At 43.0% G+C, this 105,741-nt stretch overlaps 4 protein-coding genes across 7 annotated transcripts in view; all 4 read right to left on the bottom strand.

Annotated features, from left to right (window-relative positions):
• Nucleotides 1-13,626, bottom strand: part of ZNF502 (zinc finger protein 502) — a 22,471-nt gene extending 8,845 nt beyond the window's left edge. The window contains exons 1-3 of one of the 3 annotated variants that reach the window (XM_049861919.1): nt 13,524-13,626; nt 7,646-7,759; nt 3,689-7,096 (exon numbers count right to left, since the gene is read on the bottom strand). In XM_049861919.1, coding sequence (XP_049717876.1) covers nt 5,523-7,096; nt 7,646-7,700 — 1,629 coding nt within the window. In that variant the 5' untranslated portion in view covers nt 7,701-7,759; nt 13,524-13,626 and the 3' untranslated portion in view covers nt 3,689-5,522. Of the gene's footprint in view, nt 7,097-7,645; nt 7,760-13,523 lie in introns of those variants that run through there. The other 2 variants (XM_049861920.1, XM_049861921.1) reach the window with 2 other exon arrangements.
• Nucleotides 13,627-27,989: 14,363 nt separating this feature from the next.
• Nucleotides 27,990-30,846, bottom strand: LOC126063618 (zinc finger protein 3). The gene is made up of 2 exons (XM_049862056.1): nt 30,784-30,846; nt 27,990-28,652 (listed from the first exon to the last, which is right to left on the bottom strand). The coding sequence occupies exons 1-2, from the start codon at nt 30,844-30,846 to the stop codon at nt 27,990-27,992; spliced, it is 726 nt and encodes a 241-aa protein (XP_049718013.1).
• Nucleotides 30,847-42,110: 11,264 nt separating this feature from the next.
• ZNF35 (zinc finger protein 35) lies at nt 42,111-52,683 on the bottom strand. Of its 2 annotated transcripts, none has more exons than XM_049861922.1 (4): nt 52,358-52,683; nt 49,993-50,310; nt 48,634-48,802; nt 42,111-44,391 (listed from the first exon to the last, which is right to left on the bottom strand). In XM_049861922.1, exons 2-4 carry the CDS (start codon nt 50,182-50,184, stop codon nt 43,145-43,147), a joined length of 1,608 nt encoding a protein of 535 aa, XP_049717879.1. In that variant the 5' UTR covers nt 50,185-50,310; nt 52,358-52,683; the 3' UTR covers nt 42,111-43,144. The 2 variants fall into 2 exon arrangements, with proteins under 2 accessions (XP_049717879.1, XP_049717880.1); XM_049861923.1 differs by lacking the exon at nt 52,358-52,683 and adding an exon at nt 51,927-52,167.
• A 6,674-nt stretch (nt 52,684-59,357) lies between these two features.
• Nucleotides 59,358-99,205, bottom strand: LOC126063572 (zinc finger protein 197-like). Its single transcript, XM_049861925.1, is given in 10 exon segments — nt 59,358-59,519; nt 59,521-59,750; nt 68,646-68,772; nt 69,052-69,143; nt 69,492-69,651; nt 70,878-71,356; nt 91,084-91,608; nt 95,884-95,921; nt 97,434-97,569; nt 99,109-99,205. Coding segments are annotated over 7 exon segments (1,497 nt in total). The 5' UTR covers nt 91,433-91,608; nt 95,884-95,921; nt 97,434-97,569; nt 99,109-99,205; the 3' UTR covers nt 59,358-59,459.
• Between the last annotated feature and the right edge of the window lie 6,536 nt (nt 99,206-105,741).

Here is a 105,741-nt window from a genome sequence, read left to right as displayed (position 1 = left end):
CCTGGGCCCCAGACCGCAGCCGAGTACAGCAGGAGCCGCTCCCCAGGCAGCGCTGACCCGGCAGCACCTCGCAACACTGCGCCGGAAACACGCCGAGGACGCGCTCCGCTGCGTGACGTCAGCAGCCCGCGCCGGGCGGAGAGCCGTTACCGTCTCCTCTCTAGGAAGGTGGGGGCGGCTGCTTCTGCGTGCCCTGGGGCTGGGGGTTGCTGCGCCCGGCTGGGGAGCCTCCAGAAATGCTTGTAAACCTATCTCAGCCTGCTTTCTCCCAGTGTAAAGAAGCCGAAAGTGAAATTGGGAGTGGACCCAAGGGAGCTCTTAGAAGCAACCAAACCCACTGCCACCGAGGCCGTTCCCACTCATAGCGGCCCTATAGGACAGAATAGAACTGCCCCACAGGGTTTCCAAAGCTGTAATCTTTCTCCCGCTGAGCGGCCAGTGGTTTCGAATGCTGACCTTTCGGTTTGCAGCCCAGCGCTGAACCACTGCGCCACCAGAGCTTATAGGGAGCTCTTACTATGCCAATTCATACCGCCCCCGGCCACATTTATCTTCCTAAAATACTCCTTTTTCCTTGTCATCGCCCTTTGGAGGTTCTGAAGACTTCCACAAGCTGGTCTCAACCTTCCTAACAGATATTCTTTCCTGTCACAAATTGACCTCCTCGCAGGAACTCCAAACACCTTACTTCCTCCATTCACTGCTTGGGTTTAAATCCCAGATTTTCAGTGTGTGAACTTGGGTAAGTTTTACTTCTCTGTGCCTGTCTCCTCACTTATAATATAAAAAAGTGGTACCCAATTCCACAGGGTTGTGAGGATTAAATCAGGTAAAAATTACTAAGAACGTCTGACACTTAAATGTTGAGTAAATGTTAGCCTATCACCTGTTCCTCAAATTCCTGCTCCAGGTCCCATTGTTCCGAGTTGGCTTCTCTACCTTTCCAAACTCAGAGGTGCCCCCTACCCCAAATGCAAAACTTCAGATCTTGCTGGTCCTCATTCAGGAGATACTTGCACACACTCGTTTATCCTGACAGGTGTATCCAGGGATGAATGTGTGGGCAGCAGAGCACCCGACCCACTCCATGAGACTATGCTAACCATCACTTCCCTGGTATGCGGTACATAACAGGCACTCAGTAAATACTTGTCGAAGAAATGAGTGAGATGGCAGCAGTGAAGTTACCTGCTTACATTTCCAGATGGGCTGCTTTCCCAAAACGGAGTCCCTTTGGGAGGCTGAAATTAGGAGTGGAGATGCCAGACTGAAGCCGTTGCAGCCGCACTTACCATAACTGACCAGTTAGAAAGGGGCCCTTTGTAGAAATGCCAGCTGACACGTCAGGGAACAATAATGCCTTACTTTTTACCAAATGCCACATTCTCAGCACTTCTCTGAAATCACACGGCAAATTCTCCCCAAAGCTCTAACATCCCCACAGGTCAGAGAGCCTTAGCCTAGTCATTTTCTATTGCTTTTTAGGCCTTAAAAAAATCTTTAAACCACAGCGTCTGCTGCATGGAAAGTAACTCTGGAGTGCGGTACCCTAGGCAAACCAGGTTCTAGAAACAGGAATCTGGGGCTTAAGAGCAGTTTGGAATATGGGTCTTTGAATGAGATGTGAAAAGTGGATAAGAAGCATGAACATCAAAAATTTTCCACAGAACTAAAATGACGTTAGCCCTGACGTAGCCAGCGGCTGACCAGTAGTGAAACTGGAGCCAGCTGGGGTCAAGGTTAGGTTTCTGCATTACGAAGGGAATAAAGGTCAAAGTGCAAAACCAACTTCTTCCTCACCCTGTAACTCCCAGGCAAGTCTGAGATCCTGAGGGCAAAAAGTTTCTCTATCTCTTGAGCTCCTCCATCCTCAGGAGTGGGGCAAGACTGGAGCTGTAAGTGATCCACTCTGTAACTGCCACAAGTAAAGAGGCACCATGGAGAGGTAAAACCAATAGAGAAATCTGAATGAAGGGGACAAGAAGGACTGGAGTTGAAACTTCACCTGACGTTAGTTACGTAACCTTTCTCTTGTTGTTTTGAGGCTGTAACATGGCCTCCTCCCCGTGTCCTTCTGGAGTTACAAATTAAATTGCAGTGCACCAAGAATCAGCAACACATTCCAGTTTTCATCATATCACTATCCAGTGCAGGCCATGAGCTCAGGAAGTGTTTCCTCTTTGGGATTTCTAAGCTCCAATTGCTCTGCTGTCAAGCCAGCATCATTGTCAGTTCCTACCTATCATATGTCACAGATACTTCAGGTGACATAGCTGTGCCTCTGCAGCTATGTGAATCCTTCTCTTCCTGTTGACCTAACATCAACTCATATGTGACAGCACTTTAACTGTGATGGGACTTTTAAATGCCTAATTTGTTTTTTTGCTACAAAACACCACGTTTTCTTACGGGGTCCTCTACTTAATACAACTACATGCTGTGTGTCTTGGGGAACAGGTCAGGATTCTCCTCTTGGCAAATACTTCATGGCCACACACACTCACCATACCTGTTTTCTAACGGTAACTTTGGGTCCACATCACAACCTGCTGGCTGGCATGAAGAAATGTCTGACTCAATATTTTAGCTGAGTTCAACAAAAATTTATTGAGCACCTTTTAAGTGCCACACATTGTGGACACGAAGATGAATAAATATCACATGTCCTGTGGAGCTAACAGTCCAGTGGGAAGAGGAAAATTTGTAAACAAACCATTACAATACAAAAGAATACAGAAATAATACAAAGTGAATGACATTAGAGACAGCTTTCAGGAGGCGTTGCCTGAGCATATTTATACATGACAAATGAGTTTTGCTGCAAGGAGGAGCAGGGAATGGAATCTGAGGCAACAGGAACAGTACGTTCAATGGCACCTTAGAGTCCAGTTGTAGAATCACAAGGAATTTGCACTATGGAACAGAATGTGCAAGGCAGGGAATGGCAGCTGAGGCTGGAGATGTAGCACAGGCCAAATGAGGAGTCTTGGATGACTTTTTAAGGGCATGTGGCTTTATTTTGAGAGAATAAAGCTGCCATAGTTATGTCTGAGAAGGATCATCCAAATGAAACGTAGATGACCTAATGGGCCAAGAGACTGGAAGAGCTGTAGGAAAATAGAAAATAAACTCTGAAGACCTGACCTAAAGCAAGCAGTGGATATGGCTTCCAGATTTAGAAAATAATGCCAACAGGGTACATTGGTTGATTGGATGTGAAGACTGATTAAGAGAGAAGATTGAGGGGAAGGGCAATAGCTAGGTTTGGGGTCCACCTGGAGTGACAAGGTACATGATGGGCCAGCAAGTGAGAGAAAATCAGAATGCCAAATATGTGCATCAGTGAGAGTACGAAGTGAGGGCAGTGCAAAGAAGCGACGATTTCCTTCCTTTCCTGTTTCCCCAGGATGTGAACATGTGCCAGACTCCCTTAGCATCAGGATTAAATTTTAGAAAATTTCTCACAAGAACTTAGAGATAACGTCTAAGCTAAGCTTTTTCCATTTCTTCCTCAAAAAAATTCTTGACCTATTCTACTTTCCACTCAAGTCTCCAAAGATAGCATATATATATAACTAAGTATATATGTTCCTATACATAAGTTCTTATATATAAGTTCCTAAAAATCTTTTGATGAGCAAGGGTTAATTAAAATATATTTATTCAATAAATAAATACTTACTGAACATTTACTATGTACCAGAAATTAATCCTGTATGTCATTTTTCACTTAGGAATACAGATACATTGAGGTTTGCTTTTATTAGCGTATGTACATATATACTTTTTTTCATGAGTATGAAGTTTTCATAGTATTATTTTTTCCCACAGATATTAATTTTCTCAATTATGAATTCCCCTGTGGCAGGTTTTCAGAGCATCATCTTCACAGCTGGACAGGGACAGTGTATACACTATTTCTGTCACATTCCCATTAATGGAAATTAATGCCCCAAACCAATGCTTATGTGACAGTTCTGGAAAAATCAAAACTCAGTTCTGAACAACCAACCGTTTCAGAATCAACTTAGTTCATTTTAAAAGTCATGCTTTAAAAACTGGCTAAGCCTCGGAGTTCAGAAACTTCATTTCAAATACCAAAGGCTATCCTCCATGTTCCAGAGCTCGGTCTCTGGATAGCAGTAAAGAACATGAAAGAGATTAGAAAAACAAAGGGGAACCCATGCCTTTTCCTGCAAAAGAATAAAATGTCATCATAGTCTGTGGCAAACCATGCTATCTTGATTTTTGGGAATTTAAAAGCAGGTAATTCTCTCTAAAAGTCTTTCCAAATTCCTTTTGTAAGTGTTTACCTGAATATTCCCAACCATCAAGTAATATTCTTGAATATGAATATACGAGAATATAAAATCTATGATTTTAGCCACCAACAGCCTAATTACAGGAAATCCAGCCCTCTCAGCTACAGCTGTCAACACTCACTTTAGAACTAGCCCAAAAGCCTCCCTCCCCCAACTCCAGCCAACCTAAAGGGTCTTCTCCATTAATGTTTTCTCTTCCCTAATGGCCAACAAATTGAGTCCCACTTTGCTTGGGCCTTTTACTCCTAGAAGGGTTCTCTGCCCTGGCTGCAAACCAGTGGTCCCGCCAAACATACAAGACACAGGTGTAAACCTTAGTCTGGGGCACAAATATGTTGGTACCTTGCTCTGTCACACCCAGACTTCCTCCTCAAAGGCCTTATCACCAACAGCTTAGCTCAAACCAATTCTCCCCTGGTAAGCCAGTATCCCTCTGGTACAGAAGTTGGGCCTTCTTCTCCCTATCTCCCTTTCCACAAGCTGGTATCACTGAAGTCTCTCTTGACCTCCTACTTTCTTCTGAGTCTCAAATTCCTCCAAAGCTTGAAAAGATCAGTAAAGATATTTCTCACCCTGATAAGACTTCTTCACTAGCATATCTGAAGGGATCAGCCCAGTTCTTGCCACATATTCCTTTACTAAATTATTGAATACAGATTCTTGCTCTTCACTTGTTCCTGTCTCCCATTCATAGGACCACTTCCCACTGTGCTCTACAGGTCAGGCAGCCTCCCCACAGCAGCACAGAGAGGGCTACCTCAAACACTTGGAGGCTGCTCAGCACTACCTCAGAACTGTTAACACTTTCAGAATGACAAGTAGTGTTTGGGAAAGCACCTCAACCAACTGGCCAGAGAACAGGAGTAACAAGGTGGGGTAGGGCTGTAGCAAAGGAAACACAAGTGCTAGCTTAACAAATGCTAACTCAAGATACAAAGTACATGGCCATGAAGGAGTGGCAACCTGCAAGACTTTATAGGAAAAGCAGGAACTTCCTTTCTACCCTGTATTCCCAGATGCCAACCAGAAATAGGCTCTGCATTCTCCAGGTGCCCACTTCCATTTCTGGAAATACTCTTCTCCAAGCACAGTAGCAAAGACTCCTTTCTCCTTGCCTTCAGGAACTCCATCTGCTCCTCTTCCCCACAGCCATATTCCTAGTCGCTCTCTAAAGAAGCTGTCATACCTAAAATGCCAGGATTATTCACAACTGTGGAGTTTCTGATGTCTGAAAAGGACTGAACTGTGTCTGAAGAATTTCCCACATTCAATGCATTCATAAGGCTTCTCACCAGTATGAATTCTGTAATGTTCACTGAGGTGTGCATACTTGCGGAAGGTTTTCTCACATTCACTACACTTATAGAGCTTCTCACCAGTGTGAGTTCTATGATGTTCAGTGAGAGATGAGCTATGTGCAAAGGCTTTCCCACATTCCTTGCATTTATAGGGCTTCTCGCCAGTATGAATTCTCATATGCTGAGTAAGACAGGTATTCTGATTAAACCCTTTACCACATTCACTGCACTTATAGGGTTTTTCTCCAGTGTGACTTCTCTGATGCCGAGTAAGGCAGATGCTCTGAATGAAAGCTTTACCACATTCACTGCATTTGTAGGGTCTCTCTCCAGTATGAATCCTCTGATGCTTAGTGAGTGGGGTGCTCTGAGTAAAAGCTTTGCCACATTCCTTACATTTATAAGGCTTTTCTCCAGTATGAATTCGTTGGTGTTTGATAAGGGATGGGCTTTGGCAGAAGGCTTTTCCACATTCCTTACATTTATAGGGTTTCTCTCCAGTATGAATTCTCTGATGCTGAGAGAGGTTTGCCTTCGTTTGGAAGGTTTTCCCACATTCATCACATTTATGGGGTTTTTCCCCAGTGTGAATTCTCTGATGCTGTGTAAGATTTGAGTGTTTCCGGAAGGAAGAGCCACATTTATTGCATAAATAAGGCTTCTCACCAGTGTGAATTCTCTGATGATGAATGAGGTGTGTGTTCTGATGGAATGCCTTCCCACACCTGTGACACTTATAAGGTTTCTCTCCAGTGTGAATTCTGTGATGTTCAGTGAGATGTGAGTGATTGCGGAAGGAATTCCCACATTCATGACATTTATAAGGTTTCTCTCCAGTGTGGATTCTCTGATGCTGAGTAAGAAATGATTGACATCGAAACACTTTCCCACACTGTTCACATCCATACGGTTTCACTCCAGTGTGAATCCGTTGATGTTGAACAAGGAATGAGCTACGACTAAAGGCTTTCCCACATTCTTCACATGAGTAGGGTCTCTCCCCAGTATGAGTTCTCTGGTGTTGGGTAAGGGATGAGCTCTGAGTAAAAGTCTTTCCACATTCATTACATTTCCAAGATTTTTTCTGGGTGGAGAGGGTTGGGCATTTACTTTGCTCTGAAATCTCACTGGTGTGTATGCTAGTGGTCTCCCACTGATGCAGGCTCTCTTCTGTAGAAACCCTGAGATGTGGAACAAGGCTTGAGGTCGAAAGCAAGCTTTTTTCGAGGTTATAGTCTTGGCTAATTATTTCCGGAGTTGTTTCCTTGTGGATGAAGGTTATTCCCCCAAAGCCTCCTTCTTGGAAAAGGCATGGCCTGGGAAGCTCTCTGGAAGGGCTTTCCTTCATGCCCTCGCATGCATGTTTTTCTACAAACGTAGAATCCTGGTGTTCATTCTCTTGGAATCTCTCTGCTACTATGCCTGGAGAATCAATTTCAGAGACTTCTTGCTCTGGGGCAGGCCTGTTCTCCCAACCTGAAAGAAATCATCAGAGTAAATGTCTCCTGTGCAGAGCACAGCAGAGGCCTCTGAAGTTGTGTGGACCTAACTCTGACCAGTCTCAGTAACGGCCTGTGAGTAATGGTGAGTAAAAGCAAACAGGGCAAGTAATTCAGAATTAAGTTGCATCTGGGTCAAGTGTTTACCATTAGTGAGGAAAGCCTCACAGAAAAGAGCAGCTACACATACCCAGGGAGTCAGAGACCCACAGGCAATGGAGAAAAAGGAGAAATAACACAAAACAGTAGGCTAAGATTAAGAAAAAACAGGAAACGTGGACAGTTTGTATTCAGACAATGGACAGTCGGAAAATGATAAAGGACAAATCCTGAAAATAAGAGAGAGAAAACGAATACTGGCGAAAAGTTGGCCTTAAGTGACACTCACCTCCAACTCTCCCCCACATCCCTAAAACAGAGGGTAATTTTATCTCTTTAGCTTCTGTCAAGAGTTTCTCTTCCAAGACTTCCAGAGGCTTCCTACTGCCCAGCTATTTCTCCCACTGGTTGTCTCTTGCTCACTCACCTGGGCTGGTCACTCTTGCACTCCCTCTCTCTTCAGCTCCTTGCATATTCAACATCCACAAATCTTCTCTTTGCTTTGACTGGAAAACACCTCAGATCTGGAAAACTAGGGGCCCTGCTCAGAGGGAAAAAAAGGGAGGACGGATATAACTGTCCCAGTAAACAAAAAATGGTAAAAGTTGTCTAAGGTTGCTCCCTAATAACTCATATCAAAGGTGAAGCAACATGAGTGCCTCAGCACGAATTGGAGTTGGCTTGCAATTTTCTGGGTTCACAAACTCCATTTGTCAGCTGTCCAAGAATTGACAGATTCAGACAGACTAAGATACTATCAAATACTCAAGAGCTTGATGGATAAATCAGACTGCCATTTATTACCCTACAATGATAAAGATAATTATGAAATGAATAGGAATATTCACGTCAATTAGTACATTCTATCAAACAATAATCTATATGAAAAGTCAATCAATATAATCAAAAGATGTGTGAGGAAATGGCCTTATAGCAAAGCTAATGCATCAAATCTGATCCATCCACCCCCACTATATGTCCAGGGGCCTGGGCAGTGGTTAGGGAGTCCTCTCTACTTGATAAAAACCAGAGATAGACGGACTGTCCTTGGATGTTATACCAATTAAACAGTTTTTCTTCAGACACAGCTCAATTAAGAGTGTAGGCTGTAGTTTTTTAACAACAAAAAAAAAATTTTGAAATAGTTTTTTGACTTACAAAAAAGTTACAAAGATAGTACAGAGAATTTCTGTGAAGCCTGGTGTTTGAAATGTCTCTCCATATAACCCCGGCGTGAAAAGAATTGCTAACATTATTTCAAGGAAGTAAGAAGACAGAGAAATGGATTTTTACCAGAGTCAGAAGCTCTGCAAGTATGGAAGAACAGAATGAGGCAGCTAAAATACATAATGAGGCTGGTCCTATAGTCTTCTCATTAAAATCTGTGCCTCTCCATTTGATTCTGAAGATCTAAGAGGATCCTATCTGGGCTTTCCTGATCCTCTTACACAGAAGGGGCATGTCTTGGTTACCTATTGCTGCTGTAACAGAAATAGCACAAGTGGACGACTTTAACAAACAGAAATTTATTCTCTCACAGTCCAGGAGGCTAGAAGTCCAGATTCAGGGCGCCAGCTCCCAGGGAAGGCTTTCTGTCTCTATCAGTTCTGGGGGGAGGTCCTTGTCATCAATCTGCCCGATCTAGGAGCTTCTCAGTACAGGGACCCCAGGTGCAAAGGATGTACACCACTTCTGTTGCTTCTTTCTTGGCAGTATTAGGTCCCCTTGCTACCTGCTTGATTCTTTCTTTTATATCTCAAAAGAGACTGACTCAAGATACAAACTAATCCTGTAGATTGAGTCCCACCTCATTAACCTAACTGTCTCTAATCCTGCCTCATTAACATCATAGAGGTTAGGATTTACAACACACAGGACAATCACATCAGATCACAAAACGGTGGACAACCATACAATGCTGGAAATCATGGCCTAGCCAAGTTGACACACATTTTGGGGGGACACAATTCAATCCATAACAAGACAGAAAGGGGGCCTGCCAGCTACCACACAACCCTACAGAGACTCATGCAGTAGACTGAGGTTTAGGTGTAACAGTGCTGGACACTGGAGAACAAACAGGACACAACCCTATCTGCTTGAAGCTTACATCATAGCCAGACAAAGACATTAAACCAGTAATTACAAACACGGGAGGTACAAAAGTACAGAATGCTACAGAATGTAGGGAAACGGGGACCTAGCCTAGTCTGGGAAATTAAGGCTCTCTAAAAAAGGAATAGGCATTAGACAGGTGATAAGAGAAAAGAATATACCAGAGAGATAGAACATAATATACAAAAGGAATCAAGCTTAGCACTTTGGAAGAATGAAAGACAGCCAGTAAGGCCAAAGTATTAAGCACCAGAAATGAGACATGAAGCCCCAGGCAATCAGAGACTAAATCATATAGAACCCTGCAAGCCATTTTAAGGACTTTACCTTAGAAGCTGCAGAAAGCCATAGAAGGGGCATAAAAAGGTTTAAAAACGGAAGTTTTAAGAAAAAAAAAACACATTCCTTTGCCTGTAGTGCAGGGAATGGATTGTGTGTAAAGGGTTGGGGGTGGAGAGGGAAAGATGAACACTGGAAGACCTCTAGGGAAGTTGTTTCAATAATCCAGTAAGGGAACTAGACTAACTAAGAGACAAAATCAGCCAGCCTGGCTGCACATTGAGGGGAGGTGTTCGAGAGAGGAGTCAAGGGTAATTCACCAGTTTTTGGCTTAAGCAACTTGAAACCAGTCCCCTTTAGTGAGCGTGGGAACACTGGCTTGGGGAGGAATAAAATGCATTTAGTTTTGAAAAATCCAAGTTTAGAGGAGGACATACATGTCTAGAGTGGAGGCGAGAGGTGTGGGCTGAAAACATGTATCTAATTTTGCCATAAAGTCATTAATTGAAATCATGGCAGCAACAGTTAAGATTATCAAAGAAGTGTGGCTAGAAAAACCTCGGCAGTGAATCCATAAGTTTAAATTGAAGTTTAACTATGATTTTGATTTAAAAGATTCGAAACACCTTAAGCTGACATGTATGGTAATAAAAAAAGATTATTTATAAATTACGCTGGGACTGGTGCTTAACCACTTGGAATAAAAACACTTAGTGAGGGTCCTACCCCACTCCACATACCAAAACAAATCCAAACTGATAGAAGAGTTAGGTATAAAAAATGAAACCACAAATGAAATGTTAACAAATGATTGTTTCATTATGGGGTTAGGGTAGACTTTTCTAAGCATTATGCAAAAAAGCACAAACAACTAAGGAGACAATGGATAAATTTGACCACGGGGGGAAAAAATTTCTGTATATCTAAAATACTCACAAATAAAATTAAAAGACAAGCTAGGAAAAGTATCTTTGATCTATGTCAAGGGGTAGATAGATCTAATATATAAAGACTTTTTATAAATGAGTTAGCAAAAAGGTAAACTGATAGAAAAGAGGAAAAGTACAACAAATATAACAAGAATGACAAAAGACCAATAAACATATCAAGACAAAGTTCTATCTTTGTGGTAATCAAAGAAATGGGCACTGAAACAATGGTAAATTTTAATGTCAAATTAGAAATCTTATTTTTAATGTTAAAATTCAAGACTGGCAAAAGTACAAGGAAAGAGGTTTTCCTACACCACTGGTAGGAATATAAACTGGTAGCATCTTTCTGGAAGTGATTTGATAAAATACATGGGTTGTAGTTGGGAGGTCATGACACAGAAGACATGTTCAGTACACACAACCCTTGCAATGTCTCTCAGAAACTCTTCAAAGCAATTAGTATGTCATAAAAATCCCTATATCTTTTGACCCAGAAATTCTACTGCTAGAACTTTCTCAAAAAGAGAAGTAACTTCCCCAAAAGGAAAAAAAAACTAAATTATTTTATAAAAACATCCTATAAAAACATCCCCTACGGTGTTGTTGGAAATTATCATTGTTTTACTGTTGAACAGTGAGGTTTAGCAAATTACAGTATTTCCACTTGGTGAAAAATTACATAGCTATGAAGATAATTAAAAATGAATATATGTGACTATTTGGGAAAATATTTGTTTTAGTGTATGAAAAAAAAACAGGATATTAAAATTCTGAAGTACAACATAACATATATATGTTAAAATACGCATATGAATGAGATCAAGAAAGAAAAGTAATCATCACTGTGGTGACATGTGAATTCTGAATGTTTTTCTCTGCTATTTCCTAAACTTCCTCTATACCTACATTTAGTTTTGTAATTTTTTAAACCTCTAAGAATATACATCAAATTGTTAACTGTGATTATCTCTAAGAGATAAGGGTATGGTATACTTTTAAGGCCTTTTTGTAATGTTTCAAAGTTTTCCCACAAAAATGAATAACCTCTGTAATCAGAGGAAAAAGTGAAAAAAACACAGTGAGAATCTGGCACAGAGATTTATATACAAAGATCAAATCGTGACTACAATTGTAAAAACCAGGTAAATGAAAACAGGCATACTGATGATGGCATACCAATATGATAGAATATTATGAAGCTACTGAAAATCAAGTTTTCTAAGACTATTCATGAGAAAATACAATGTTACAACAGGATGATATAAAACAGTGTAAACAAAAATTATAAACACATATACTAGCACTAAACACATATACTAGCACTAAGTAAGCATTCGGTAAACAGAAACTATTACTAATACACAGATACAAACAAACACACACATAGAAAAGGGTATGAAGAAAAATCACCAAAATATTAACATTTATCTCCAGGTCAATTAACAGATGATTTTGCCTTGTACTTTACACTCTTCTATATATTTCACTTTTCCTACAAAAAACATGCATTATTTTTGTAATAAGAAAAAAAATTGCTATTTAAAAAGTGAGAGATCCAGTGGATATGTGGTACTGGCCTCCCATTCTGAATGAGATGAAAAAGGGGTCAGGAAACTTCACTCAGCCACAGCCCAGGTGAGTGGGCCCCGAAGACAGGGGAGTGATCTGAAAAAGGTGACAAATTAGATAGTGTCTATGAGTCCTTCCAGCTCTAACATTCTGTGAATCCTTGATTAAACCAGTTAACTCATAGAAGGCATCTTGTACCTATCACATCTGCAGCCTTGGGTCATTAGGAGCAGTGGGCACTTCCACAAGTTATGTATTCTCTCTGTGCCTCAACTTCTTCATTAAAAACTGCAGATGACAGATTGTTGTGAAGATTAAATAAATTAGCACAACTGCTCCGAACATTGCCTGTCGCACGTTGTTGTGTGCCATTCGAACTCAAAAACCAAACACCAATGAGTCCCCTCTGACTCACAGCAGCCCTACAGGAAGGAAAGAGGAGAACTGCCCCATGGGGTTTCCAAGGCTGTAATTAATCTTTACAGAAGCTGCCACATCTGTCTCCAGGGAGCTGATGGTGGGATCCAACTACCGACCTTTTCAGTTAACAGCTGAGCACTTAACCACTGTGCCACCAGGGCTCACAGCGACTCTACATGAAAGGGACGAGCTGCCCCATAGGGTTTCCTAGGCTGAAATCGTTACGGGAGTAGGTTGCCAGGTGTTCTCTCCTGAAAAGACGGTTGGGTTGGTGAGTTCCAACTGCCAACCTTTCAGTTAGCAGCCAAGGCTCCTTGCCTGGCACATGGTAAGTGCCAAATAAATGTACTTTTACATATTATCACAACTATTGGCTCCCAGCACTAGTCTGGGGGCATCTTCCAATTTGGCAAGCTACAACGTCACTCATTTTGTAACACGCCTCTGAATTCTGTATGTTTGGCAAATACAGTCAGTATCATTTTTTTGCAAGACATACATGCTACCACATACATGCTATTGAGTCTCGTGAAGAAAGCAAGGCATGAATAACTAGGCAATCCAACTTGGAGATGTAGGAACAGACTGTATACTCGGGAATTCTAACCCAGGTCTTGAGACTCCCAGCCCAGTGCGCTTTACACGCCGTCTCCTATGGGGCCGGTTCCTAAGCAAGTGTCTGAGCTGCAGGGTGGGATGGGACTCTGGATGGCGAGTGGCAGAGGCTGGTATCCGGACCGAGAAATCTGACTGAGCCCGAGGATTTCGTTTCCGGACACGGCTCCTATCCTTTGTTCATTCACTCATCACTCAATCATCATTTATTCATTTCCCTATTCCATCATTTTATTAGACATCTCCTGTGTGCCGGGCCCTGGAGACTGCACCGCTGAGGCTGCAGGCTGGGAGCGCCCGCGTCTCGAGCTGCACGCGCAGGCAGCTCCCGCTCGGAACCCGTCCTTTTCCTTCCCCCGGGCCCAGCTCGCTCACCAAGAGAATCGGAGGCTCCCCGCCGGGCCGGAACTGGGGAGGGCGCCCCCGACGCGCACGGCAGCCCAGGGGGCAAGCCCGACCCTCCGCAGCCGGAAGAGCAGTGGCCCGACCGGAAGTGCGTCACAAGCGGCCGCGCGCTTCTCGTGCTCTCTCCGCCGCTTCTCTAGGAAGTGGGAGGGGCGTCTCGATGTGGGCCTCTGAGAAGGCGAACCGGGTCCGTTTTCACTCCGAGCCCTGAGAGCCCATCAGGGACCGCCGTGACCCGGAAAACAGTGGCTACCTCATCCCCTATGGAGACCGGAGATGGGGACATTAGATATGGAAAGCGTACTGAATAGGCGCCAGAATGGGTCATCTCAGTAAGGGACTAATATATTCTATCTGCTCATAATTATTTTGTGAGCTCAAGGACCCTAATTAAGAACCTTCAATAATCCCCTAAATAGTCAGAATAAAAGACTAACTCCCAATAGAGGCCCACACACACTGACCGCAACTAGCAACATCTATAATTCGGCTATTATTCATACACATTTTCCTCTAACATAACTGAGTTCTCATTGGCTCCCTGAAATCGCTTTCCTGGTTCTGATCTGACTCTTTTTTTCCAGAATTTGCCCCTTTGGAATATTACCCCTCCCCTTTATTTGTTCTCTCCGCATCTCAGCCGTCCAAGTCATAGTGTTTCTTCAAAGCCCAGAGCCAATCCTCATTTGGCCACTTTGGCTGTTGCCTTCACTACTCTTTGTACTCCATTATTACCCCTTCAGAGAAATTCCAGCTGTAGCTGGCCCCCTACTCACTGACCCCCTTAATATACACACATGCGTCCACTTTCATAGATGGGTTATAGGGGAGATATAAATGACACATTATGCCCCAGGGCAACTGTGTGACCAGACTCATCTCTATACAACTCATCTCTAAACAACTCTAACCAGGCATATGGAGCTCTTATTCACCATTATAGTCCAGTGTTTACACACTGTCTGGCAGAGAAGGCATTCAATAAATACTTTTTGAATTCATTAATCAGATGCAAAATTTAAAGTTCAAATTCTTCGCATTTTTGAGAAACTGAAGAATGCAAATGCTGTAGATTAAATCCAGATAACAAGCTCTCTGTACACTCAAAAGGAAGGACCACCTAGCTGGCATATTCCCATCTCTTCACCTCATTCTGTCCAACTGCTGTCTCCCTCAGTATAATGTAAGCTTCATGAAGGAGGGACCTTGTCTGTCTTGTTCACACTGTATCTCCAGCACCTGGAACACTGGCTCACATTCTCACTCAAAGCAACCCTATAGGACAGAGTAGAATTGCCCCATCAGATTTCCTAGGTTGTGATCTCTACAGGAGCAGATCACCAGGTTTTTTTCTCCTATAGCACCACTGGGTGGGTTTGAACCACTGACCTTTCAGTTAGCACCCAAGCACATAACCATTGCAGCACCAGGGTTCCTTTGAGATATATGTTACTTCGTGGGAAATAAAGACTTCTGGTAAATCATATTTACCCCCCCCATGCAAAGATACTACATGAAGAATATAGCACAGAGATACTTGTTGCTTTTCTGTGCAAGATATAACTACTCGTATCATTCATAGTTGATTACCCAACATTCATTCTCCCTTTCTTTTTGACATTCTGTCCACATTTTAAAAACAAGGAAAACAGGCTTAGGTGATTAAACCAGCATCTCACTGTAAGCTAATCAGAAAGCCAAAACTTCCAAATCCAAACCCAGTGACCTTTGTGAACTACAGCAGACCACTCCCCTCCCTTCCCATCATTTCAGCTTTCCTTGTCTAGATCTTCTCCTTTTTCCTTACACCATCTCTGAGGTGACCAGGACAACACACACAATTTCAGATCCAATGATAACCATTTTACCAAGGATATTATGGTAAACACTGCCAGTTGCCTATAAAATATCTGTTCTCTTCATCTTCCTTACTAATTAAACCCAATTTTTGTTCAGGTTGGCACTGTGTCCAGATCAAACATGATTTCTCAAACTCCTTTGAAGCTAGAGATGGCCATGTGACACAGTTCTGGCCTAAGCAATATAATAAATAGAGCACTTCTGGACTGGGCTTACAGGAAAGCTGCTGTTTTCCTAATTAAAAAGAACAGATTCAGTTGGCAATTGCCCTCCTTCCTGGAACACAGTTATGAGGCTGGTGATTATATAATCCCAGACGGGATTATAAACACAGGCAAGAAGGATAGGATTTACAACACAATTTTTGCAGGGGGTGGACACAATTCAGTCCATAACAACTGAAAACTTAAGTTTTTTGTCAAAGCAGTTCTTTTTTGTGAGGGCAAAGTTGTGTGTGAGAGCCGAACACTGCAGCCATCTCACTCTGTGCCTGGGGATGAAGCCAATACTTAGAGGTAGGGCTGAGCAAGGGACTCAAATGAAACAGAGCCAGAGCTGCTGGCATAAGCCAACCCTGAAGCCCACCCCACCTTTGGTTATCTGGTAACCTGAAGCAAAACATTTCATTATTGATTAAGCCAGTGAGTTGAGCTTTCTGTTTCTTGAAGTTGAAAACATTCTCTAAAAGAAAAGCTTTTCATTTGCAGTAGCGTTTTCCTAGGCTGACCTCAAGGAAAGACATCCTCTGATTAACCTTCCCATGAAGACACTTGCTCATTCCACTCCCTCACATATGATTTTTTCTAGCCTTGTTTACTCCTCCCTATAAAAGAAAATTCCTTTATGCTGGAACTTTGAGATCCTTGCAGATCTTATGGTCTGAGTGTCCTCCCTATTGCAGCAGTCCCCTTGTTGTTGTTGTTAGGTGCCGTTAAGTCAGTTCCGACTCATAGTGACCCTGTGTACAACAGAACAAAACACCACCCGGTCTTGCTCCATCCTCACAATCTTTGCTATGTTTGAGCCCATTGTTGCAGCCACTGTGTCAATCCATCTCCTTGAGGGTCTTCCTCTCTTTCGCTGACCCTCTATAAAGCATGACGTCCTTCTCCAGTGACTGATCCCTCCTGATAACATGTCCAAAGCGCATGAGACAAAGTCTTGCCTTCCTTGCTTCTAAGGAGCATTCTGGCTGTACTTCTTCCAAGGCAGATTTGTTCATTCTTCTGGCAGTCCATGGTGTATTCGGTGTTCTTCGCCAACACCATAATTGAAAGGCATCAATTCTTCTTCAGTCTTCCTTACTCATTGTCCAGTTTTCAAATGCATATGAGGCGAGTGAAAATACCACAGTTTGGGGACAGGCACACCTTATTCCTCAAAGTGACATATTTGCTTTTTAACACTTAGTTCCCTTACCCCTATTAAAACTATCCTTTTAATAAAGTCTCTCCTTACCTAAGTCCAGATTTGTTTATTTGACAAATCAAGAATCCTTGTAGCTTCACAGCCCATCTTACCTCCATGCAATGGGTTGAAGAGCATCGTCTTGGGAGGTAACCTGATCTTTTACCATCATTGGAGACCTCTATAAGCACCCACCAAAAAAGTGAGCTGTAAAGAGGTGCTTTTGGAGCCCTGGTGGCACAGTGGTCAACAGCTTGGTTGCTAACCAAAAGGTTGGCAGTTTAAATTCACCAGCTGCTCCTTGGAAACCCTCTGAGGCAGCTGTACTTTGTCCTATATAGTTGCTATGAGTCGGAATGGAAGGCAACAGTTTTGGTTTTTTAGTTTTAAAGAGGTGCTTTTAGGTTGTAAAAGCAGGTGGGGTTGAATACATCCGTCCCTAAGATTCTTGTGTTTTTCTTTTGCTGTCTGTCGCTCCCCTGTAGATTGTTGCCTGGCCTCCAAAACACTGCAGATTTTTAATTGGCATAGATGGATTGTGGTTTCTCCCGTTCAGAAGTACAAGGCCCAGGTTGGGAGGCGCCGAGATGAGAAGACCTCCGCCATTCCTAGAGCGGTCGGCCCAGGGGCCTGGAAGGCGTCTCGTCCGTGTTGCCGGTGTGGGCACACTCCGTTCAGTTCCAAAGGTCAAGTAAGGACGTTGGTTGTGAGCACTTGGGAGGCAGTGTGTCCCGGTCTGTCGGGCCTGGACCACGCCGGAGCCCTTGGTGAGGAGCGAGACCCGGACCAGAGAAGAACCCAGGCCCGCAGCGGAGCCCACCAGGCTTGCCGGTGGCTGTGACCCGGGGCCACCCCCGTGGGTCGGCTGCCTGCAGTCGGCAGAGGGATGGGCAGGAATCCCCGCACCTTCCACCCGCTTGGGCTTGAAGTGCAGTTGGCTTGAGGGGAGAAGTCTTTTGTAAACTTCATAAAGGGTTTGTCGTTGCGTGTGAACTGGGGACCTGGAAACGGGAGTTGTCGGGAGGAAGGTAGCATAGTGGAGGTGGGAGTCAGGGGACTGTGATATTAATCAGAGTGTGAGAATCTGAATTAGGCCAGTGGCCAAATCAACAGATTTAAGTAGTATTAAAGAGGCACATCTGCAAAAGAACTCTTTAAAGTGTTGAAAAGCAAAGATGTTGTCTTGAAGACTGAGGTGCACCTGACCCAAGCCATGGTGTTTTCAGTCTCCTCATAGGCATCCAAAACCTGGTCGATGAATAGGGGAAGACTGAAGAATTGACACCTTTGAATTGTGGTGTTGGCGAAGAATACTGAATATACCGTGGACTGCCAAAATAACGAAACAAATTTGTCTTGGAAGAGGTACAACCAGAATGTTCCTTAGAAGCAAGGATGGCGAAACTACGTTTCATATACTTTGGACATGTTATCAGGAGGGATCAGTTCCTGCTGAAGGACATCATGGTAGGTAAAGTCGAGGGCCAGTGAAAAAGAGGAAGACCCTCAACAAGATGGACTGACACAGTGGCTGCAACAGGGAGCTCAAGCATAACATCGATTGTGAGGGTGGCACACAAGTGGACAGTGTTTTGTTCTTATGTACATTGGGTTGTTATGAGTTGGAATGGACTCGACAGCAGCTAATAACAACAACAAAGAGATAAAATGTTAACAGATATCAGTGTAATGCTTAGTGTGCGCCAGGCACTGCTCTAAATGCTTGATTCATTAATGCCCACAACCCTATAAAATAGATACTATTATTATTCCCATATGAAGATACTGAAGCTCAGAGAGGTTAATTTGTCTAAGGTCAAACAAACAGCTAGTAAGTGGCAGAGTGTGGATGGAAACCCAGGCAGTGTGGCATCAGAGTCTGCCCTTAACCACTGTGCTGTAAAGAGGTCTTATGATTGAAGGGCAAGGGAGAGGGAGAAGGTGGGGAATCCCTCAGGTTTCCAGCTTGTGACAGGCTGGATGAGGGTACTGTTAGCTGAGATGAGAACAGAGAAGGATCGGGGTTTTGTGGGGAAAGATAATCAGCTTAGCTTTGAACACATTTAGTGATGGCACTTTCCATAATGCATTGGCTAGATGTCTTTGGGGCTAAGGGAGAGGTTGATCAGATGTCAGATTTGGAAGTCATAATTAATAGGTGATGGTTACAACCAGGAGGGTGAATGAGGTCTTTGGGGCAGAGATTACAAGTTAGAGGTTCATGGGCTGGATCAGACTCGTAGATGTGCTTTGGCCTACACAGTTAACTTTTTTTTAAAAATTGAACTAGTTTCCAGCTTTCCATTATTAGATGCTATATACTAGTTAGCGACTCGACGGCACTGGGTACTGGTTATATACTAATCTACTCAGTCCCTGGGTGGCACAAATGGTTAAGGCTCAACTACTAGCCAAAAAGTTGGCAGTTCAAACCCACCCAGAGGTATCTCAGAAGAAAGGCCTGGCAATCTGCTTCTGAAAGGTCAGCCTTGAAAACTCTATGGAGCAGTTCTACTCCACACACATGGCGTTGCCACGAGTCAGAATCAACAGCAGCTAAACAATATATCCAAATCTACGTTTGTGGTGTTTCTTTAGAAGCTAGAAGCTCTGGCAATACTTGGCTCACATTCCCTCAGGGGATTTATGTGCTAGTTGAAGCAACATGCATCCCCTTTTGATGAGCACGCACTCCAGTTACACTCAGTCCTCACCATGCCCTTATGTTCTGTACAGCCCTGCTTGTTTTGTTCCTTTACAGTAGCTGCCTGGCCCCTAAGGTATTCAGTCTTTACCCTCTCACTAGTGAGATCCCATATAGAGTGAGAAAAAAAGCAAGTTAAGATTGCATCCTAGGGCTACTGTCATGCAAGCACGTGGGAGTCAACAAAGCAGCTTGGGGAAGACAGTTTACAGTTGGTTGACGGATGTCCGAAAGAGAAGTACAAACTATTCTTTCCGAAGAGTGGTGTCTTAGTTATCTAGTGCTGCTGTAACAAATACTACGAGTGGATGGCCATAACAAAGAGAAGTTTATTCTCTCACAGTCCAGTAGATTAGAAGTCCAAATTCAGGGCGCCGGCTCCAGGGGAAGACTTTCTCTCAGCTCTGGAGGAAGGTCCTTGTCATCAGTCTTCCCTTGGACTGGGAGCGTCTCAGTGCAGGAACCTCAGGTCCAAAGGACACACTCTGCTCCCAGCACTGCTTTCTTGGTGGTATGAGGTCCGTCTGTCTCTCTGCTTGCTCCTCTCTTTTATATCTCAAAAGAGATTGGTTTAAGACACTATCTAATCTTGTAGATCTCATCAATATAATTGCCACTAATCCATCTCATTACATCATAGCGATAGGATTTACAACACATAGGGAAATCACATCAGATGACAAAATGGTAGACAGTCATACAATACTGGGAATCGTGACCTACCAAGCTGACAGATATTTTTGGGGACACAATTCAATCCATGGCAGGTGGGAAAAAGATGAGGCCCTAGCTTGAGAGGAACAAGTGTCAAGGGAGGGTTGTTGTAGAATAGGTGAGATTTCAGCATGCTTATAGGTAGCTAGGAAAGAGGAAAGAGTGAGCAACTAGCAGTGCAACAGAGAGAGAAAGTAGATGATTACTGGAGTTTTCTGAGGAATCTGGAGAGGTGGGATTCACAGCTCAAGTGAGAGACTTGGCTTCGAACAGAAATGGACACCCACTCCTTGAGAATTTTCCTCAGTCAGGACCTCTTTCCAGAAGCTTCATCTCCCTCCATAGCTTAGTCTCCACAGGCCACAGAACTCTCACCATGTCACCCTGGGGGGAACCCACTGAAAGGATGGAAAGCCATTGCTGGTAGCAGATTGCAAAGCTGAGCGGGCAGAATTGATGGGAAAGGTTCCCATTATTTTCTTTTGTTCTTCCCAACATTTGTCCGAATATTCAGAAATTTTAGAGCCACTGTAAGTTCCTCCCCTGGGTTGTTTTGTCTTGTCCCTGCACCCCCTCCCTGTACATCCCACCCCCTGCCCCAGCCACCACAGCCTTACTCATCTCTTTCCTCTCTGGTAGCAGCAGTAGCGTCAGCTCCCCCAATCTCCTGTCCCTTTGCTCCTGACACCCAGTGGGACAAGCAACCAAAGTAAGCCTTGGCAGTGGAAAAGAGGAAAAGACCCAGATCTGCTGTTCTCTGAGGCCATCTGCCGATTGGGCTGATTCGTGCATCTTGTATACAGAGGGTCCTGTCATCCTAGAGCCAGGGGTTTTGTTTTTAATTTTTTCTACAAGTCATAGAAAATGAGGGCTGGAAGGAACTGGAGGGAGAACCTAGTCCAGCAGTGTTCTGCAAAAGTGCCTCTGGGACATCCTGGAGAGCTCTCAGGCAGCTAAGCAGGTAGATTCTGGGCCCCCTGCTCATACTTTCACCAGAGCAACTGTGGATTTTATATACCAAAATTTATGAAAAAAAGTGCCAGATTTATTAAAAAAAAAAAAAATTGGGGCCGGGGGGAGGCTTCTGCTAAGCAAAGTTGTGGTGGACAACCAGCAGTTTCAGTCCTAGGCTTTTTTAGAAATTGAGATTCAGGGCCTAGCACTGATGAAGGGCCTTGGTTATCTGGGCCTAGAGCCCTGGGGGCCCCTGGTCAGCCATTTCTCCTTGTCAACAACGGTTTCTGATGTCTTCTTCCTTAGGTGACCACTCCTTGCCAGTCCAGGGGCCACTGAATTTCAGGTTTCGCAGGGCAGGTCCTCACCAGAGTGAGGGTTATGGTGACAGTAATGGCGATGAGGGAGCCCGTTTCACAGAGGCAGGACCTGGGGCAGTGAAATAGGAAGAGGATAACAGGGATGCCTGGGACCAGGTGAAGACCCAGGCCAGGGTGGCAGGGGGTAGGAGGAGTGGGTGGGGGTGATCTCCAGACAGGCCTCAATAGGCCAGGATAGCATGAGCTACAGGAGGTGAACTGTGGGCTGGGACCTCCGAAGGTACCAACACAAATCTGTGGGCTCTCTGTTGTTCAGAAGCCAGCGAGAACTTGCCCCATGCAAATTCCAGACCTTTTAAATGAAGTGTAAAGGCCTCAGCCTGGGCTTTCCAGGCCCTACCTGATTGACTCTGCTCTTAGCTTCATCTTCCACTGCTCCCCAAGTAATAACACTGCCAGTCCTCTTCCAACACGCTCTGCCTTTCCACTTTTGTGTCTTTGCTCTTTCTGCTGCCTTTATTGGAAAAAGTCCGACCTCCAGGCTCTCTTAACACTATGAAATCCCAGCTCTTTTCAAGACCCAGCCCAAATGCCAATTCCCTTAAACAATTGCTCTTGTCCTCTTGACCTGCAGGGATCTTTCCCTCCCCAGCCTTCCCTTATTTCACTTTGCCTTGTACTCTCTTTACATAACTGTCAGCCCACTTGATTTTGAGTTCCTGGGGGACAGGCCAAGTCTTAGCTAGCTAATACTCTTAGTTAACCTGGGACTACACTTGAGAGCAGTGCCTTTTCCTCCCTCCCATCCTTGCCACTCCCTGGGGAAAAGAGGACAAGGGTTTCTGACCTTCTCATGAGACCTGGGTCTCCATGTTCTTTCCTTGATTGCACCACGCTCCGTAGTCTCAGTGGCAGAACTGCTCTTGGAATTTTCTTCTTCAAGCCCCATCCTCTCAGAGGATTTTCTGAGGCTGGTTGGCTGATGCTGCTCCTACCTAATACTGAGGCAGGGGCAGACATGGGCAGAAGGGGGTGCCAGGAAGCCTGACGGCCTTGGGAAGGGGGAGCAGCCATGTGATAGGTCCTGAGGGGGACTGTGATTCTAAAGGTTCACAGGAGAGAGGAGACCTGGGTGCTGGGCCAGCTCCACCATCTGCCTGCTGTGGTACATGGGCAGGTCGCTTCATTACAAGTCACATCCATTACTACTATGAAATGAAGAGGGACCGCCAACCTCCTCTCAGTCCCAGACTCTCTTAGCCATGGGAATTAAAGTCAATCCAGTACCCCCTCTCTTGTCCTCTGACCCTGTACAGTGGTTCCCGTCATCTCTCTTCTGAGGTTTGGCTTCTAGCTCCTACCTCGGAAGACCTGCCTGGGCAGGAGCCAGTGACAACAGCCCAAGGATAGAGCCTCCAGTTTCCATCTCTACCTGGTGGCAGCAGCTGCTCACCTGAGCCCCATTTGGCACCTGCTCTGAAAGCCTCAGAATGTGAGGCTGGCACTGCATGGGAATGACCTGGGTCTGGCCCCTGCCACCCCTGCCGTTCAGGGTTGCCTGCCTCTGCAGAAGCAATGGGGTCTGTGCTCACCCTCCGTGCTGGGAAGGGTCTGCAGCCTTAGGGATTTCTGAGGCTCCTTCAGCCTCTGTATCAAATGTTTCCTAGTCAGACACAGCTGCAAACAAAGTACATCTTCACAGTAACTCTGAGAACTCGTTTTCTGTGCTGTCTTTGGGCTCCGGAGGATGCCCTACATTCGGGAGTGTCTTTACGTTCTGAGGCTCATCAAGTGTGAACAGAATGAGCGGGTGAGGGACTTTCTTAAAAGAATGTGTGTGGCTGACTTCAATAATGATTGTAAAGAGAATGAGAGGTGGTTCCAATGCATGAATGAGAGAGGAAAGTTTTAAAGTGCAAATAGAGATTAGAGGGTAATGGAAAGAATGACAAGAGCTGAGGGAGAATGAGGAAGAAAGCAGAAGGGAAGAGGAGAATTGAGGGGTGGGAAAGAATGCATAAGAGAAGGAATGAGAAGAGCAAAAAGAGGAGGAAAAAACCAGAAGGGAAGCTGATCTGTTCCATTGCCACCACCTCCAGACCCAGCGTCCCTTTCCAAGCAAGCGCATCTTCAGCAGAAGTATGAAAATTCTCCCCCAAGTCTGTACATCTCAAGTTCCCCACAGCACAGGACTGCCTCCTGATTTCTAGGTGGCTATTTCAGAATCCAGCAACACTCGTGAGGGCTGCCCGGCTCTTTATGGTACAGCGGCTCAGAAACAACACGGACAAGGAGAGGTGTGAGCAGTCCCCACAGAACATGGACAAGGAGAGGTGTGAGCAGTCCCCTGAATGTGGCCTGTTCCCTGGCCATAATCAGGAGGTCTTTATAACCCACCAGAGCTTCACGCTGACGAAAAGGAATGTTCCCATCCTTTTAGTGAATGCTAAGCCTTGCTGCCGCTGCCCCCGCTCCCACCCCTGCTCACCCTTCCTTCCCCGCTGCCTGCTGGCATTTTTCTTCCATAGCTACATCAAGCAAACAAAAAACCAAACCAGTTGCCAGCGAACTGGCTCCAACTCACGGTGACCCCATACGTATCAGAGTAGAATTATGTTCCACAGGCCTTTCTTCTGAGGTGCCCCTGGGTGGACTCAAGCCACCTTCCAGTTAGCAGCCAAGCACTTAGCCATTTGTGCTACCCCGAGACTCTCGGCAGCCACATTAGGAATGCCCTAGACATGTAAATGTCATGAATGTCTAGACTATGTTAGTATCACTTGAGGATGTTTTCCCTCTCCATCATAGGAAACAGGTGATGTTTCCATTTTCTGTATCTTTTGTTAGGTTATGAGGTCAAGTCTGAGATTGAGCAATTGGTTCCAAAGCAGGAAGTATCAGAGGAAACAGACATACATGGAACCACCTCCAGAGAACTTCAGCATAACAATCCCCAAGAGTGCAGGACTGGAGGATTCAGAAATTGGGATGACATGCCAGGGAGATGTTGAGGACGAGGAGCAGAAATTTAAAGCCAGCAGAAATCAAGGATGCAAAAATCATCCCAGAGAAGAAAAGTCAGATGTATAAGGAATTTGAGAACTGCTTTAACCTAGGTTCAGAGAGCATTTCACATCTGAGAATCGAGAGGGAGCAGAGCAAGGAGCCAGTTTCAGAAGATGAAACACAAGTGGCAGCAAGTGAGAGGCCTCCCAGTCCTGCCCTGGAGCAGCCAGGTTTAGAGACATCCCAGAAGGGCAGGGGAGTGCTGGGAGGCAGCAGGGAGGCTGGCGGGACCCAGAGCAAGGAGAAGGGAGAAGGTTTCCAGGCATGCCGCCCTCACGGATGGAAATGCCCTTGACAGGGAAAAAAGACCAAAAATCTACCTAGGAGAGAAACCCTTCATCTGTCAGGGGTGTGGAAAACCTCACAGTGCACCAGAGAACTCACACCAGGGAGAGCCCTTTCCTATGCATTAAGCACAGAAAAGACTTCAGTCAGAGGTCCCGCCTCATCCCACGTCAGAGGATCCACACTGGCAAGAAACCCTAAGAGTGCCAGAAATGCAGGCAGACCTGCAGCCAGAGCTGAACTCAGTGCTCTTTGGGGCATCCACACTGGGGAGACAATTTTTGAATGTGGTGAGTGCAGCCAAGCCTTCAGCCAGAGCTCCAGCCTTACCATCCATCAGAGGGGCCACACAGGGGAGAAGCCATTTGAGTGCAATGAGCGTAGCAAAACCTTCAGTTATAGCTCATACCTTATTGTGCATCACAGAATCCACACTGGGGAGAACCCCTGTCAGTGTAATGAGTGTGGAAGAGCCTTTGGGCAGAGCTCCCATCTTATTCTCCATCAGGCAACTCATGCCCAGAAGAAACCCCAGCTAGCTCCCTGGGTTAGTGCTGCATGCTAGCGAGTGCTCATTCTGTTCTGTGTTCCATGTTCCTGTGCTAGCACAGGAACAGGCTAACATAAATACTAGGAAGTGAGTGAGAGTGTATGGACTGTTCCCCACTGCTGGAAATCCAGACACACATACTTCTTGCTTAATTTTCTCATCTTCATTTTGTATGTGTGTCTCCAATCAGATTTTTAGTTGCAAGAGGTAGATGCAAGGTCCTCTCTCCATTTTGACAGGTGTCTAGAACATTGCCAGCATAGACCCAGAGGGAGAAGGGACACACACGGGAGGGAAGGGTGGGTCAGAATGGGGCAGGTGTTGGGGATTTTAACTGTATGGTGTCCTGGTAATTCTTTCCTGTGGAGCACCTTGGCAGTTCACAGAGATGTCAGATTGAAAGGGCTGGAGATGTGGAATTGGGCAGAGTCCCCTAAGACTTGGGAGTGTGGGGGCTCAGTAAGAGTGTGAGAGTCCCAAGGGAAAGTGTGTGTTGCAGGTACTGCTTATTTATTCAGGCACGGGGCACAGCTGCACAGGGGCATTTGGCCCTCCATTCGGGGATCCCCCAGGAATCCCACCTCTGTTCAGCAGTTTGGTTACGGCTTCAGGGGTCTTCTCCAAAATACGAATACCCAGAAGTTTTGATTGCTGTCCAGCCTGGCACTCACCTCCCCCTTGCCAGAGCCAGACTCTGCAGCTACTCTGCCTGGGTTTGAAACCCTTTTCCACCACTTACTGCATGCCCATGGGCAAGTTTCTTCACCTACCTCTCTGCCTCAGTAGACATTCCCCTCTGTAAAATGGTGGTAGTAACTATCTACCTCAGGCCTCACACAGAGGAACATCGGAGGGAGGGAAGACAAGATGGGGTATCTCTTCTGTCTGCTGCCTCCTGGCTTTGGCACCTCGGTCCGGCAGTGCCTCATCTCTCTGTTTCTAGAGCTCCTGCCAGGCGCCCAACTGATACTGCTGTGAGCCAGGGGACTGGGTGCCTTGGACTGTGTGTTTGTTTACTAGATCAGGCCATATTGGCATTTTAAGCTAAACTCTGCTTCACACACTGGCATTCTCTTTATTTTTAAAACTTTCACATTACAAAAGGAGACCGTGCTAGAAGGGGTTTTGGACTCACTGGAACCCTACAACTCATGCAGCGTGAACATGACCAAGCAACAAGAGCATGAACGGACCTGCCATCTTGTCTTTTCGAGCCAAGACAGCCCTGTGCTCCCAACCTGCTCCAAGCTTCCTAGGCAGACTCTTCTCTGCCCCCATCAGTTGGAAATCCTAACCACCCTTGGAGGCTTAGCTCAAATGCCGCCTTCTTCATGACTCACCTTCCTCTTCCCCACAATGAGCTGCAGCTCTGATCCCATTCAGCACGTTCTGCCTTCTGTTGGTCTTTCCCTGCTGGACTCTGAGTTCTGAAGGACCAGGAACAGGCCTGGTTCACTGTGGATTCCTTAACTACCTAACATGATGCCTTTTATGCAAAAAGTGCTCAATCAGTGTCTGCTGAATGATGGGCAGAGACTAAAGTGAGGTGCGGTACGCTCCGCTGGCTAGGCAGGGGCACCTGCTGGAGCTGCAGACGTCTGACAGACCAACTACCTGGCCTTCTCTGTCTGCTTCCCATGCATTCTTCCTGCCTCCTTTTCCTCCCTTTTTGCTCATTTACCCTGAGTCACCACCAGCTTAATCCTCCCAATACCTTCCTCTCCCCCCTCAGTCCCCATTCTGAAACCAACGATGGCCTTGTGCCTTCTGAAATCGCAGGTGTCACGGAAGACAGCTCACAGCCCTGCATGTCCAACTCCTTCATGTGGACACCGTGCTCGGAGCACACAGCGTACCAGGGTCACACTAATACAGGCGCCCAGTACTGTGGGCAGGACTTCAGCTTTGGTTTGCAGCACCCACACACCAGGGCTTTTGACCTGAACCCTCCTGCCTCCCCATGGGCATCTCAGGCCAGCCACTCCTACCCATTGAGTCGATTCTAACTCATAGCGACTCTACAGGACAGAGCAGAACTGCCCCACAGGGTTTCCAAGGCTGTAATCTTTAAGGAAGCAGACTGCCACATCTTTCTCCCTCGGAGAGGCTAGTGGGTTCAAATGACCGGCCTTTTGGTTAGCATTCAAGCACTTAACCACTGCGACACCAGGGTTCCTTCTGCCACTCCTAGTGACCCCATATCCAGTCTCTCCCCTCACTGGGACCCAGCTGGACTCATTCCTGGACACTTTCTTATTCTAGTTCCCTCCCTAGGCTGCCCAGTGCCAACCCATTCTCCCAGAGTCGACCCAATGAGGCCTCACCCAGTGTCCCCCTCCACCCTGATCCCACTTTCTCTGCACATACCTTGGCACTTCTTCAAGCTATGTCGCCTAATGTTCTCTGGTCATTTGTGTGTCTCTATGCATGTGTCTTGTCTCTCCAAAGACACTGGGAGAACCTCACGGGCACCTGCCTTAGCCCTGATGGTGGCTCCTGGCACAGAACCAGGTTGATGACCAGAGCTCAGCCTCCTCTGACTTGGACCCAGCATTGAAGCTGACGCTTTGACCCCATCAACACTGGGTTCTCGCCAGGGATGGCAACTGGTACTTCTTGCCGGCATGAGTGGTCTGGTGGAAGATGAGATGGGAGCTCTGGCCGAAGGCCTTCTCACACTGTGTGCAGTGATAGGGCTTCTCACCTGTGCGGGTCCGCTGGTGCATGAGGAGGTAGGAGCTGCAGGTGAAGGCCTTGCTGCACTGGAGGCACTCATAGGGCTCCTCGCCGTGCGGCTCCGGCGGTGCACCAGGAGGCAACAGCTGCCGCTGAAGGTACGCCAGGAGGCTGGCGTCCTGACTGAAGGCCTTGCCGCAGGTGCCGCAGACATAGGACTTCTCCCTCATGTAGACCCTCTGGTGTGGAATCAGGCGCGAGCTGCGCGTGAAGGCCTTCCCACAGTCCCCGCACCCAAAACGCTTCTGCCCCGTGTGGATTCTCTGATGTATGATGAGCGTGGAGCTATGGCCGAAGGCCTTGCCGTGCTCAGGGCATGTGTAGAGATTCCTCCTGGGGGTGCAAGAGCAAACATCTCCCCCAGGCTCTCTATAGCTCAGGCCTCTCTCTCCTGGGAGGCGCTGCTTTTCTCCTGCTGTGGCCTGTCTGATGCCTGGCTTGTCCTTCCTTGCTCGCTTGTCTGTAGGCTGTTCTGAAACCTCAGTTCCCAGCACCTTCCTTCCCTGGCCTCCCCAAATGCACAGTCCAAAAGATACAAATAGAATCAGCTTTATATTTCTGGACAGGAAACGTGAGATTATATAGGGATTTGAGGAAACCCAATAAAAGGCACCCCTCTTTCAAGAAGCAATAAAGCATTGGGGCCAAGAGTGTGGTTTCTGGAGCCAGACTGCCTGGGGCCAAATCCTGCCTCTGCCACTGACAAGCAGTTACTTGGTCTCTCTGTGCCTCAGCTTTCCAAACTATAAAATGGAGTAATACTAGTACCTATTTTTCATGGTGATGTGAATAAAATTAATGTGTATAAAAAGTGTTTAGGTAAGTGTTGTTGTTAGCTGCTGTCCAGTCGGTCTCAGACTCATGGTGACCCCACGCACAATGGAATGAAATGATGCCTGGTTCTTTGCCGTCCCCATGATCGGTTGCTGACCGGACTGCTGTAATCCATAAGGTTTTCATTGGTTGATCTTCAGAAGCAGGTCGCCAGGCCTCTCTTCCTAAACCAGTTGCCATTGAGTTATTTCTGATTCATGGAGACCTGTATGTGTCAGAGTAGAACTGTGCTCCATAGGGTTTGTTTGTTTTTTTAATTGTGGAAAAAACATACATAACAAAACATGCCAGCTCAACAATTTCTACATATACAGTTCAGTGATATAGATTTATTACATTCTCTGTGGAGTTGTTAATGGCTGAGTTTTTGGAAACAGATCACCAGACTTTCTTCTGAGCAGCCTTTGGATGGACTCAAACCTTCAACCTTTCAATTGGCAGCCGAGCACGTTAACCAAGAGTGTTAACTATTTGCACCACCCAGGGGCTCCAGGCAAGTGTTAGCTATTGTATAATTCTCTGCTTGAGTCCTGTACCAATTGAGAAGTAAGACATGGGGAGACCAGAATGTTACGTAGAAAAGCTGATATTGGTGAATGTGGCTTAGATCTGCAGGCAAGCAGGGCTACCAACACTGAACTCCAGGATTAGACGGCAATAACCACCCAGTGACAGGCAGCGCCGGGCTGCCATGGTTTAGCTCCTGTAAAACTTACAGCAAGGAAGAAAAGGGCAGAAGTCATGGTCTCTTTAGACGTCTGGATGCTAAGGGGGAGGAGAAAGGAGAGGACTTGCTCTTCAAAGCCCTTTTTTGCCCTGCACAAGAGTGACTGAGGGGTCAGAGAGAGGCCACAAGTGTCACACCAGAAAGCTCCCTGAAATATCAGGAGTAGGGAAGCAGAGTACTTAAACTCGTATTTTTTCTACACTTTCACCATGGTATCAGGTAAAGAAAAACAAAAAAAGGGAAGGCAAGGCCTGCAGAGGAAAAGACTGCCAAGCCAGCAGGCAGACAGGGATATCTTGAGACTGGCCCAGCAGCAAGTAGGGTGGTCAGAGGACCACAGAAAGCTAGCACTGGAAGGGCCTGGAATGTGACAGTGGGGTCCTGGGAGTCAAGTAGCTTGACCAAGTCCTCTCAGGTAGCTAGGGTGAGGTGGGACAAGAACTCACAACTCCTGAGAAAGAACTCAGGGATCCATCAGATAAAGGGGAAGAAGGGATAACAAGGGAACCACCTGAAGAGAAGGGAAGTCAACTAGCCAACAGGTATTGAGGGCTTGCTTGGTGGGTAAGGCAGACAGGTGTGGCCCACCAACCTCACGATCCACAAGCTTAGTTTAGCCAAGTAGACAAAGGACGAGCACATGCAAATGGACAAGCAGATACTCTGCAGGGGTAGGGAGAGACACATATGGGTCCCTTTCCACCCTCAAACTACAGGGAATGGAGCAGGAAAGGAGGAACGTGCCCTAGGAGGTTCTGGGGAAGCAGCTCAGGCTTTTGCTTCTGGGAGGGCTGCAGAAGCTTGAGAAGAAACTATCTGGGTTCAGAGGGGAACTCGAAAGAGTGTGAAAGTGCTAAGGGCGCTCTTTAGTACAGCTGTCCAGCTTCTTCCCTTTGGATACGGGAGACCCAAGAAAGGGAAGACTCAGGTCCAGCCCTGGGAAAGGGTGTTACCTGGTCAAACTCTTCTTGGCCAGAGACCGCCCCAACACAGCCCAGCTCCAGTTTTCCTGCTGGTCTTATTCCTATTCCTCCTCACCCTTCTCAGGTGCCCGGAACTCTAATCTTACTCACACTCCCCAGCACACACATTTCCTGCTTCATGTCTTTCCCTTCATCCTTCTTATGCCCTACCATGCCCGCTCCTCATCCTTCTTTCACCAAAACTGCTCACCCACTCACCCATCCAATCCATCCATCCATCCCCTCTGTCCATCCACCCACCTGCTCATCGCCCATCTATCCATCCATCCATTCCTCCATCCACCAACCCCCTCTGTCCATCCACCCACCTGTCCATCACCCATCCATCCATCCATCCGTCTGTCCGTCCATCTGTCCATCCATCCACCCATCCACCCACCAACCCCCTCTGTCCATCCACCCACCTGCCCATTGCCCATCCATCCATCCAGGCCTCATTCAAATCACTTCCTCCAGGGAGTCGCCCTCCTCCTCTGCCCCCTCTTCTCTCCTTGGCCACAGTCTGCCACTCAACACCACTACTTTGGCAATGACCTCATACATCATGGCAATTAGGTTTCTTCTTGTCATATGGCCATCTTATCTCCCCAGCTAGGTTGTGAGTTTCTCCAGGGCAGCCACTGGGTCCTATTATGCCATGTGAATTCTTCACCTGAGGTTCAGTGCGGGTCACTTTGTGGACACAAGGATGGGCTGATATAGCCCCCGCCCTCAGATCTGTTCAGGGCGCCAGGGACAGAAGCAAGGAAACACGCTTCTGTTTCTGCTGTCCTCGGGACCCAGACGGCACAGTATTAGTGTACATCTGGCGTTTCTCGGGAAGGCTCTGAACGGCAACCACTGGGTCCTATTATGCTGTGTAGAATTCTTCACCTGGGGCCTATTTCTGAGAGGTGGAGGACAAAGCCTGATGGAGAGCAGTCTGTCTGGCTGAGGCCAGTCACCCCTCCAGCAGCATTTCTCTAACAGTGGCCCTCGGGGCAGGGTCCAGATGAGTCCCAGGCAGCAGGTGGCCTTGGAGGGCTGAAGTCAGAGACACCTCCCCTGCTCTCAGATAGGTTTTCTTATTCCTGAGCTCATGCTGTTGTCACCAGAACCAGTCTGAGACCTGGAAAGATATGTCAGAGAGAAGCCCACTGCTGGACTTGGGAGGGAAGCTAAAGAGAATGAAAGTTCTAGCCCTACCTTCTCCCCCTCACTTGGCTGGGGGGGCAGCAGGGAGAGCCCATCGTAAGTGCAAGGCAAACTTTCTGGAAGGTCTTGGACTTGAAGGCAAAAAGGCATCTACAGAACAGTCATTTCCAGGAGGGGAGGCTGGCCTCATCTAGCCCACACAAGCTTCCCTGCCAGAGAGTACGCCATCTCTTCCTGCAGGGTGGAGCCACCCTGGTTAATAATCCCACTGATGCCATGTGACTGGATGGTCTACAGCCTGGTCCTATCTCCAGTCTCCTTCAATGCACACCACCCTGTGAAGGTGGCAGGGTAGGAAATGATGCCCCATTTGACAGGTGAGGAAATTGACTCAAAGTTTTGTGACTTCTTTCAGATGACCCAACTAGTCAGAGGCAGAGCAGGTCCTAAAGGCCCCTCATGGTGGGCTGGTGCTCAGCACCTGGACACTGAGTCAGTAAGGGAGGAATGAGCCCAGTGTATCTCTCAAAGTTCAGGGCCCATGCCCCACCAGGGAACAAAGAATGGCTTGTCCGAGGACCAGAAGACGAGTTCCCACCCCTACCCTGGCCACCTCTGGTCCTTCTACCACTCTCTTTTAGGGCCAGCCCATCTCCCACCTCTCAGCTTCAGCTGTGGCCCATCAAGCTTCAAGGGGAAATGCCTGCCCTCAGCCTTGGCACTGGTGTTCCCAAGGCCAGCACCATGGGCCCGAGGTTCTGCCTCCTTTAGGCTCACAGGGCTTGGCCTCATTTATGTGCATCTCATTCTCGCTCCACCCCAAGAATCAGCAGAAAGTCTTATGTGTTCCCAATGCCGGCTTCCTTAGGCTCAGAGGGTGTCATCTGCTGTAGGACAGTAAATACTGTTAACTGGAGACATGACCCATCTCATGACACCAGCTCTTAAAGGAGGCAAGGCCAGCCAGCCTTGGGACCAGACTCCCTGTGAACACAGCTCATGACAGTGAGTACCCATCTCTCCAATGGCCCAGTGGTACCCAGTAGGGTGAAAGGCAAGAGAGGTGCTCCAGCCCACCCCAGCCTCTGGAAACCACCTGGCCTTGTGCTCCTGCCTCAGAAAGACTTGGGTTGGGGTATAAGGAATTGACCCAGGCCCTGCGAGAGACTCGAAGTTCCTGTGACAGCTCTTCAAAGTGTCGTCTGGCTCACTCTTCAGCACAGCTGCCCCTGAGACTCAATTCTAAACAGACTCCACCTTTACAATCTCCCTCCCTGACCTGTTGCCTGTCCCCTCATCTACCGGGGCCTCTGCTTATTTATCAGCTTCCAGTAGGTTTAGTGTAACTCTCCAAGGATGGGTGATGGGGAATCCAGCCTAGCTCAGCAGACTGTGCCCTGCTGAGGCCTTTGCTGGCTTCTGTCTCAGCCCAGCTCAAGGGCAACCAGCAGGGGAAAGGGCTCTAGAGGAGGGTCACCTAGCAGCTCCTCACACTGATATCTAGGCTCCTGTGTAAGGCAGTCAGCTGGAACTGCACCCCAGGTTAAACTGTGGAAGCAAACCTGTTTTCCCAGTCAGGAAAGCTTGGTTGTCTCATCCATGCCTCCCCTGTCCTCCAGCAAGAACGTGGCAGGGTTGTGGCAGGCCTGTGCAGCCCGGCAGCCCTTTCAGAGTTACAAAGCCGTTTCATACCCTTCATTTCGTCCCGTCTTCATGCTGGGCAAGGGGGTCAGGAAGGGCCCATCTGACTTAGGGCCTTGTCCTGGGTTAAGTAAGGGGCAGGGCCAGTCTAGAATGCCCTCTTCCCCACCGCAAGGTTTGGGAAAATAATCTTGCCGCCAGAAGCATCGCCTGGTTCATGCCCACCCACCCAAAGCCCGAGAAAGCAGCTGGGCAAGACAAGGGACAAAGGGTCTTGTTAGGAGCCAGAGACCTGCGGAGAGACTTAAAGACCCTCCCCTCACCGTGCAGCGCATACTTGTTCCTCCCTCCCCCCAGTGCCAAAGCTCAGTCTCGGAAACCGCCTTCCTTCCCCTGCCCTTCCCCAGAGCTGAGCCCCTCCTTTTCCAGGCCACACAGCTGACCCTTTTACTCGTCCTCCCGCACCCCACCCCAACTCGCCTCTCTTCCCCATCCCCAGTCCCTATTCTTCCCCTGCCTTACCTGGCCCCACCCCCAACACTATCCCCACACCCATGACCCCCCCCTTTTCCCCTCCGGGGCCTCTCTCATCCTCCTCTCGGGCCTCCCCCTCCGGGACCTCCCTCCCCGTCCCACGCCGCGACGCGACTCGGTCCCAGGCTACAGGCCCGCCTCCCGCATCTCCCCCGACATCCTTCCATCGCCGCCCCCGCTCTCCCCGCCCCGCATCCCGCTCACCTCAGGCGCGAGGAGGCGGCGCCGCCCGCCCGCTGAGCTGGGACCCCGACCCTGGGCCTGTCCGTTGCCAAGGGCGCCCGGCTGGGGCGGAAGAGCCTCGCTACCCGCTTCTGGCTCAACTGCTCTAGGAAGGCCGGAGGGTCTTTATCTTTGTGATTCTTCTGCTGGACCCCGGGGAGGAAAGGGTGGGACGCAGGGCCAGGACCGAACTCGTTCCTTACTCCTAAATAATTTCAAATGGACTAATCTCAAAGTAATAGAAGAAATCATGGGAGAACGTATAATCTTGAAGATGGCAAGTCTTTCATTCGATATTAAGTGGAAAATATCCAAAAATTCAAAAATTAACAATAAACTGGGGAAAATATTCGCAACACATCTGGCAGATAAGGACCATTTCTTTACTACAGACAGAGCTTGTAGAAATCAATTTTTAAAAGGATCAACAATCCAACAGAAAAAATTGCTAAAGAATATGAGCAAGCAACTCACTAAAAAAGAAAATACACATGGCTTTTAAATACGGAATAAAGATACTCAGTCTCACTCATAATTAAATGCAAATTAAAGCATGGAAGGGCATTTTATCAGATTAAAAAAAACTGAGAAAACATAAAATATATATATTTATATAGTATTATAAAGGATTTGGGGGAACAGGCATTTTCATACACATACTGGGAACCACACTGGCAGCTTTTACCAAAATATCAACTGCACCCACCCTTTGATTCAAAAGCTTATCCTGCAGATAAACTCACACACGTGCCAAGGATGGCGTGCAGGGATGCTGACCACAGTGCTGGTAACAGCAAAGTGTAAGAGAGAACCTTCCTGACCACCAACGGGACCGACTCACTATCTGAATTATGGCAGGTCCATACTACAGAATATCATGCAATTGTGAAAAAAGAAAAAGAATGAGGTAGAGCTTATATACTAATATATACTAATACTAGTAATATATACTTCTATACTAACATAGAACCATCTCTAAGACACACTAAGTGAAAAAAGCAAGATGTATACAGTGTGTACTGTAAGCTCCCCTTTGTGTTTAAAAAAGTCTACTGGGGGGAGTATATAAGATTATAAATGCACAGACTATCTGGAAGGAACCTCAAGAACTTTAACACTGGTTACTTCTGGGGCAGGGGACAGGTTGTCTGAGGTGAGAGGGAGACAACTTTTCATTGTATACTTTTGTATACACTGAACTTCTACACACTGGGGTTGCATATATTCCTTGGCTGAATTCCTTCACCTGGAATTAGGTCTTCGCTAACTGAGCCCCTTATTTCTCCAAATCCTTACTCTGCTGCTCCACACTCCCATTGCTCGTATCTCATCACTCTCTGAACAAGCCTGATCGTTTTAACTTTTTCCCACCTGATCATACAAGTAACTCAGGTTCACTGTAGAAAATGTAGACAAGCAGGAAAATTTAGCCACTGTTAACACCTGATCTATTTCCTTCCAATCTTTTCGATGCTGTACATTTTAGAAAACTGGGCTCTCTGTATGCACAGTTTTATTCTGTACACTTTTCATTTAATATTGTGAGAATTTTATATCACTATTCTTTGAAATGTTATTTTTAGTCGTTGCATAATATTCCATCATCAGTTCCCTATTGTTAGTTACTTTGTTTCCATTTTTTTGTAAAATAAGTAACATTGACATGTATGTAAATCTTTCCCCAACTATTCATTTTCTAAAAGTGGTTACCAGCATTTTTTGTAAAAATGGTTTAGCTCTCCCTAAAATAGTAACAATGGATTAAAATATATAAATAACAATAATAGAATAAGGGATTTCAGCACATTCCTGGAAGATGGAAATGGATGGAGAAGTGGCAACTGAGACAGGTGAAGGAAGCGGCGGCTGGAGAACTTACTGAGGGTAACACAACGGGAGGAGGTAGATGACCTATCCTCCACAACCACAGAGACTTGGGACCTGAAAACCCAGGTGCAATGAAGGGTGGGAGGGAGAAATGAAGCTAAAGATAAGGGCACTAACTGCAAGTCTGTATAAGAACACTTGATTCGTATCTGAGGTATGTGCCCAAAAGGATCAAAAGGAGCAATGCAACAGAAAACTCGTACACCAATGTTCATTGCAGCACTATTCACACTAGCCAAAAGGTGGAGACAACCTAAATGTCCGTCAGCAGATGAATGGATAAACCAAATGTGCTACATACAAACAACGGGCTGTTACTCAGCCATAGAGAAATGAAGTGCCTATACATGCTAAAACATGGATAAACCTTGAAAAGAGGTTGAGAGAAAGATGTCTGTCACAAAAGGGCAGCTATTGCATGATCCACATATACAAAACATCTACAACAGGCTAATGTGTAGAAACCAAAGCTCGTTAGTGGTTACCAGGGATGGGAGGAAAAGGAAAGGTGGAGTCTTTGCTTAAGGGATAATGAGTTTCTGTTAATGGTGGTAGAATAATTTGGAAACGGATAGTGATGTTTGCATAACATGATGAATGTAATCAATGTCACTGTACATGTAAAATCAACGTACGTGTATAAAACATCAAATATTTTGTCACATGTATTTTTATTTTGTTGTTATTGTTGAGAATATATCAGCAAAACGTACACCAACAGTTTCTACATGTACTATTCAGTGACATTTATGACATTTAAGTTGTGTAACCATTCTCACCCTCCTTTTGAGTTGTTCCTCCCTGATTAACATAAATTCACTGCCCCTAAGGTTCCTATCTAATTGACAAATGTATTTTTACCACGATAAAACAATTTAAAAAATAATAAAACACTTGACTCTTCTCTCTCACTCCTCTAAGCCCTTACAATAGGCAAATCTCAGACAAAAACATCAGCGGATTTTTCCCCAAAGAAATTTATAAGCCCCAGGCAAAAGATATCAGCATTCTGGTATTTTGAGGTCTCCAGAGAACCATCCTGCTACCCACCAATAACCCTAGAAAGGAGCCTTTTGGTGGGTAAATCCCACTCCCATGCAGTTGGGTTTTTAATTGCCACGTGAAGGAAGGGGAAGATAATTCAGGGGACAGAAGAGACTTTTAACTCAGAGAGATTTGAGAGGTATCCTTAAACAAGAACTGTATGCTATAAAAAGGAACACAGAGAAAACAAGAAAAAGCTCTTAGAATTAAATTACTGCCATAATAAAAAATTCATTGCAAAACTTGAAATATAATAAAGGGACTCTCTCAGAAAGAACAAGGACACAGAAATGGGAGAAAAAGTAATAAGGGATCAATCCAGGAGGTCCAACATTTATTTGATTGACAAGGACTCCAGAAAGAGTAGAAACAGAAAAAAATATGGAAATGGAGAACTGTCATACAGATACACAAAATTTTCAAGAGCAGAAATAACTCAGTCGCTAGATTAAAAAAATTCCATTGAGTACATTAGAGAATTCAGTACACCAAGAGGAGGCTTAGAAAGTTTCCAGACATTGAGGTGGTGGAACAGATACAATAATAAAAATACTGTTGACCGATTGTCAAAGAACTAAGAACCACACTGGAATCAGACATCTCATTAGCAATGGTGGATGCCATAAGTCATTAGCAAGGCCTTCCAACTTTTAGGAGAGTGATTTTCAACCCAGAATTCTACAGTCAAACTATTAATCAAGTGTGAGGATGGAGACAGAAGTTTAGATATAAAAGCACTCAACAATTTTGCCTTGCATGTACTCTTTCTTTCAAGTGACTTGAAGATGCGCTGCAGTGAAATGAGTAAACAAAGAAAGGAAGATGCAGAACACAGGGTGAAATGGAGCCCAGGATAACAGCAGAATGAGCATGGAAGACATACTGGAGCAGGAGGCTGGAGGCCCCTGGAAGGGGCATGTCCAGAAAAAGGGGGATGCAGTAGAGTATCTAACTGGATGGAGAATCTGAAAGTAATTGAGGATGTGCTAAAAGCAACTAATTCAAGGGGGCAGGGGGAACGCAACTAGAAATATCAGCAAGAGCAGAAAGTTGTTCCCAAAAGGAAATATAATCTTAGTACGCTACTTAAATCTGCAGTGAACAATATTTACATCTACAACATTCACACTATTTTCAACTTTTTGAACAAATCAATAAACACCAAAGATTAACTATGGTTACAGAATAGAATGCAAGATCAGGCTTGACCATGTCAGAAGCGGGGAAATGGAATATGCAGAAGGAAGGGTTTATTCCACATCTAACAAAATGGGGAGCTGAGATACTGTCTGTAGTTAGTACAGTGAAATTAAAGATATAAATGCAGTGATTTATTTTCTCCTGATTATAAAATTCCTGCTTCTTATAGAAAAATGAAAATTATTTTTTTAAAAAACTTTTTATCACCCATAACCTCATCATCCAGAGGACTTGGGTTTGAGTCTAAGCTCTGTACAGCTGTGAACAAGTCACTTAACCACTTGTAACACTTTATTGTATTTTCTTGGGGTAATTTATCCACATGCTTTTAAAGTGCGTATACTAAATGTAACAGTAACAGCATACGAGAACTGTACTATATATACAATTTTGGATCCCAATTTTTTTATACATAAAGCAAAACTCTGGCTACATATCATGTCATGGTCTTCAATAATTCTAAAAGTTCAGAAGGGCCCTGATCCAGCTTGGTCAGAGGGCAGTCAGAGGTTTCCCAGAGATGGGACTTGAGCCAAATCTTAAACAGAAGATTAGGCAAAGTAGGTGGTGAAGTGCTACGGGTGCCCAGGACTGTATGCACAAGGGCACAGTGGTCAAGCATGCGCCTCTAGGCTGCAGTGAAGGGTGAATGGGAAGTGATGAGGCTGGGAAGAGATTATAAAGAGCTCAGTAAATTATGTTAAGAAATCTGGACATTTTTCCAACAGTGATATGAGAACAGGGTTTGGTATATGTTATTTTGGCACCTCAGAATCTAGCACAATTTCTGCCACAAGGCAAGTGCACATTATATATTTTTGGAATGAATGATTGATATGCAGGAAACTGAAGATGCCTTCTGGGTTTCCAATCTGGGTGCCCCAGGTGGTGGGGATAATGTCATTTGCTGAGGAAGGGAACCCAGGAGAAGCAAGATTTAAAAGGTCATGTGTCTAGGTGACATCCTTAGAGATTCCATAGTCTGATCCTGTTTTTTTTTTTTTTTTTTAATGTCACAGGCAATTATGTATTATATTCCCACGTGAGGCTTTTCACCCTAGAGAAACCACGGATTGGCTGCAGAGAGCCTGTACATCCCCACAATCATGCACAAAACTATACATGCAATGTGCATGCCTCAGAGGATCCACAACCTCCATCAGGTTCTCCAAGGGTCTTATGACCCCAGAACGGTTAGGCATGGATAGAGGAGTAAGTGAAGAAGCAAGAGATGTGAGAGGCAAGAAAGGGAGGGGATCCAGAGGACAGAAGAGGGATTAGTTTTGACACCTCTTCCTGAACCCAGAAAAATGGATTCAGGGCTATGTTTGAGTGTGTGTGTATGAGGAAGTCTTTCTCCTTATGATCCCAAAGCACCTGTACATGACTTCACTATCACCTTCATGTCACTGTGCTCCACTTGTACACACCTGTTGGTCTCACTGGAGGGGGAGGACAGGCTTTATGGCTCTATCCCTAATGCCCATCACCAGGCCTGGCACACAATTCTTTGTGGGATAAACTAAAAGTCTGATAAAAAAGATAGCTCTTGACCATTTAAGAAAATGAGGCTTTAAAGTTCCCTCCACTTCTAGCAAGACCAGCCAAGGGGAAAGGTAGGTGACCCACAAGAACAAGAAAACCTAAGCCAAATCTGATCATGAAGGGTAGTCATGCCTCCCCTATTAAAAACCCATTGCTGTCGAGTCGATTCCGACTCCTAGCGACCCGATAGGACAGAGTAGAACTGCCCCATAAGTTTCCAAATAATAATAATCCCCTATTAGAAACCCTAATGAAAATGGTGTGTTACAATTTATTTTGAGGGCTACAACTGAATTCAAGTTGGGAGGGAGAGTTGTAATTGGTGGGGGAAGAATCTGTTAAGTCTATTAATGCAATAAAAGCCACTGCCGTCGAGTCAATTTGTACAGGATGCAGGGGGTGGGGGGAGGTGTTGAACCTGTGTGGAGGTTTGTGGAAACTCAGATCCAAAGATGATATGCAAGTCAAAATGTAAAAAGGCATTTTGTTGAATGAGGAACATAAAAGTATGTTATATAAAATCTGGTTTGCTCATATAAATATTTAGTATATTCAATTAAAATAAAACAGTAAGTTTGGTCTTAGAACCTTAACATCTAATGGTTGCAGGTCTTCAACACCCAGTCAATGAAGAGTTAGTGTCCTGTTTTGCTGAGACCATATATCACACATTCCCATTTATATCCTTATAGTAGTATCAGCCCCCCCGCCACCCCATTTGATTACACATGTAGTGGGCTAATGACCTTGGCTGCATATTGCAACCATCCACAGAGTTTTAGAAAAATACCAAAGCTTGGGAATGGAAATTTTAAAAAATGCCCTACGTGGGTCTAACCTGTGATCAAGGTTAAAAACTACTACTTTAAGGTAAGGCAAGGTTGGGTCAGTAATTTTCGAAACCTAGCTTTGGATAGAAGCACCCGGACAGCTTGTCTGAGCTACCTATTAATGGAAAACTTTAGCCAGGAAACCAAAATCATCAATGACTGAGTGTTCAATTATAAGGATGAATATGATCATGAACTAGAATAGTTCAGCAGTCTTAATGGTCATAAATTCCAGTTCCTACCTCCCAGTACACTTTTGGCCTCTTGGTGGGTTACCGTCACAAAACTATTCCAAAGCTTCAGATCTCTCTCCCTCTGTACGAAGCTTCCTTATCAGGCAGGGAGAAAACCTAACTTGTTCCTAGTCTCAGCACAGACATGGTGTTACGTTTGGGCTCCTTCATTCTCAAGACACGGGAGACAGAAACATAGTCACCAACTGCCATGGTCAGCAAGGGCATGGGTACTTTTGATTCCCAATTTTAAATCCTTTTGTTTTCTTGTATTTGTGCCTAGGATTTAGAATGAAACTAGGAAAAGAAGTTGCAAATGCTTTGATAAGACTGTGGCTGGAAGGGGAAAAAAGGTAAGAAACAAGCATTGTTACGTATGCTTTCTGTACGTGAATGTGCCCTGTAAACTACCATGTTGATATTTTGTATTACAAACATGGGATAATTGTATGGGACTTCTGTATGAAAACTGCACCAGGCAACGTATCACCAGGTACAGCACTTATAATAAATACCTAGCCATTAGAATGGAGGGGAGAGAGACCTAGAAATCAGGAGACCCAGAGTTCAATCCCAGATTTTCTGCTTTCAGGTCACACTGCCTAAAGTACACCCCAAGATTAGTCACCTCTGTTTCCTCACCTGAAAATGAGGACTATACCCCCTTTTGGTGCTCCCCCACAGGTATGGGTGGGGATGACAAGTACTTACAGCTAAGACCAGCAGCGTGGCAGAACAGAGAACCTGTCCTCAACTTGAATAAAGGCTCTACCACCTGCTAGTGATCTACCTCCAGTTAAATGACCACTCTCAGGTAAATGGGCCACACACCTCCTTCAGTGTTATGAGGACTACTGGCAATGATCTACATGAAAGCATGAAGTAAATGCTAGGTACCATTTTTCTATACATGAAGGTACACAACAAAGAATAAAGTTCTGTATAAATACAAGGCAATATTATTACATAACACTACCTATTGCATAGTTTTATAAATTATTTTTTCAGGAGTAAAGGTTTAATGTCAAAGCTTTACTCAAATGAGTAAAGGCTTAGCTTACCTTAGCCAATTTCTTCATACTTCTAAGTTCCCATATTCCAACATCTCTGAACTTCTCAAAACCCAAATATAGACCTTAGGAGCCCCACCCTGCCTCCTCCCTCTGCTTTCACATCCCTCTTTGGCCCTTAGAATTAGAAGAGCTCCACCACTTCCTTTAAAGACCACCCAGAAGATGAGACTGACAACCAAACTGTGCCCTGGCTGGGCCTGAGCAGAAGGAGAGCAGAGACAACTCGGCCATGCCGCTAGGCAAGCTTTATTCTTTGACTCTTATCTGGGAAGGGGGCTGTCAGTAGCATCTCATCCAAATGGAATGTGATGGCACTTGGGGGTTGTTTGGAGAGAAGCTGCTGATTTTAGCAAAAGAATACAGCTCAGTAGCCTTGGTGGCCACTGTGTGGAGTCTCCATCCATCCTTGAGTGATTGGCCATGCAGACTGGGGAGTGGACAGAAGAGACTGGTCAGAGGTCCCCAGAGCTTTACCACACCAGGGTTTAGGAGGCATTGACATGAGAGAAAAGGCTATTTCCTACTTTTGTCCATTTTAGGAGCAGTAGACAGTTAATATTTTTGTTTTGGCTGGTATGTTTTTTAAAAATTATCTAGGGAATGGAAAGTTTATAAATGTTCCTAAGTGGGTTGTTGTTGAATTCTACCCCAAGTGGTCTCCTTAACCACTCACTGCTTAACTCGAAATATCAGAATACAAGGCTCAGAGCTCTAGAATTCAACTGGGAAGTTGAACTTTAGCTCCAGATCTAAACCAGTAACCTGCCTGTTTAAGAAGTTATCAAAGTTTTAAAAAACAAAATGTAGCAAAAAACGCCTTCCCCTAAATGAGCTTTATCCTAAGAAAGCCACATTTCATTTCAGGGTGCATTCCATTTTAGGGTACAGTTAAAAAAATAAATCCTTGCCTTTAAGTTCTTAGTTTTCCTTTTCTTTAAATTAGCCTCTGAAATCCTTGTCTATTGTGGTACATTCCTGAAAACATAACCTTTAAGGACATACAAGGCCTCGTTTTTCTCAAAGGAGGAAGAAAATGGCAAAGAGGTGTCTAATTTGGGGGGTAGTAGGTAATGGTCAATGCCTGGAGGTCTTTCTCTTCATTTGCGTGTTACTCAACAAGATGGGTTCTGTGGTGTCGCATGAGGTGTGAGTTAGAAATGAAGGCCGCGCCACACTTCGCGCATTCGTAGGGCTTCTCCCCAGTGTGGGTTCTCTGGTGCACAGTGAGGCTCGACCTCTGCCGGAAGGCCTTGCCACACTCACTACACGTGTAAGGTTTTTCCCCATTATGGATTCTCTGATGAATAAGTAGGTACGAGCTACACGTGAAGGCCTTTCCACACTCATTACACACATAAGGAAGGTCTCCACTGTGAATCCTCTGGTGGACAATAAGGCAAGAGAGCTGGCTGAAGGCTTTCCCACATTCACTGCAGTCATAAGGTTTCTCTGCAGTGTGGATTCTCTGGTGCACAATTAGGTGTGAAAAGCAACTAAAGGCTTTCCCACACTCTTTACACTCATATGGCTTCTCACCAGTATGGCTTCGCTGATGCACAATAAGATTTGCACTCTGGGTGAAGGCTTTGCCACAGTCATTACAGGCAAAGGGCTTCTCCCCAGTGTGGATCCTCTGGTGGACAATGAGGTTTGAGCTCCGAGTGAATGTTTTCCCACACTCGTTACATTCATAGCATTTTTCAGTAATGTGGACTTTCTGGTGCCGAGCAAGTTGTGAGCTGTAACTGAAGGCTTTCTCACACTCACTGCACTTAAAAGTTTTTTCTAAGGAGTGAATTTTTTGATGCACAGTTAGATTTGAACTCTGAGTGAAGGCTTTCCCACATTTTGAACAAACGTAAGGTTTCTGTCCAGTGTGGATTCTTTGATGCACAACGAGGTTTGCGCTCTGAATGAAGGCCTTCCCACACTCATGACATTCAAAGGGTTTCTCTCCAGTGTGGATTCGCTGATGCACCACCAGGTTTGCGCTCTGACTAAAGCCCTTCCCACACACATTGCACGTAAAAGGTTTCTGCCCAGGTTGGATTTTCTGATTTTTAACAGGGCCAGAACTAAGGCTGTATCTTTCCCCAGAATTCTGACACTTCTGGTCTCCCTCTTCTTTGAGGCTGTGAGGTAAGTGGCAGTCCTTCACTGTCACTTGTCTGAAATCTTTCTTTTCCCTCTTAATTCTTTGCCTCTTTAACATGATTCCCTTTTCACAGGCTTCTCCTAACTTGGGTCCTTTAGGGTCAGCTTTCTGGATTCTTCCTGGTATCAGGAAGGGTTTTTCTGCTTCATCACACATCTCAGTTTTTAGAACCAAAGACTGCGGGTTGTTGATTTCAGCATCTGAACAAGAAACAGAAAATACAAATGTCAAGTTTTTCTGGTCTACAGAAAAAGTAGGATCAAGACATAAAGGCCAGGAAGTACATGACTTAAATGTCTCTGCAACGTGACCTCATCAAAAACAAAAAACAATCTCCTCTCATGTTACCTCTCTTCAGCAGGTCTTCTGCTGGATCCGCACCCCCCACCCCGCCCCTGCCTAGAGCAGAATCCACTGATCCATGGTCTTTCCAGCACTTCCACTTACCTCTGTGAGACAGGAAACCCACTATCTCAGACCAGGGAAGCCCACTCTCCACACAGCTCTCCTCCCAAATGACTGCTCTTACAATTAAGACTGCCTATGAAAGACAAGCACTCAGCTGCTAGTATAAAGGTCACAGGTTTGAAACCACCAGCCACTCCAAGGGAGAAAGATGCAGCAGTCTGCTTCCATGAAGATTTACAACCTTGGAAACCCTAAGGGGCAGTTCTACTCCATCCTATAGGGTTGCTATGAGTTGGAATCAATGTATCAGCAATGGGTTTGGTGTTTTGTTTTTTGGTTTATGAAGGACACCAGGCCCTCCCCAGGCTTGCCTTCTTACCTCAGCTACTTACTGAGGCTTACAACCCACAAGTTAGTTAGGGTTCTTCCCTCCCTGGATGATAGGAGGGTCACAGCAGCCAAAAGCATCTGGAACACTGAGCCTGTGCAGCACAGATGATAAGAACATGAATTCTGGAGCCAGGCTGCCTGGGTTTGAATCCTTGCTCTGCCACTGCACAGGTACATGACTTTGGGCCAGTTACTTAAGTGCTCTGTGCCTCAGTGTCCTTATTTCTAAAACAGGGTCAATAACAGAACAGTGCCTGCATACAAAAAGTGTTCTGTGAGTCTGCAGTGACTTTCAGCCTGACTGATAGTGCCAGGGGTCCAGGAGGAAAGATGAACCCTTAGGGAACAGGAGTCACTATGGTGATAGAGGGCTACGCGAGAAGGGATTCAAAAAGAAAGTGAATGTAGTGAACAGCCTAAGCTTGTGTCCAGAAAAGCTGACTATTTTTAGTTTGAGATGTACATAGCCTGCTTCATGAGAACACCAAAACATCCTAAAGTTCTGAAACTGGCTGGCTGCTCTACAATGCCCCAGAACCCTAAGGGGGTTCTGTTGTCAGTGACATTACAGTTCTTTATGTTTGTCTCCTCTCCACCCTCCCACAATCTTCACCCTGGAATGTGTACCTGTGCAGCTCAGTGTTGGCAGAGCGAAAGCTTAATATGTGTTTGTGAATTTAACTAAGCTCAGGAAAAATACTCAAGTGATAAGGCAATGAAATGATGACCAGCAGGAGTTGGAGGCAGGCCCACAGAGGAGGGAGGAACTACCTCAGCTCAGAAGTGAGCAGAGGAACTGTGCAGCTCCAGATCACGCGGCAACTGCAGTGGGGGAATCCAGCATCCACCAGAGGGAGCCCAGGGCAGTCAGTGAGAAGAGTAGATGGGACAGGATGGTACAAAACAGTATCAGGGGGCAGGAAAACACACCCCAGTTTGGTTGTTGCCCAGTTAAGACCATAGGAATCTGCAATGCTATCATAATGATTCAGACAAGATGGGCAATGATGGAGAAGGGAAATGCCTGAGCATTGAATACAACAGAGACTAGAATGTGACAGCAAAAAAAAAAGAAAAGAATCATTTTCTGGTTGTCTCTATTTCTACTTTTCTGATGCCTCTTCTTTAATCTACTCTATTTTTCTCCCTTTAGTTTAACTGCTCTTATATCTTCTTTCCTATCTTTTTTTCTGCTACCTCTTTCTCCTACTTTCTCTTTGTTGCTTTCTTCTCCTGGTTTTATATTTTAATTTTGTGTGTGTACAAAATATTCTGATTTTTTGCCTACACACTTTCCTGTCTTTTTTATCTTACATAATTGCTTTCTTCTCCTTTATGTTCACTACTATTCTTTATCACCTATATCGCACCTTATTTTCCCACCCTTCTAACACCTCCCTTGCTTTTTTTCACTTGCTTCTCCTTTCTTTAGCTCTCCATCACGGACACTGGGGCCTCCCATTCTTCACCAAGCGTCTTTCCAACAGCAACAGAGCCCATGAAAACTTGAGTTCACAGATGCACTCCCTCCCCTGATCTTCTCTCCTACCCTCCTTACCATGAAATTGAGAATACGGGTAGTCCTAGACTTACGACACATTTGACTTATGACAAACTGCACTTATGACCATCTTTTTTAATACATCTTTTTATTGCTAGTAATATGTAGTATGTACAATGTTGCAGTGCAAATTTGCTGATGTTATCATTCTCAGATGTCCACTTGCAGATGTTCAATTTTATGGCTTACTGTTCAAAACCCTGCTGTCTTTTGACATGAAAACTAAAAAAGATTAGAGTCACTAACAGAAAAAATTCCTAGTATTTGTATCATGCTTTAAGACAAAATTATTATAAAACAGGGTACAACTGTAACCCAGAAGGTCTTAATGTAAGTGGTTATTTAACAGTTTCACCACGAGAATGAAGTAAGCCCTACGGTCCTAGCAAATGCCCAGGGTCTAAGACAAGAAAAACAGGGCCTATCCTGTGTGTGTTCAAGTTTAAATCTTCTTGGGCCAAAGATTAATTAGCCAATAACCCAGGACTTGTAACCTATGCTTGTTTGAGATGGTATTTTCTTTTCTGGGGATCTGGTAAGATGACTGTAACCTTTTCTAGGAAAAGTACAGAAAGAAAATGAAGAAATAAACTAAAAACTCACTTTGTGAGCAACTTTAATAAACTCAACATTAATTAAAATGCAGGGAACTTTAGATAAAAATTCCTCAGACATTAAAACCCAATACCATATCAAAGGACTTTCCAAAGGACTTTTGTGTATATTATACGATTTTGTCATCAAGGTGAAGCTGTTCTCCCTCACTTGGGTGGGAGCTACACAAGGCCAGCCTCCGTCTTACTCATTGCCACATCACCAGCACCTATCACACTTCCTGACACATAGTAAGTAGGCCTCCAGAAATCCCGTACTTATGGAATGAATGCACCCCAGTTTAGAGAACAGGAAATGGAGGTAAAGAGAGAGAAAGGATTTCCTCAAGGTCAGAGTCATCAGACACGTGCGGCAACTAGAATCAGAGCTCTGAATTCCTACAGCTCAGTGTTCCCACCATTACCTGTGGCCATGGGAATAGGTAGCAGCACAGAAAGGTAAGTCTTGGGTAGAAATAGGGTCTTGAGGTAAAAGGCAGAGAAGGAAAATAGAGGTCGTTCCTGATGGATGCGTGCAGCTGTTGGATAAAGCAAGGAGACAGAAAAGAAGTGATACACAGGGGAAAGCACCAGAGAGAATGGAGCTGAAAACTATAAGTGGCGAACACAAGCTGCTGAGAATTTGGGGGATACTAATTAAAAAGCAACAAAAAAATGAAAGGTGGATGTTCTAACCTTCCCCACGGCATTGGTTAAAGAAGTCATTTGGTCTCCAAACGCTCAAGGTATTGACTAGGGAGGAGAGTGGGTTCAAAATATGCAGACACAGCCCTGCACTCATGCAGGTTCAGAAAACATGAGTGCCAGAGGGGCCCTGGCCATCATCCAGGTAACCACTTCTGCAGCACAGGGCTCAGGGATACCACATTCCTGACCCATGGTTACATGTCACTCCTTCCAAGGCAAGCTTTCACCACTGCTAATTTGTCTTATAGAACATACTTCCCTTCCCCGAGTCCCAGCTTACAGAGAACCAGGTGATAAGCCATCAGTGTCTGCCATAAAGACCCAGTTTTGAACATCATTATGGTGGATAAAAAACATCTAACTTTGTACAAAACAGCTATGAAAACAGAACATCTGCATGGCATTTTCTCAAAATCACCACTAAAGCTGACCCGTTCTACCTTAGCTAGCTTCTCTAGTAGGCTCACCAATCTATGGTCACAACAAAGCATATGAAGGGGACATGTGTCTACACGTGTGAGTAGATAAAACCTGCTGAAAAATAAATGTGATAAAAAGGTGAATTTGGAGTTCACCAGTATTTGTCTAGTGTCCTGAGACTGTGTGGAAAATAAGGACATTTCCCTTGACAAATGCAGACGCATCTCTCAGCATTCCACTACCCAGCTTTCCCTGACACTTTCAACACTTTAAAACTCCCTGTTGTGCAAACTAGGAGACCAGGCCCCCACAGCCTCTGAGAAACCCCAATGGTCAGATGCTGAATCAGAGGGTAAACTTACCTAGAGAAGTCATGTCTCCATGAGCCTCCAGTATCTCGCTCTTGGCTATGATCACCTGAGCAGGCACCTCGCTGGCCCCAGGTAATGAGTAGCTGCCAAGAGGTGAACCAGCAGGGGCCTCCTGTGTTGCTTTCAGGATTACTGCCATGTCCCAGAACATGTTCTGACCCTACAGACAAGCAGCACAGGTGGGTTTATAGAGGACGGGTGGTGGTGGTAGTGGGGGGAGGGGGGACGATTACAGCAACCAGAGCCTTGAGGACAAGAACATAGGTACCTGTTCCTGGAGGCCGCAAAACATAAAAGGAAAGGAAAAGGAAGTCAGTCTCTTCCAATCCCAAAGGTGAGCTGGGCAAAAAAGCAAGCCTACCACTTCTTCCCTGTTCCTTTGATTTCACCTCTTTGTCCACTCTAGAATCCACATCTAACTTGCCAGTGGACATACGACAAGAAAGCCCCTGGGGAAATTTTTCATAGAACAAGATTTTCCGGGGTCTAAAGAATCAAGGAAGCAAAGTTCTGAGCCTATAATTACAGAGGCTCTTGACAAACTCTGCCACCATTTGGCAAGTAATGGTAAGAGATGTGTTTGAAAACACTAAGGACCCCAGCAGTGTATAGCCTTACTATTCAATGTGTGGTCCACACAGCAGTAGTATCAGCATCACTGGGAGCTTGTGAGAAATGTATACTCTTAGACCATACCTCAGACTTCCTGAGTCAAAATCTGCATTTTAACAAGATCCCAGGTGATGAAGATCACCTATAGGAACAGGGGATTCCTATGCACGTTAAAGTTCGGGAAGCACTGCTGGAGTTGTCAAACCCTGTCTGGAATCACCTGAACAGCTTTAAAAAGTATACATGCCTGGGTCCTATATTCTGATTTGATTGGAATAGAGTAAGGCACAGGCACTCAAACCAAAAAACCAGTTGTTTTCTAGTCAGTTCTAACTCATGATGATCCCATGTGTTGTAGAGCAGAACTGCACTCTACAGGATTTTCATGGCTCTGACCTTTTGGAAGCAGATCACCAGGGCTTTCTTCCAAGGTGTCTCTGGGTAGGTTTGAACCATCAACTTTTCAGTTAGTTGCCTAGCACTTAACCGACTGCACCAACCAGGAACTCCCAGCACGGGCATCAAGATTTTATAAAAAGTTCTTCTGGTAATTCTACTCTACAGCAAAGTTTAAGAACCACAGGTTTATAGATGACACTGAATGTCACATCAATCAGAAAAGAACATTTCTATTATATTCCAAAGGACTAAAGGCCAGAGTTCTAACCAGTTCTCCCAAAACCACTCAAGACTGTTTTCAGGTCTTTCTTCCCTCCTTCCTCCCAGGCCATCATTTACCTTTTCCTCCTGTTCTGATCCATCAAGACCTGTCTGAGGACCCTCCCCATGGGCCCAGGCTTTGATGTTGTCAGAGTGTAGTTGTTGGCTGGACACCTGACCCAGAAGATTTTCTTCCTCTTCCTCCTCCTTTTTCACTGTCACTGGGCCCCAGGGGGCCAGGGCCACAGCCTCTCTCAATTCTGCAGTCATCTTCTCTGCTCAGCTGGGAACTTCTATAGCTGGGGGCTGCCCAGCAGAGGTCAAGCCCCATCTAATCTTCAAGTTTCAAAAGCTTCTTCTTGAGTTTCTTCCGAGGGCCAGGATGAATATTGTCTCCTGGGAAATCAGAAAACATTGTTAGCACCAAGCAGAGGTTTTCCTGGTTGCCAGTGCCCACAGACCAGTTTTACCAGAGCCCAGGCAGCTGCCATTCTAGTCCAGGGGATGCTCTTCTCCTCCTTCATAGGATGAAAGGGGTTGGGCTGAAAACATGAACTCTGTACCCACAGTAATCGCATTACAAATAGCTTTACACAATATTTATGGATTTTCTTCTGATTATAAAGCTAAAATTTTTATTGTAAAGACTTGAAAAATACAAAAAATGATTTTAAAAAAATCACCTCAGGTCCTCCTCCAAAGAGATAACCACCATACATCATAGAATTTGAGATTTTTTTTTAAGGGAAAATCTCCAAACATACTAACAATGATGATTTTATCAACCTTCTTGTTTTCTGACTCAGGGATATATATTTTCATAATTATCATCATAGTGTTTTTAAAGAAGGAATATTACAACACAAAGCTTTTGTACTGCCAGGATACACAATAGTGTGGATAAAAGAATCTCAAGAAAAAGACTGGAAGTCTATGCACCAACATATTAGGAATACTAGTCATCTCTGGGTGGTACAATTACAGGTAGTTTGGAGGTTCTTTCTGTTTGTTTGATTTTTACACTTTTCACATCTTCCAAATGTCTCATGAGACCTCTTAATATAAGAAAATAGATTTTTCATGTTGCTATTCTTCATGCTTATTTTTTAACAACTGCACAATAATCTACAGTATCGATAAATTTTTGTCCTCACTGAAAAAGGAGCAAGTATTACAGAAACATAAAATTAAATGTCTGTCCTACACAACACACATACTCTACATTACCAGTCTAGGTGGGCCTCCTAGTCTCTTTTCTCTGCATTTAAATACACAGATGTACACCTTCACACATACTGCTTTTTAAAGACATAATTTAGATCACCCTTCTACATTGTTCAGCAACCTGCATTGTCTGTTTTTTTTAACTCAATTCTCCTATTCCAAAACAGTCTTAGAGACCTTTCAATGCATACATAATAGGTCTACCTCTTGCTGGCAAAGTGCTCTAGATTATGGTTATATAATCATTTACTTAACCACTCCCCATTTATGCACCATTCCTTTAGCAAAAAGCTTTTATTGTTTCCACTGTAGTTTTTCAATAATTAATATTTAAAAATTCTGTGCAAAGAGTTTTTTCTACTGCCAAATTATTTCTTTAGAATAAACAAAGGGATTACTGGTTCAACGTTTATGGTTGGTATGTACTACCAGACTGCTTTCTAAAAGGACCACAACCAAATGACACCACCGCCAATTAACAGCACCCTTTTATCAGAGCCAAGCCAGTACCGTACCAGATTTATGATTTTTTAGATTTGTGAGTAGGAGTAAAACAGTCAATTTTAGTTGATTTCTATTTAAAGATTTAGATTTTTCTTTCTATTCTCCTTTACATGTTTTATTAGAAAAGGGCGTTAAATTTTATTAACCCTCTTTTGTAGCTCTGAAGATCATATGCCGACTCGTATCTAACTTACTGACAACTTACTGAATACACTAAATTTCTTAAGTAACATAACAGTCTTATTTCTGGAGGCTCATTTTTTCCATGACAAGCTGAATCCCACCTTGTAAGAAGGCCCTAAGACTCGGTCCACCTTGTGTACACGTGGGATTGCCTTCCCGAGCTCTATCACCAGACTTCGGATAAGACCCAAATCTGCCTCCACGTTAGTATCAAGAGCTTCCCTTCCAATGACCTTTCCCCATTTCCAGACGTGGCAATTCATCCTCCCCACCTACAGGACCCTCGGGGCCCGTCGCCAGGATCTGCCTGGACCCTGGGGCGTTCTGCATCCAAACTCCCCCTCAAACAGGCCCCAGGCAGGAAGGGGCCTGGCTTCCGAGGAGGCGTGGTACAGAGGCGCCCCAGGACAGACAGAGCTGGGGTCCCCAAGGTTCCCGGGGGAGGACACAGCGGGTTGCCCCTCGCGCCGCCACCCCTGGGCTGGTTCCTCCTCCACCCCCGATACTCGGGCCTGCCCCCCGACCCGCTCACCGTGCACTGCGGGAAGGCCCGGCTGCAGCTCGTTGGAACTGAAGCAGGAGGCCAACGGGCCGGGACCCCGGAGCCCACCGGTACGAGAACAATGACCGGACAGGAAGTGCCTTGGGATGGGCTTCCGGCTCCCCAAATCGCCCGGCCGGTCTCTCTAGGAATCTCGGAGGTGCTTTCTTCTCGATGGGTGTCCAATACAGCCCTGGACTAGGGGCGAGAGCAGAAGCACTAGAAAGGGGGCGCGGGTGGCCTGTGGCCCTGAGTCCCAGGGAGCAGGCAACCTCAGGCTGGGCAGGGACACTCAAGCCGGCGCGCTCCGGGGAGCCTCAAGCGTCAAAACAATCTGTAGAAAGCCATGATTAATTTCCTCTAAAACGTTTTACTTTGAAAATATTAAGCAGTACAGAAAAGTGGAAAGAATGGTACCATGAATACCCGTACCCTCCATCTGGATTCAACAATTTACATTGTGCTGTTTGTGTTTCTCTCCATACTTAAAAAAAAAAAAAAAAACAGAAACCAACAATTTGAAAGTTGTAGATATCAAAACCCTCCAAATACTTCAATATGCATCACTTAAAAAAATTCTCCAAAAAAGCATCACAAGAAAATTAGGAGTAATTCCCTATTATCACCTAATACACAGCCAGATTGAAATCTCCCCAACTTCCTAAAACATATTTCATAATTTGGATTTTCTAAATCAGATTCACCCAGTGCGTTTGGTTATGGGTCTTCAGTTTTATATTTTAGCCTTTTATTTTGAAATTATAGATTCACAGGAAGTAGCAAAGATATATTAGTTTTCCCCCAATGGTTACATCTTACATAATTAAAGTACAATGTCAAAATCAGGAAATTGGCATTGTTATGTGTAGACTTTCATAACCACCAGCCCAGTGCCAATCAACTGTTCTATCACCACAAAGATCCCCCTGGTAGTTACCCTTTTGTGGTTATACCCATCCCCCTCCCTCCACCATCCTGAAAATGCTCTATGAATGGACTCGTACAGTATGTGACCTTTTGAGAATGGCATTTTTCACTCAACATAATTCCACTGAAGTTCATCCAGTTTGTTTCGGGTATGAACAGGTCATTCTATTTCACTGCTGAGTATAAGTATTCATGGTATAGATACACCAGTTGGTTTTAACCATTCACCTGTAGAACATTTCGGTTGTTTCCAGGTTTTGACTATTACAAATAAAGGTGTTACGAACATTCACATACAGGTTTTTGTAGTTTTCATTTGTCTGGGATAAACGCCCAGGAGTGTAATTATTGGGTAACATAGTTAAGTATATGTTTGGTTTTGTAAGAAACTGTTACAGTTTTCCATTTTACATTGCCAGCAATGTGTAAGAGAGTGTTTCCCCACATTCTCAACATATTTTTTATTTTAGCTATTCTGATCTGTGTGTAGTGGTATTCCATTGTTACTTTAATTTGCATTTCCTTGATAGCTAATAATGTTGAACATCTTTTAATGTGCTCATTTGCCATCTATACTTCCAGTGAAATGTCTGTCCATGTCTTCTGCCCACTTTCTAATTGGATTAATTTGTGTGTGTGTATGTGTTTTTAGAGTTCTTTATATAGCCTAGATACAAGTCCTTAGATAGGCGATTTGCAAATATTCTCTTCTAGTCTGCAATGTTTTCTTCCTTCTTAACAGGATCTTCTGCAGAGCAAATTAATTTCCGTGAGGTCTGATTTACTGTTTTTTCCTTTTATGGATTATGCTTTCAATGTCAAGTCTAAGACCTCTTTACTTAGTCCTAGGTTGTGAAGATTTTTCCGTACTTTTTACTAAGTTGCATAGCTTTTATGTTTTACGTTTAAGTTTCTGCATAGGGTGTGAAATGTAGGTAGAGGGTATTTCTGCTTTTGCCTGTGAATAGCCACCCAATTTCTCCAGTAGTATTTGTTGAAAAAGCTAACCCTCCTCCACAGAACTGCTTTTGCACCTTTGTCAAAAACCAACTGGACATCTGTGTGGGTCTATTTCTGGTTCTTACTATCATATGGCTTTTTAGTATCTTTAAGAAACAACACCCCTCATCTACTTTTTACACATTTTATTATAAAACATTTCATACAAATACAAAAGGAGAAAATAGAATAATGAACTCCCAGTACCCTCATCTAGCTTCAACAATTATTACTCTCCCTTTTTTGTCATCATGATCCTGGCTTTTTGAAGAGTCCAAGGCAGTTTAGTTATACAATACTCATTCTGGATTGTCTGCTCTCATGGTGGTGGTTGTCTTGTTCCTCTGACCCTGCATTTCCTATCAACTGGTATTTAAGTCTAAGAAGCTGGATTACATTTAAGCATTTTTCTGGGTCATTGCACCACATAAGGAGGCACATTATGTAAGCTGTCCCTGTCCTTAACATTACATTTTATCTCTTGGTTAAGAGGTAGATGCCAGCATTCTCCATTGTTAAAGTACATTTTTGTAGCTACCATGTAATGGGGGGTGATACTTCTACAGCACGGCTGTTTGAAAGTTCTTCTGTATGCCCCATATCCTTCTGGCCCATACACAATCCAGGAGCCTACAATTTCCTCACTATGCTGACTACCCTCATCAGCAGGTGACTATCTAGGTGTCTATCATATGCCCTACATGAGGCTCACAACCCAAGGGAACAACTTAGCTGCAGTTGTCAACACTCAAGATTTAAGGGGCTTTTTGTTGTATGTTTAGCAGGTGGTGACTGTCTCCTCTAAACCTCCCCTGTCCTGCTCTGCACTGTCATATTTCCCAAGGGTTATAAATACCGATTTAAACAGTATCACCCACAGAGACCCTTTGGCAGTGATGTTCTGGCTTCTGACCATAAGCATTTCTGAATTTAAATACCGGGATCCAGATTATGCTAGAATCTGTCAGGCACTGACCACTCAAATTCCCCGTTTGTTCTCTTTAGGACCCACTCCTTTCTGTGTGACACAGAGACAGCAGGGTGGTGGAGTGGTTAAGAACTCAGCTGCTAACCAAAAAGGTCAGTAGTTCAAACCCACCAGATGCTCCCTGGAAACTCTACTGGGCAGTCCTATAGGGTCACTGTGAGTTGGAATCAAATCACTGGCAACGGGTTTAGGTTTTTGGTCCTGTGTTTCTATAGGATTCAGGGTTTGGCTTTTCCACAGCAGCTACTACTACCTTTTCCCACCTGAGGCTCCCAATGCCCAGGACAGCTTGAAATGGGACACTGCTAACATCTGCAGAGTTTTTCTCTCTGTAAAGTATCTTCATATTCATTATCTCATAACAACTTTGTGAAGCAGATACTATTACTCCTGTTCAACAGATGAGAACATCAAGGCTCCGTAAAGTGATGGGATGTATTTGTTCAAGGAAAGCGGCAGAACTCATACCCAGGTTTTGAGACTTTAAACCTTAGGTCCTTTCTAGTTTTCACCCTTTGGTACCTTTCAGTCTGAGGAACTAGTAGTCCCCAAGGAGCTTTGGGGTTGAAGTAATAACACTTATAAATAACAACACTTAGGTGCTACTAGTATTAGAAAGCACAATCCTTGATATTAAGGTATTTATAGTACAGCTACTGAATTGGTTTTGAAAATTACAACACATTATTACCAACTCAAGCTCAAGAACACAGGATGAATTTTATCTACAAATGTACAAAGGGCACGGACTGAATAAATGAGTGATAGGAAGCAGGTTCACAGGTACTGACTGCCCAGGGGTATATTCTGAACTGGGTTCATCAGAGCTTGAAGGGCTGTGTGTACAAAGCTTAGGGAGTAAGATAAGTGCTTGAACAGAGTATTGTTTCAGAATATGTTTTCTGGCCAATACAGAATCCAGGAGCCTCTATTTCCTCACTGTGCCGACTGCCCTCATCACGGCAGGTGACAATCTATGCATATCGTGTGCCCTACGTGAGGGTCACAACCCAACGCAACAACTTAGCTGCAGTTTCTTAGCGTTCGAGTCATCCGTAGTTCAACAACGATAACATGTTGTTTGGAACTGCGAGTAACAGTGGCAGGGACCATCAGCTCAGAGGCTAGGGTTAAGGATTTTTCCCTACGAACAAGGAAAACAACACAGGACTATCCTTCCATTTTAATGGTCTACATCTGTCAAGCTCAAATTTGAAGGTTGAAAAATGAATTGTTTTCCTTGACATGAATGTTAATGTCTAGACATTTTTTTGCTAGACATACGTCTAGACATATTTTTTCCTGTAATAACCCAATATTTTTTTCCATAAAGACTAACGAGGCACCTTATGTAACTCCCTTAAATATTTTAAAAGCTATATTCTTAAAGAGTACTGAATTCCAAAGTTAGCTATCCACCATACTACCTTTTATTCTAAAAATGAGTATCTTTTGAGATTCAGGGAGTCTCCATTCTAATATTCAGATTTAATGAACAAACTTACATTATGCCATCTATAACTTATGCTCTAGACTTTGATCTCACCTCTTTTATCCAATTTTATTGACAACTGAACGACTTTACAAAGTACTTTCACAAAGATCCTTTCACTGAACGCTCAGAACCACCCTGTGAGGTAGGCATTATGTCAACATTTGACTTGGAGGGAAAACTGAGACTTTGAGGCTGGCTTAATCAAACATCACATATCTAGTAGGAGAAAGAGCCAGGACCCAAACCTAGCACTTCTGATTCCAAATCCAGTGATCTTTATAGGTTGTCCTCAAACAGCAGACCCTTTCACACACAAATCCACATCTCCCAAGTATGGATCATACTACCTATATAGACCTTCCGTAGCAGTGATGCTACCTTTAAAATATTTAGCACTATACATACATTTTCAGAATCAATGCCCACTTTTTAATACAAAGATATTTTTGCTATCATTTACAGCCACATTACATCTCATAAGACATAAATCCAGTTTCTTCAGAGTCCTTAATTGCTCCAAGGTCCCTTTCAAGGGTCATAACTTTCTGTAAGAGTCAATCATTAATTTTTTCCTTATAGGAACCATATACTGTCATTCCCCTAGCAGTTACTTAAGGAGTAGAGATTCTATTTGATTTTACATATATATACCATTAGATTTTCTGAATCTCTGCCTTGGACTCATTGGTATTCTGTAGCCAAGAGAATTCCTCCACGGTATGGATTTTTTTGTTGATGACGAAGGTCTGAAGTCTGAGAGAATTCTTTTTCAGACTCATCACATTCATAGGGTTTTTCATCTGTATGAATTTTCTGATGTACAGTAAGGTTTTTTCTTTGCCTAAAAACTTTACTACAATCGTTGCACCCATAAGGCTTCTCTCCTGTGTGGATTCTCTGGTGGCCAACTAAATTTCTCTTAGAAGTAAAGGATTTTCTACATTTCTCACACTCATAAGGTTTTTCCCCAGTGTGCATTCTTTGATGTACGACAAGGTTTTTATTCTGACTAAAGTCTTTTCCACACTCATTACACTTATAAGGTTTCTCCCCAGTATGGATTCTTTGATGTACCATAAGATTTCTACTAGAAGTAAGGACTTTTCTACATATATGACATTCATAGGTTTTTTCCCCACTGTGAATTCTTTGATGTTCAATAAGGTTTCTATTGTAAGTAAATCCTTTCCCACACTCATTACATGCATAGGGTTTCTCACCAGTGTGGATTCTCTGATGGGCTATAAGGTTTGAGCGATAACTAAAGACTTTTCCACAGTCATTGCATTTGTAAGATTTTTCCCTTGTGTGAATTCTCTGGTGTCCAATGAGGCTTTTCTTCAGAATGAAGCATTTGCCACACTCATTACACTCATAGGGTTTCTCACCACTGTGGATTCTCTTATGTTCAATGAGGTTTCTGTTAGAACTGAAAGCTCTTCCACACTCACTACATTCAAAAGGCTTTTCCCCGGTGTGGATTCTCCGATGTACAAGCAGGCTTGAATTGTAACTGAAAGCCTTTCCACAGTCCTCACATTTGTAGGCCTTCTCTTGTGTATGCAGTTTCTGGTGGACCATAAAACTTTTGCTCATAATGAAGGTTTTCCCACACTCTCGACATTCATAGGGCTTCTCCCCATTGTGGAGTCTCTCATGGTCAATGAGGTTTCTGTTAGAACCAAAGACCTTGCCACAGTCTTTACATTCAAAGAGATTCTCTCCAGTGTGGAACCTCTGATGTAAAATGAGGCTCTTCTTCAAAATGAAAACTTTTCCGCATTCATTACACTCATAGGGCTTCTCCCCATTGTGGAGCCTCTGATGGTCAAAAAGGTAAGCACTCTGAGTGAAGGCCTTCCCACACTCAGTACATTTATATGGCTTCTCTCTGCTGTGCATCCTCTTATGGTCAATGAGGTTTGACTTGGAACTAAAGATCTTACCACACTTTTTACAACCAAAGGTTTTCTTTTCTGTGTGGACTCTCTGGTGTAAGAGGAGGCTTTTACTCCGAATGAAAACTTTTCCACATTCTTTACACTTGTATGGGTTCTCTGCACTATGGAGTCGCTGATGGTCAACAAGGTAAGTGGTCTGAGCGAAGGTTTTTCCACATTCATCACATTTATAGGGTTTTTCCCCAGAGTGGATTCTTTGGTGCAGAATGAGACTTTTCTTCAGAATGAAAGCCTTCTGACACTTATTACATTTATAAGGTTCTTCCCCCTTGTGTAGCCTCTGATGGTCAATGAGGTAAGCATTCTGAGAGAAAACTTTCCCACACTCATTACATTTATAAGGTCTCTCTCCAGAATGGCGCCTTAGATGTATAATAAGGCCAGAATGCCTATAGAAGCCCTTTCCACACTCCTTACATTTGTAAGGTTTCTCCCCAGTGTGGATTCTCTGATGGTTTAGAAGGTAAGCACTTTGAGAAAAGGCTTTCCCACATTCATTACATTTATAAGGTTTCTCACCAGAATGGTTCCGTAAATGCATTAGGAGGCTTGAGCGCTGAATAAAGCCTTTCCCACACTCCTTACATTTATGAGGTTTCTCGCCAGTGTGGATTCTCCGATGGTTTATAAGATGAGAGATTTTATTGAAATGTTTACAACATATATCACATTTATAAAACTTCTTTCCTTCAGCACCTGTTAAACTTTCAGAAAGAGCTGACCCTAAAGCCAAGCTTTCTCCAAATTCTTTCCACTTCTGGACTCGTGTTTCTGATGGAGTTCTTCTCTTCTTGTCTCGTTCATGTGGGAAACCTTTCTTCATTGTATCTACCCTTTCCCCTGTTTCATTTCGCCACTGACTTGCCAACACTTGCCATGCACACTCCTCCTCAAAGTCAAGGACCTTGGGAACACTTCCTTGGAGTCTTTTTGATGTCCCTTTCTGAGAATCTGATCTTTGAGAAATGCCTGGTGTTGACGGCGCCTCCTCATTCTCAGTCATGGTCTCCCATTCTGGTAAAAGGAATTAAAAACGCAAATGTTACCACGTCCCTGTGTCTGTAAGAACAAGATCTTTAAATGACTTTAAAACACTCTAGAAGGGCATACTTTTATATGCATACAAAAAAGTTTCAGCAGTTTGAGGAGCAAAAGGAGAAACTTTTTGTTAGATGAAGATACAAAAAGCAGAGTATTACACTGACAGGATGTTGTAAATGCATTATCATAGAACTCACCTTGAGATACTTCTAAGCTCTCTGTCTTCAAGGAGCAGATAGAAAAATAAAAATGTTACTGGGAAAATAGATGCAAGGAACAATGGAGAGAGAGAACATGGGATCTTATGTATGTGGTTCAGATCTGAGGCTCAGGAAGTTAGATGGAACTGGAAGGACCACTGGGCTTAAAAGCATTGTCCGTCTTTCCTCCATGCTAGGAAAACGGAAACTCTAAAGGAGGAAAACACACCTAAAAACTCTGAAAGATAATTTTTAATTTTTGAAGAGTCAAATCAATGAGCACTTTTTAATTAATTGAAAGCAATTAACCTACAGGGGGGAAAAAAAACCATTAAGCAGCAGCTTAATTCTTATAAAACTCTCCCTCCCAACCCAGTACCGTCGAGTCGATTCCGACTCATAGCAATCCTATAAGACAAAGTAGAACTGCCCCATAGAGTTTCCAAGGAGCACCTGGCAGATTTGAACCGCTGACCCTTTGGTTAGCAGCCGTAGCACTTAACTACTACGCCACCAGGGTTTCGAAATCCTTTTAAAATTGAGAAATGGAAATGACGCGGTTGAACTAGTTAATCTCCACGGTCCCTTCTACTCAACATTCTCAAATATTTTAAGGTATGAAATTATTTCTGTGAAAAAGTTTCAAAATTTACTTTCAAAGTACCTAAGTATGAGAAAAATTATGAACTAATTCCCCAAATTATTTAGTAAGTAAAGCTCTATGAAAAACATTAGCTTGTATCTGAGTATAAGAATACTTTTCTTCTACCTACATGTTAAGAAAAGACACGGGAAAGGAGTTTTTTATTTCATTATGAACTTCTTTAGGTTTATGACAAGGTAGAGATGTAAAACATTCAATAAATATTAACTTGAACTACAGACAATTTCAGGTCAGGCCCTAATATTTTGGGATTCCAGTAGAACCGCCAATCACATTGCCCTACTCCACTTTCATGTGGCTGCAGGGATCATGTGACCTAGGGCAATCCAGTATTAGCACGCTAAGTTTCCGGTCCACAGCGACTGGATCAAGGAGTGGTTTCATGATTCAAACAGGGTGTTAGTGTCCTCCATGATATCTGACACAGGGATGCTGGTAGAAAGGAGAGCTCTCTTTCTTTATATAATGAAGCAATCTCTAAAGAAGCTTTAGTTCTGCCTAATGCTAAGACAGAAACCTAGAAGTGCTGTTTGTGGTTAAATTGAGGCGGAAAATGGCTAAGAAATTAGCAAATGCTGAGACAGAAACCTAGAAGTGCTGTTTGTGGTTAAATTGAGGCGGAAAATGGCTAAGAAATTAGCAACTCATCTATCAGTAACTTCCTAGCTAATTAAACTATCTGCTGCTTTAGTGCAGGATTCAGACTGCCCATGCACTTACTGAGCGGGGGACTTGGTATACTGAAAAATGTCAGAATGGATAGAGGGAGCTGGTTACTTTCCGGTGAAGTCCTGCAAGGACCAGGTTTCTCTACTTCTAATTCTCCTCCCCTCCTCTAATCCATGCCCACTCCATTACTAATTATGTTTCCAACAAGTAAATTTGACCATGTCACTCACTTTCTTAAAATCAACAGACCCTCATTGTCTAAAGGATAAAGTACAAACCACCCGCACAGCCCGTAAGTGATGGCTTTACCCACTGTCTGCTTATTTTTCTGCTATCACCTCTTATCCGTACCTCTTATTCCTGTAGACTCTAGCCATGATGATCTACTTGGAGCTGCCCAAACATGTCATGAGTCTGGTAGCTTCTCTACCACTGTCCATGCCCTTCTCTCTGCTTGACTGAACTTCTCTTCTCAACTCCCTGCATGCCTTCTTCCTACCCTTTTAAAACTAAGCTTGACTCACCCCCTCTGGAAATTACTATTGACCTTACAGAAATAAAAAGGATTCTAACGGAATACTATGAACAATTGTGTACTAATAAATTAGACAACTTAGGCAAAATAAGCAAATTATTGGCAAGATATAATTACTAAAATTGACTCAAGAAGTAGTATATCTAAACCAACCTATAACAAGTGAAGAGATGGTGATGTAGAGATCAAAAAAACTACATACAAGGAAAAGTCCGTACTCAGACTGCTTCACTGGTGAATTCTACCAAACATTTAAAGAATTAATACCAGTTCTTCACAAATTTTTCCCCAAAATAAGAGATGGGAACACTTTCCAATAAATTCTCTGAGGACAGTATTACCCTTGATACCAAAATCATACAAAGAAAACACTACAAAATAAAACTACAGAATGATGTGTCTATGAATATAGACACAAAATTCTCAAGAAAGTATTAGCAAACAAAATTCATCAATGTGTAAAAAGGGTTATACACCATAATCAAGTGGGATTTATATGCCAGGACTGCAAGGTTAATTTAACACTCAAAAATCAATTAATGGCATACCCCATACCAAAGGAAGGAAAAACCACATGACCATCTCAATAGACACAGAAAAAGCATTTGACAAAATTCAACACTCTTTCGTTGTAAAAAACACTCAACAAATTATAAGTATATGTAACTTCTTTAACCTGATAAAGGGCATCTACAAAAAACCAGTTAACATCACACTTAATGTGAAAGAAGAGGAAGAACAAGAGAAGGACATCTGCTCTCGCCACTTCTATTCAACGTGTACTAGAAGTTCTGTTGCTGTTGTTAGGTGCTGTTGAGTCAATTGTGACTCATAACAACCCTATATGGCAGAGGAGAACTGCTCCATAGGGTTTCCTAGGCTGAAATCTTTACAGAAGCAGATTGCCAGGTCTTTTCTCCCATGGAGCCACTGGTGGGTTCGAACCTCAGACCTTTTGGTTAGTAGCCAAGTGCTTAACCACCAGGGCTCCTTACTGGAGGGTCTAAATAGCCAGGGCAATTTGGCAAGAAAAAGAAATATAAGGTATCCAGAATGGAAAGGAAAAATACCTATATTTGCAGATAACATGATCTTGCATATAGAAAATCCTAAGAAATCCACTAAAACTATTAGAACTACTAATAAACAAGTTCAGCAAGGATGTAGGATACAAGATAAAGACACAAAAATCACTAGTATGTTTTTACACTTCTCTGGGTGGCTCAAGCAATTTGTAATCAGCCACTAACTTAACGTGTGGGTTCAAACCCACACAGCAGCAGTACAGAAGAAAGCCTTGCTGATCGGCTTCCATAACGATCACACCTTAGAAAAACCTATGGAGCAGTTCTACTCTATAATACACGGGGTTGCCATAAGTCTGAATCAACTCAAAGGCCAATAGTTTTGGCTTTTTTTGGTTTTCTTTACGACTTGGAATCTACTCGATGGCAATGGGTTTGGATTTTTTGGTTTTATACACTAGCAATGAACAAGGAGTCTCTGGGAGGCGCAAATGGTCAAGCACTTGACTACTAGCCAAAAGGTTGCTGGTTCGAACCAAGCCAGAGCACCTGGCAATATGCTTCCGAAAGGTCAAAGCTTTGAAAATTCTATGGAACAGTTCTACTCTGCACATATGGGGTCACTGTGACTCGAGAGCAAGTAACAACAAGAAGCAATGAGCAATGTGAAAATGAAATTAAAAAAACACTTACATTAACATCAAAATAATACAATACTTACGAATAAATTTAATTAAAGAAGTATGAAGCCTGTATCTATGAAACGACAGATTATAAAACATTGTTGAAGGAAATCAAAGACCTAAATAAATGCAAAGACATTCATGCTTATGGATTAGAAAATTTAATACTGTTAAAATGGCAATATTCCCCAAATTGATACATGAATTCAACATAACACCTATCAAAATTCCAGGTGTTTTCTTTGCAGAAATTGAAAAGGTGATCCTAAATTCTATATGGAAATTCAAGAGAGCCAAAATAGCTAAAACAATCTTGAAAAAGAAGAACAAAGTTGAAGGACTCACATTTCCTGATTTCAAAATATACTATAAAGGTATAGTAAAAAGACAGTGTGGTACAGACTTAAGAATAGACACACTGACCAATGGAATAAAATTGAGAGTTCAGAAATAAACCCTGACATTTACAGTCAATTAATTTTCAAAAAGGTACCAAAATAATTCCATGGGGAAAGAACAGTCTTTTCAAAAAATGGTGCTGGGACCACAAGGTAAAAATGTGCAAAATAATTAAGTTGGGCCCTTATCTCATACCATATACAAAGATAACTCAAAATGGATCAAAGGCTTAAATGTAAGAGATAAGAGTCTAAAACTCATAGAACAAAATCTAGAAATAAATCTGTATGACTATGGTTTCTTAGATATGACAACAAAAGCATAAGCAACAAAAGAAAAAAAAATAGACTTCATCAATCACAGGGAACTGCCAGAAATTCATGCTGGATTCAGAAGAGGATATGGAACAAGGCATATCATTGCTGATGTCAGATGGATCTTCGCTGAAAGCAGAAAATACCAGAAAGATGTTTACCTGTATTTTATTGGCTATGCCAAAATGACAGTGTGAATCATAACAAATTACGGATAACACTGTGAAGAAACAGAATTTCAGAACACTTAATTGTGCTCATGTGAAACCTGTACATAAAACAAGAGGCTACTTCATGGTTTAAAATCAGGAAAGATGTGTGTCAGGGTTGTATCCTTTCACCATACTTATTCAATCTGTATGCTGAGCAAATAATCGGAGACGCTGGACTATATGAAGAACGGGGCATCAAGATTGGAGGACGGCTCATCAAAAGCCTGCAATATGCAGATGACACATCCTTGCTTGCTGAAAGAGAAGAGGACTTGAAGCATTTACTGATCAAGATCAAAGAATACCGCCATCAGTATGTACTGCACCTCAACATAAAGAAAACAAAAATCCTCACAACTGGACCAATAATCAACATCATGATAAACAGAAAATATTAAAGTTGTTAAGGATTTCATTTTACTTGAATCCACAATCAACATGAAAGCAACAGTCAAGAAATCAAATGATGTACTGCATTGGGCAAATCTGCTGCAAAAGACCTCTTATAGAGTGTTAAAAAGCAAAGATGTCACTTTGAGGACCAACGTGTGCCTAACCTAAGCCATGGCATTTTCAATCACTTCATATGCATGTGAAAGCTGGACAGTGAATAAGAAAAACAGAAGAAGAATTGATGCCTTTGAATTATGGTGCTGGCGAAGAATATTGAATATACCATGGACTGCCGGAAGAATGAACAAATCTGTCTTGGAAGAAGTACAGCCAGAATGCTCCTTAGCAGTGAGGATGGTGAGACTTCATCTCACATATTTTGGACATGTGATCAGGAGGGACCAGCCCCTGGAAAAGGACATCATGCTTGGTAAAGTAGTGGGTCAGTGAAAAAGAGGAAGACCCTTGACGAGATGGACTGACACAGTGGCTGAAACAATGGGCTCAAACACAGCAATGATTGTGAGGATAGCGCAGGACCGGGCAGTGTTTCGTTGTGTGGTACATGGGGTCACTATGAGCTGGAACTGATGTGACGGCACCTAACAACAACAACAGGATTGCTATAATCAAAAGGACAACAAACGTTGGTGAGGATATGGATAAACTGGAATCCTCATATGTACACTGGTAGTAAGACTGTAAAATGGTGCAGCCACTTTGGAAAGCAGTCTGGCAGTTCCTCAAATGATTAAACAGAGTTATCATATGACCCTGCAATTCCATTCCTAGGTATATTACCAAGAGAAATGAAAACATATGTTCACACAAAAACTTGCACACAAATGTTCCTAGCAGTATTATTCTCAATAACATTCAAAAGTGGAAGCAATCTTAATGTCCATCATCTGATGGATAAACAAAATGCGGTATACCCATGCAATGGAATCTCATTTAGCGATAAAAAGGAATGAGTACTGATTCACGCTACAAGATGGATGAACTTTGAAAACACTACGCTAAGTAAAAGAAGGCAATCACAAAAGACCACATATGGTATGATTCCATTTATATGAAATGTGCAGAATAGGCAAATCTATAGAGACACAAAATATATTGCAGACACCTTCTAGTGTTTGCCCAGGGCTATAGGTGAGAGTTGCAAGAAATGGGGGATGATGGCTAAAGGGTATGGGGTTTCTTTAAGAACATGAAAATGTTCTTAAATTGATTGTGATGATGGTTGCACAACTCTGCGAATGTACTAAAATCCACTGAACTGCGCACTTTAAATGGGTGAACTGTATAAAATGTGAATTAGATCTCAATAAAGCTGTTACAGAAAAAAGTCACTTCCTCTGGTAAATCCCTCCCTGTCCCGGATGGAACTAGAAAAACAATGTAAGACAAAATTCAAATTCCTAAAAAAGGCCAGACTTACTGGACCAAGGAAACGCTGGTGGCGTAGAGGTTAAGTGCCATGGCTGCTAACCAAAAGGTCGGTAGTTCGAATCCACCAGGCGCTCCTTGGAAACTCTATGGGGCAGTTCTACTCTGTTCTATAGGGTCGCTATGAGTCGGAATCGACTCAATAGCAATTGGTTATATGGGTTACTGGGTCAAGAGAGATGAGAGAAAACCCCAAGACTATCACCCTAAGATACCCTTTGAACTTGGAACTGAAGCCACTCCTGGAGGTCACCTTTCAGCCAAATAATAGGTTGGCTTATAAAATAAATGACACCCACTTAAACAATCAACTATATGAGACCAAACAGAGGGGAAGGGAGCTAGATCAATGGAAACGGAACAAACAGAATGGAAACGATGAGAAAGCTGACACACTGTGAAAACTGTAACCAAAGTCATGGAACAATCTGTACAAAAATTGTTAAATCAGAACCTAATTTGCTAAGTAAACTTTTACCTAAAACACAACAAAATATTTTTTAAAAATGCAAAAATAATGTTGAAAGGCAAACAAATGGGAAAAACATACGTAACACTTGACAAAGAGTTATGTCTCTCTATATTAAAAAAAAATAAGCTCCACAATAAAAAAAAACACAGGGAGGATATAAATAGGAGAAAAATGACCAACAAACATGTGAAAAGGTAAGAAACGCAAAACAAACAAAAAGACGGTATTATTCATCATTATTCATCTATCTAGCAAAGATTCAAAAGACTGACCATATCATAAACATACACAGGAATATGGGTCTTCTTGTACTCTTTCTGTGAGACTGTAAATTCTTAGAAAGAAGTATGGTAATATGTACCAAGATATAAAACCTACAGAATGTTTGACCCACTATTGACACTGCTTAGAAGTTACTTTCAGGATATATTTTCCTAAGTATAAAAACATATAGTATAAATTACTGTGAACAATAAAATAACTTAGTAAGTTTGCTGGATACAAAATTAATATATAAAAATCAATATTTTTACATAGGCAAACAACAGTTAATTAGAAAATATCAGGTAAGACTCCAGTTCCTAAGAATAAACTTAACCAGAAATATGCAAGATCTAGATAAATATGATTTTAAAACAAGTCTAAAATACATAAAGGTAAAAAAAATAAAATTTTAATTAACAAATAGAATGGCATGTAATATTCTTAAATAGAAATATTCATACCATAGAACTGTCAATGTAAAGTATGATACACAGACAATGGAATACTATGCCACCACTTGTTGTTGTTAGGTGTCGTCAAGTCAGTTCCAACTCATAGTGATCCTATAGGACAGAGTAAACTGATACCATAATTTTTATTTCAGTCAAAGTTAGATCTTGAGGCTGATTCTTCAGTTTGTAATGTCTGTTTCTTCAAATAAAATCCCACTCTTTTCTTCTTCAAGACCCAGTTCAAATGCTCCCTCCTTTACAGCCTTTCCTAAACCCTAGGAAGGGAACTGGTTGCTTTGTCCTCTGTGTTTCTGTCAAACAGGCTTATGCCACTCACACCTCAATGATCGTACTTGGCCTCGTATGTTATATATTCTTTCTATGCTTACCTCCCAAACCATAGTAAGCTATTCATGGGGAAAATCACATCGTTCCCACCACATGATAGGTGTTCAATGTTTGCTGGAAATAGAAATGGCTAATAAAAATACAAAAAAGGAAAACTCATATTTCATTACTAATCAAAGAAATTCACTGCAGAATAAACAGACATAACTTTTTTCTTATTAGCAAAAAATTTAAATGTTTATTTAAAATTAAAAAACGGGATTACCCAGTGCCAATGAGGGGGGAGCAAAAGGATCGTGGTTATGCACTACTGGTAGGAGCAGAAGAGGCCAGGGAGCATTATAGAAAGCAACGTGGCAGTACGAAGCAAGAGCCCCAGATCCATTCACTCGGGCCTGGTAATTCTACTTCTAAGAAGTAATGAAAAGCCTTAGGCACAGAGACGATTATGACAGCAATTATTTCAATAAGGAAACGACTAACTGAACTATAGTACAAATTGTGTGGTAATATAAATAATACTTGCAAAGAGTTTGTAATAGTACAAGGGCAAGAAGAACATAATGGAAAGCAGGCTATATACCATGCACACATACGTATTTGAAAAATGTAAAAAAAACCTCAAACACAAAAAAAGGTAATACATTAAAATGTAGCTGTCGGCAAATAGTGGAGTTAAGAAAAATTTTTTCTTTCTCTTTTTCTAAAATAAGTATATACTACTTTCATAATCAGAAAACAAAGGCTGACGAAACAAAGATTAGCATTATGGGAAGAAAGGGTGCTTACCTAGGGAGGTCACGTTTCCGTAATTCTCCAGCATCACATCCCAGTACAAGGCCCTCTGAATTGGGCCCAGACAGGCCCATTCCTCTGAAGTAAAGCATACTGATACCTCCTCAAACATCACCAACTCCTGGAACAATAGGTGTGTGCCAGATTACTCATGCCCAGGAATGTCCCTACTGAAAGGTTCCTTTCACTTATGGGGAAGGGATACATCATGAGGTCATGAAGTAGGCAAGGGATATCATGGAGAAATAAGAGCCCAGGTACAGTCTGTCATCCAGTAGCACAGACTTTGCTTTAGAGATGGGAACTGCCTGGACAGCAAAGCACTAGTAGGAAAGACGGCACGGCCACAATTAGGTAGTATGGATAGGGTCTCAGGAAGGAAAAAGGGTGCAAACCCTACCTGGGGCTGGGCTGTTAGGAGCATGAGAGCCATTAATTGATTTCTTGGGTTCTCTTCCTGGGAAAGGGCAGAAGCTTCGGGGGCTAGAGCATCTGAGGAAGGAGAAAAGGCTGCATGTGAGATTATGACTGCTCCTGCCCACCACGCAAGCCCTTTACCCCCTACACACAGGCTACATATTTATGGCTACAAGATGACCTACAAGCATTTTCTGAATGATCCTTATGTGCAGGGCTGGAACGCAAAGAGTAGCAATAATAACGCACGGAGGGACCCAGAAAAGGACAAGAGGGAGAGCAGCAGAAAAAAAACAAAGAGCTTGGTACTATGAGGAATTCCTATACAGAGCAAAAGGAGAGAGAGCAATTCCCTGGGAGTAGGGGGATGAGCTCAAGTAAGGGTCCTGAGGAAATTCAAAGCCAGGGCCACTGAGTAAGCACCGTGCTGAGGATCCTGGAGGTTAAACACCACTGGGTCAGGAGGAGGACTCGGGCATGCTCCAGCTGATATGTGGCTGTCGGCACATGCAGAAGGAAGCGTGGTTCCTGGACAGCTCATCCCCTCCTGCAGAGTGTCCTGGGCCTGGGTAAGAACTGGAACCTGGAAACAAGACAAAATAAGCTGGCTCTCCTTGTACCTCCAGAGAGTGGACTCACCTAACCACCTTGGACCTCTTTCTGCCCACAATCCAGAACTGTGAGATCAGAGATACCCACCTCGAGTATGGAGCATCAAAACAGCAGTAAAGCTTTGCCTTGAGAACAATGGAGCTGCCATTATGCCCTTATGGCACTGGTGACCTCTCCCACAGGAGACTGAACAGAACAGTGGGGACAGAAGCCAGACCTGGGGGTGGGTTAAGGAGGGAATGGGAAGTAACGAGCAGTAATTAAGAGCATGGATTTTAGAGTCAGACCTGGGTTCAATCACAACTCTTCTACTTATTTAACACCTTTACTGGTTCCTTCCTGCCCCAATAGAAGGAACACTAGAGTGGGAACCTAGACACTCGGCTTTGCTGCCAGCTACATGTCTGACCAACCTCAGGCAATTCATTTAATCTTTCTCTGCCTCAATTTTCTTATCTCTCAAATGAGGAGGATGATCGATTAGTGATTTTTAATGAAACAGATAACTTTAAAATTCTTTATTATGATTAAAACAAATAAGCCCATCCTTGGTACCACTCCCTAGTTTAAGCTACGGATCAGATATCATATATCCAACTCATCATAAAAAAAGGGTTTTTAGTGGGCTACAAACTGACAGAAAGAGATCTCACAGGAACACCAGAGGCTATATAAGGATTTCAATTCAACTGTCAAGGATATAAACTTTTTATCAGTTTTCAACCCAGTCCCTTGGCTCCCAGGATCCCCAACGACGGCACAGGGCCACACGGGGAGGCCTTACCAGACCTGGAAAGCTTCATTCTTCCTGTGCCAGAGCTTATATCATCATTCTAAACGGACTTACACAAAAAATACATAGGCTTCTATTTAGCAACACCTACAAACATCATCTTCTTCAGGATCTTGAACCAAAGTCAGCATTAGCAAGCATCACCCGGAGTGGGGGAACAGGCAAAGCAGAGTCAATGCCTTTCTGCTGATTCTGAGTTGGGCCCAAAGAGTCCAAACGTAAATCCATTTCTCTGCAAAGACATTCTATGGTTGGAACGGCTCATGAACTTACTTTAATTAGCATTAGAGTTGCCAGTGTGGTACTGTTAATAAAAATCACAGGATCACCCTCCAGCCCAGCCTGCCCTGCCTCAGTTTTCTCCTTCCCTCTATTCCAGATCTTCCCCCCTCCCACTGTCTCACTTTTAGTGCTGGTCCATCAAGGTCTTTCTGCAGCTCCTCTACTAGGGCCACGGCCTCCTCCCCACTCCCAGGGCGATGCAGCTGCACCCAGGTCCGGAGCTCCCCAGGCAAGATGCTCAAGAACTGCTCGAGCACCAGCAGCTCCAGGATCTGGGCCTTGGTGCGTGCTTCTGGCCTCAGCCACCGGCGACAGAGCTCCCGGAGTCGGCTCAGGGCCTCCTGGGGCCCAGATGTCTCACTGTACCGTAGCTGTCTAAAGTGCAAGTGGGAGGTCTCCCAAACAGAAGAGCTGCTCCCTTGGAGGCTGGTTCCCCATTTCCAGACATCGTCCTTTCCCTTCACAAGACCTTCTTGTCTCAGAGCATTGTGGGCCCAATTTTCTCTTGTCATTGTTGTCATTCGCGAAGGCTCCTCTCCAGGCCAACCACAATCCTTTCTTGACTTCTTCCTTAGATCGTGGAGAATATCATCTACAAGACCTCAAGAAATCAATGTTAAAGTTAGCCAAGAGAAACAGCCAACTTTCCAGACCTTGCTCAGTTCCCAGTAATAAATGGAACCTCCCTTCCTCTGACAGAAGTGCCCTGCCTAAGGGCCTCAGGGACGCATACAATCATGTTATCCAGACCACTGCTGAAGCCAAACTCATGTGATTCCTTTGGTCTTTATTCATAGCATTTCCTCCACCTGATTACAATAAACATTGTCTCACGTACTTTGGACATGTTATCAGGAGGGACCAGTCCTGGGAGGACATCATGCTTGGTAAAGTGGAGGGTCAGTGAAAAAGATGAAGAGCCTCAATGAGATGGATTGACACAGTGGCTGCAACGATGGGCTCAAGCAATGACGATTATGAGGATGGTGTAGAATCAGGCAGCATACATGGGGTGGCTATAAGTCAGAATCGACTCGATGACACCTAACAACAAAAATTACAACAAACTCTTTATCCATCACTTTAGCAACAGACATCCTGGCTACTCCTGAGTGACCTTGAATGAGTTACCTCACATCTGGGCCTTAGTTTCTTAACCTGCAGAATAGGGATAATAACAGTCCATCTTATAGAGTTGCGAGAATTTGATGTCTAAATATATGCCAAAATTTTGCAATATAGTAAGGACTTAAACGTCAGTTATTATCCTTCTGTAACTAGACTTTTTCCTATGTTCAAGACAGTCAACAAGCAATCAGTCTTAATGCTGACACACATGAGATAAAATCCTAAAGCCTTCTCAATTAACAAACAAAGCTAAATTAAGTTCTGTGTAGCTTTGCGGTACATACTTTGAATTCTCTGAAAATCATTCAATCTATTAATCAAAATATTTGGATAAATTTGAATAGTGTTTTATTATACAGAATTTAGGCTTACTTCCCTCTAGAGATCCTTTTCTGCTCTTTAGAAATAACATTTTTCTGATTACAAAATAAAAAACTCGTAAAACCGGAAAACACAAAAAATGGTTACCAGAAAATAATCATGCTATCATTTCGGATTATGTCCTTTCAGTCCTTTTCCTATATACCAATTTGAAGGGATCATAAGGTTGGATCCAGCTGTACTGCTCTGTTACTTGCTTTCCTCAGAAAGTATGTCGTAAATATATTAAATATTTTACGTCATTATTTTTAAGAGCTGTATTAGTCCATTCACACTTTAAATAGTCCTCTGTTGTTAAACATTTAGGATATTTCTAATGCTTCCACTATCATAAATAAAGCCATAATGACTACCCTTGCTAACACACTGTTCGTTGCATCTCTGCTTATTTCTTCAGTATAAATTCCAAGAAGATAAATTGTTAAGCCAAAGGGTATACATATTTTTAAGCTTTTAAAGTTATAACAGTTATGTCACCATCAGCAACATATGCCAACACCCTCACTGATTTTATTTAATACATGAACCCTTAAGGAGCTTGTTTATAAAAAAAAAAAATAAACACAATTACAGTATAATGAGTTAAACATGATAACAAGCAAGCACAGAATGGATTCACAAAAGGTAATGTTGGATTGGGCTTTAAAGGAAAAATGAAAAGATCACTGGAGTATCAGGAAAGCCACTCCAGGAAGAAACTACACGTTCAAAAGCACAGGAGTGACTGTACATACGACTGTTAGAAATGTGCTTTGCAAACCAGAGGAGGGAAGTAAACTTTGGAGGCCAGGTTGCAGGAGGAGTGTCAAAAAAACAAAAAACCAAACCCAGTGCTGTCGAGTCAATTCAGACTCATAGCAACCCTATAGGACAGAGTAGAACTCCCCCATAGAGTTTCCAAGGAGCATCTGGAGGGTTCGAACTGTCGACCCTTTGGTCAGCAGCCGTAGCACTTAACCACTATGCCACTGGGGTTTCCAGGAGGAGTATAGAGAGGTAAAAAGCAGCAGAACAAGGAGGGCAATCTTGTCCTGTAAGCAACGAGCAACCATTAAGGAGGTTTTACTTTACATTTTTCCTTGTTATTTTTTTTTAAGTAGGTAATATATTCGCTTGGCTCAAATTTTAAAATTACGAAATACATGTAGAGTTTCCTTCTCCCCATTAGTTTATGTATTTTTCCAGCTATTTATATACACAAGAAAATGTGTATATATATTGTTCCGTACATTCCTTTTTTCATAAATGGTAGAACACCATGAAACAATGTGCTGTACCTTTCTTTTCTCAACGTATCTTAGAGATCTTTCACGTCAGGACTTAAAAGAAATTGCCTCTCCTGCCTTTTTATGAATACATGGTATTACTGGATGGATGTGCCATTAATTTACCTATCTCGGACTGATGGGGAAGGTTCCTGGGTGGCACAAGTGGTTTGTGGTCAGCTGCTAACCTAAAGGTTGGCAATTTGGACCCAACCAGTGGTGCCGTGGAAGAAAGGCCTGGCAATCTGCTTTGGTAAAGATTCAAAAATTCCACTGCCATCCAGTCGAGTGTGGGTGGCACATGTGATTCGTGGCTGCTAATCTAAAGAAAGCCCTAGCAAACTGCTTCCGTAAGGATCACAGGCAAGAAAACCCTATGGAGCAGTCCTACTCTGTAACACACAAGGTCACCATGAGTCGGAATCAACTTGATAGCAACAGGCTTGGTTTTGTACTGATACAGGACTCCCTGCGTGTGCAAACAGTTAATGCACTTGGCTGCTAAGAGGTGCCTCAGAATAAAGGCCTGGTGGTCTACTTCTGAAAAATTAGCTGTTGAAAACCCAACGGAGCATAGTTCTACTCTGACACACGCTGGGTTGCTATGACTCAGAATCAACTTAATGGCAACCTTTTTTTTTTTTTTGGACAGGACATTTAGGCAGTTTTCAATTTTTTCTTATTAACAATATTATCATCCATGACCTTAGATATATTTCATTTTGCATATGTACAGGAATATAGGAGAACTGCTGGATCCAATGGTTTGTGCATTTATAATTTTGGTACTGCCAATTAGCCCTTCATTGGGATTGTACCAGTTTACAATTTACACTCTCATAAGCATTAGAGACACGAGAGTGCCTGTTTCTTCACTCACCAATACAGAGCTGTCAAAGTTTGGGATCTTTGCCAAATTGTTAATTTGCATTTCACATGAATGAGTCTATCATTCAGGGCTGCTCCTATTTTCTTTTCTGTTATGAGTTCATAGACCATGCTTCTTTTGGGGTGTTTGGTATTCTTAATTTGTACACACTCTTTATATCACAGAAAAATTAGTCCTTCTCTTACAAAATTTTCCCAGTTTATCATGTGACTTTTAACTTTGCTTACAGTGGTTTTTGACATGCATTCAATCTTATTGCTTCTGGGTTTTCTGTCATAATTAGAAAGGCCTTACTCGCTTGAAGGATAAAGGGAGTTTTAAGTAACTGGGTCAGGAATCTATAAGGAAAGAATAAAAGGGAAGGGAGGGCTGGAAATCCGGAAGGCCAGTTAGGTTTAGCAATTGCTGTTAGGTGCTGTCGAGTCGATTTTTAATCATAGCGACCCCATGTGACAGAGACGAACTGCCTCATAAGGTTTCCTAGGATGTAATCTTTACTGGAGCAGACTGCCAGGTCTTTCTCCCATGGAGTCTAAACAAATGATTCAGTACTGAAGTACGTAGCAGCAGGGATGAAACAGAGCTGGGTAAAAGTAAGCAATTTTTGATAACTGATGTGGAGGTCAATTGACTGACGTGGAAAGAAGTTAAAAAAAGGATTGCTGAGTAATTTTTTATTGCATATCATGATAACTCTACTCTTATTTTGCAGATAAAAATAACAAATCCTCAAAGATACATTATTTTGTTTGTTTCTCAAAAAGACAAAAAGGTTTGTGAGGCAGATGGTATCACCCCCCAGTTTAAAAGGAACCAAAGGAGGCTCAGAGGAGCCAAGTAATTCATTTAAGCCCACTCAGCTAGTTATGTCATGGGAGCAAATTCTGAACTCAGGATTCTAATTCCAAAATCTCGAAATAACTCCATCTAAAAAGAAGCTTCTGAATCCCGAACAACAAATATCCTAAAGCAATGATTTCCAAATGCTAGTCCATAATAAAGCTTTAACCTGGCAAGCTGTAAAAGGGGAAAAGTAATAACTATACATGGTCACTGATGGAATGGCAATGATCTTTTTGCAAAAAACGGCCTTCATTCCAAGTTTATGGTCTCATCACTTTTTTGGCGTTAAGAAGTATTCTGTGAAGTACTGGTTGTATAGGTGGCCTAAGTTTTGCTTTTAAATGCCATTAGTCTGCAAATGTAATAGATGGCAATTGGTCCATCCCTCAAAAGAAAAAAACAGTCCACTACTCTGGGGAAGTCTCGAGCAGCTACTCCGCGCCAGCCTGAGAAGCCGCGAGGGGCGCAATGGCCTGCGGTGGAGGACCTGGCTCCCGAGGCGGCAGTACTCAGTGCGGCAGAAGATCCTATGTAAGTCCGGGGCCAGCACAGAGGCGCGCACAGGCTCGGAGATACTGCTCTCAAGGCCTTCCCCGAGCCGGCTGCAGGCCCCAGCCGCAGCCACGGTGGCGGACTCCGACTCGGGGCAGGAGACGGTGCTGGGGGGTCCCCGCCGGGAGGCGGCTGGCCAGGGATGCACGGCCCCAGCGAGCCCAGTCCCGCGCCAGGACCGCCAGCCGCGCACTCCCACCCGCCCACAAGCTCAGCCCGCTCACCGGGAGCTCCCGCGGCGGCTCCGGCCCTGGGTAACGTGGCCTCGGCACCTACACACCTGAAGTTGACACCAGAATAGGGGGCGGCGGCAACCCAGACCCAGAATAATGGCTGATCCGCCGCTACCGCTACTTCCGGTCGCTCAATACCTCCTCCCTGCTGGTCGGGCTCTCTAGAAAGCTCCATCTCTGTGGTACCTTGCTGTTCCCTTTCGGAGGCGCGGGGGCGGGGCTCTTGGGACCCTGGTTCCACGTTCGTCTCAATAAGGGTTCGGTGGGGGCTGCTGGGTTCCACATTGTGAGGATGATGCAGAGATGAATGGCAGGGCCCAAGCCCTCAGGGCGCTTGTTCCCTCCTGAAGGATTTGCATTGCAAATGAAGTTGATAGGGAGCACAGTCTGTTCAGGTAAAGTCCAACCGTATATAGCTCTTGGTCCCATAAGGTTATAATACAGTTCAGAAATCCGGTGAATGGGAGGTATCATACCCGGACATAGCCAACCAACAGCTTCCCACACATAACACATGTTATCTCAAGTCTTTTGTATACACCTAGTCCCCAGGTTACAAGGTCCATTCCTAAGTCTGTCTTTAAGTCGAATTGGTAGGTAAGTTGGTACAGGTAGATAAGGTTCTTACTTAGCATCAGTTAGTCAAATGTTTGTCTTAGTGTATAGTATGTAATTTACCTTTCTATGCATATAAAGGAACCCTGATGGTGCAGTGGTTAAGAGCTGCAGCTGCTAACCAAAAGGTCAGCAGTTCGAACGCACTAGCTGCTCCTTGGAAACCATATGGCGCAGTTCTTCTTTGTCCTATAGGTTCCCTACGAGTCAGAATCGACTAGAAGGCAACCGGTATGCATATAAAACACCTAAACACTTCCAAACCATGCGGTGTTTTTATGAGTGTCACAAAGTAGTGTGTTTGTTATTAAAAAACATTGTATTTCAAAGTTTTACTATAATAGGCTTTATGGCAGTCTGTTCTTAGGTAACAGTTTTCTCTAAGTCGGACATTTGTAACCTGGGGACCGCTTGTCATGTGATGTTCTCACAAAGTCCAGATCACATAATGTCATATTTCACAGAACATATTGTGGACATTAAGCGATGCATGACTATAACCGCTCATCTATCTGAACAACTGTGTGGATGATTTTCCAGTTTGTTCCAGAGCCTATGGCATTTCCCACATGTAAATAATAACATGGCTTATAAATCACTCCCTTGTAAATTCGCTTACTGTGTATTTATCTCTTGCACTAGTGATGAGGTAATGGTGTGCTGGTATGACACAATAATCAAGCTGTAGCTGTGAGGTCACATGCAGATGGGGGGACACCATCTCCTCTAGAGGAGGGGGTCTTTCCAGTTGCCCACCACCCTGGGTAAAGGTCAGTCGGATAAAAGGAAAATGGACCCTGAAATTCTCCTCAGTCCTTAGCCTCTTAGGTTCAGGTATTCTGGAGTTGACACTCCCGCTATTGGGCTGAGGCTGGAATCAGGTTTCAAAAAGGGCAAGGGCCACATTTATGTGGATTCCATGTATACCGAGCACCAAAGCCCAAAGCTGGAACCATACTAGGGGCTAAATGAATGTTTATCAAATTATCGAGGTTCATGTTATTCTGTTAATTTTTATGTGTTCTCTTCTGGCATTCATTAAACTCTTGGTTAAATATTTCAGCCTCTACTTATTCAATCATTCAACAGCTATTAATTAAGTGCCTACCATGTTCCAGGTACAGTTCTAGGCACTGGGGACATAAGTGAAGCAGTAAAGTCCCCAACCTTTCAGCTAGTAGTCGAGCACTTAACCGTTTGTGCCAGATAGTTAGATAGATATATTCTATTTAGTGTGGCTGTTATTCTGTCATGTCATGGTTCAAAATATGGCTGTTCTACCTCCAGTATAGCCTTTCTCACAAAAGAGAAGAAGGGGAAGGGCAAAGGACATTCCACCCAGTGATTTTTTTTTATATCTCATTGGCCAAAATTGTGTCACATGGTCACCCCTATCTGCAAGGAGTTTGGGAAATGTAGTCTTTTTCAGAGGGCCATATTGATCAATCCCCACTGAGATTTTTATTAGTAATAAGAAATGGAGGATAGATTTCAAACAGACAACTAGCAGCTTCTGTGACACACGTGCCATTTGACAATGGATCAGTCAAAACAGACTAGGTTATTTCGCAGTAGCAAACAACTCCAGGAATCTCAGAGATTTAATATAGGTTCACTGCCTACTAATACTCCATGTTCAACGAGGATTCGCAGTGAGGTCTTTGCTCGTCATAGTCACTCAGAGACTCAAGCCAACAGAGGCTCCATATCAACACAGCTTCTACTACTTCTACGGAAGGAAGAAAGGATCACGGAAGTCAGATACATCTCTTAAAGCATCTCCCCAAGAGGGTCACATGCCATTCCCACTCATATTTCATGGATCAAATTGAGTCACATAAACACCTAATTTCAAGGGGTGTGAGAGTATAGTCTACCATGTACCACAAGGATGAGAACTGGAGACATTTGTTGGACAGCAAGAATAATGACTACAACAAAATTAGGCCCCAGATCTCTTACCTCTGTCTGCACAGCTAAATAAATGTTCCTTCCCTAGGCTGGCAGAAGACAGGACGTTTTGTCTCTAGGGAACAATGGGCACAGATAATGTTAGGTGTAGGAATTCACCCTGATAACAAGGGCGTTAAGTAAGAGTCTATACATTAAGCATTGGCCCTCCCCCGACCCCTAGCCCTCTTCTCTCCTGGGCCCCCAGAATACTGGCAGTCAGGCTTATACACCCAGGCTGGATATTAGAGAATCCTTCTGGGGAAACTGACTCTAGAAATATAGAGACTGACATATGGTAGTCTCTCAATAAAATGGTCAGATCCCCATCTAATCAGGCTAATATTAGGCTCACCAATTGTGAAGCCTTGCTCATGCACATGAAGCTTAAAATCAGCTCTAAGAGGAACAGAGAGTCAACGATCACCAGGCACTTGAAGAAACTCTCTAACATGAAAGATAGAGACCAAACATACAGAGAAAAGGAACCCAGATGGAACGAAGACCATATAGAGAAAGAAAAAGAGGAACCTCCAAGAGATAAAGGAAAATCAACCATGAAAGCAAGAACAGAGAGCTGTATAAAAAGGATCATAAAGAGAACAATGAAGAGGTCTTAAAAAAAAAAAAAAAAACAAAGAGCTAGAAGATTAAGTTGAATAAAACCTCACACAAAAAAAAAAGGTTAAAAGATAGCCAGTAGATGGAAAAAGTTAAGAAAATTTGAGGATGAATCTAGAGGTTCTACATTTGACTAATGAGTGCAGGGGACACTGATGGTTCAGTGGTAGAATTCTTGCCTTTTGTATGGAAGACCCGGTTTGATTTCTGGCTAATGCACCTCATCTGTCAGTGGTGGTTTGCAGGTTGCTCTGATGCTGAAAGGTTTCAATGGAGCTTCCAGTAGACTAAGATGGACTAGGAAGAAAGGCCTGGCAATCTGCTTCCAAAAAATTAGCCAATGAAAACCCTACGGATCACCATGGTCCTATCTGCAAATAATCATAGGGATGGCACAGGACTAGGCAGCATTTCCTTTATTGTATGTGAGGTTGCCATGAGTCAGGGACCAACTCAATAGCAGCTAACAACAAGAGTGCAGAAAGAGATATCAGAGAAAATAGAGAATAAACTATCCAAGAAGTAATGTAAGAAAATTTCTCAGCTCTGAGGGACCTCAGTGTTAGAATAAAAAGGCTCTACAACAGCCCATGCTCTAGAGGAAAGAAAACTCATACCAAGACACATTGTGAAATTTCAGAGTATTAGGAATAAAGAGAAAATCCTAAAAGAATTCAGAGTAAAAAACAGGCCATGCACAAAGAAAAAAGAATCAAAATGCTTTTGAATTTCCCAATAGTCACACAAAAAGTTAGAAGACAAAGTCACTAATTGTCACAACTCATGCCTTTCTTTTAGTTCGTATCTTACTCCACCTCTCTACAGCACCTGACACTGTTGAGCACTCTTTCCTTCACTTCTGATGGCTAATCCCTGTTACTTTTCCTACTCTTTAAGTGTTCAAATTCTGCTCATTGGTAAGGGCTCATTTCTCATTTAACTGTACCTTCTCTCTGGACTTCCTCAGCTACTCCCAGGACTTTAACTACCACAGATTTCTGATAACTCCTAAATCTCTCTCTCTCCTAGTTAGACACCTTCTACCAACTACTATTATGTATATATCTACCTAAATGTCCTGCAGGCACCTCAACAGATTCAAAACTAAGTAACCCCCTTCCCTTCCCTCATTTATGATAGCCTTTCATATCTTGGGTCACAGCATAATTATCCACTCAAATAGTCAAGATAAGGAATGGTCGAATTACTTTTGATGCCTCTCCTCTCTTGACTTCACTTAGCTACTAATCCCAGCCACTGCTATTTCAGAAATGTCTCTTACATCCATGCCTTCCTGGTCCCACTGCTCTAGCCCAGGATTTCATCATCTCTTATTTGGACCAGTACAATTATCTTCTTTCTCTGGGACAGCAGCTCTTTTTATCCTGTCACTCTCTCCTGGGAGCTAGGACCACTGTCTGCAGGTTCAGTTGTGAGGACAATCCACTTTTTGTGGGAAAGCAATAGGCTGTAAGAAGGATCATATGCAAAAAAGAAGTGAGACCAGATGATTATTGCTATGTTGGGGTCTACTGGAGCAGCTATTCTGCTATCCATCTTATTGACAGTTTCCCTCATTGTTATGGGATGAATTGTGTCTCCTCCAAATATGTGTTATAAATCCTAACCCCCACACCTGTGGCTATAATCCCATTTCGGAATGGGTTTTCTTTGTTGTGTTAATGAGGCACTATGAGTATAGGCTGTGTCTTAAGTCAATCTCTTTTGAGATAGTATAAGAGGGGATTCAGCAAGGAATTAAGCAAGAAAGGAGAGATGGGGGGAGACAGATGCCATACCACATGAGAACTCCAAGGAACCCAAGAAACAGAAGCTGAAAAGCAACAACAAAAAAACCAAAAAACTAAACCCATTGCCATCAAGTTGAATTCCAACTCATAGCAACCCTGCAGGACAGAGTATAACTGCCCCATAGGATTTCCAAGGAGCTGGCTGGTGGATTCAAACTGCCAGCCTCTTGGTTAGCAACTGAGCTCTTAACATCTGGGCCACCAGGGCTCCGAAAAGAGACAAGAACCTATATATACCCAAGAGACTTGAAAGCAGCACCTCAAACAGGCACATGTACACTAATGTTCACTGCAACATATTCACAATAACCAAAAGGTGGAAACAACCTAAATGTCCACCAATCAATGAATGGATAAACAAAATATGGTATAAACACAATGGAATATTACTCAGCCATAAAGGGAAACGAAGTCCTGATATATGCTACAACATGGATGAATCTTGAAAACATGTTGAGTGAAGTCAGTCACAAAAAAAAAAAAAAAAAAAAACTCATTTTTCTCCAATTTCTCCTATTTGGAACGGGAATGTCCACCATTGTATTTTGGAAGCATAAAACTTGTATTCTAGGTATCACAGATTCACAGATGGAAAGCAGTTTTGCCCCAGGATGGAACACATCCAGAGTCTCACCCATACATGGTTTAGATGATTGAAAAGTTGAAATTTTGGACTTAAGAGTTGATAATAGAATGGTTAAGACTTTGGGAATGATGTGATAGGGTGAATGTGATTTGCACATGGGAAGGACATGAATTTTGGGGGGAGTTGCAGGTTCCTATATTAGTTTTATGTTTAACTTTTTTAGGAACAGCCCAACCGTTTTCCATAGCCCAAGGCTGAGCTCTCTGAGGAGCAGTCAGAGGCTTCACATTGTGGTGGTTGGGGGAACAGATTTCACTAAAATAACACAGCTAGTCTCTAAACAAATAAACAAACAACAACAAGCCCAGGAATGAGGGATGGAGACCAGTACCCAGAGAAGCCACAATATGTTATGTAAAATGTCCAGTTTCCAACAAAAAATATGAGACATGCAAAGAAACAATAAAGTCTGGGTGCAAAAAATAGTTAACATAGCAGGCCTGAGACTCTTATCCTTAGGCCTGCTTGCAAGGTTGGCCCATGGTTGGCACCTGGGAGCATGGATTTGGGGACAGTTTCCACTATACCCTGATACAAATGGGTCACTGTACCTAAACATATGACCAAAGGGTAAAATGTTAGATTGTGTACCCCCAAAATATGTGTTGGAATTCTAACCCCTAGACCTGTGGATGTAATCTAATCTGATCAATCAGTTGAGGTCATACCAATGTAGGTGAATCCCAAACCTAACCATTTCTGAGTTATATAAAGAGTAGCAAAGACATACAGACATGCAGAAACAGGGGGAAAAGGGATGCTATCTGACAATGGAGGCAGATGAATCTACAAGCCCAGGAACTCCAGGGAGTGCTGGATACTAGAAGCTGAAATAGACAAAGAAGGATATTCCCCTAGAGCCACACCCTGAATTCAGGCTTCTAGCCTCCTGAACTGTGAGAAAATAAATTTCTGTTCTTTGAAGCCACCCACTTGTAGCATTTCTGTTATAGCAGCACTAAGGCACTAAGACAATGGGTATAGGCATTTAAGCATCTGGGTTTCCTGTAGAGAGCTTGGTTTCAATTCTCCACCTCTTGCAAACCCAAAGACTCAAATCTTGCTCTTGAGTAGCTGATAAAATCCCTTGGTTATTGTCATGGATTGAATTGTGTCCCTCCAAAATATGTGTCAACTTCATTAGGCCATGATTCCCAATATTGTGTAGTTGTCCTCAATTTTCTGATCGTGATTTTATGTTAAAGAGAATTAGGGTGGGATTGTAACACCCTTACCAGGTCACATCCCTGATCCAATGTAAAGGGAGTCTCCCCAAAGTATGGCCTGCACTGCCTTTTATCTCTCATGAGATAAAAACGAAAAGGAAGCGAGGAGAGTGGGGGACCTCATACCACCAAGACAGCAGTGCCGTGAGCAGAGTGCATCCTTTGGACCCAGGGTTCCTACACGGAGAAGCTCCTAGTCCAGGGGAAGATTGATGACAAGGACCTTTGGAGCCAACTGAGAAAGCCTCTCCCTGGAGCTGATGGCCTGAACTTGGACTTCTAGCCTACTAGATGGTGAGAAAATTAAATTTCTCTTTTTTAAAGCCATCTACTTGTGGTATTCCTGTTATAGCAGCACTAGATAATCAAGTCAGAGTTACCAAGACCACAAACTGGCTTATGGCATCACCACACACTTACCTTTCCAGCTTTCATTTCCTCTTCATTTCTGAGTCTAAGGATTTGTTTCACTTTCTTGAAAGCCTTTTAAAAGGATGTTTACATTTATCCAAGATTTCTAGGTGTTTTGTAGGCAAAAGGCTTTATGATTATACAGATTGTCATATTGTTCTAGTCTGTTTCAAACATAATTCTCTCTCAATTTTGTGGTTAAATCAACACTACAAATGTGACAGCTTTTTCTTTCACTCAGTAAACTGGTTGCTATTTTGTTATATGCTTATACAAACTTTGGTACATGTCTCAATAATTTTGTGATTTACAGGTTTTTCTGGGGGAAATAGGCAATCATTATAAAAAAATGGTCATATAGAAAGTCAAGGCTCCTAACAGAAAATTTTCTTAGATTCCCATTACAAATGTTTTGTGTTTTATATAGGTTCCTAAGGAGCCATGGTAGTGCAGTGGTTAAGTACTCGGCTGCTAACTGAAGAGTTGAGGGGTTGAACCCACCAGTGGCTCTGAGGGAGGAAGATGTGGCAGTCTGCTTCTGTAAAGATTATAGCCTTGGAAATCCTATGCGGCAGTTCTACTCTGTCCTATAGGGTCACTACGAGTCGGAATCAATTTGACAGCCATGGGTTTGTTTGTTTTTACGCCAAATATGCTGATTTGGCAGGCCTGGGAAATTTACCTGTAGGTGTAAACTTACCCCTTTAATTCCAGGATTTGGAATCTACTGGTCTAAAATAGTTTTAAAGATTAGTTATGGTATTTGCTTACCTACAATCCATATAGTCAAATTGTGCCATCTGGATTTGAAATGATCAGTAGGAGTGGGAAATAGTCAGGTCCTGTATCTACACTGCCCAGTAACGAATATGTCTTCTTGTTTTTTCGCTCCCATAAACCACCTTCTGGAACAGAAGTGGACTTCAGGGAACATGTCTGGTTTTATACAGCCAACTGAGTCTACATAATAGTAGAGATTTGAAACACAAGATGAGGCCAGGTAGTGGGGGTGGGACTCTAAATGCCTACACAGGTCCTCTACGAAAATAACAGAAGGGAAATTTCTAATGGCTAGAGAGAATTAAGTATTACACATGTGAAAGTAACAAACTCCATGTTGTGTCTGTATCAGAGACAAGACAGAATCACTTCTTCATTCCAAAAACAGCTGCTTAAAGAAACACAGATTTAAGTGTTTTCTTCCCACTCTGCACAAAAAAAGGGAGCAAAAAGAAGAAGAAAAAAAAAAAACTCTAAGGATAATAGATGTTTATTGGAGAAATTATCAATATTTTCTGCAAAAACACTTTCATGACTCCAGTTTTATAATATCAGAGGTGATTAACAAGGATTTAGTTATTAAAAACAATTTGACAATATGAGCATCACTTTCTACTCATATTGTGTAGAAAAACCAAAAGAGGAAATCTGTCACTGGGGATAACAGAGCTGAAATTAAATTTAGTTTTAAGGAATTTTTATTCAACTGAAATATTTGGCAACTTAAAGCTCTTTTTGGTTTCAATTTTCTTCTTAGCTCCAAGTTAACTCTTTTGTCCCTGGCGGTACATATAGTTACTGCTTACTTTTTCAGCCTCTGGGGTTTATTGGGAAGCTGCTTTCCCACTGATAGTGCATGCTGCCACATGGCGGAGACCTTTATGACTGTTTGAAACCAAAGAAATAAGCGTGTGCTGCAAATTACTGTTTGTATTTACAGAGTATTATATAAGGTGATGCTGAATCGATTTTTTTTTTTTTTTTAGGTAAAATATGGAGTTTGAAATTTTTTAACTGGTACACATATGTACCTCTGGATCCAGGGTAGAATTAGGGGTACACATATATACCACGGTACTCTGAGGATAGGGTTGTGGGAGGGGCCAAGAAAAAAATCCATACTACCTATCAAAAATTCAGACACACTCAAAGATTCAGCATGCTTCCATAATTAAAACACATGGTATCAACAAAAAATTCAAAACAGAAAATAATTGGGTATGAAAGGGTTTAAGACTTAACACAGCACATACCATCTATGCAAAATCTCTCTAAATCCAGGGAGATATTTTCCTCTCTATGCAGATTTGGCTTACACATTTCCCTTTAATCAAGGCTATACAAAATGAGATCTTATTTCATATTTTCCTCCCAACTAAAAAAAGACATATAGTTTTATTCCATAGAAGAGCAACTGTATATAAACAAGATGTCTGTGGCTAAAAACATTGCCTCTTTGTATTCCTCAGGAATATTCAGGGTACTACAAACTTAAGTGAGTGAGAGTGGACAGGAGGCCAGCAGATGACAAAAACATGGATGGGTAATAGACGGCAGTCTAGTGATATACATTTCAAAAGAGCTGGGTTTTTGATGATTAAAGGAGAAACAGCAGTACAGAGAAGTACATGGGTTGACGGAGACAAAACTACCACTTGAAGGAATGCAGATAGCAATGCCCTTAGGGAAGAACCAGGCTTCCATCAGAACAGGAAGGTAAAGAGAACACACTCAAAGAGACAGACACTAAATTGCAGAGGGCAGCATGAATGGGCTTGAAAGAAGATAAGGGCTGGATGCTTCAACTATGACTGAGGCAAACAGCTCGTAATTGTGGAGGAAGATGGGTAATCAGTTCAAATTATATTTCAGGATATTTATCTGAAAGGGTTACAGGGGCTACTTGTCAGCATTACTCCTGCTGCTCAAGACATGTTAGTCTAGGAGGTGGTGGATGGCCCCCCAAAAAGACTATTAGATAGCTCGCCTGGGACAAAACTGTGAAGCTCTTCTGCATTCAGTGCCTGTGTTTGACATGACAGTCTCTACCCTTCCTAGAAGGAAAGTACTTTTTATTTTTTTATTTAAAAAGCTTTTATTGTGGCAAAATATACATACCAAAACATTTGCCATTTCCAGTTTTTACATGTACAATTCGGTGACATTGATCTTACACTCATCTTGTGCAACCATCACCAATATCCGTTTCCAACTTTTTTTTAATCACTCTTAACAGAAAATCAATAGTCTTTAAGCAGTGACTCCCCATCCCACCTCCCACCCCCCTCTGGTAACCACTGATAAACTCTGGGCTCTATGGATGTGCCTATTCTAGATACTTCATATAAATGGGATCACACAATATTTGCCCGTTTGTGTCTGACTTACTTCACTCAACATAACGTTTTCAAGGCCAGTCCATCTTGTAGCATGTACCAGAACTTTATTTTATGACTCCTGTTCTCTTTTTCATTAATTTGTGCTATCATTTTTATGACTTGAAGGTATTTACTCTTGAAGATCATAAAGTCTTTTAAAATGAAAAAGAAAACCTATTTGAAGAAAGAATTTCAGACCCTATGACACAGCAATGGAAAAATGTTTTGGTCAGAGAATATCCACTCGATGTTATAGAAAGCATCAACAACTCTGTCCAGCAATAATAAATGCTCAAAAAAAAAAAAATCCTAACTGCCACACAGGCAGCTAATTGCCTGTTTTCTTAAGGCAGTTTTGGAAGGGCCAGTAGACATTGGTCATGAGGAGTATAGATAATCAGCAGGAGAAGATGGCTAGCATGACAAAAGGCATGAGACTACTTACAAACTCCTTTATTTTGGAAGCACATGTGACAAGGAAAAGATGATGGAAGAACCCTTACTGCTGCAGTGCTGTTTAGCTACTGCCACAAGTGGGTTACACTACCCTCGTGTCTACCCAGATCCCTGGGGAAGCCCCTACCCAAGGGTGATAGACAATACAGTCCTATCCCATGAATGCAGCAAATCTGCTGAAGGCCCTCAAAACCCTGCTTTGAATAACCAGCAAAGAGAAACAATTATATTACAAAATTATGTGTAAGCCACTATCCTATCAAAACAGGGCAAGATCAGTCATTTTTCATACAAATATACAACCTTCACACCCTCCACTTTCTTTCTAGTAACAGCCAGGAAGAAATATAAAGACCTTAAAACCAAAGTACAAGGTGCAGAGATACCTTGTACTCATAGGTAAGTCTGAGGCTCAGGGCAAGTAAGTGACTTTTTCAAAACTGAAAAACTACTAAGTGGCACATCTGGATTAGAACACAGATTTCTCTAATCCCAGAGTCGGTGCTGTTAGTCACTAAACTAAACACAACACGTGAAGGCAAAGTCTTCTACTAGTTTTATATTATGGTGACATTCTTAAGGTTTCTGAACCTCCAATTGTTTCAATTTCATAAGGACACAATGTTCTGGAGCCTAAGTGTACTCCTTTATCTCCAGATTCTTCCATAACTGTGTGAGAGAAGGATGCGGGAAATTTTTGCTGTTCTTTTAACCCCCCAAGAAACATAAAAAACCAAACCTGTTGCCATCGAGTCAATTCCGTCTCATAGAGACCCTCTGGACAGTGAACTGCCCCATAGTTTCCAAGGACCGCCTGGAATCCAACCCAGAGATGACTGATAGCATCCTTCTTATGAAGACAGGGTCAAGTAATTGTCCCCAAGTGGTCTCCCACTCAAATACAGAACCACCACAGTGGACAGAGGCATTTTGGTATAATGAACAAAGCATGGAATTTGAAGTCAGATCTAGTTCAAATGCTGGCTCGCACCACTTACTAGTCAGTCACTATGACTCAGTTTTCTTGTACAAATGTTGTGAGGATTAAATGAGATAACATATCCTCAATAATTTCTAAAATAATAAATCACTACATGCATAAGAGCCCTGGTGCCTCAGCAGTCAAGCACTCAGCTCCTAAGTGAAAGGTGAAAGTCTGCTTCTGAAAGTAGTACAGCCTTGGAAACCTAAGGGACAGTTCTACAGGGTCGCTGTGAGTCGAAATCGATTTGACGGCAATGCGTATGTATACAAGACAAATGGCATTAGGTTTAGGGGCTTGGTATACACAAGGGAAAACAGAAATGGACTAAGAATGGGGAAATTCTAAGCATTCCCAGATAGATTTTGACGTAGAGACTTAAAAGTTTTAAGTATGGGCTGAAGATGGGTTAAGGCCTTCTTAAAGGGATGGACATAAAGAAAGGCAGGGAAAGTTAGTGGGCATCTGTAGCACTGACTGCTTAGCAACTGTCCCTTTTTTTGGGAAAGACTTTTCTCAATAATGAAAGGAGAAAGGAAGCAGAGGATAAATGCCCAGCTCCCTTCCCTCACTTCCTGACTTTAAAGGGACGATGTAAGGAAAAAGAGGTTTGCAGCTATGGCCACCATCTCGCAACCATAAGGATGCAAAAAACAAAAGCCAATATGCTTATGATTATGGAGTAAAGACGGAAACCCCGGTAGCGTAGTGGTTAAGTGCTACAGCTGCTAACCAAGAGGTCAGCAGTTTGAATCCGCCAGGCACTCCTTGGAAACTCTGTTGGGCAGTTCTACTCTGTCCCATAGGGTCGCTATGAGTCGGAATCAACTCAATGGCAGTGGGTTGGGTATGGAGTAAAGGTGGAACTTTGATGAACTATTGAGTTGCCAAACCAAAATTGGAATTGCTTACCTCTACACCTCCCGATAAGTTAACAATCTCTGTTCTTAGGGTTTAAGCTACTATTACTTAGTTTTCTGTTCTTTACACCTGAGAACATCCTAAATGGTACCATAAAATTTACCTTGATTCACTTTCTCAAAGTGTTCAGAAACATTAACATGTGTCAGGCTTGTCAAACATTACATGTATTACCTCATTTAATTCTCACAACAACCCTGTGAAGTAGGTAGTTATTCCCTTTTCATAGGTAAGTCTGAGGCTCAGAGCAGGTGACTTTTTCAAAACCGAAAAACTACTAAGTGGCACATCTGGATTAGAACACAGATTTCTCTAATCCCAAAGTCAGTGCTGTTAGTCACTAAACTAAACATAACACGTGAAGGCAAAGGCAAAGTCAGTGCTGTTAGTCACTAAACTAAACATAACACGTGAAGGCAAAGTCTTCTACTGGTTTTGTATTATGGTGGTATTCTTAAGGTTTCTGAACCTCCAATTGTTTCAATTTCATAAGAACACAATGTTCTGGAGCCAAAGTGTACTCCTTTATCTCCAGATTCTTCCAAAACTGTGTGAGAGAAGGATACAGGGAATTTTGCTGTTCTTTTAACCCCCCAAGAAACAAAAAAAAAAAAACGAAACCTGTTGCCACCACGTCAATTCTGACTCATAGAGACCCTCTGGACAGAGTAGAACTGCCCCATAGTTTCCAAGGACCGCCTGGTGGATTCAAACTGCTGACCTTTTGGTTAGCAGTCATAGATCTTAACTACTAGGCCATCAGGGTTTCCTCTTCTAACCCAACAGTAATTAAATAAGGGGAGTATATACTTTGTTGACAATTGTTAAGTCAGCTTATTAATCATAATATCTGTTTACTATGATTTTACTGAATAGGAAACAGGTTATCAAAGGAAGTGACTTGCCCATGGCTCCACTGCTACTAAATGCCAGCATTAGGGTACAACCCCAGAATGTCAGGCTCTATGTTCTATGTGCTTTTTTCATAACACTGTTCAGTGAAAATGAGCATGTGCTCATTACATTTAAAAAATAAATACATTTTTACTGAATATAAAAGTAGTACATTCTCATTGTAGAAAATCTACAGAACATAGAAAAGTATAAAGAAGAAAATAGAAATCACCTATAATCCTATCATCTAGAAATAACTGTTAACATTTTGGCTTGATTTATTTCCTTCCCATTTTTTCATATATACACCCATAACACGTGTTTGTACATATGTATGTGTGTACATATATATGTATATATTTTTTATTGGATCGTTCTTCGTTGTTTTTTTCTTTATCTTTCATTTAATCCAAATCATTTCTCCATGGCATTAAATATTCTTTACAAATATTTATAGTGGCTACAAAACCAGTCTTATGGGATGGATTATCACTCATTTAAACTTTATACTGTTAAAAACCTAGTTTTCTTCTTATAATTATATATGATGCTGACATGAATATCCCTTTCGTTGATCTTTGTCTACTTCTGATTACTTTCCCTACAGGAATTCTTAGAAGTAGAATTAAGGTTGAAGATACCGACAAACTGCTTTTCAGAAAAGTAGCAATAAACCCTACTACCAATAATCTATGTTATTTACGAGGCTTCTTTCTCCTCATTATGTTTTCTCTGGTGTTGAATAAGCTGTGAGCTGTAACGATAGGCTTTCCCACACTCACTACATTTATAGGGTTTCTCTTTTGTGTGGGTTCTCAAATGTAGAATAACTTGAGAAGTCTGCCTGAAGGTTTTCCCACATTCATTACATTTATAGGGTTTCTCTCCAGTGTGAACTCTCTGATGATCAATAAGGTTTCGGTTAGAAGTAAAAGCTTTCCCACATTCATTACATTTGTAGGGCTTCTCTCTACGATGAAGTCTCTGATGTTCATTAAGGGTCTTCCTCAAGATGAAAGCCTTTCCACACTCATCACATTCATAAGGCTTCTCCCCAGTGTGAATTCTCTGGTGGTCCATAATCTTCATGTTAGAACCACATGTTTTCCCACACTCCTTACATTTGTAAACTTTTTTTCCTTTGTGCATTCTCTGGTGCTGAGTAAGGTTTGAACTACGGCTAAAGGCTTTCCCACACTCAATACACGTGTAGGGCTTCTCCCCAGTGTGAACTCTGTGATGTGAAATAAGACCTGAACTCCGACTAAAGGCTTTCCCACACTCCTTACATTCATAGGTTTTCTCCCCACTGTGAATCCCCTGGTGCCGAATAAGGTGTGACTTACCACTGAACGATTTCCCACATTCGCTGCACGTGTAGGGCTTCAGTCCAGTGTGGATTCTCCGATGAACCACAAGGTTGGAGCTATGGCTGAAGGCTTTGCCACACTCCTTACACTTATAGGGCTTTTCTCCTGTGTGGATTCTCTCATGTACTGTAAGGTTTGCACTCTGACTAAAGGCTTTCCCACACTCACTACATACATAATGTTTTTTTTCAGCCTGAATTGTCTTGTTTGTTGCAGGGTCGGAGCAATGACTATCATCTTTTTCAGATCTCTGGTCACTCACTTCTGTGAGTGTTTTATTGTCCTTAACTGTCTTTTGTTTGAAGCTTCTTGTCTTTCTCCTCATTTTCTCCTGCTTGGAACATCCCAGTGGCCTCTTCAGTCTTCCCTTTCTTTTCAGAAGCTTGCTAAATTTTGACTTCCTGGGCAACGCCTGTGTGGAGTCCTCCTTACAGTATGAGATTCTGATTTTTCAGGAACGATGCTTTGGAATCAACACCTCCTCAGTCCCAGTTTCACCATCTGATGTGAGAAACAGAAATTGCACATGTCACCTGTTCTCTGTACTAGAAGAAGGAGACTTACCCAAGAACAAGAAGATGTGACAGACCACAGAATCTCACACGGAAGGGTAAATGTTCAAAGGCAAGGGGAAAAGAAGGTGACAGAAATGAGGCTAAATATAGACAGGGAGGCCAAGGTAAAGGCTTATGGAAAGCTGGCAGCTGAAAGGAGCCCAAGAGGTCCAGCATCAGAATGAGCAATGAATAATATAAAATCCACTCCCACATCATCCTTTACTCCCAGAACCAGAGCCAACTAACTCCTAATGGCAGGCTCAACTGTAATCTGATCCCTAGTAAAAGTAAACCAAAAGCACTTTACCTCAGTAGCTCAAATGGCCAGTCTTCATATAGTTTGTCTTCTAGTGCTTGCTGACCTATTCTCCTAGTATTCGTGATATAGTGGTTGGCACAAAATAGGTTCTCAGGAATTGTATTAGAGTATGACTAAGATTTCACTTTGTACTCTAAATCCAGGTACTAGACCCCTATCTACATTCCTGTAATCAAGTCCTATCTTGATAAAGAGTAACCCAATTCTACTAATATGGGAGCCTCATCACATTATCACCTACTCCCTAAGGGCTGGTCTGTAGCTGAATACAGCCTTATGTGTCAGTTTAGTCTATTTACTCTTCACCAAGCTATTACTCTGACAGACTGAAGTCTACTAGATAAATCTGAGAAGTTAAACCATGGAGGAGGGTTAGTTAAAGCCTTGCAGGGGAGAATCTGATAGGAACTCTTATCGTATACTAGTAAAGTACCTAGAAATGGAAAAAGAATGACAGTAGGGAATAGCACAACCAAGAGGTACTGATACATGCAACCAAATATCATGGATGAGCAGGAATTTCCCAAATGGTTTGGCATGTAACTCTGAACATAGGTAACCCTAGCAGACCTCAAGTCTAGAAGGGGTTAGGTTGTGAAGAAAACTGAAAGATAACTCTGTGATACTAACATGTAAACAATTTTCCTTTTGAGACTTGTCCATATGCATATTGTTATATACTTACAAACATGCTTTAGATAATTTTGAATCCTACTTCTTCCACTTAATTTTTCCTACGTATTTTTCCACATTGCTCTTTAATTATCATAAGCCCATTTCGTGGCTACAAAATATACCAGCAATTGGATTCATTATCAGTTACCTACCATTCTGCTAGTGTTAGACATTTCTGTAGTTCCACGAGATTCAACCACAATCAATAATGCTATCATAACCACTTTATAATACAATGTTTTCTTCTTGTTGAAATATATCCCTTGGATAAATGTTCCATGAGTGGGTTATTGGGTCAGAAAGAATGAAATTATTTTGCAGTACTGCCTATTCTTTTTCAGAGAAGTCTGACCGGTTTCCATTGTCTCACAGCTCTCTTTTAAACTGAGTCATACTCTCTGGAGGAAAGCCATATCCAATGGTGAGTGCTCAAGGCCAGCAAGAAAAGAGAACTGAGAAGGGGGTAGAGGAGGCTGGAATTCACACCTCAGATATGCAGGTGCCACTGATTCCACACATACATGCACACACAGACTCATTCTCAAGATATGAAGGGTAAGCAGAGAGAATGGTGGGAGGGAGGATTCTTGCCAAGAGCCTGAGAACACACCCACATCCAAATGCTGCTACATTTCTTAACCTAACAGGATGAAGCAGTTGGAGGAAAATCAGTGAGAAGTCAGGGGATTACAAAGCAGACAGGATAGCAAGTGAATGCACCTTCAGAATTTCTCTAAGAAAGTTGATGGTTCTTTCTGATTTTCTTTTCCATTTCTAGTTTTCTCTGAAACTCTCTCTTTTCTTCACATATTTTTTAAACTAATAATTATTGAGCACTTTGACCTGCATATATCTGTTCTGGGTCTAACATGAGGAAAATTTAATGCAGCATGAAATGTCACCTCTACATTTAAGGGGCTTACAACTGAGTAGAAAGGCAAAACCAAAAGAGAGTAAATACAAAGTATGCAATCAGGAGCTAAAGGGGGATGGGGAGGGAGGAATTATTGGGTCTTAGAATATGCTGGGTGTAAGATTCTTAAAAGAGGCAAAACTTAGGCCGAGCCCTAGAGGATATGCAGAAATTATTTTCTCAAAAGGAAGTTGGCGTAGGGTTGATGTCCTCAAAAATAAGTGGGAGGTTATACTATAATGTAATTCTTCACAAGGAGTTTTGTCCGTTTTGTTCACCGTTGTATTGCTACCACCTAGAGTAGTATCAAAGACTTAGTAAGTGCTCAAACATTTTTTTGTTGAATCAAAGAATCAAGTTGCATGAAGTGAGTCAGATTACACACGACTAGAAAATATAGGACAAAAAAGATGGACATAATGTAATAGTTAATGGGAAGCCAGCTTGAAATAGAAGAATGAAATCTACCCTTAATTTTCTTCCCTTATTCTATTTTCTATCTTGCTATTGTCCTCTACTGTTACTTTCCTTCTGTTTCTCAGTTGTCAAGAACAGTTTTCCAAGCATTAGCATTCATTTTCCCCAGTCTCTGTACTGCCCCCACCCCCTTTCCCATTCATGTTTCTCCTCAGTTTCGTAAAGTGGAGGACAGAGGAGAAAGGCAGGTGAGGCATCCCATGGGGAGTAAATTAAGGGAAATTAAAAATAAAAAATAATTCAAGAGATGCCACCCTAGGAGTAGGGAGATCATTCATACATCCCGGTTTGCACAGAATACTTCTGGTTTATACCTGCTATCTTATGTAACAGTGCTCCCCTTAACTCTGAAAAGTATCCCATTTTAGACAATAAATTTTGTATCACCCTACCCAAAAGTGACATTAGGGAAATAATGCTTTAGGAGGATTATCCCAGATAGATTAGAAGGGAAAAAAAGAATGGAGGATGGGAAATGAGTTGGGTGACAACTGTAGGAATACAGAATCAGTGACCACTGGAGGGCTTGCACTTTGAAGATGCATGATAAGTGTTTGTTGAATAGATGAATAAATAAATGAGACTACAAGACCCTAGTCTAGGACAGTGACAGGAGAGAGAAAAACGAAACTCAGCCATTTCCAGGAAAGCATCCACAGATATTAAACTGGACACAGAGGGTGATGGAAGGAAAAAAGCCAAGGTCTTCAGGTAAGTCTGGATATCAAGAATAGTAGTGTCAGTAAGAGAGATGGAGATGTGGCAAAACTGGGTGAAGAAGGAGAGGACTATGCCAGGAATGCAAATTTGAGAATAAGACAGAGAGTACAGAGGAAGTCACAAAAATGTATAAACTTACTGCGACAGGGAGGTGGGTTAGAAGGGGAAGGTAGGGAGAAGGAAAATGCCCAGGGATGTGCTGTGAAGAAGGCCCAGGGACCTGAGGAAGGGACAAGATTTGTCAGGAGACCAAGAAGCTTCAGTTTGAGGAGAGTTTGCTCAAAAGGAAATCTGTTTTCTCTCTGCCTGACTGCATGTGAAATTTCTTAAGTAATTCTAGGAGAATTCCCAGGCACTAGAGAAGTAGGATCTTGGCTACAGAAGTAGCAGGAGGAAAAGATGAGGTCATGGGCCAGCAGGACACCAGGCACTGTACACAAAAATACATTCTAGGATGGCTGAAGAACAAATGAGGAACAATGAGGCCCCCAGCTCTGACTCACAAGCTGGTGGGTGAGTCTTCTGATCCCAGGAGCCCAGCCATTTGAGCCTCTACGGAAAGCAAAGGGGAGGGGCAGAAGGGGAGAGAAAGGGAAGGAAGGAGGCTGTATCTAGAGGTGCCTTGTTCCTTTAGTTTGTCAGCATCACCTGCCTGTTCACATTCCTCTGAGCAATAGTCACATGGTCCTTGGTTACTGATTAGTTGCTATGGAGTGAGAAATGAGACAATACATGAAAACAAATTCTAGAGAGACAGATGAATGAAATTTAAAAACTGAAAAGAAAAAGTCCAAAGCTAGAAGAAAATATCAGAGGTTTGGACTTCGTGGACCATAACAAATTATAGATAGCATTATGAAGAATGGGAATTCCAGAACACTTAATTGTGCTCATGCAGAACCTGTACACAGATCAAGAGGCAGCTGTCTGAACAGAACAAGGGGATACTGAGTGGTTTAAAACTGAAAAAGGTGGGCAGCAGGTTGTATACTTCCACCTTACGTATTCAATCTGTATGTTGAACAAATAACTCGAGAAGCTGGACTATTAACAACCTGCCATATACAGATGATACAACCCCGCTTGCCAAAATGAAGACAACTTGAAACACTTACTGATCAAAGTCAAAGACGTCCTTTAGTATGGATTACACCTGAAAGTAAAGAAAACAAAAATCCTCACAACTGGACCTATAAATAACATTATGACAAAGAAAAAATTGAAGCTGTCAATTATGTCATTTCCACTTGGATCAATAATCAACATCTATAGTAGCAGCAGTAAAGATATCAAACGACATATTGTATTAGGCAAATCTGCTGCAAAAGACCTCTTTAAAGTTCTAAAAATCAAAGATGTCACTTTGATTTCTAAGCCACACCTGACAAAATCCATGGTCTTTTCAATAACCTCATATGCATGTAAAAACTGGACAATGAAAAAGGTAGGCAGAAGATTTGATGAACCTGAACTGTAGTATTGGTGAAGAATATTGAGTATGCTATGGAATGAACAAATCGGTCCTAGAAGAAGTAAAACCAGAATGCTCCTTAGAAGTGCAGATGGTGAGTCTTTGACCCGCTTACTTTGGACACGTCGTCAGGAAAGACCAACGGCTAGAAAAGGACATCGAGGTTGGTAGAGGGTCAGCAAAAATGAGGAAAACTCTCAGTGAGATGGACTGACCCAATAGCCACAACAATGGACTCAAATATACTAATGATCAAGAAGATGACGTAACTTTCATTCTGTTATACATAAGGTTGCCATGAGTCAGTGCCAACACAATGGTAACCAACAAAAATAACGGATCTCAGGAAAAGAAAGGCCTAAGCCCTAAGCAGAAAAGAAAGGATGACATCACAAAGAAAAAGGGTTGTTTTTTAACCATATAAAAATTTCTGTACTTCAATAAAACACCACAAGAAATCTATAAAAAATATAGGACAAACTATATGCTATACTAGAATTAGCTGAGTGCATGTCTGTGTCCTTCCCCATATGTACACATTAAGCTGTAAGTCCCCAAAGAGCAGGGCCCATGACATTCGCCTGTGGACCCCACATAGTGCCTGGCATAAAGAATGCCCAGTAAGTGTTGTTTGATTTGAAGTGTTGAATTCAACAAGTTCAGAAATCCTTCTAGTATCTGCAATGTACATGGGGATGGTGAGAGGTGAGTCCTCAGCACATCACCACTCCTCCTCCAACTGATCATCCTGTTCGTGGTTTATACTGTCTGATAAACACCATGAAGGTGTATTCACAATCTTGGCAATTCTGTTTCAACAGGGCCATCCAAGGGTCTAAATTCTCTAAGAGTATGACACAGGCCCACTACATAGAGACTTCAGATTGTCAGAGCTGGAAGAGATCTCCTACATCAACTACTCTTATATCCAAATATAGAGATGGGGAAACTAGGACTTAGAGGCAAGCTGGGACTCAAGCCCATAGCTCCTGACATTCAAATTTGAGTTCTACTACATCACCCTGCCTCCCATCCCAAAACTCTACTCCTCAAGGTTCAGAGGACCCCTTCCCACTTATCTGCTTCTCTCCTGCTCCTTAAGCAGCCATCTCAAAATGTTCCTTATCATCCCTGGCCCCCATATCCTCTAACAGGCAGGATTCCTGTCCCCAGGCTACACAGTATAAGTCTTACCTGCCCAGGAGAGAAAGAAATGATGTACCTTCACTCCTACGCACTGCAGCCTCACTCCAAAGGATCTAGCCAGCACAGATCTTGCCTGATCTCATCCTTGGATTTGGTGAAGAAGTTCCTACTGTGATCTTGATCACTGTAAACAAATAGAAATGACAGAGTCCTGACTGCTGTACTCCAAGAGGACACTCAGGACAATATATCATTCCTGGACAACCTCCCTTCCTATAGAACCCTGGGGCAGTATGGATGGCCATTCTTGTTTTTTTTAAGATGAGGAAGTGAAGTTTCCAGATGAAGCTGAATGATTGCCCAAGGTCATATGTCTTGGTAACAGGCCTTCTTTGTCTAAAGGAAATGCTCATTCTGTCATACCACAGCCACTCCTTTTCACCTGTTCTGCTGATATCTATAAGCCTCAACAACCTCCCCTAATTAAAAAATACATACCAACTAGGCAGTTCTCTGCAATTCAACTTTGCACAGAAAGTTCACACAAGGGGGGATGAGAAGGGAACTTTGCTGAGGCTACTGTGAGAAAAAACAGGTTTCAAAGGGAAGCTAGAAGAATTTTTTTTTTTCTGATTACTCATTTCTTAGGATTACTAGGAGTCCTGGGTGGTGCAAATGGTTAAGCGTTCAACTACTAGCCTAAAGGTTGGCGGTTTGATTCCACCCAGAGGCACCTGGGGAGACAGATGTGGTTATCTAGTTTCGAAACGTCACAGCCTCGAAAATTCTACAGTTCTGCTCTGCATACATGGGATCACTGTGAGTCACAATCGACTAGAGAGCAACTAACAACAACAGTATTACTAAGCCTCAAAATACTTTTTGTATCCCCATGAGACTCCCAAATCCCCAGCCGCTGCTTCTAACACTCCAAGCTGGTTTCATTTCTTCCATACTAGAATATAGCTCTGTCTATACTTTTTTTATACACAGCTGTGGAAACCCTGCGGCGTAGTTAAGTGCTAGGGCTGCAAACCAAGAGGTCGGCAGTTCGAATCCGCCAGGCGCTCCTTGGAAACCCTACGGGGCAAGTTCTACCCTGTCCCATAGGGTCGCTATGAGTCGGAATCAACTCGATGGCAGTGCCTTTGGTTTTTTTTTTTTTTGATACACAGTTGTAATTCTGGGACGTAGCACACTACCTGGTAGGTGGTCAATACTTATTTCTTGCGTGAATGAATGAACCAGTACCCTTGGGCAAGACTCTGACCTCCTCTCTGGGTCCAGCTTCCTCACTAGTAGCAGAGCCGGGAAGGGAGTAAGGAGGTTGGACTGGTGATCTGTGTCAACGGTTGTAGAGGCTGCTCAGAGTCTGGGATGAGCCTCGACCACTATTATCAGGGAAAGGCTGGGGGGCACCTCTTCCACCCAGCGACCCACGGGCTTTCTGAGGCCCAGCCCAGGGGTTAGGGGCGGGGATGACAAAATTCTGTCACCACCACCCGGGTCCGAGCGAACGGCAACGCGGAGTCGGAGACAAGACTCAAGACAAAGGGGCAGCGCGAGCGAACGGAGAGGGCGGCCCACAACGGCACCTTGGGCTGCTGCGCCTCCGTTTTTCGCAGCTGGTGGCCTCAGAGGGGCATGGCTGTCGGCCTGTGTCCCCACTCACTCCCAGGACCCGGCCCAAACTCCCACCACCAAGCTGCCGCGGACCGCTCACCAAAAGCTCCGGACCCACATCTGGAAACAAAGCGGAGGCGGAATGACGTCACCGACTCCTCTCCTGCCCCTCCCCCAGCTCCCACCTGAGCCTTGGCCCCTCTAGGCACTGGGAGGTTTCCGCATCTCTGTGCCCCGCAGTTAGAGTCCTCAGGGCGCTCGGGAGCCCAGCGGGGTCCGCAGGCGCCCCGGCCCCGCCTCCCGCCCAGTTCCTGCCCTACCATTGGCTGGGAGGGTGGGAAAGCTTGGCGAGTTCAGCCAATGCGCTGGCGGGCCCTGAAGGGCCTGGGGAGAGACTTGGTTAGGGCGGGAAGAGGAACCAATGAACTGGGGGGCCAGGGCACTTCTCTCGAAATGAGGCTCCCTGAAGTCAGACAGAGGGTTGGTGAGTGGAAATGTCCTATTTCCTTCCACAGATCTCGAGGGCTTTCAACTTCAAAGCCAGAATCAGCTACTGTTTATCGGCAGCATTAGGAAAACGTTTATTGCCTACTAAGTGGCAGTTCTATGCTGCGGATAGAGCAGTGAAGAAAATGAACTCCTTGCCCCATGAGGCTTACATTCAAGTGAGGGGAGAGGGACAAAAAAATAATAATACGTGCAACATAGTACTGAGTAACGGGAGAAAGAGGTGGGGGTGGGACTACTTTACAGGCAACAGAAGAGGCAGAGGCAGGAAGTCATCAGTTGAGGCATACGAATATATGGGAGAAGAGTGTTCCTGGCAGATGGAACAGCAGGCGCAAAGCCTTGAATCAGGTGGTGGAGGGGGTTTGCACTTAGGACCTTGTAGGCTCTAGTAAGGAGTCTTTGGGTGGCGCAAATGATTAAGCACTTGACTACTGGTTGGCAATTCAAACTCATCCAGAGGCTCCATGTAAGACAGACCTGTCAGTCTGCTTCTGAAAGTACACAGCCCTGCAAATCCTATGGAGAATATTCCTACTCTGCACAAATGGGGCTGCCATGAGTTGGACTTAACTAGCCAGCAACTAACAATAACAACAGGCTATATGATAGAGGGCAGTGTGGTTCAGTGGTAGAAATCTTGCCTTCCATGTGGGAGACCCTGGTTTGATCTCAGCCACTACTACCCTGGCAAGACCAACAGCTCTCTAGCATGACTACCACCCCTCTAGCATAGCCACTACCCATCTGTCAGTGAAGGGATTATGTGTTACTATGATACCGAATAGACTTCAGAGGAGCTTCCAGACTGAGAGGGACTAGGAAGAAAGGCCTGGTGATCTACTTCCAAAAATCAGCCAATGAAAATCCTATAGATCCCAACAGCTAGATCCATTGTGCCTGGGGCTGCCATTAACTGGGGGCTGACTGACAGGCAGCTGACAACAAGAACAGACTATGATAAGGGCTTTGGATTTTGCCCTGCATAATATGGGGAGCTATTGGAGGATTTGGGGATGAAGAGTGACCTGATCTTTTTTTCTTTTTGTTTTTTCCTGCCACATGTTCAAAGATTTATTAGCTAGCAGACACAAAAGAAGGCAGAACCTGTTTTATGAATTCTGTGAATTCCTTTCTCTTTGCTTTTGGTCATTCTGACATTAACCTTGCATGAAGGTTTCAGTCCATGACTTACATTTTTAAAGTTCGGTTTGACTGTTCTGTTGAAAACAGCTGTATATTACTCAGTTGGAAAATGAGGGTAATAATCTGAGACAATATCTCTGATTAAAAGAGACAACTATAAAGTTATATATGAGAGTATAAATTATAACCCACTGCCGCTGAGTTGATTCCGACTCATAGCAACTCTATAGGACAGAGTAGAACTTCCCCATAAGGTTTCCAATGCTGTAAGTCTTCATAGAAGCAGACTGCCACATCTTTTTCCCCTGGAGCAGCTGGTTAAGCATAAAAATCACTTGGATGAATGTTAAAAATACAAATTCCAGGCCGCTATCCAGCTTTTGGAGCCCTGGTGGTGCAGTGGTTAAGAGATCAGCTGCTAACCAAAAGGTCAGCTGCTCCTTGGAAACCCTATGGGGCAGTTCTACTCTTGATCTGTCCTACTGCATTAAAAAACTGAACATCCAGGTCTGGGGAGGCAGAGTATAGCTGTGGAATGTTTTCTGTGTGTATAAAAGGTAAGTGAGATAAGTGTCCACTCCTAGCACCTTCACCATCATATTTAACCACCTGAACTATTTCCTGGGTTTGAATTCTCCTTGATTTTTAAAAATAAATTGGAGATTCTGTCACACTGGTTACTAATACCCTTTTTCTGCATTGTGGATTCATTGATGCGTAGAAACTATTTGCTATAACTGAAAGTTTTTCCATACTAATTTCAAAAATATTTTTCAGAAATGTGAAGAAAAAGATGGGAGTTCTGGATGAATGGTTTATCACCCCTCCAAAAACCAAAAGGGATTCTAATGTGTGTGGATTTTCTGACGTCAAACGAGAAATAAACTGTAATCAACACAAATGAGTAGGCTGTCATGTAAGTGTAACGTCTCTGGTGGATGACGTCTGCTACAATTGAATGTTTTCTCACACTTATCTCAAGAATAAGTTCTTTTCCCAGTGCAGATTCACTGGGGTAAAATAAAGTCTGAGCTGTGAATGACTCATACTGTGAGTTGGAATAGACTTGACGGCAGTGTGTGTTTTTGGTTTTGTGAATAAATGCTTTTCATTCAGTTCACTCACAAGCTTCTTCCTAAAGAGGCAGAGAACTTAGAAAAAGGCGGGACTACACTGGATACTTAGTCTGAAGGCCGAGCCAAAAAGAAAGCTAGATACAAAAAGCTGGCCCTAGGTGGAAAGTCTTTAAAATTTTGAGCTGTTTCTTTATTTCTTTACTGCTGAGCGCATTCTTGGTTATTATGTTTACAACAACTGGCTTTTTAGCTTCAGACAGAAAAAGGCAATTTAACAGCATTCAGCTGGACTGAAAAAGACACAAGGAAAACCCACTTTCCCTATTGTGGGGCAAATATCAGGACTGGAAAGCCCTCATCATTCAATGGGGGAAAAAAATCAAAGGTGGGGCCAATAAAAATTGTTTTCAGTTTGAGGTAATAGAAGAACATATGAAAAAAATATATTTAAGAAAAAAATGAAGTTCAAAAAGAGAAACAAAATAAACTACCCTGGGCAATCCTGACCGAAAAAAATGGAAAGGAAACCAAAATGTTAAAACATTATGTATGACAAAGGCGATCTAACCACATATACAAAAGAGTAAAAGAATTTTATGGAATACTAGATGCAACATTACGACAATAAGTTTGACAGGCTAGTAAAAATGATGATTTCCAGATATTAAAAAAAAAACAAAAACCAAACCCATTGCCGTCGGTCGAGTCAATTCCGACTCATAACGACCCTATAGGACAGGGCAGAACTGCCCTATACGGTTTCCAAGGAGTGCCTGGTGGATTCGAACTGCCGACCTTTTCGGTTAGCAGCCGTTGCTCTTCACCACTATGCTACCGGGGTTTGCAGATATATATAGTACCACAATACGTACAAACAGAGGTAGAAAACATGAAGACAGCAGCCACTGAAGAAATTCAAATGTTGCTGAAGGTATTACCCACCCGCCCCGTCCAAAAAAGGTCAGGCCCAGGTATTTTGAGCTAACCTCCAAGGAGTAATTCCTACATGTGCACTCATCCAGAGTAATAAAAGAAACAAATCTACCAAATTCATTTTCCAAAGGTAGCAAAAACTTTAGCAGATTGAATCTAATTCTGCACTTAAAAAAAAAAAAAAGGATTTTATGCAAGGAGTACAAGAAGATTCCACTTATTTGGAAATTTATCAACAAATGGTTAACAATAAAGAATAAAGAACACAAACCATGAAATTATACCAATAGATTTTTTTTTAAGCTTGATACAATTTAGCAACCATTCCTAATAAAATCCCTAAGAATAATAAACTTACTATTGTGCATACTATGTGCCAGGCACTCTTTCAGTGCCTTACACATACTAACTAATGTAAACCTCATGGCCCTATGAGGTGGTTGTTGTTGTTTGATGCTGTCGAGTTGGTTTTGACTCATAGCGACCCTATGCACAACAGAACGAAACACTGCCTGGTCTACACCATCCTCACCATCATTGTTATGCTTGAGCTCATTGTTGCAGCCACTGTGTCAATCCACCTCATTGAGGATTTTCCTCTTTTATGCTGACCCTGTACTTTGCCAAGCATGATGTCTCTCTCCAGGGACTGATCCCTCCTGACAACATGTCCGAAGTATGTAAGACACAGTCTCGCCATCCTTGCTCCTAAGGAGCACTCTGGTTTTACTTCTTCCAAGACAGATTTGTTCATTCTTTTGGGAGTCCATGGTATATTCAATATTCTTCGCCAACACCACAATTCAAAGGCGTCAACTCTTCTTCGGTCTTCCTTATTCATTGTCCAGCTTTCACGTGAATATGATGCAATTGAATATACCATGGCTTCGGTCAGGCACACCTTAGTCTTCAAGGTGACATCTTTACTTTTCAAAACTTTAAAGAGGTCCTTTGCATTAGATTTGCCCAATGCAGTGCATCGTTTGATTCCTTGACTGCTGCTTCCACGGGTGTCAGTTGTGGATTCAAGTAAAATGAAATCCTTGACAACTTCAATCTTTTCTCCGTTTATCAAGATATTGCTCATTGGTCCAGTTGTGAGGATTTTTGTTTTTGAAATCTTCTGTTCAGTTCTTTTACTTCATCATTTCTTCCTTTTGCTTTAGCTGCTTGATGTTCGTGAGCAAGTTTCTGAGTGTCCTCTGACATCCATCTTGGTCTTTTCTTTCTTACCTGTCTTTTCAATGACCTCTCGCTTTCTTCATGTGTGATGTCCTTGATGTCATTCCACAACCCGTCTGGTCTCCTGTCACTAGTGTTCAACGCATCAAATCTATCCTTGAGAGGGTCTCTAAATTCAGGTGGGATATACCCAAGGTCAATTATTGAGCAATTTGATTCCTGTGTGTTCCATCTGGCAAGGTCCATGTGTATAAAAAAAAAAAAATTATAGTCGCCGTTCACGTTGGTGAAAGAAGGTATTTGCAATGACGAAGTCGTTGGTCTTACAAAATTTTATCATTCGATCTCCAGCATTGTTTGTATCACCAAGGCCATATTTTCCAACTGCTGATCCTTCTTCGTTTCCAACTTTTGCATTCCAATCACCAGTAGCTCCATTTTATAGATGGAAGAACTGGGACACAAAAAAACTTAAGCAACACACTTAAGAAAGCGGTGGAGCCAGTATTTTAACCTAGGGTGTTGGCTACAAAATCTGTACTTTTTACTACTGTACTATACTCTCTCTTCTAAAATAAAAGGAAACTTCCTAAACACAATAGGTTATTTATCAGAACCCAACAATAAACACATGAAACTGTGAAATAGTAAAAACATTCCCCCTGAAAATTAGGAACAAGACATGGAGTGTCTGTTATCCACTACAGGCAGTCCCTGGGTCACCAACGACATCCGTTCCTAACTATGCCTTTAAGTCCACTTTGTAGGTAAGTCGAATTTGTAGGTAAATCAGAACAGGTACATGTGGTTTTTATTTAGCTTACTTTACATCGAATCAACTCAGTGGCAATGGGTTATTTTTGGTTTAGTGCAGGGAAAGGCTCACAGCCTTTTCAGTGATTTAAAAGCTGCCTGTGCAGCAAGTGAGGGTCATTGTGACGAAGAGTTTGTTGCGAGTAGGGGTTGGTTCAGTCACTTCAATGTGAAGGCAAATTTACATAACATTAAAGGGAAGTAGGAGTTTAAGTCAGACGTTTATAACCGGGGGACTTACTGTGTTTGACATTTTTTGAAGTTCTTGGTAATGCATAAATGGCATACAGGTAGGAAATTAAGACACAAGCTAATCATTACTTATTATATACCTACATAAGCTAGAAAATTAAACTATTAAAACTTAGAATAATTTAGCAAGGTAACTAGGTCCAGATTGTCCTGGATTGAATTGTGTCCCCCAAAAATATGTCAACTTGGTTAGGCCATGATTCCTGATATTGTGTGACTGTCCACCATTTTGTCATCTGATGTGATTTTCCTATATGCTGTAAATCCTGCCTCCACGATAGTAACAAGGAGGGATGGGCAGCAGTTCTGTTAGTGAGGCAGGACTCAATCTACAAGATTGGATTGTGTCTTGAGGCAATCTCTTTTGAGATGTAACAGAGAGAGGCTAGCAGAGAGACAGGGGGACCTCATATCACAAAGAAAGCTGTGCCAGGAGCAGAGTGCATCCTTTGGACCTGGGGTCCCTCCAAGGAGGAGCTCTAGTCCAGGGGAAGATTAATGGGAAGACCCACAGAGAGAGAAAGCTTTCCCCTGGAGCTGACGCCCAGAATTTAGACTTTTAGCCTACTTTACTGTGAAGAAATAAATTTCTCTTTGTTAAAGCCATCCACTTGTGGTATTTCCGTTACAGCAGTACTAGATAACTCAGAGATGAAATAAAAAATAAAAGCAATAACCAGTAGAAATTGAGGTGTGATTTTCAAATGTGTAGGGTAATGATATTCAGCTATATGCATCCCCTCCCCAGTGGAATCAGCTTTGCTCTTCCCCGAAGCATGCTGGGGATGAATTCAGGATGGACTCAGGCTAAGGTTCAAGGCCAG

Source organism: Elephas maximus, chromosome 20 (assembly GCF_024166365.1).
Source record: "Elephas maximus indicus isolate mEleMax1 chromosome 20, mEleMax1 primary haplotype, whole genome shotgun sequence".
Classification (NCBI taxonomy): domain Eukaryota; kingdom Metazoa; phylum Chordata; class Mammalia; order Proboscidea; family Elephantidae; genus Elephas; species Elephas maximus.
Note: the sequence above shows the minus strand (reverse complement) of the source record. Positions and strands in the feature narration are given on the sequence as shown.

Excerpts from the sequence above, each read along its gene's own strand:
- LOC126063618 (XM_049862056.1), bottom strand. The coding sequence starts at position 30,846 with ATGGTAGGGCATAAGAAGGATGAAGGGAAAGACATGAAGCAGGAAATG. Across the intron at positions 28,653-30,783 it reads AAATGTGTGTGCTGGGGAGT|GGAAGGAAGGTGCTGGGAAC; the intron begins GTGAGTAAGATT and ends TGGGGAGGCCAG.
- ZNF35 (XM_049861922.1), bottom strand. The coding sequence starts at position 50,184 with ATGACTGCAGAATTGAGAGAGGCTGTGGCCCTGGCCCCCTGGGGCCCA. Across the intron at positions 48,803-49,992 it reads GATCAGAACAGGAGGAAAAG|GGTCAGAACATGTTCTGGGA; the intron begins GTAAATGATGGC and ends GCTTGTCTGTAG. Across the intron at positions 44,392-48,633 it reads TGGAGACATGACTTCTCTAG|ATGCTGAAATCAACAACCCG; the intron begins GTAAGTTTACCC and ends TTTCTTGTTCAG.